General features: G+C 43.9%; 3 protein-coding genes across 3 annotated transcripts in view; 2 read left to right on the top strand and 1 right to left on the bottom strand.

Moving 5' to 3' along the window:
• Positions 1 to 780, bottom strand: part of LOC120919171 (microsomal glutathione S-transferase 2-like) — a 13,062-nt gene extending 12,282 nt beyond the window's left edge. The window contains exon 1 of the mRNA XM_040331211.1: positions 657 to 780. Coding sequence (XP_040187145.1) covers positions 657 to 717 — 61 coding nt within the window. The 5' untranslated portion in view covers positions 718 to 780. The remainder of the gene's footprint in view (positions 1 to 656) is intronic.
• Positions 781 to 35,655: 34,875 nt separating this feature from the next.
• SETD7 (SET domain containing 7, histone lysine methyltransferase) lies at positions 35,656 to 86,344 on the top strand. Its single transcript, XM_040331202.1, has 8 exons — positions 35,656 to 35,822; positions 54,603 to 54,732; positions 64,769 to 64,970; positions 71,708 to 71,897; positions 73,325 to 73,406; positions 79,079 to 79,196; positions 79,904 to 80,061; positions 85,859 to 86,344. The coding sequence occupies exons 1-8, from the start codon at positions 35,783 to 35,785 to the stop codon at positions 86,037 to 86,039; spliced, it is 1,101 nt and encodes a 366-aa protein (XP_040187136.1). The 5' UTR covers positions 35,656 to 35,782; the 3' UTR covers positions 86,040 to 86,344.
• A 29,117-nt stretch (positions 86,345 to 115,461) lies between these two features.
• The window catches only part of LOC120919147, a 32,442-nt gene continuing 3,724 nt past the window's right edge, over positions 115,462 to 144,179 (top strand). Inside the window, exons 1-6 of the mRNA XM_040331182.1 lie at positions 115,462 to 115,581; positions 129,924 to 130,122; positions 134,390 to 134,449; positions 134,617 to 134,754; positions 140,468 to 140,614; positions 143,985 to 144,045. Coding sequence (XP_040187116.1) covers positions 129,955 to 130,122; positions 134,390 to 134,449; positions 134,617 to 134,754; positions 140,468 to 140,614; positions 143,985 to 144,045 — 574 coding nt within the window. The 5' untranslated portion in view covers positions 115,462 to 115,581; positions 129,924 to 129,954. The remainder of the gene's footprint in view (positions 115,582 to 129,923; positions 130,123 to 134,389; positions 134,450 to 134,616; positions 134,755 to 140,467; positions 140,615 to 143,984; positions 144,046 to 144,179) is intronic.

Genomic DNA, 144,179 nt, shown 5'->3' with positions numbered 1-144,179 from the left:
CTGTGTCCCGTGATGTATGAGCAAGAAAATGGGATTTTTTTTATACAGCTTACCTGCAAAATCCTTTTCTCGGGAATACATCACGGGACACAGAGCTCCCACCCCTCTTCAGAGGGGGACACTTATTGCTTTGCTACAAAACTGAGGTACTCTCCATTTGGGAGGGGTTATATAGGGGAGGAACTCAATTTTAATTGGGTTTACCAGTGTCCAATCACCTGTGGTGACCCATTAAGTAATTATGGCTCTGTGTCCCGTGATGTATTCCCAAGAAAAGGATTTTACAGATAAGCTGTATAAAAAAATCCTATTTTTTTTTTTATAATCCCAAACGTCTTTAAAAAATTGCAGTTACGTGGCTTAAAAGAAAGATCATTATCCTGGCATAAAATTTAAGAATTTGAGCGTCATATCTGAAGTTCAAGCTCTGAAGTAGTGCATGACAGGTTATTGTACAACACATTTTTGTTTAAGAGTAAGGTACATGACAAGTGCACTGTGTTACATGATTGCACAACACTGTCCTATGGGGTTAGGCCGTCAGGAAGTGACACTCTGCTCTATATTCCATTTTCTGGTTTGAACACATTCTACAGGGCTATGTTATACTGACCTCTGTACATAGGCACATAATAATCAGATATATTTTATCTTACCTTGCTGGCATGCAGAAAGCAGGGAAATTACAGCAACAAGAATAATATTGTCTCCCATCATTCAGCAGGGTCAGGCTCGGACTCTGTGCACGCAAAACGAGTTACGTAAGCTAACAAATCCTGACACACCTTAGTAGGCGGCACTGTACATGCAATTTTGTATGTTAGGGGGTTAAAGCATTCCTGCAGTTGCTTCCATGGTTGTAGAGCTGGAAAGACCAGCATAGTTTGCTTTTACATGATTCTACGTATATCACTACTAACCTGAGATAAGACAATATTTAGACAAGATGCATACTCTTGTCAACCCTCCTGAACAGTGCCGATCCTGACCTCCCTGGGGCCCTAAGCAAAATGACATGTCACATTAAAGTTGAAAAGTGTGGGGGGGGGGGCGCTGCCGACAGTGACATGTCACATTAAAGATTAAAATTGAGAAGTGGGGGGAGGGGGTGTTCTGCTGTAGGAAATGACATCTTACATTAAAGTGAGAAGCGGGGGGTGCTGACTTCTTACCTCTTCTCCCATGCAGCCAGCGAGTTGAGAAGTGGGGTGAGGGCCCGAAAATGACTTCTCACCAGGCGGGGCCTCTAGTATTTTGGGGGGCCCTCCGCAGCTTTGCAGTGCCCTAAGCGGATTGCATAGTGAGCCTATAGGGCGGATCGGCCCTGCTCCTGAACACATGGACCATCAAGAATTAAAGCACAAGAATGGTCACAAGGGACACTGTGCATTGGAGCAATGTACTGTAAAAATGTGAGCGATCGTTCTGCAACCCGCAGAACACAAAAGACAAGGCACAGTGCAATTCCTTAGGAATGACACCACAATGCACTTTACAAATGCACCTTAGCACACATGTGCTTCAGAATGTACAGATGTGAACCATCTATGGTTTGTCGTGCACAGCTTAAACTTCAAATGATTGCGCTGCCTTACCACAATGCAATTTAATGCGAGACATAACGCATGTTAATGCACATGCAGTAATAACAACCTAAGGAATGGATGAAAAGTAAATCCAACATAAACTATGGAGGTTAAATAGTGCATTTATATATACGGATCTGTACACTTTTTTAATTCCATTTTAATATTTAAAGGTATAAATCACGTAACACATATAAGTTAAGGATTTATTTAGTCGAATAGTGCCTATTTTATGTTTTTGGATTAATTTATTAATGTACCGTATTTATCTTCCTATACCGCGCCCCGGCGTATAGCGCGCACCCCTAACCTAGAAGAAAAATTCCTGGAAAAAAGAGATACTTACAGTTTGGATGCCCCTCGTCGTTGTCTTGCCCGACGTCCATCGCGTCCATCGGCGGCCTTGTCCGGTCCGGCGTTCTTCTGCGGCCATCGTGGTGTCCTCCCCGCTGTGTTCTTCAGCCGATCCCCACTTCCCGCGCTGTGTTTGAACCACTGCGCCGACATATACCGAGCGCAGTACACTCGGGTATACTCGGACAGGCTCGGCTCCTCTCGCATAAAGGACGTACAGGACGCACAGGACGTGACCGTGAGAGGAGCCGAGCCTGCCCGAGTATACCCGAGTGTACTGCGCTCGGTATATGTCGGCGCAGTGGTTCAAACACGGCGCGGGAAACGGGTATCGGCGTATATCGCGCACCCACGATTTTGCCCTGATTTTAAGGGCAAAAAAGTTTGTGGTATACGCCGATAAATACGGTAGTTCACACTTAAAGGGGCAGCTGTCACGTATCTGTACACTGTATTTGGTTTTAAAAGAGGGAAAGTTGGAAGCAGTGTTGGGTCAGGGTCTTATTAAAGTGGTTGTAAACAAAGTTAAGTCCAATGAGCTGTCAGCATACACTTAAAAAACAAATGTCTTCTGTAACTTCCTCTTTCCACTATTATAAAAGTCTGAGCCCGTGGTTACAGGGTGTGACTCCTCGCTTGAATCTATGCATATAAGGACTTCACCCATGTGTATCGATGCCCGGCCAGTCACTTTACCCTACAGACCACCTAAATTAAGGCTTACCTGTAGGTCCAAGAAATATCTCCTTAAAGGGGTTGTAAAGGTACATTTTTCCCCCCTAAATAACTCCTTTGCCTTAGTGCAGTCCTCCTTCACTTACCTCATCCTTCCATTTTGCTTTTAAATGTCCTTATTTCTTCTGCGAAATCCTCACTTCCTGTTCTTCTGTCTGTAACTCCACACAGTAATGCAAGGCTTTCTCTCTGGCGTTTCTTTTTTTAGGCCTTTTTTCCCTCTGTTTGCACCTAATGCTTTGGACAGTAACACCTCTTTTATTAGAGTCCCCTCACTCTGGATAAAAGAGCACAGGGGGCACCTTTGGATAGCAGCATTGACAGTCTGGGGGGAGGCGAGTGTTATATGTAATAGTAGACTAAACTCTAGTTGACAGTTTAGGAGCAATTACAGCAACAGTGTTTTCCCCATTTGGGATAAAGATTTTACATTAATAAAAGCTGATAATTGTAAGCACCCCTGTAAGTGGTAAATGGGTTGTCTCATCCCTATAGCAGATACAATCTGCAAGGGAGCTTGTTCTTTTGAAAAATTGCAGACTTACTGGCTGGATCACCAGATGAAAATAGAAGGAAGAAAGCCTGAAAATGAATGCAGCCACTACATCTAGAAATTGGTAAGCTGTAATATATAATTTTTTTGCTTTTGGGTTTATTGCCGCTTTAGGTATCTAAATCTGTTTTCAGCTGCCAGTGAACTGCATTCTTAGTGAGTTTAATTCTCTCTAAGGCTTGATTAGTGATGAATACTGATCAAACTGTCCTATGGACATGAAATGGAAAGCTATATGCTTTAAAATGTGTGCTTTCAAAGGACACACACGGTGCTTATATATGAACATTAATTGTGACTATAACATCTATGCAAAAGTTAAACTGGTTTGCAGCGCTTTATAGACATTGAAAGAGAGCTTTGTCTCCTCCTGGTGGCTAAAAAACATGCTGAAAATTTTCTAGCAAGCCTCTCGGAAAGCAATTAGAGTTAGTAAATAAGTGATGTAAATAAGTAATTTAAGCACAAATTTATCAGATCACTGAAGGAAATCTGAATGTACACACTCCAATATATTTACTGCAAAATATAATCCACATTGTCTGCTGATTACAATAACATTGCATTAGTGTGACTTTAAATAGAGAAATGGTAAAGCTGAGAGTGAACATACTGGGCCAGATCCACGAAGCGCGGCGCTTCTATCCGTCTATCTCTGATACACTACGCCGCCGTAACTTACAGCTTTTTTTTTGTATCCTCAAAGAATTTGCGCCGTAAGTTACGGCGGCGTAGTGTAACTTTGCCGGCGTAAGGGCGCGCAATTCAAATGGATGTGATGGGGGCGTGTTTTATGTAAATACGTCTTGACCCGACGTAAATGACGTTTTTTTTGAACGGCGCATGCGTCGACCGTGGGGGTATCCCAGGGCACATGCTCGAAATTAACCCGCAACAAGCCAATCCTTACGACATGAACGTCATTCTACGCAAATCCCTATTCGCGAACGACTTACGTAAACAACGTAAAAAATTCCAAATTAGACGCGGGAACGACGGCCATACTTAACATTGAGTACGCCTCATATAGCAGGGGTAACTATACGCCGAAAAAAGCCTTACGGAAACGACGTAAAAAAATGCGCCGGCCGTACGTACGTTTGTGAATTGCCGTATCTAGCTAATTTGCATACTCGACGCGAAAATCGTCGGAAACGCCACCTAGCCATCAACGTAAAAATGCACCTTAGATCCGACTGCGTACTAAGACGTACGCCAGTCGGATCTAGCACAGCTACAGGCATATCTTGTTTTGTGGATACAAAACAAAGATACGCCGGAGCAAAATAGAAGTTACGCGGCGTATCAATAGATAAGCCAGCGTAACTTCTTTGAGGATCTGGCCCACTGTATGCTTTTTACTTCAGGGGAGCTTTATTCCTCTTTTAGTGGCACTTTGCGACACACGCACAGGAAAAAAATAGGTTTGTACAAATTTTTGCATGACATTAAAATAAGATTAGGTTTGGTTGACATGGTTAAAAATGATCACAGCAGCCACCTTTTTTTGCAGATTTATGGTCGCTAAAAATTTTATTTTATTTTCTTACGTGAGTATTTGATGTTTGCACAGTAAAATAAAAGTTCATCCATATCATCTAACATCATTTTGTGAGAAAGGTTTTTTTTTTTTTTTTAGTAGATCTGCTGGTCACCAATGAGCAGGCGGATGGCTCGCCCTTGTCCGCTCTTTGGGCGGTCAGATGTAAATGGACAGGTGTCTCCTCCAGAGGACTGGAGGGTCAGATCGAGTCCGCCTGAAAAACTGACAGGCGGACCAGATCGATCCGCTAGGGTTAAAGGGGCCTAAGGGCTCTTTCACACTGGCAGGCTCTGCCAGCAGATCCACCTTCTCAGCGGGCGATCTGTTCGCTGATACCTGCTGAGCAGGCGGATGACAGGTCCGTGTCTGTTCAGCTTATAAAGAACAGACACAGCCCATTCTCCTCTATGGGTGGTCAGATGTACACGAACCGCCTGTCAATTTACATCCTACTCTCATTAAATCCGATCCCCCAGACAGATGGGGAACAGATCCCCCATCTGTCTGTTTTTAGCAGGTAGGATCGGATTTCAGCCGGTGTAGAGGGACACATGTCTGTTTTTATCCGCTGCAAAGAATTATCCGATTGGGTTTGCCTAAAAATCCAGCAACAGTGGCCCAGATTCAAGAAGCAATTGCGCCCGTGTAACCATAGGTTACACGGCGCAATTGCTTACTTGTTTCGGTGTAACGAGTGCTCCTGATTCAGGAACCTCGTTACACCGACTGCAGCCTAAAATCTGCGCGGCATAAGGCTCTTATGCCACGCAGATTTTAGGCTGCATTCTTGCGTGGGCCGCCATTCACGTTCACTTGCGACGTCATTTGCCGCAATGCACGTCGGGAAAGTCTCCCGACGGAGCATGCGCTGTACGCTCGGGGCGGGAGCGCGCCTAATTTAAATGATTCCCGCCCCCGGCGGGATCATTTACATTGCGCGCGCTTACGCCGGGCAATTTTGCCGGCGCGCCCTCGCAATTTACGGAGCTACTGCTCCGTGAATCGAGGGCAGCGCAAAATATTTGCGGGGGCGCAGGGCAAAATCGTTGCCCTGCTCCCCCGCAAATATCGCGCAAATGTACCTGAATCTGGGCCATTGTCAATCAATTTTCCAAATGGCTGACAACTTGTCTGCAGTCCACAGTGAACAAACAAGCTACACGCAGCACATTTCTTCCACGCGGTTGAGGTGCAACTGGCGTCCAAACCAGCATCCGGTCTGCAGGGAGAGGCAAAGTGCAGATGACATTACTCAGCCTTCCACTCTCTCAGGCTGCAGCTTGAACTAAGTGATACAGGAAATAGAGGCGCCTCTAAGTGTAGGAGTCACAGTAAATAAGTAAGCGGTTGTATACCCGCATATGCAATTTTTATTTTTATTTTTACACCTGCAAGGCAAAAGACATAATGAGCTACTTACCTCGGAACGAGGAGAAGAGAAGTTACCTGGTCAACGCCAAGCGAGATGTCATCTTGACTCGGCGTGTCTTCCGGGTATCGCCGCTCCAGCGCTGTGATTGGCTGGAGCGTCGATGTCGTCACTCCCGCGCAGACTTCAATTCGACAAGGTCCGGCGGCTGCCGGTCCTTTAGCCGAGGATCCCCCCTGCGCATGCACCGCTGCAATCAGCGGCGCATTGCGAGGGGAATATCTCCTAAACCGTACAAGTTTAGGAGATATTCTCTATACCTATAGGTAAGCCTTATTATAGGCTTACCTGTAGGTAAAAGTAAAAAAAAGGCTATACAACCACTTTAAGGTGCATAACATGGACAGCATCACTACAGGCTTTAGCCAATACATAGATCAGTATCTTCAACCATTAGTTTATGAATTGCAGTCTTATATCAGAGAAGGAATACATCTATTGGAACGTCTCTCCCCTTACCAGTGGGAACCCACCTGTGTGTGGGTCTCACTAGATGTGAATTCATTCTACACCTCTATTCCCCACAATTTTGGTCTACAATCTCTTGATTTATTTTCTGGCCCATAATTCATCTATTTATCTTGGACAAGACACATTCATCTTGGAAGCCACCAATTTCTGTTTAACAAACAACGTTTAACAAACGAACGATGGAAGACAATTTTGCAACATCCTATGTGAACTTGGCTATGGCTTTTTGGGAAGCCAACTGTATATGGCAACGGACCCATTTAGCTGTCAATATTCTCCAATAATCTGCGGCGGCCTCGCGTAAGCTATTTACACTACGCCGCCGCAACTTACTGGAGCAAGTGCCGTATTCCTCAAGCACTTGCTCCGTAGTTTGCGGAGGCGTAGTGTAAAAGGCCTGGTGTATTCCCACGTATTTCAATGGGGGCGGCTTATATTTAAATTAAGCGCGCCCCCGTTTCGATCGAACTGCGCATGCGCCGGGCTAAAAATAGCCCAGTGCGCATGCTCCAGTTCTCGGCGGAAAACGTCAATGACGCCGACGTGTGCGTCATTGACGTAAAGTCGTATTCAAGAACGACTTAGGAAAATGATGTACCCGACGGGAAAAGACGACGTGGACCCGACGCCATACTTAACATGGCATACGTGGGACTGGCGTAAGGTTACCCCTCATATAGCAGGGGTAACCTTATGCTTACGCAAACGACGTAAGCGACGGTTACGCAACGCGATTTCGTTCGGGAATCGGCGTATCAGGCTCATTTGCATAAACAAATGAGACCTGAACGTAAACGCCACCTAGCGGCCGGCGGAGAATTACATTTAAGATCCGACAGTGTAAGTGACTTACACATGTCGGATCTTAAGCGTATCTATGCGAAAATGATTCTAAGAATCACTCGCATAGATACGCGGGTCAAAAAAGAGAGATACGACGGAGTTTCCTGAGATACTCCGTCGTAACTCTTCTGAGAATATGGCCCATTGTCTTCTTTGGAAGATATATTGACAATATTATAATTATTTGGGATAGACCAGTTGACCTTATCAGCAATTTGTCAGCCACTGCAATGCCAACCCCTATGGATTGTCATTTACATATGTTCAAGACACCCAAACATTACATTTTTTGGCTCTAGAAATCAGCCATCAGGAAGGTTCTATATGTGCTAAGAACTATACAAAGCCTACAGCAGGTAATTCATTCCTGCACTACAAAAGATGCAATTATCCCAAATGGATCCAAAATATTCCCGAGGGCCAGTTCTGCAGATTGCGGCAAAACTGCACATGTGAAATAGACTACAATGAGCAAGTAGGTTCCTTTCAAAAAGTTTCTGGATAAAGATTACCCTGAATCCCAGGTTGACCAAGCCTTTGAACTATATCTCAAAGACAGACCCTCTAAAGATCAAGATTGTAGTGCTGACTCTATGAGGTCATTACCACCCTTAATTGCCAATATAAAAATGGAGAAAATATTGTCCCAGACAGACCCAGGGTCACTTACCGTAGGACTCCCAACCTCAAAAATAACATTGCCCCGAGCAAATTAAAATATTCCTTACCTGCATCTATCCAGCCGTGTTTGATACCTATAGTGGGCATGTACCAATGTCCTAAAGCTTTGTGCAAAACCTGTATATTTGTAAAACATGGGATGGAAAACTTCTGCACAAAAGGAAAAACCTACAAGTTAGATAACTTTTACAATTGCTCATCGGATTTTGTCATCTATTATTTGTCCTGCCCCTGTGGACTGCTCAATGTTGGTCGTACCATCTGCCACCTTAGACAGTGTTTTGCCGTGCATAGACAGTTCATAGGAGTGAAGGACAAATATTGTGTTCCTCGACACTTTCTAGAATTCCATCAAAAATCCCCAGCTGGAATCCAGGTCTGGGTTATCGAACAGATACCCAAATTCCTTCCTGAGGCTAAGAACTACAAGAAAATGTGCGCCAGAGAAACTTTTTGGATCTACACCCTGGATACTCTCTCACCAGGCGCCCTTAATGAAGGAATATAAAATGCCACTGTTCTGTAATCTCATGGTTACTATCCTTAGGTGCTGTCTATCTCTTCTATATTTAGTTGTGGTACACATTACTAATGCATATTTTTTGCTTATTTCAGGTTCCTGTATACCTTGGCCCGGATTCAGGTAGATTTGCCCCTTAGTTACGGAGGTGCAGGGCAGCGTTTTTGCCCTGCGCCCCCGCAAATTTCCTGCGCTACCCGCGATTCACTGAGCAGTAGCTCCGTAAATTGCGTGTGCGCTGTGTAAACTTGCCCTGCGTAAGGGCGCCTAATGTAAATGATCCCGTAGGGGGCGGGAATCATTTAAATTAGGCGCGCTTCCGCGCCAAGCGTAGAGCGCATGATCCGTCGGGAAACTTTCCCGACGTGCATTGCGGCAAATGACGTTGCAAGGACGTCATTTGCTTCAAAGTGAACGTGAATGGCGTCCAGCGCCATTCACGAATCACTTACACAAACTACGTAGATTTCAAATTTCGCGACGCGGGAACGACGGGTATTCTTTAGCATTGGCTGCCCCTGCTTTTAGGATGTGCAACCTTACGCGAAAACCCGACGTACGCAAACTACGTAAATTGCGTACGCAGGGCTTGCGCAACATTGTGAATCGTTGTTAGTATGCAATTTGCATACTATACACTGAGCACAATGGGAGCGCCCCCTAGCGGCCATCGCAAGAATGCAGCCTAAGATATGTGTGGCATAAGAGCCTTATGCCATGCAGATTTTAGGCTGCAGTCGGCGTTACGATGTTCCTGAATCAGGAGCATTCGTAACGCCAGGGCAAGTAAGCAATTGCGCTGTGTAACCTATGGTTACACAGGCGCAATTGCTTCTTGAATCCGGGCCCTTGACTTTTTCACGCATTTACTGGGAGTGGCAAGTTTTCCCCCTTTTTTCTGTTAATTGGGTTTAACATACTAAAATAAGTGTGGTATTACCATATTGTTCATAATTGGTCCATACCCATAATGACTGTCTCGTTATTGTGCTCATACGATAGATCTATAATTATCTGACCCTCAATCTAATTATGATAGTCACTTTGCAGATGGCTATATATAAAATAATCTCTAATTAATGTTCAACCTTTTTTCTATGAAATGTATTTTATATATATATATATATATATATATATATATATATATATATATATATATATTTTTTTTTTTTTTTTTTTTTGAATGATTAACTATATTTAATACTTTTTTTTTGAGGTTATGCTCTGCATTTTTGAAAGAATTCCAAATATTTACCATGTAATTGATTTATTATATTTAATTATTTGTTTGGATCTTTGAATCTATATAGTGTGTCTTTTTAACTAGTATTTAATACATATACTGTTCATATTTTACTTCCTTTTATGTATGTTTTCTGTTTTATTTTAATATTTTTCCTATTTGCATACGCTTGTGGAGTACTCCTCATAGTGTGCGATAACATCTCTGATCAATAGCTTTATGAAGAGTGCGACTGCCATCACACTCGCAGTACACATGCTCAGAAACGCGTTGCAGGTCCAGTGATATCATCACACTCCACGCTGCTCTCCATTAGCACCCTAAGCCTTGCTCCAGATCTGTTTCCATCACACGGCCGACTTCCTGCTAGAGGGGACAGGATACACGCAGCGGGAGCCGGCAGAAAGGATGCCCCTTTCTGCTGATGTGCCTGTTATCTCCATACCTTTTGTGAGTTGCCATTTTTTTTTATTCATATTAAATTTTTACTGGTACTTCTACAGAGGTTTCTTTTTTTCTTGTATTACTTTCAGCTTCTGCTGGAATTTGCTTCTATTCCTTCATTGGAGGCAGAGCTTTTTTTCTCAGAAAATAGGTGCAGGAACTCAACCACGACCCTGTTCGGATTTCACAAACAGTAGAAGGGTCTTAAAGGGACATTAAATACCAGGATTGCATTACATACAGAATGCAGAGTTCAGGGGGGTTGCACACAGAGTGCAGAGCTGTCACTTGTAAACACAGAAACCAGACTTCTATGTTTACAAGTGATTGTGGTGAGCAGGCACCAAAGGGTCTGAGCCAAAGGTGGTGGAACTGAGTTCCCCCAAGTTCCCCCTGAAAAAAAGCCCTGATTGGAGGTAACCCTATGCGGAATGGACTTTTTGTTTTACAGGACTATTACATTGTCATTCTTTAATGTGGACTATTGATTGGGGATTGGCTTTATCACCTATCCCCCATACAAACTGATGTATTTATGTCAATTATACCCACAGGTATATATATAATTTTGAAACTATTAGTGTGTGCCTTTTTACTTTGTGTCGGAAGTAAGCTGCCTCGGCTCACTCCGCAGCCTTCCTGTTAAAGCAAAAGCATGCAAAAGAGTGCTTCTCCCTCACTGTTTCTGGCAGAGGTGCAGGTACGCCATTCTGGCATGTTCTGCTAGAAAAAAAAGCCCTGGCTGTTACTATACAGTAAGTAAATACCTTGTTGGTTTGGTGGCCAACGAGTTGTACTTGCTACTAGGGCTGTTACTGATCAAAAAAAAAATTTTAATCGATTAATCGACTAATTTCGATTAATTATGACGCACATACAGATCCAACTACTTTTAGCTGATCTCCTTGGAGATAAAATCGATGTAGCTACATAAACTGTAAAAATTGTGCGAGTAATACCAAATGGTACCAAAAGCAGTCATAAAAACATGTAGCTAAGTATGATACTGGTATAAAAATGTGTACAACGATACAATGCTGAATCCAAATGAGGAGAGGTTAACATCAGTCCGTCGGCATGTAGATGTCCCATGAAGGGAACTATCACAACTCCCAGTGGATGGTTGTGGAATCCCAGGTTGATAGATGGAAGTGTAACAGCCCTTGCGTGTGGCAGATAGTAAGGTCCCGCTGGCATGAAGATATGAAGGCACAGCAAAGGAGCCCTTCAGATAGACACGGCAAGCCCCGCCGGTGTCCGTGACGTTACTGGATCTCCGACGGAACTCCCTGAAGGCCCAGAAGCCGGCGGAGAGGTGAGTACCAATCAAAAGAATTTTAATCGATCAAAAAGATTTTGATTGATCAAAAAAATTTAAGATTAATCGATGAATTAAAAGTTAATTTGCACAGCCCTACTTGCTACTAAACATCAGCAACAACTTGTTGGTTGGGGCCCAGGCCCCCTACATGTGTATGGGCTGTCCCCCCCTGATGGCAGCCCTGGGTAATGTACAGTCGCTATTCTTCACTATACTGTATGTAGCGCTTATGCCAAAGGAGCGGCTGATGTTTGGTTTAGATAAAATGAATATATAAATAGATTAGAAACCCCTATTGAGTTTTTTTGTAGCCTCTGTCCCACTGGGGAGATTCCCTTTCACTTTCTGTCCTGGAGACACAAGAAATTAGAAGAAATCTCTCATAAAAGAGTGGGATTCCCATCTTAGAGAGCTTTTATACACCATTTATCACCATAGGAGGATATTTTCTCTCAACTCTTGCTCTTATGCCCCCTCTGGCTCCCGCACCGCCACTGAATACAATACATAGATTCATGCATTGCATGAATCTGTGTATTGTTGCTGCCGCCCACTATTCTGATGGCCGGCCCCCTGGTGAGCCCCGGCCACCTGAATAACGGCAGCCGGTTGGCTTTGGAAGTGCCTATTAGAGCCATTGGCTCTGATAGGCTTTCCGATTACAGCCCTCAGGCTGTAATCAGCTTCCAAATAGTTATCCAGGGGACGCACGGGGGGTGCGTTCCTTGGATAAGACTGATAGGCGTCTCACCCAATCAGGTTCACAGGTTCACGGTTTTGGTTACCGGTAACCTGATTGGCTGAAGCGTCATCGAGGGCGGGAGAAGACATTGAGGGACCGTGGAAGGAGGATGGCTGACCCCAGAAAGGTAAGTGCCGGGCGGGGGGGCAAGGGGGAAACATTTTACAGGGCACAGTGGCAACAATTAAAGGGCACAGTGGCAACAAATAAAGGGCACAGTGGAAAAAATTAAAGGGCACAGTGGCAACAATTAAAGGGCAAAGTGGCAACAATTAAAGGGCACAGTGGTGACAATTGATGTTGGCACAGTGGTAACAATTGATGTGGGCACAGTGGTAACAATTGATGGCATGGCAAAGTGGCTGCGTTTGATGGCACAGTGGTGACAATTGATGGGCACAGTGGTGACAATTGATGGCACAGTGGCTGCGTTTGATGGCACAGTGGCTGCGTTTGGCATGGCACAGTGGCGACAATTGATGGCACAGTGGTGACAATTGATGGCACAGTGGCTGCGTTTCATTGCATGGCACAGTGGTGACAATTGATGGGCACAGTGGTGATAAATGATGGCACAGTGGCTGCGTTGCATGGCACAGTGGTTGCATTTGAAGGCATGGCACAGTGGCGACAATTGGTGGCACAGTGGCGAAAATTGATGGCATAGCACAGTGGCGACAATTGATGGCATGGCACAGTAGCTGCATTTGATGGGCACAGTGGCTGCCTTTGATAGGCACAGTGGCTGCATTTGATGGGCACAGTGTGGCTGCAATTGTTTTTGTTGTTTTTTTCGTTTGTTTGCACCCCCCCACGAATTTTGAGCACCAGCCGCCACTGGACACCAGCAATTGGATGGCTTGACAGTTTGGTTGAGAGCACAACCAATGGTAGTGTTACATTTCCGACACGTGACGGAAATGCAACTGTTTTATGGATGGGTTTACTTCCGCTTTAACTGCATTTAGGAGTCCGCAACACTTGCAACTTAGGAGAAGGGATGTTATATTGCTGGGAACATCTTCTTAGATGGGGGACATCAGACAAGTAAAGTAATTCTTCCCATCTGTTTTAGCATTACTCATATATTACATATCCAAATCTGAACAAGTAATATTGACTTCACTAACCCAGACTGTTTCCTGAATATTATTAACGCACAAATATATATATACACATTGCTGACTCAGTGTTGCTGGAAAGACAGACTTTCTTTATTAAAGAGTTTGACAAGATCACAGAAAATATGGCAGACTTATCTTTTATAGCGGAACTAAACTCTCTCAATCAACATTAATCTTTCTGCTACCAGGATTAGTAAAAAGATAGAAAGATATATTATATTTACTTGTTCTGAACAATTTGTATTACATTTCTACACAAATGTTTTTTTGTTACCACTACTATCTCTTTATATTGGCTTTTGGAATTTACAAATGCAGCAATTTAGAAATCAGAGTGCTGGGAAACACTTTTTGATAGATAAAAAGTGCATTTTATATACATCTGTATAGATCAGACCAAAATGAGGGACAAATGAGGAGAATAAGGGACAGAGGGACATTGCTCGAAATCAGGGACAGTCCCTTGAAATCAGGGACAGTTGGGAGGTATGCTTGCAGTAATGTAGCTCCTGTACATGGACATGTGGGGGTTATTTACGAAAGGCAAATCCACATTGCACTATAAGTGCAAAGTGCACTTGAAATTGCACTGAAAGTGCACTTGGAAGTGCAGTCGCTGTAGATCCGAGGGGGGCATGCAAGGAAAATAAAAAACAGCATTTTATCTTGCACATGATTGAATGATAAAATCAGCAGAGCTTCTCCTCATTTCAGATTTACAGCAACTGCACTTCCAAGTGCAATTGCAGCACACTTGTAGTGCAAAGTAGATTTGCCTTTCATAAATAACCCCATTGTGTCAGCTCCCCTCTCTCTCCTCTTACTCCTTCTAGGAAGTGTTAATACATATTTATACATAACACTGTGATATTAACAGCTAACAGTAGAGGGCAGCAAATCCCTACAGACATTATTAGAGTTACCATTGCTGCGGCCAGTCTAATGCCCCGTATACACGATCAGAAATTCCGACAGAAAAAGTCCGTTGTGAGCTTTTGAACAGAAATTCCGACCGTGTGTATGCTCCATTGGACTTTTGCTGTCGGAATTTCCGCCAACAAAAGATTGAGAGCTGGTTGTCAAATTTTCAGACGGAAAAAATTCCAATCGGAAAATCCGATCGTCTGTAGCCATTCCAACGCGCACAATTTCGACGCATGCTCGGAAACAATTAGACGCATGCTCAGAAGCATTGAACTTAATTTTCTCGGCTCGTCGTAGTGTTGTACGTCACCGCGTTCTTGATGGATGAAAGTTCAGAGAACTTTTGTGTGACCGTGTGTATGCAAGCCAAGCTTGAGCGGAGTTCCGTCAGAAAAACCATCCAAGGTTTTTCCGACGGAAAATCTGATCGTGTGTACGCGGCATAGGCTCCGTTCACATTTGACATTTGGCATCTCGGGCAGAATCGCACTACAATCACAAAACACGTGTTTGGGTGCCATTTATGTTTCAATGGCACCTAAAATGGAATGCAGTTTTGCAGCGATAAATCACGCGGCAATCGCACTAAGCTGCGAAGTGTGACGCTTGGTGCCCAAAAGAGGCTTCCGCTCCTTTTTGGGCAACAAGCGATTTGGGGGCGCAAGTTCTTTCTGAATACGGAACTTGTGCCCTAATTTACGGCGGCGTAACGTATCTGTGATACGTTACGCCCGCAGATAGATAGACAATTCTATCTGAATCCGGGCCATTGAGTGTAAGCTGTTGTCAGGGTTAAGTATTATTTGACCTTTCTTTGGGATATTGGGAAGAGAAGTGTAGGTCTAAGGCCCCATACACACGATAGAATCCATCCGCTGAAATTTATCCGCGGATCGGTTTCAGCGGATCGACGGATTTATCTGTTGATCCGCTGGAACGTACACACTAGCGCCCAAAAATCTCCGCGAACCAGAACGTATGCAACGTAAACCACGTAAGACGTCACTATAAAGGGGAAGACCAAAGTCAACGGCGCCGCCCTCTGTTCCGCTTTTGCTAGTTCCGTGTGACCGCGTGCTAGTGAAGGTTTGGTTAGAGCCGATTCGTGCTTTTCATTCTCCGCGTTTTGACAGTAGGTATTCTCGGGTTCAGTGCGTTTGCTTGCGGGTTTGCAGTTGGCATTCGGGCACAGGCTTTCAGCACGTTTCCGCGTACTGTGCGCTCGTATCTGTGTGTCGTGCGGGCTTAGCAGGTTGTGCTGGATTTGCGAGTGCTTTCTGTTGGAGTGTGTTCTTGACTGACCAGCCGGCCGGTTTGAATCCATGATGGAGCAGCAGCGTCGATTCTCGCGAATTGGTGCTGGTTATGGGATTTCTTATGGACAGGCTCAGCGAATCAGTTGTTTGGCCAGGAACAGTGGGAGGAGGCGTTTCTGGGCCAAGAATTGGTTGCGCCAGCGTGACCAGTTTTCTCATATGCCTCTGCTTAGGGAACTCCAGGAGAATAATCCGGATGATTTTCGGAATTTTCTCTGCATGACGGACCCCGTATTCAACCGTCTGCTGGAACTTCTGTCCCCCTATATCACGAGGCAGGACACTGTGATGCGCGATGCCATCACGGCCGAGCAGAGGCTTATTGCCACGTTGCGGTACCTGGCGACTGGGAGGAGCCTGCAGGACCTCAAGTTCTCGACAGGCATCTCTCCCCAGTCACTTGGGGTCATCATACCGGAGACGTGTACTGCCATCATACATGTTCTGCAGGAGGAGTATCTTAAGGTAAGTTCCCTAATTTGAACAACACAATTTTGTTTTTTTAAATGTGTGAGAAAGTCATTTTTTTTTTCTTCCCTAATAACCATGAGATTGTAATCTGCTGTGTGTGGGATGTTCCCTTTTCTCCCCATGCATGTTGTTAACCTTTACATGTTTGTTTTGGGCCTAGCTGCATATTTTGTCCTTACCCACCATAAACCTGTCCAGCATGCTTTCCTAGGCCCAAACCCACCTAGCCTAAATTGTCGGTTATTTTTAGGATAATCAATTGTAGCTCTGCCCCTCCCCCCCCCCCCAAAAATAGTTTCTTGCTCTATCATCAGAGGGATGTGGAGTCTGATAATTAAGTGGGTCTATATTTTTTCCAAAAATAAATCACTTCACAATGCTTGTGTGAAATGTGAATCCTGTTGTTGATGTTGCACAATGATGGATTTTCGATTATGTTTGCAATGTTTATGTGCCAAAGTAGTAAATCTCATTTTTTGTTTGTCCCCACAGCTACCCTCCACCCCACAGGAATGGCAGTCTGTGGCTTCCCAATTTGCCCAGCGGTGGGATTTTCCTAACTGCGGTGGAGCAATAGATGGGAAACACGTCCGCATTGTGCCCCCACGCCACTCGGGGTCCTACTATTATAATTACAAGGGTTATCATAGTATTGTGTTGATGGCGGTGGTGTCGGCACAGTATGAGTTTCTATATGTGGACGTGGGGAAGAACGGCCGGATGTCAGATGGGGGAGTGTTCTCACGGACTGAATTCTACGATCGTCTCCAAACTGGTGATCTGGCACTGCCACCAGATGAAGACAATGTGGAAGGACTTCCGTTTGTGTTCCTAGCGGACGAGGCTTTCGGGCTTGGACCTCACCTAATGCGGCCTTTTCCCCAGAGGACCCTCACCTCAGAGAGGAGTGTGTTTAATTATCGGTTGTCCAGGGCTCGGAGGGTAGTCGAGAATGCCTTTGGGATCCTCAGCAACCGGTTCCGCCTGTTCCTGACATCGATACATTTGGCGGAATATAAATTGAACACCGTTGTATTTGCCTGCTGCATTTTGCACAACTTTTTACGCAGGCATTCCCAGACGTACCTATCCGACAGCGTTTCTGAGGCAAGACTACTCTCAGATCCTCTCCCTGGGCTGGTCACTGGTCGCGCTGGCACTGGCACCCAATCTGCTCGTGAGGTACGCGACAAATATGTTGAGTACTTCATGGGTCGGGGGGCCATTGCTATGCCAGATCATATTTCTTTCTAATTTGGCCCCCCAAAGAAAGGAATATTCACAGAAATAATAAATAATTAGACCATTGGACTTTATACAGTTGTTTGTCATTCCTGCTTTTTGTATTTTTTTCTGTCTTCCTGGTTAGCCCAAAAAATAGTGCACTTCTAGTGCCAAATGTAGGGTTCATGTTTTAGTAAATAAACACAATTGCACATTATTCACTCATCTCCAAACTGGGTATTCAGCATCTTAAATAATCAAGCCACTCCTTGTAATGTTTTTAAACCAACTTTTTTTATTGTCAGCTTTTTGCTGGTTTTTTGCCAAAAGGTTTTTTTTTTGCTCTTAAACATGCCAACATTTTTAAGTTTCACGTTGATTATTTATTTTTTATTTTTTTAGTAAGTATCCATTTTTTTTTTTTTTTTGGTTCCAAACAATTTCTTCAATATTTTTTGGCGTAATTGTGTATAAAAATATTTTCTAAATTTTTTAAACATATTTGTTCACCAAATAATCGTTATTATTTTTTTTTGGGAAATATTTTCAAACAATATTTTTTTTTTTTTTTTTTTGGGTGTTGTGTTTTTTGGAAATCAATTAAAAATATTGATCATATTTTTGGGATCGATGTGTTAACCAATCTTTTTTTTTTTTTTTTGGTTTAATTTTTTTTATTTTTTTACATTATTTTTTTTTATTTTTGTTTACTTTTTCTGTTTTGTATGGCTTGTTGAATGGAAGCCATTTTTAAACTATACAATAGAAAACATGTCCCAAAAAATACAAACCCAAATGTGTCACTTTTGCATTCCCAAAAACAGTCATGGTGTGAGGTCACACCGAACACGCCAAAATTTGAAGATGCACACATTCAGTGCTTTTCGCCAAATGTCAGTTATACCACAACAAAAGACTTTAAAATGGCGACATGTGCTATCTGCCATCATGGGTGAACAATGTCTGGGTTTTGTGGGAGCAAACCTTTCCTCGAAAATTATTTAATAATCGAGGAGGGGGTTGTACCCACAAAGCACAGATATTCTATATTCTGTGATGGCAGATAGCACATGTTGACACACTGTGTGTGCATCTTCAAATTTTGGCGTGTTGAGTCAGACATAAAAACAGGTTGGGGGATGGGCGGGGGGGGTTGGTTTAGTCTTTCACACGGCCCATCATGTCAATGATGTTCTTATAGTTTTGCTCTATAACCACCATTCTTTGCCGCATAGTGTCCAGCTCGGCACAGCAGTCGACTATTATATTGCACACATTCTGTTCCATCTGAACCATCTGTTGACGCATATTTTCCATTTCGCTGCTGCACTCCATTACTTGCTGGATTATAATTCCCGCACTTGCCCGAGAAAAATGGGGAACAGCATCTTCATCCCCTACAAAATTAGTAAAAAATATAAAATTAGACATTTGACCGGCCGAGATACATCTAGGGTTGCCACCTCATCACTTTAAACCAGAACACATATTAATTACACAGGTTCTGTGGCTGATTTAAAGGTGTTAATTTTACTCACCTGGTGCCATATCTGCATTACATTAGCCACAGAACATGTGTAATCCATATGTGTTCTGGATTAAAGGGATGAGGTGGCAACCCTATCTACATCTGTTTTGCCCTATCAAGCTGGGATGACACTGACCTGATGTCGTGTTGATTTCCTCCTCCTCCACCACTTCTCCATCTTCAATAACTCCTCCTTCTTCTTCTTCCACCAATCCACCATCTTCAAAATCAGCAAAATCTTCTTCTTCAATTTCATCTTCCTCCTCAACAACTACCAGATCTAAAATTACGCCATCATCCTCTCTTCCTTCCTCCTCCTCCTCCACATCCTCCTCTCTTCCTTCCACCTCCTCCTCAACATCCTCATCTCTTCCTTCCACCTCCTCCTCAACATCCTCATCTCTTCCTTCCACCTCCTCCTCAACATCCTCATCTCTTCCTTCCACCTCCTCCTCAACATCCTCCTCTATTCCTTCCTCCTCCTCCGCATGGCCAGATGGCAGATCCCGGGCATGTCTGGCCCTCTCTGCCTCCTCAAATTGCTGGCGTCTTCTTTCCCCTAGAAAAAATAACAAAACAAAAGATATTGTAGAGCATAAATCGCACACATTGCATAGAAGTTTAGAGGCTTTTTTTTTAAATATTTAGTTGTCTTATGAACACAAACCTATATTTTAGGATGACTTCTAGGCCAAGCTCTGATTAATTCCATTTTTAGCAAAGTGACACACATGGATGTCCCCCCCTTATAATTTAGAGCAGAGACCATGCAAATTTTCGGGTAAGATTTTGAGGGAGACACAGGTGCTATGGATTACAGATATGGAAACACCTGCTTAGTAGCACTGTTTGCATTTCCCATTCTTGGATTTAATTGTTCAATTAATAAATTTGACCACAATGTTTACAAACAATGTTTTTGGCAAGAGAGGCATGTCCAGGTGTGTTGTTCCTGGGCCAACATCGTATTTTTGCGAAGCAACCTGATGTGAACAAGGTTTCCTATTAACAGTCGTTGGCCAAGCAAATGAGATTTTGAGAAATACAATTATTTAAACAGATTTTCAGAAGTACAACCAGGCCAAGGATACAGATGTAGAAATGTACCTGACCAAACATTCAAAGAATAAAATTGTCCCCACCCCTCAAACCAAAAAATAACTTACGTTTTTTGAGTATTTTTTTTATTTTCTTTAGTTGATGTGGCTCACGAAGCTTTAAGTCGGACCACCGCTTCCGTAGCTGCTCCTTGGACCTTGCGATGCCAAACATCCTCTGCATTTTACGTGCCACCTTCTCCATAATTTTCCCCTTCCTGCGGTTGGGGGTCTTGTATGGGCCATATTGCCCATCATAGTCCTTCCTCCGCATAATGTCTACCAGCTCCACCATTTCGTCAAAGGACATATTAGTTGCCTTATAACGTTTAGGCCGGGATCGGGACGTTCCTGCCTCTGTCCCCTCACTTCTGGCCTGAGAGCTCCGTGCATGCTCGCCTGTCATCGCCATCTTTCATCCCCACAGAGATTAGGGGCGTGGAAATCTGGAAATGTCCCGTCATGGGCGGGGACCAGGGCGGCGGGTACTACATACGCGGAGTCTAGAGAATGAATAAGACGTGATTACGTAGGTTACGCGGAGATTATGCGCCCGTTTCTGCTCAGTCGCTTACGCGGAGATTAGTAAAACATTTGACTGCAGTAACACAGTTAACGCCAGATTTACAGAATTAACATTGAGTAGGGGGCATGACGAGGTGTCACGCACACGCGGAGTCTATAAAAGGGAACCGACGTGATTACGTAGGTTACGCGGAGATTATGCGCCCGTTTCTGCTCAGTTGCTTACGCGGAGATTAGTAAAACATTTGACTGCAGTAACACAGTTAACGCCAGATTTACAGAATTAACATTGAGTAGGGGGCATGACGATGTGTCACGCACACGCGGAGTCTTTTAAAGGGAACCGACGTGATTACGTTGCTTACGCGGAGATTTGTAGAACATTTGACAGCAGTAACACAGTTAACGCCAGATTTTGAGAATTAACATTGATTAGGGGGCATGGCAATGGTGACGATGTGTCACGCACACGCGGAGTCTTTTAAAGGGAACCTACGTGATTACGTTGCTTACGCGGAGATTTGTAGAACACTTGACAGCAGTAACACAGTTAACGCCAGATTTTGAGAATTAACATTGATTAGGGGGCATGGCAATGGTGACGATGTGTCACGCACACGCGGAGTCTATAAAAGGGAACCGACGTGATTACGTTGCTTACGCGGAGATTATTTCATTGAGCTGCACGAGGAGCTAGAGATAAGGTACAAACTTGAAACATGGGATCAGCAGAGGCCTAGAAACTTGAGAGCCATGGGATTGTGGTTTTGTCTGTTGTTTGCAGCCTTTTAACGCAAATTAGTATGTTTATTGTGTCCCCCCAAACTGAATTAAATTCTCACAATGCTTTTACACATCACTTAAATCTAGATGTGAAGAATGCTCTACCTAGTTTTACTTTTTGCCAGGTGTATTGTGATCATGCAAGTATTGTTCTGTGTTGGTTGGCCAGAGGTTATTAGGAAGTGTATTTAGATCTCCGGAATGATGAGTGGCAGGCTAAGTACACATTAAATACTGCCTTCCTGAAAGGTCTCAATCTGTAAATTTGTGGATGGGTCTAGATTACACGTATTTAGCAAAATGATTTTAAAAAGGGTCTGCATGTGAACTAATTTTGGGTCACAACAATGGGGCAGAGCTGGCCAGCATTTTGGCTGCAGGAGACACTGTGTTTGCATAGTACAAGATCAATCTGGGGCCACATATGAATACAATGTGAATGATGGGCATTTTCTAATTTTTTAATTTTTTGGTTTAACAGTGTTCATCAGAAATTTACATTCTAAAACTCACAAATGGAAAATATCGTGGGAAAGGAGATAATTTCTCGTCTCATAGAGAAGTTTAGGGAAATGCCCCTACTTTGGGATTCAAAACATCCTCATTATTCAAACCGGGACCAACGAAAGGCAGCACTTGCTGAAATAGCTAGATATATGCAGACATGGGTTCCCGGCTGCACAGGCAACATGGTGAAGAACAAAATGAATAACCTGAGGGCCGCATACAGAGCAAAAAGAAGAGAACTTCGGGAGCAAAGATCAGGAGCAGCAGCAAGACAGTCCACGTTGCCAAGTCTGTGGTACTACCAGGAGATGGAGTTTTTGGGGGATCAAATAGAGGGCCGGCAATCAATGTCAAGCCTTCCACCCAGACAGCAGGGCAGCAGACCTTCCACAGATCACCCCAGCCAGGAGGAGGACGGTGAGGGGCTGGCTGGCAGGCAGGAAAATCTGCGACTCTCCACTTCTGATGAGGTAGAGTATTTTAAATAATGTTTTTGGCCTGCTAATTCTTGTTTGTTTATTGAGTTGATATTGTAATCCCAAACAAAAAAATGGACTTGAAAAGTCAGGGTCATAAAAATAGGGGTGATGGATGCCAAGTACAGGGATCAGAAGGAGAGTCTATTCAAGTTTAAAGTAAGATAAAACAAACCAGTCTAGAGCATGAAAATGTGTGTGATTTGCTTGTGCCAAATTTTTAAACATGTGACTTTATTTTACACAGGAAGAAGGGAGCAACCAGGAAAGATTGGCTCATGATGCTGAGCTGCCTGCCAGCCAGGAGGAAGGGGTCATTGTCAGCCAGGAGGAGGAGGCCGGGCCCAGCACCAGCCAGGAGGGCCCCAGGCCCACGGTCAGCCCCACCAGGCAACTCCCTCCCCCCAGGGTGAGGCAAACTGGCCTAATGAGGCGCAGGAGGCAGGTGGAGGATGAGAGCCTCCGAATGATTAGGGAAGCTAGCGCCTTAATGAGGGCCCCCCTCAACCCCACTGAGGCCTACAGTGCCTATGTGGCCCATGAATTGTCCCAAGCGGGGGAGGACGGTCAGAGGCGTGCCAGGAACCTCATGAACCAGGTGCTTTTATGGCTGCACCAGGGCTGGCTGACCGATGACACTGAGCTGAGTGACCCGGCCTATCCTGCACAACACCTGCTAACTCCTCCTGCTGCCACATCATCCCGACCTGCAAGGGGCCGTGGACGGGTCCGTGGAAGATCTGCTGCAAGGAGTGTTCCAAGGAACAGGAGAAGATGATTGCCGGCCTTCCATTTGATCCCCCAAAAACTTCATGTTTTTTGGAGTACCACAGCCTGGGCTCCATTGGCTCACTTGCTGCTGCTCCTGGTTTTTGTTTTTGTTGTTCTTTTTTAGTTCTCGGTATGCGGTCCTCAAGGTTCTTCATTTTGTCCTTGACTATGTTGCCTGTGCAGTCTGGAACACAAGTCTGCATGTATGTTGCTATCTCAGCAAGTGCTGCCCTTCTTGGTAATTTAAGTTTGTTTATGTACCAAATAAATGGTTATTTGATTTACTGAAAGACCTTGTCTATTGTGTTTTAATACTGTGGTGATTAGGCATGAAACATTTTAGCAAATAATATGTGTCATTTAGAAAGGACACCAACTCCTTGGGGGGGGGGGGGGGGGAATTTGGCGTACCAACTTGGGAAAACAAAAGAGGAAAAACACACGCCTACATAAAATGGTGACATAACTTTACCAAAACGAAACCAACAAAAAAGGGTAAAAAAATGGCCAAGGAAAAAGAATGGGGACATAATTAGCTAAACCAAAAAAAAAGGGTAAAAAAATGGCCAAGGAAAAAGAATGGGGAAAATAATTTACTAAACCAAAAAAAAAGGGTAAAAAAATGGCCAAGGAAAAAGAATGGGGAAAATAATTTACTAAACCAAAAAAAAAGGGTAAAAAATGGCCAAGGAAAAAGAATGGGGACATAATTAGCTAAACCAAAAAAAAAGGGTAAAAAAATGGCCAAGGAAAAAGAATGGGGACATAATTAGCTAAACCAAAAAAAAAGGGTAAAAAAATGGCCAAGGAAAAAGAATGGGGAAAATAATTTACTAAACCAAAAAAAAGGGTAAAAAAATGGCCAAGGAAAAAGAATGGGGAAAATAATTTAATAAACCAAAAAAAAAGGTAAAAAAATGGCCAAGGAAAAAGAATGGGGACATAATTAGCTAAACCAAAAAAAAAGGGTAAAAAAATGGCCAAGGAAAAAGAATGGGGAAAATAATTTACTAAACCAAAAAAAAAGGGTAAAAAAATGGCCAAGGAAAAAGAATGGGGAAAATAATTTACTAAACCAAAAAAAAAGGGTAAAAAAATGGCCAAGGAAAAAGAATGGGGACATAAATTGGAAAAGAAAAACAAAGACATTCACATGTGGATGCAAAAAATAAAGTTCAAACATCTGGATAGATGGCATCAGCGAGAGAACGGGTTTATTCTAGCAAGAGAACGCTGAAAAAACAAGAGGAAATAAACGACACACTATATAGTTAAAATGACGAATGTGCCATATCACAAACAAACGAGAGTTTTACCTGAACGAGTGCTCCCATCCCCTTATTTTGTCTGAGCATGCGCGTGGTTCTTATCCGCGGATAATGTGTACTAACCAACGGATCTATCCGTCGGATAGATTCGCAGCGGATAGATTTGTTTAACATCTCAACAAATATTCGATCTGCTGAAAAGCCATTCGACGGATAAATATCCGCGGAAACAGATCCGCTGGAGTGTACACACCATAGAATATATCCGCTGAAACCCATTTGCGCGGATTTATCCGCGGATGGATTCTATCGTGTGTATGGGGCCTAAGTCTAGTTATTTGGTACAATGTTTATGGTACCTTTTAAAGAACTTTATGTATTTTGATGTCCAGTAAAGTTCTGTTTTATGCTTTTTATCAAAATTGCTCTTGGTGTGTTTGTTCATTTTAAATATTCACTAGATATTTGAGTGGGTGTCCAGTATACCTTCAGTATAATTTTTTTTGTTCCCACATTTGATACAGTGCAGTAAATGAGTGCAGAGCCACATTAAAAAATGATTAGAGCCCGGGCGTGTGGTTGCTCCATTGTCTATTGACTTGTACAAACTTCATTCGATTTATTTTCAGAATTGACTTGTAAACCATCATTCAGTACGGGTGTTATCAGTACTTTGCAAATATACAGTGATAGCAGCTGCCGATAATCGCAGTCGTTTATCTCTAGCCAGTAGCTTTTAAATTGTGCTTACCATTCTCAGTCTGACGCTGCCCATACGTGTTAAGATTTCGAAGGCTCAGGCAAAAATCACGAAATTCCGCCATTTAGCATGGATGGACAAATCTGCAGTGCCAGGAAACCACGGCTGGCAGATCTGCTCACCTGAGAATTTTTTGCCTGGCCCCCTTGACAAAAGTTGAACTTTTTTTGAGATGGATGTGCTGACAGGGCCACCCAAGGAACACATTTCTGACAATTCTGGAGGGATTGGCTGAAATTATGACATGTGTATGACCATCTTAACAAAGAAACATGTAGCACTACCCCTGCAGAAGCCTCTGAAATAGATGGGTCCTCTGTTCTTTGCCTCGACCTTTCAAAGGACCTCAGTCCCTCTGACACACCCAGGTTGAGTATAAAAGCAAGTAAGCACAGTAAAACGTGGCAAGAAACTCCTATTACCCAATAATTGTGCTAGAACCAAAAATACCTGTCATGGATATGCAGTAATGTCTGGCAGCTTACCTTGCTCTCCATGTGTTCACCTTAGAGGCCAGGCCCTCTCACCTGGCTGCCTTTATCATCTCTCCTCCCTGTATGGCTCCACCCCAGGCCATATCAGGAACTCTATATTAACCAGCGCACTGCAGGTCTGCCTTGCTGATCAACGTTGTTTGTTAAGCATTGTGTGTTTGGGTTCCTGCTTGCAGTGTGCTAAGTTTATCTCTGTGTACCGATCTTGGCTTGTCCCCGACCACTCTTGTTTGCCTGTAAACCTGACCCTTGGCCTGTCGCCCCGACCTTGGCTTAACACTTCACTATCTCTTGTGTCTGCTTCCCCTCTCTCCCTACGGAGCGTGACCTAGGGGACCCTGGGGGCCGCGACCTGGATTCAGTTGCAGCTAAGGCCATCCTCACTACTAGAGGCTCTGGGGAATACCAGCTGGATCTTAGACTCCACGCCCTGGGGAATCTTGAACTCAAGCTTTCTGTGGGATCCCTGTTTGAACTCCAGTGGACCTGTCCTCCATATCCACTCTGTGGTCCATCCGCAGCAGTCTGTTCATACATTTCTCCAATCTCATTTATATTATTATTACAGGAATTTCCAGTTGACGATTGGCAACCCTGCCACCAAGGAAGGATGGAGTAGTAATTTACCTGATCTTCTATACTCTTATGCCCCGTTCACACAAACTGATTTTTCCGACGGAATTCTGTTCAAGCTGTCTTGCATACACATTGTCGCACCAAATTCCGACCGTCAAGAGCGCGGTGACGAGTCGAGAAAAATGAAGTTCAATGCTTCCGAGCATGCGTCGACTTGATTCTGAGCATGCATGGTTTTTCGGAGTTCCCTACAGACGAACGGAATTTCCGATTTTTCTCTCGAAAAATAGATAATACTCTTTCTAAATTTCGACGTAAACAAGTCCGATGGGGCACACACGGTCGAAATATCCGATGAAAAAATTCCGTCGGCCTTCTACCACCGGAAATTCCGATCGTATGTACACGGCATAAGGCTCTTCAATTATGTTTTCAGGCAAGAGTGCTGGAAATGCAGTCAGCCTGAGGTTTTAAATATGGCGACAGACGCTTACACATGCGTGCTGCCCACTAAGGCATTGCACATATGCAAGTGACGGCTCTGGAACCAACCAAGCCCCAAGCGCACCGTACCAGCCCCAGTGGCGGCTGGTACTCAAAATTTTTGGGGAGGGTGCACAAACAAACTGAAAAAAAAAAAAACATCAAGCGAAGCCACTGTGCCCATCAAACGCAGCCACTGTACCCATAAATTGTTGCCATTGTGCCATCAAATGTAGCTACTGTGCCCATCAATTGCTGCCAGTGTGCCCATCAATTGCTGCCAGTGTGCCCATCAATTGCAGCCACTGTGCCCATCAATTCCCACCAGTGTGCCCCATTATTGCTGCCAGTGTGCCCCATCAATTGCTGCCAGTTTGCCTATCAATTGCTGTCAGTGTGCCCCATCAATTGCTGCCAGTGTGCCCCATCAATTGCTGCTAGTGTGCCCCATCAATTGCTGCCAGTGTGTGCCATCAATTGCCGCCAGTGTGCCCCATCAATTGCCACCAGTGTGCGCCATTAATTGCCGCCAGTGTGCCCCATCAATTGCCGCCAGTGTGCCCCATCAATTGCTGCTACTGTGCCCCATCAATTGCTGCCAGTGTGCCCCCCCTCCTCATGTTTTCTCCCGTCCTCTTCCTGTCCTCTGCTATGATTGGATGCCTGATAGGCATCTAATCACAGCGCCTGGCGCTTCAGCCAATCAGGTGACAGGGTAACCAGACCCGAGCACCTGATTCGCTTCCCTAACACAACACTGTGTAAACAGTGAATGCACAGCATTGCACCCGCTGTTTACCAATTTGGAAGCCTATTAGAGCCTATGGCTCTAATCAGGACGCCTATGAGAGCCGACAGCTCTAATCAGGCGCTTCAAAAAAATAAACGCTGCTGTAATTCAGATGCCCGGCGCAAGGGGCCGGGCACCTGATCAGGGGGGCGTAAGCTGTGACAATATATAGATTCATGCAATGCATGAATCTATTTATTGGTGATTGACAGGTGCAGGAGAGAGGGGGCGGCGCTCCTGTGCTCTTTATGGATGCACCGCCACTGGCCAGCTCACTGGCGTGTGTGCAGATCTCCACCAATCCTAGGGCAATATATATAGTGCTATCAAAAGCAGGCACCAAACCAGTTAGCAAAGGTAATCTTAATGTATTATTACTCAGTAAAGTTGATTTCACTCACCAAATACAAATAGACTGCCAATGGGGGTAACACAGTTCAGAATACAAAATGGCTAACAGTAGGGACTAGACATAAAATGACAACAAACGCACAGGTCAACATAAACAGTAGCAGTGCCACCTGTAGTGCAACAGTAACTAGCAATAACGTTTCATTAAACAAATTGCTGGGGCTATACTGCCAGTGTGCGCTAATGGTGACTATGCTAGTCCTAAGAGGACTACCCCTCCTGTAAAACCATCCAGCAAGTCCCCTTTGTTACCTTCTCCCATTTCCTTCATGGGCACTATGAGCACTGTCCATAGAAATGAAGGAAATGGGAGAAGGTAACAAAGGGGACTTGCTGGATGGTTTTACAGGAGGGGTAGTCCTTTATGTTGTTTTTCTGCCGGCTATAATTGGGGCCCTTTAAGAAGGGTTTTGTGCACATAATGACAATCTTAGTAAACCAGCATGCAGTATAAGTGTGGTAAAGATGCAGTAAAGTTGCAGTTTACTAAAAGACCTGCCTCTAGTAACTCAGTCCCTGCTAACAGTGGCCTAGATTCAAGAAGCAATTGCGTCTGCGTAAATCTAGATTTTCCTAGCTTGTGACGGAAAATATAAGTTATATGAAGACAGGAGGCTCATATCTTATGCATTAACTTTCTTTATTTAATGCCCATAGCAGACATTTTAAAAACTTTTCTATTAACTTTTAATGTAAGAATTTTTTAGTCAGTGAAACTACGACTCCCAGCAGTCCTTGTAATCCGTAGCCACGCCCAGGTCGGTGACCTCTATATAACAGACTGCCCGACTAAGATCCCCCTCTTTCTTGCTGCGAAGATCTTGTCTGTCGGATGTCGTCGTCTTGAACTGTGTCCGTCCGGCCGAGGTCCGATGAATCCATAACTTGGTTCAGAATCGTTCGTCGAGTCCCATCGGGGGCCTCGGGGAAATTTCAACCCAACGAGGGTTTAACAGGCGTTCCGTCCCAACAGGGGTAAGGAGGCAGCAATTCTTCAAAGTATCCCAATCTGGAGTAGCATCCAGGTACGATATTCAGTAACCTGTGAAGAAATCAGAGATATACATAATAGGGTGGGACGGGAGGGAAGATACTCGCCTCCTGTCTTCATATAACTTATATTTTCCGTCACAAGCTAGGAAAATCTAGATTTATATATCAGACAGGAGGCTCATATCTTATGCAAGTTGAAAGCTAACATTTAATCCTGCAGACATAATATGCATATCCTCACAGAATACATTGCACATACAACATTTAGGGTAAAACCGCCATGGATACATGATCTTGCGGTCTAAAGTAAAAATTACGGAAGGTGGTCTCTGAAGACCAGTCTGCCGCCACTAGAAGATCGGAGAGGGAGCCTCCTGACGTGACTACTTTGGTGGCCATGGCCCCTCTGGCGGAGTGGGCTCCGAAGAGGGACACATCAATACCAGCCATGTCCATGGCCACTCGTACCCAGCGTGCTAGCGTGGCCGACGATACTGGAAAGTGTGGCTTGACGTAAGACACCAGGAGTTGTGACAAACCCGGGGAACGCAAACTAGCGGTCTGTAGTTCATATGCCTGTAGGCAGCGAACCACGCAGAGGAGTGGGTGAGCAGGAAAAAACGGGTAGAAGACCGATTGAATACCGGTCTTAGTCCTGCGCACCACAGAAAACTTGACTCCTTGCGGTGAGAATTGTCGTCTAGAGATATCCAAAGCCTTAACATCGGATACCCTTTTAATGGACACTAGGCAGAGAAGGACTGTCAGTTTAATGGAAAGGAGTCTTAGAGGAAGATCTGATTATCCTCCCACCTGGCGAACATATCCAGCACCTTGGAAACATCCCAGGTTGCTTGGTATCTAGGCCGTGGGGGACGTTGAAATCTTATGCCTCTCAGGAGTCGACAAACTAACGGGTGTTTGCCGATCGGTAGGGAATCCACAGGGCAGTGGTACGCCGAGATAGCTGACCGGTAAACATTTATGGAGCTGAACGATTTGCCAGATTCAAAGGAGTCTGCCAAATAATTCACCACTAAAGATACAGGGGCTCGTACGGGATCGACCTGCCGTCGATCACACCGACGCACCCAGAGTCCCCAGGCTGATCGATATGCCGATCGAGTCCCGGGGGCCCAGGCCAGGGCGAGGAGGTCCCGAGCCGACTGTGAAAGGATGTTGTCAGCGTCCGTGATCCCGAAACCAGCCACGCCAAGAGTGGTAGGTTGTCTTCTAAAATTAGGGGATGTAGTTCCCCGTTCGGGTTGGTGAGAAGGTGAGGAGAGTGAGGCAGAAGCCTGGGATGATCCGCGGTCATCCCCAACAGGAGGGGAAACCACGGTTGGGTCGGCCACCACGGTGTGATCAACACCACAGTTGCCTCCAGGGTGGCAATGCGAATGAGGAGTCTGGGGATTAACTGGAAGGGAGGGAATGCGTAATGCGTGCCCTCCGGCCAAGGTTGGTGAAGCGCGTCGACCGCATAGTCCTCTGGGTCCGGCCTCCAGCTGAAGAAGCGGGGCAGCTGATGATTGAGGCGTGAGGCGAAAAGGTCTATGGAGAGTGGACCCCAGATCTGTTGTAGATGGAGAAATACTGAACGATCCAACCTCCAGTCGCTGGAATCTCGCAGGTACCGAGAATTCCAGTCGGCCACTGAGTTGGAAACGCCCGGAATGTATTCCGCGACAGGGGTTATATTGTGGGCTAAGCAGTAGTGCCAGAATTCCTTCGCGATGGTTGCCAAGACTTTGGATTTGGTACCCACCAGGCGGTTGATGTACTGGACCGCCGCCACGTTGTCCATGCGGAAGAGAATACAACATGTAGAGGTACAAGGCATAAAACTCCTGAGAGCGAATAAAGCTGCCAGGAGTTCTAGGGCGTTGATATGGAGCTTGGTTTCCTCTACTGACCAAGTCCCTCCGGTGGATGCCCTGCCGCATCTGGCGCCCCAGCCCCTGCGGCTGGCGTCCGATTCTATGACCACATCCGGGTAGGGATTGAAGATGGTCCTGCCGTTCCATTCTACGGCATGGCGAAGCCACCATTTCAACTCCTTGATCGTGTCCCGGCATAGGGGAACCTCATCAGTGTACCTGAGACCTTGTCTCAGGTGCATGATTTTGAGCCTCTGGAGGGCTCTGTAGTGTAATGGGGCCGGGAAAATAGCTTGGATGGAAGCTGCCAAGAGGCCCACAAGACGCGCTAGCGTGCGGAGGGATAGGCAACCCTTCCGCAGTGCAGCCCGGATCTCCTTGCGGATTAGAGCGAGTTTGGGGCTGGGAAGGCTGAGGGTGGATTGGATGGTGTCCACCGTAAAACCCAAAAATTCCATCTGCTGAGAAGGAATCAATATCGATTTGTCCTGGTTGACAATGAAACCCAGTTGTTGCAATAATGACACAGTCCATGACATGTGGAGATGGGCCTGGGCCTCCGAGAAGGCTAGGATGAGGATGTCGTCTAAGTAGATGACCAGACGTACCCCCCTGCTCCTCATTGCCGCCACCATCGGTGTCAGCAGTTTGGTGAAACACCATGGGGCGGACGATAGTCCGAATGGAAGGCAAGTGAATTGCCACATCTTGCTCCTCCATAGGAATCGTAAGAGGTGTTGCGATTCTGGGTGTATGGGGACCGTAAGGTAGGCATCTTTCAAGTCTACTTTCACGAGCCAGTCCCCTGGGTGTAGGAGGTCTCGGAGGAAGTGTATACCTTCCATTTTGAAATGTCGGTATACGACATATTGGTTCAACTCCCTGAGGTTGATTACTGGGCGATAACCGCCGTCTTTTTTGTGTACTAGAAATATATTGCTGATGAATCCTGGGGAGCAATGGTCCACCTCTATGATTGCCTGTTTGGCCAGTAAATCTCGCAGTTCGTTGTCTATTAGAGCAACGTTCTGGTTTGCGAAGCGGATGGGTGGAGGTATAACATTGAGTGGTGGTGGTGCTATGATGTCCACAGCGAACCCCGTTACAGTGTGTAATATCCACGCGTCTGCCGTAATCGCAGACCAGGCGTGGGTAAAATACCTGAGACGTCCCCCCACAGGAATGTGAATGAGTGGTGTGTGCATCATACTCACCGGTGGGAGGTCGGGATCGTGGGTAACCTCGTCCCCCTCGTCCTCGCCATGGTCTGCCTCGTGGTGGAAAGAAGGGGGCAGGTTGTGCCACTGGAGCGGCGTAGGATTGAGCCTGCGGGTACTGGTACTGTACTGGGGCTCTATTTTGTGGCCTGTAGGATGGGGCACGGCCGGCAGAGCGGCCTCTGTTTCTGCCGGCCCTGTTAAAAACCTTGGGGGTCCCGGCTTTCCTCAAGGAATTTTGAGCCTTGTCCAGGCTCGTAAAAAGGCCCACAAATTTGTTGACATCTTTTAATAAAGAGTCTCCAAATAACATGCCGTCCGCCGACGGTCCGGGTTCTGACTCCGCCAGGTGGGCTAATTGGGGATCCAGACGCATCAGTATAGATCGGCGTCTTTCGATCGAGCATGCCGTATTGGCAGTGCCAGCCAGGCATATTGCCCTTTGCGCCCAGCCTCTCAGCTGTTGTAGGTCGACCGGTTGCCCGAATGCTGCCGCCTGTTCCGAAAGATTGAGAATCTTGGTCAGGGGGCCCATCATGTCTAGAACACGATCTTGAATGGATCGGAATGATCGTTCTACCCCTTTTCTCTGGAATTTGCCAGATTTCATCAAATATTTAGTTAAAATGGGGTCTATCTCAGGGGTAGTCACCACTTTATTGGGTATGAGGGGTCTGGGGCATTCAGCCCTAAGTTTGTTGCGACTAACCCTGTAGAGGGATTTTCTAGCCCATAGTTCTATGTATTGATTAACCTCTGGTAGAGGGGTCCATTCTCCAGAACGCGGGTGACTGATAGCGTTTGGATCAAAGAACGGTTCTCCTAGGGAGTCTAGGAGAATATCTCCCTGCGTGGCAGGGGTGGCAGCTCTAGTGAGCGCCGTCTCCCCAGCATCGTCCTCATATAAATCCGGCTCTGACTCATCCGATCCCTCTAAGGGGTCATCAGAATCCTCTTGTGGAGAGTCAATATATGAGTCCGGTTTGGCCCTTCTTGCGGCCTTAAACCCTTTAAATTGTATCTCCCTGGGGTCCAGGGGTCTATTTGAGTGCGTCTGATGCTGGGGTTGGTAAGCCGTGTTAGGGTTTACCTGAGGCATATTGTTTCCTTCCCCTGCCGGGGAGTCAATCACCGCCAGAGTGTGTTTTCTCTTCTGAGTGGCTTTGCCTTTCTTGGTCGGTGGTTCGTCGCCTTGCGGCGTCGGTAATTGTGGGGTCATGGGTATATAGACCCTGGAGGAGGCAGCAGAGGTCAGGGCAGCCAGAATGGATTTATTAATTAGCTCCTGAATCTGGGCAGCATTCAGGGCTGGGGCTGTGTCCCTATTGGTGTCATCCTCAATTGGATCGGTAGGGGCAGACATGCTGCCGCTCTATATATATATGTATATATATCAATAGGAATAGGATATAGTAAGAGTAGGCTATAGTAACAATAAGGCAATAGTATCAACAGGTGAAGAATTGCTAAAGGCAGAACAGGGGGTAATCTACAGTACCAGGCTCTCTCCTCACCACCGTCAGTGCAGGGACTGACGTTGCAGCGTGAGGAGGAAGCCTACACTAGCTGCCTGAGCAGAGAGGGAGTCACATGTCCTGTGACTCTCCTCCGATTGGCCGCCCTTCCCTCATCCAGCGCTGAGGAGAGCGGACGAATCTTGTCTGAGGAAAAAGTGAGGGGGAGGCGAGTCCCTCCCCCCCGCGGCGCGCGGGAAAGACGGGGAGGAAAGGAAAAAATGGCGCGACGCCTCAGTGAGGTAGTCTGACGCACCAGCACATTCTGAGGGAAAAAAGAAGGAGATTTACTTTCGATAGAGCGGCGCAGTGCGGCGCTCGGGCGGTACACAGAGACTGTACAGCAGCCCAGGGAAGAACTGGGCAAAGGTACAGAGTCAGAAAAATAGGAATAAAAAGGGGGATAAGACGCTTGGTAAAGGGAAATAGGCAATATAACCTATTATCACCAATGAAGCGATTACAGCACAATTATATATATACAATTCACTAACAGCTATGAAGTGACTACCTATTATCACTAATCAAACGATTACAGTACAAATATATATATATACAATCACTAACAGCTATGAAGTGATTACAAATATAATAGTAAAATATATGAGAAAATTCGTTGTGAGTACTTATCTTTTGCTATGAGCAGAAAGAAAGAGGAGGATCTTAGTCGGGCAGTCTGTTATATAGAGGTCACCGACCTGGGCGTGGCTACGGATTACAAGGACTGCTGGGAGTCGTAGTTTCACTGACTAAAAAATTCTTACATTAAAAGTTAATAGAAAAGTTTTTAAAATGTCTGCTATGGGCATTAAATAAAGAAAGTTAATGCATAAGATATGAGCCTCCTGTCTGATATATAACCATAGTTACGCAGCGCAATTGCTTACTTGCGCCGGGGTTACAAATGCTCCTGATTCAGGAACCTCGTTACGCCGACGGCAGCCTAAGATATGACTAGCATAAGGCTCTTATGCCAGTCATATCGTAGGCTGCATTCTTACGTTGGCCACTAGGGGGCGTACCCATTGTGGTCAGCATATAGTATGCAAATTGCATACTAACGCCGATTCACAAGGTTACGCGAGCCCTGCGTACGCAGTTTACGTTGTTTGCGTCCGTCGGGTTTCGCGTAAGGCTGCTCCTTCTAATAGCAGGGGCAGCCAGTGTTACGTATACCCGTCGTTCCCGCGTTGCGAAGTTTAAATTTTACGTCGTTTGCGTAAGTGAATCGTGAATGGCGCTGGACGCCATTTACGTTCACTTTGAAGCAAATGACGTCCTTGCGACGTCATTTGCCGCAATGCACGTCGGGAAAGTTTCCTGACGGAGCATGCGCCCTACGCTCGGCGCGGGAACGCGCCTAATTTAAATGATTCCCTCCCCCTACGGGATCAATTACACGCCCTTACGCCGGGCATTTTTGAGGAGCGCCCACGCAATTTACGTGGCTACTGCTTCATGAATGAAGCGTAGCGCAAATAATTTGCGGGGGCGCAGGGCAAAAACGGGACGCTGCGCCTCCGTACGGAGTGCGCAGCGGTACCTGAATCTACCCCAGAGTGATAAGTGGACCGTGAGCCCTTTCACCAGTCCCTTGATGAAGAAGCAAACTGGCTTGGAAACATGTCCTGTGTCTACAGGGAGATTGGGGGTTCCAGTCCCCGGATGAACACTGATTGCAGTGACAGCGGTTTTCTCCATCTTCAACATACTTCATCCCCCGCCGGTGACCAAGGTTGGAGGTTCTCTGGCTGCCCCTTGGTAATTTCTGGCGCCCAAGTCACCTTTATGCCATGCCCTACACACATGTACTTTCTTGGAGCGCATTTCTATGTTTCAATGAATTGTCCTTTATTTTTTAACGCTATACTATGGGGTTGTGCTGTTTCTTTTGTCATTGATCTAAAACACATTATATGGTTTGCCCAGTTCCTCCCCCCTGGAAATGCACGATGGCTCCAGTCCTCCCCAAACTCTCCAGAGGTGATGGAGATGGGTGGCTGATTGTGGGAGATGACAGGCTGATGTCACCAGATAAGACACTTAGAGTGACAGATCCAGGGCAGGTGCGGCGTATCTCCACTGGGGGCGCCAGTGTGCCGCTATACGGGCGGGGAGGGAGCGCTGCGAGTCACACGCTGCCTCAGTAAGTTGCTGCTTGTCAGCGGCGGAGGAAGAAGAAGCCATGGACAGCGATGAGGAGAACGTGGAGGAGACGGTGGAAGGTGGGTGACCCGCTTTGTGTCTACATACACCAGGGGAGCCCAGGGAGGGACATACAAGGCTTCCCCGACAGAGGATGGCGTGACCCTAATCCTGGTGTGACTGGAAGGAGGTGGGGGAGGGGGGAGCCATGTGTACAGAGCCCAGCCAGGGGCCACACTGTCTACATGGAGCTGAGGCATGAGTGCTGGTCTGGGGGAGGACTGGTACTACATGGAGCCCCCCAACCCCAGCATGCTACTACTCTACCTACCCCCCCCCCCCTCCAGCATGCTACTACTCTACCTACCCCCCCCCCCTCCAGCATGCTATTACTCTACTTACCCCCCCTCCAGCATGCTACTACTCTACTTACCCCCCCTCCAGCATGCTACTACTCTACTTACCCCCCCTCCAGCATGCTACTACTCTACTTACCCCCCCCTCCAGCATGCTACTACTCTACTTACCCCCCCTCCAGCATGCTACTACTCTACTTACCCCCCCCTCCAGCATGCTACTACTCTACCAACCCACCAAACTTGCTACTACACTACCCACCCCCCTCCATGCTACTACTCTACCTACCCCCCCAAATTGCTACTACCAACCCCCCTCCAGCATGCTATTACTCTACCTACCCCCCCAATCATGCTACTACATTACCTACCCCCCAACATGCTTCTACACTACCTACCCGCCAGAGCAGCCCCCCCCCCCAGTATGCTACTACACTACCCCCTCCCTTCCACCCCAGCGTGCTACTACACTACCCCCTCCCTTCCACCCCAGCGTGCTACTACACTACCCCCCCCCCCCTTCCACCCCAGCGTGCTACTACACTACCCCCCCAACATGCTACTACACTGTAAGCATGCTACTCCCCATAGAGGAGAGCGGGACTCTGACAGGTGAATAGAGATGGACTTGTCAGCCACCTGCTTAGGGGGGATTAACAAATTGATCCCCCCCCCCCTGAGCAAAGCGGGACAAGCCTGTGTGAAAGGGCCCTAATACAGGGGGTGTGTTCCTGGCCAGATCACCAGGAGAAAACAGAGGGGAGAAGACTAAAAATACACTGATGCAACCATCACATCTAATGATGGTAAGCTGCATTTTACTGTATTACGTTTTGGGTCTAAAGTGTTTGTAAACCTAAGACATGAAAAATGAACAAAGCATATAATTTTTGTATAATTTACCTCTAATGTTGGGTGTAGGTGCTGCTAGTTTGTTTTTTTACATTTTAGAACGAGGTGTCTTGAGATTGTGTAGAATTGTAAAGGGGACCTTTAACCACTTCCTGACGGCCGTACGACTATATACGGCCGCAGGGTGGTTCTAAATCTCTGGGTCGCTGTCTTTTTACGGCCTCCGAGCCACACGAGTGCCCGCCGCATCGCCAGGTTGCCAATGCACGTGCCTGGCGGCCGCGATGTCTGCCAGGCACCCGCGATCGGCGGTTACAGAGACAAGGACGTGGGGCTCTGTGTGTAAACACACACATCCACGTCCTGTCAGGGAGAGAGGAGACCGATCTGTGTCCCTTGTACATAGGGACACAGATCGGTCACCTCCCCCAGTCAGTCCCCTTCCCCCACAGTTAGAAACACTATGCAGGGTACACATTTAACCCCTCCCTCACCCCCTAGTGTTAACCCCTTCAATGCCAGTCACATTTATACAGTAATCAGTGCATATTTATAGCACTGATCGCAGTGTGAATGGTGTCAAAAGTGTCCGATGTGTCCGCCATAATGTCGCAGTTCCAAAAAAAATTGCAGATTGTCGCCATCACTAGTAAAAAAAAAAATTCTGTCCCCTATTTTGTAGGCGCTATAACTTTTGCGCAAACCAGTCGCTTATTGTGATTTTTTTTTTTACCATTGGGCTATTTATTACAGCAACAAGTAAAAAATATAATTATTTTTTTCAAAATTGTCGCTCTTTTTTTGTTTATAGCGCAAAAAATAAAAACCGCAGAGGTGATCAAATACCACCAAAAGAAAGCTCTATTTGTGGGGAAAAAAGGATGACAATTTTGTTTGGGAGCCACTTCGCACGACCGTGCAATTGTCAGTTAAAGCGACGCAGTGCCGGAAGCTGAAATTTCACCAGGGCAGGAGGGGGGTATATGGGCCCAGTAAGCAAGTGGCTAAAGTGGTTGTAAACCTCAGACATTAAATATGAACAAAGCTTATCCCTCTATGGTGTGTACGTGTGTCATTCCTGTCCGCTGCCTCGTTCCTCTGCTATCAGCACAAGTCACTTTTGACAAGTTTTCCCTGTTCGTCTTTCAGGACAGGTACTGTAGAGAGACACAGGTTCCTCCCCTCACAGGAAACACCGCCTTCCAATTAAGAATTTAAGCCTCATCCTCCCTCAGCTCCTCAGTTTATGGTGTTTCCTCCGGAGGGGAGACACCGCTGGGGGCCAAGGGCCAGACAGCTGGGGAAGCTGAGGCCAGTTTTCCTGAGAGGGGGGACCTGTTCTCCCTGGGCTCAGGGCTATTTTTTAAATGCATGGCGTCCTGGTTGACTGGGGAAGTCACTTACCCAGGACATCGCCGTGTAGCGTCCCGCGGACATTCCTGGGGTGGATTCAGCCGCGGAGGCCTATTCACTAAACGCACAGGGGTGGCGCTGCAGGCGGGGTGCACGCTCCCTGTGAGATTTCACAGTCGGCCAGGAGCTGGGCCGGACCGGATGACGAGTGACGTCAGTTCCGGGGGGGGGCGGGCACTTCCGCCGGATACGCGTCACTGGTCCCAGACGCTGCAGTGTGAAAAGGCCTGACGCTGGGCTGGTGCGGCCTCTCTCTTCTCAGCCGTAGGGTCGGCGTTTTGGCAGGCAGTCGCGACCACATTCCTCAGCGAGATGTCGGAAGCAGAGGCTTCCCGTGCACCTCCGGATGACGACAGCACCAGCCACTCTAAGGTAAGGAGAACCCTGGGGTGGTGTTCCCTTATCATGTTGTACAGCTTCACTGGTGATTTTTTTGTTTTCTTCTCCTGGTGGTCGGGGAGTTTGTTAGTGTAGTGTGTCTGGAACCCTGGTGGTGGTTGGTCCTAGAACACTCCTGGTGGTTACCTGTGTTATGCGCTGGTCTCTCTTTTAATCTAGCCTCCACTTTCTTCTGTGTTTTTCAGAAATCCACAGAAAAATCAGCCCACAGCAGGAAGAAATGCCCTTCCTGCAGATCTTCACTTAGTGAGAGTTGGAACAAAGCACTTTGCAGGAGATGTATTGAGGGGCTGGTTAAAGAAAGGGAGGCAGAGCAGGCATCTGAATTAGCAGCTTCTATGAAAGAGCTTTCTGGCACCTTTCAATCGTTTAAAGATATTTTTGCTAATTTTCAATTGCCCCAAAGCAGCCCTTCTGTAGCGCAACAGGTAATTCCACCGAATCCTGAGGTTCTTCCCTCTGGGAGTAGAGAGAAACCTGCGGATATCAGAGAGGATGCTGAGGAGGAGCAAGACAGTGCCGCTTCTAGCTCCCAAGAGGAGTCAGATAGTGAGAAGACAGAGGCAGGGTCCTCAAAGGTCTCTCGCTACAAGCTTTCCCTTGAAGAGGTGGAAGAGTTATTGGAAACTATCCACGCTACTTTAGGGATAGTTGAGGAGAAAAAGACACTGTCACTCCATGACCAGATGTACAGTGGTTTGGGAGAACAAAAGAAAAAGGTTTTTCCAGTCCATGAAGTACTGGTCAATGCCATCAAAAAAGAATGGCAGGACCCAGAGAGGAAACCTTTCTTCTCAAACTCTTTGAAGAGGAGGTTTCCTTTTTCTGAAGAGGAGGCTTCAGTGTGGAACAAATCCCCCAAACTAGATGCCGCCTTTTCGCAGGTATCCCGACATACGGACTTGGCGTTTGAGGACATGGGGGTCCTTTCAGACCCCATGGACAGGCGGATGGATTCGCTATTAAAAAAGTCCTGGGATGCTTCCCAGGGGAACCTTAAGCCAGCTATGGCAGCAACAGTAGTGGCCCGTAATTTAGAGCATTGGCTCTTACAAATTAAGGCACATATTGAGGCCGGAACGCCAAAAGAGACTATACTTTCCTCTTTTCCAACTTTACTGAGTGGCGTACGGTATGTAGCGGACGCCTCAGCAGAGTCAATCCGCATGTCTGCCAGATCTGCAGCTCTATCTAATTCTGCAAGAAGAGCTCTCTGGCTCAAGACATGGCAGGGGGATAGCGCCTCAAAGGTTAAATTGTGCGGGATCCCCCTTACAGGAGACTTATTATTTGGGCCAGGCTTGGAGGCTGTCTTAGATCGTACAGCCGACAAGAAGAAGGCTTTCCCCTTAAAGAAAAAATTTGGGGGACAGACAAAGAAAAAATTCTGGACCCAAAAGAAGGTGGAAGTCCCCAAACCTGAGGGAAAGAAAAAGTTTTGGGGACCAAAAGGGAAAGGCCGTGCCGGGGCACTTTTTCGTGCTCCTGAACAGCCCCAAAAACCTCAGTGACGGAGTCAAGGTGGGAGGAAGGTTGGGGGCCTTTCTCCCACAATGGGAGACGATCACCAGCAACCAATTTGTGCTGGGGATCATAAGGAGAGGGTACAGACTAGAGTTCTCAAGTCCCCCCCTATCCAGACTCTTAGTCACCAATTTGCCCCAATGCAAAGAGAAATCTGTGGCTCTGATCTCCTCTCTTCAGGAGTTGGAGGATCAGGAGGTGGTAGTTCGGGTTCCATCGGAGGAGATAGGAAAGGGCTTCTACTCCCACATATTTGTGGTCCGCAAGCCTTCAGGGAAATTCAGGCTTATACTGAATTTAAAACCTCTAAACACCTCGGTCACGTACAAACGGTTTCGGATGGATTCCATCTATTCCGTGAGGACACTCCTCCTTCCGAACTGCTTCATGGCATCCATAGATCTAAAGGATGCCTACCTACACATCCCAATAGCGGAATGCCATCAGAGATTTCTCAGACTGGCAGTGAGGTCCAGAGAGGGGACGTTTCACCTGCAATTCAAAGCACTCCCCTTCGGGCTCTCCTCTTCCCCCCGCATATTCACCAAAGTGATGGTGGAGGTACTAGCCTTTCTACGTCTCAAGGGCATCCTGGTGGTAGCTTACCTGGACGATCTGCTATTTTTTGCAGACTCCCCGACACGGTTGTCCCAGGACCTCCAGGTTGCAAAGGGGATTCTGGAAAACCTAGGTTGGTTACTCAATCTGGAAAAATCCAGCCTGACACCCTCCCAAAGAGTCACTTTTCTGGGATATGTACTGGACTCAACCAGACAGATGACTTTTCTCCCAATAGAAAAAGTTCAGAAGGTGGACAATGTAATATCACTTCTTCAGAGCAGTGGCCAGCTTCCGATAAGGAAAGTCATGTCAGCTCTGGGGTTATTAACATCTTGTCTTCCTGCAGTGCAGTGGGCGGGTCTGCATTTCCGACCTCTACAACTGTTCATACTGAACATTTGGGACCACAAACCAGAATCCTTGGATTCCCTGATATCCATACCGGTTCACATCAAGAGGTCCCTTTGGTGGTGGAGGAAGGGGGCGAACCTTTTACAGGGCCTGGATTGGATCTCCCCGATTTCCAGAACAGTGACAACAGATGCCAGTGGCTCCGGTTGGGGAGCACACCTGGACTCCCTTCTGACACAGGGTCGCTGGGCAAAAGAGGACTCGCAAAAATCTTCGAATTGGAGAGAACTAAAAGCGATAGAGTTAGCCCTCAAAGCCTTTCAGAAGGAGCTGCAGGGACAGCATGTTCGAATCAGGACAGACAACTCCTCGGCAGTAGCTTATGTCAACAAGCAGGGGGGCACCAGGAGCAAGTCCTTATGGGATCTGACAAAATCTATTCTCATATGGGCGGAGGCCAATGTCTTGTCCCTCTCAGCCATACATCTGAAGGGAGAATTAAATCAGGTCGCAGACTTCCTCAGCAGGAAGAAACTGAGGGAGGGCGATTGGGTTCTGAATCAGGAAGTTTTCAGAGCGATCACTCAAAGATGGGGTCTTCCGGAGGTGGATTTATTTGCCTCAAGAGAAAATGCCAAAACTCGGCTCTTTTTTTCCCTAAACAGATGGGATGGAGCTCTGGCGGTGGACGCTCTGGCCCAAACCTGGAAGTTCTCCAGGTGTTATGCTTTCCCCCCTCCGGTTCTAATACCAGCAGTCCTGAGGAAACTGCAGGGGGAGAACACAACACTCATTCTCATCGCACCTCATTGGCCCAGGAGACCATGGTTCTCTATCCTAAAAAATCTATCGATAGAATCTCCTTGGATTCTACCAATTCGGGAGGATCTCCTTTTGCAGGGTCCAATCTGCTGCCCGCAGGTAGAGAGATGGAACCTGGCAGCTTGGCTTCTGAGGAAGAGCTGCTGAGGGGCAAAGGGTTTTCAGAACGCTTGGTTGAAACACTCCTAAGCTGTAGAAAGAAGGAGACGCAAGCCATTTACCAAAAAGTGTGGAAACGGTTTAACATCTGGTGTGCAGAAAGCTCATTCAGTGTCAACAGCTCTGTGGCTGTTTTAGAATTTCTTCAAGCTGGAGCTGATAAAGGGTTGGCAACTAGCACGCTGAAGGGTCAGGTGTCAGCGCTAAGTGTATTTTTTGAAAAACAACTAGCATTTGACCCTTGGGTCTCTAGATTTTTTAAGGCTTTGAGTAGACGGAGACCTGTTAAAACCTCCAACTTCCCAGTTTGGGATCTCTCATTGGTTCTTCAAGCCTTTACAGTAGAACCATTTGAGCCTTTAGACAAATGTAGTTTAAAAGTGATCACTCTCAAAACAGTATTTTTAGTAGCGATCACTACTGCCAGGAGAGTGAGCGAACTCGAGGCCCTATCTATTAGGGTCCCCTTTTTTCAAGTTTTTCCGGATCGCATCATTTTTAAGACAGATCCGGCTTTTCTACCAAAGGTAGCTTCTAAGTTTCACAGAAGTCAAGAAATAACATTGCCTTCTTTTTGTTCAAATCCTGTGAGGGAACAGGAACACAAGTTTCACAACCTAGATGTTAGGAGGTGTGTCCTACAATACTTGGATTACACAAGTCAGTTCAGGAAAGCTGATTCACTATTTGTTTTGTTTTCTGGGTCCAAGAAAGGGTCTAGGGCTTCTAGACGCACGATAGCCAGGTGGTTAAGGACAGCCATCGTTCTAGCCTATTCTTCTAGGGGAGTAGAGCCTCCACAGGGTATCAAGGCTCATTCCACCAGGGCAGTAGCAACTTCCCAAGCAGAGTGTGCTGGTGCTTCCCCGGAGCAGATCTGCAAGGCTGCAACATGGTCTAGTTTCTCAACGTTTGTAAAACATTACAGACTGGACCTACTTTCAACCAAAGACCAGGCTTTTGGACGCAAAGTACTGCAAGCAGTTGTCCCACCCTAGGGTAAGGTGCTCGCTTATCCTCTCTACAGTACCTGTCCTGAAAGACGAACAGGGAAAAACGGGGTTACTTACCGGTAACATCCCTTTTCCTGGAGTCTTTCAGGACAGCACTGGTACCCACCCTCTTTGTTGTAGGGGATATTATGGAAACTCATCAGACGAGGCCGTCAGGTAAGATGTAATTTTATACTTTTATGACGTGTTCTTGTGTCTCCCCAGCTGGCCGGAGGTACTCTGGAAAAAACTGAGGAGCTGAGGGAGGATGAGGCTTAAATTCTTAATTGGAAGGCGGTGTTTCCTGTGAGGGGAGGAGCCTGTGTCTCTCTACAGTACCTGTCCTGAAAGACTCCAGGAAAAGGGATGTTACCGGTAAGTAACCCCGTTTTTCCTGACACCAAGGGAAAAATGGTGACAGGGGAGGGCACAGTTTGTGATTGACAGCCTTAGCTCTGTTTCTGTGTGTCCCTTCCATCTCTGTGTATCGCCTGATGCCAGTCACTTCACTAGGGTATATGTAAAGGTTTACAGTGCATCCAGAAAGTATTCACAATGCTTTTTACACATTTTCTTATGTTACGGTCTTATTCCAAAATGGATTAAATTCATTATTTTTCTCAAAATTCTACAAACAATACCCCATAATGACAACGTGGAAGAAGTTTGTTTGAAATCTTTGCAAATGTATTAAAAATAAAATAAATCCCATGTACATAAGTATTCATAGTCTTTGCTCAATGCTTTGTTGAAGGATCTTTGGCACCAATTACAGCCTCAAGTCTTTTTGAGTACGATGCTACAAGCTTGGCACACCTATTTTTGGGCAGTTTCTCCCATTCTTCTTTGCAGGGCCTCTCAAGCTCCATCAGGTTGGGTGGGGAGCGTCGATGCACAGACATTTTCAGATCTCTCCAGAGACGTTCAATCGGATTCAAGTCTGGGTTCTACCTGGGCCACTCAAGGACATTCACAGAGTTGTCCCGTAGCCACTCCTTTGTTATCTTGGCTGTGTGCTTAGGGTCGTTGTCCTGTTGGAAGATGAACCTTCGCCCTAGTCTGATGTCCAGAGCGCTCTGGAGCAGGTTTTCATCAAGGATGTCTCTGTACATTGCTTTATTCATCTTTTCCTCAATCCTGACTAGTCTCCCAGTTCCTGCCACTAAAAAACATCCCCACAGCATGATGCTGCCACCACCATGCTTCACTGTAGGGATGGTATTGGCCAGGTGATGAGCGGTGCCTGGTTTGCTTCAGACAGGACTCTTGCCGTTCAATCTTATTTTGACGTCCTGCCAGCGCAGCACCCCAGTGTGAAAGGACTCTGGCTTTCACACTGGGATTGCAGATGAGTCTTTTTTTTTTTAGGTGCTTACAGGTGCTATTTTTAGCACTAAAGAGCCTGAAAAATGCCTCCAGTGTGAAAGGTTCTTATGGAAGAGTGGCAAGAAGAACACCAGAAGAAATTATAATTCCCTGCCTCTAAATGGCCCTACATGTTAGCTTATGTGTCCATGGCTTTTAGAGGCAGAAAAGAAAATGCACTGCAAGTGCAATCAGGAGCGGCGGCGTTTGGGTATAAAAATAAACACTTGACGCAGGTAAATGAGTATAAATACACATTGAGGGTAATCGCTTTTAATGGTGAGTGCCAATTCATTTTAAAAAGGCCAGAATAAATCATTATTCTGGCCAATGAAATTAATTAGCACCTAAATGCGTTTACAAGTGTCAAGTGCTTTTTCTGCCAAAATGACACTGCCAGACGGAAAGGTGTCTAGGAGAGATAGAAAAGCAACTAATGTGCACAAGGCCTGAGCCATAAATCAATTGAGCAAGTGCAATGTACAGTATAGCGTGTGCTTTGTAAACATTTACACATTACATAACAGATACAGCTAGTTTTTAAGACAGTCAAAGTGCCCATATAAAAAAAAACACCTTACACCCCAATAAAACCCCCCCCCCCCCCCCATAAATCCTCACAATCAGTGGATTGTTGGTGCAATGCCAGGCTCTTACAGACTTTTCCTACTCATCCACTGGAAAGCTGGAGCAAGTGTCTGGACTATGAGTGGGGTATTCACCACAATTGTGTTCCATTGAGAAATACAAATCTGTTTGAATAAAGTGCGATTGCTGTAGATCTGAGGGGATGCTCTGCTGATTTTATCATCCAATCATGTGCAAGCAAAAATGCTGTGTTATATTTTCCTTGCATGTCCCCCTCAGATCTACAGCGACTGGCAAAGTGGATTTGCCTTTCGTAAATAACCCCCAATGTTTTAAATTGCAGTGACTTTGGAATGGTGAGCTGCATGCGCTGTCTATTAGGGAGCCCTTTTTGTCAATAGAATTAAAAACAGACCCAGGTTTTCTTCCAAAGATTTCTTCAGTTGATCACCGCTCCCAAGACATTGTCCTTCCGACATTTTGTCCCAGTCTCTCGGGAGACAAAAATAATTTTCATACCTGTAAAGAGAACAGTCTTCTGTTATTTGGAAGTGACCAAGGATTTTAGGAACTTGGACTCCTTTTTTGTTTTGTATGCTGGAGCCACCAAGGAGCCCATAGCCAGATGGCCAAGGTTGGCTATCGTGGAAGCTTATGTTCAGTCTGGTCTGTTGGGGAGTCGTACTCACTCCAGGAGAGTTCTTGCAGCCACTTGGACATAAAGGGCTGGTGCTAACCCAAGAACAAATTTCCAAGACAGCAACGTGGTCAAGCTTATCCACCTTGTGTTTGTCATTCTAGCCGGTTAAGGACCGGCTCACTCAGATATACATCGGCAGAATGACACGTACAGGCAGATTAACGTACCTGTACGTCGCCTTTAAGACACGGCATTGTGGGCGCGCACGCTCCTTGAGTGTTATCGTAGGTCCTGTGGACTCGATGCTAATGTAAACAAGCATTTTCCCATTCTTACTAGTGACAGGACACTGATCACAGCTCCCTGTAATTGAGAGCGGTGATCAGTGTCGTGTCACACACACAACCCATCCCCCCCTACCGTTAGAAGCACTCCCTAGGACACACATAACCCCTTCACTGCCAGTCACATTTACACAGTAATAAGTGCATATTTATACCAGTGATCACTGTGTGAATGGTCCCGAAATAGCGCCAAAGGTGTCTGATGTGTCCGCCATAATGTGAGTCACGATAAAAATCGCTGATCGCCGACATTGCTAGTAAAAAAATAATTAATAAAAATGCCATAAAACTATCCCCTATTTTGTAGACGCTATAACTTTTGCGCAATCCAATCAATAAACGAAAGAAAGAAAAAAATGTTATATTTTTTGGGGGGAAATGTATTATAGCTAAAAGTAAAAAATATTGCTTTTTTTTTTTTCAAAATTGTTGGTCCTTTTTTCTTTTTTTCTTATAGCATAAAATATAAAAACTGTAGAGGTTATCAAATACCACCAAAAGAAAGCTCAATTTTTTGGGGGGAAAAGGACGTCAATTTTGTTTGGGAGCCACGTCGCACGACTGCGCAATTGTCAGTTAAAGCGATGCAGTGCCAAATCGCAAAAAGTTGAAGTGGCTAAACTAGATTTGTAGTCCTCTGGGGGATTAAGCCTTTGGTAGAAAGGTTTTGTCCCACCCCAATGTGGTAAGTCCTCATTTATCCTCTCAGGTGCTGTCCTAAAAGACATTTTGGGAAAGTTCAAGCTAGACTTGCCAGTAACTTGTTTTCCCGTAATCTTTTAGGACAATTGCCTGCCCTTATGCTGTTTATACAATGTTGTGTTTCAGCTGGGTAGGAGGCACTCTACTACAACTGAGAACCTGTGGGGAGAAGTCTCCACTTAAAGGGGTTGTAGAGGTAAAAAAATGTTTTCCCTAAATGGCTTCCTTTACCTTAGTGCAGTCCTCCTTCACTTACCTCATCCTTCCATTTTGCTTTTAAATGTCCTTATTTCTTCTGAGAAATCCTCACTTCCTGTTCTTCTGTCTGTAACTCCACACAGTAATGCAAGGCTTTATCCCTGGTGTGGAGAAAGCCTCTTGAGGGGGCGATCAGGAGAGTCGGGACGCCCACTCACACACAGCTCCTTTATCTGCAAAGTAGAGTGTCCTGACTTGCCTGCTCGCCCCCTCCCCCCTCAAAAGGCTTTCTCCACACCAGGGAGAAAGCCTTGCATTACTGTGTGGAGTTACAGACAGAAGAACAGGAAGTGAGGATTTCTCAGAAGAAATAAGGACATTTAAAAGCAAAATCAAAGGATGAGGTAAGTGAAGGAGGACTGCACTGAGGTAAAGGAAGCTATTTAGGGATTTTTTTTTTACCTTTACAACCCCTTTAAGTTCGGGAGTGGGGGTGTTTCCTGTGATTGGAGGGAGCAGCTACGATCTCTCGGATGCGGTCGTGGAAGACTGATGGAAAAAATGTTACTGGTATGTCTAACATGCATGTGTTTGTTTACACCTGCCGACATCCAATCCTATCCACTAAAAATAGATGGATGGGGATCCGTTCACCATCTGTTTGGTGGATCAGATGACAGCCGGATGTAAACAAACAGGTGGTCCATTTTACAACCAACCATAAAGGAGAGCGGGCTCTGTCACCTGTATATATGGAACATGAAAAGTGGCAGCTATCCTCAGAGTATAGCCAGCTCTGTGTCAAGACACAAAGGGATACACCACCTGAGTGCAGTGGTTAAAACAATCTTTTAATGCGCTAGGTTAAAAAAACAGTTGCAGGATACATTTTATTTTTTTATATAACAAGCTCATCAAATCCAGGGATAGGGGCGGGGGTGCCATGCCTCAACATCTGTGTGGGTTCCGTGCCATTCTCTGGGCTTTGCAGGGAGAGGTTTTGAATACTCTGTGTGCCCTGTGGCCATCAGGAAACAGAAGCCAGCGTGGAACGTGGCCAGAGATGACGTCACCGGAACAACAAACAATTGTGTTTGACGAGCAGAGAAAAGGCTACGCGCCCGGAGCTCCAGGTCCTTCTACAGGCCTAAAGTGAAAATGGTCCTCCACAACTATTTATGGATCACTGGCGAGTGTGGGACTACAGTTACCAGCCACGCTTTTAGGGGGACAATTTTCAGCATACAACAATAACATGGGGCAGTTATACACTATGGCTATGGAAACATACAAAATTATAAATAAATTAGATCAATATTAATAGTATGGTGCCTAAATCATAGTAAAAATGAATTTGTAAGTGTATTCTCTCAAACAGAAAATATACATAAATCTAAAAAAGGCGTGTGTGTGTGTGTGTGTGTGTGTGTGTGTGTGTGTGTGTGTGTGTGTGTGTGTGTGTGTGTGTGTGTGTGTGTGTGTGTGTGTGTGTGTGTGTGTGTGTGTGTGTGTGTGTGTGTGTGTGTGTGTGTGTGTGTGTGTGTGTGTGTGTGTGTGTGTGTGTGTGTGTGTGTGTATATATATATATATATATATATATATATATATATATATATACACACACGTAAAAATACATGTATACATGCCAAAAGAATAAACCAACGAGGAATATAATGGTAAAATGTATTTTGAAAAACCTGGAGAGGTTGTTGCTAAAATATGTGTGTTTATGGAAGCTCAGATATGAGATGCATAAATCCTTTGTGTCTAATATATCTGAGCTTTCATATACATACAAAGGTAAGAGGGTGCAACGCCCTATATATAATCCATAATGTACAATTGATATACATATTTTATAGGGGGGGTTCACCACTATTTGCACATTGCAGCTCTGCAATATTTCTTACCTTTTGCCGAGAGGGTGACACCATCACTACTATGTTCTAATACATGGGTTGATTTGCATCTCTGTTATTGTATGTAGGGGGTTTCACCGTTATTTGCACATTGACACACTGCAATTTCTCAAAATATATTTGCAGTGGGGTTTGGTGATGCCTTCACTACTATATATCAATACATTGGTATTCATTTTATAGGTTTTTAACATTGCACTTATGTGCATTTGTACAATTTTATAGATAGTCTAGGGCAGCGCTGCATTTTTTGCTTTTTATCGATTTGCGTAGATGGGGGAACCAGCTAAAAAAGATTCTTGTATTGCGTTTTTGAGTTTTTTATTTTTTTATTTTTTCCATGGTAGTTTCACCTGATTTTTTTTATGTCTTCTGTATACTGGTAAACGCTGGCCCTACGTGCAGGCCTGAGGAATGAATTGCGCGCAGGGTGCAAGGTTCGTGGATGAATTGCGCGCAGGGTGCAAGGTTCGTGGATGAATTGCGCGCAGGGTGCAAGGTTCGTGGATGAATTGCCCGCAGAGTGCAAGATTCGTGGATGAATTGCGCGCAGAGTGCAAAGTTCGGGAACTAGTTAAACTGCGGAGACACCAATTAATAAACATGGCACACTTGTCTTCTACAATCTTGATTACCAGCATACAGGAGCCGAGGGAAGAATGGCAGCATCAGATGGATCACAAATGAATGCAGCCTAACAAGACCTGCAGCAGTCCATCCATCCAGCACAGCCAGGGTTTGGTGGGCAAGCTGGGGGCGTACGCCCGCACTGACAGCGAGAGTGAGTGGAGCTGTCAAATTTGAAGCTCTGATGTCGGATGGGCAGGGCCAATATGCGGAGCTCTACCCCCTTTTATCAGACAACCCATGCAGACAAACAGCTGGAGTTTTTTATACATTGGTGGGCGGGGAAGAAGGTGACGGGGAAGGGCCAATTGTAACTACAGGGGCCCTAACCATCTTGTCTTGCATTGAATTAAAACTGTGCTATCTCCCTTTTTATATTGTAAAGTGCTGTGTACACTCTTGGTGCTATATAAATCCTGTATAATAATTATATAGCTAAAGCACCAACAAGGTAAAGCAGGGCTGTTTTTAGTGTTATGTACGCATCCATGAATTACCTCTCACCTAGTTCGTACTCAACACCAACAGTAATCTCCTTTGTTGGTAGACAGCGGAGATCTACTACAGTGCTGTGACAGCAGACAGAGATTAGGAAGATGATGGTTTAAGGGATTTATTCTGGGAAATATTGCTGGAAGCTCAGGCTGGACAGGCATTCTAAGTATTGGGCTACCTCAGTTCAAATACTATCCAGCACTGTGTGATCCTGTTTATAAAGCTGGTCATGCACATGCAGTTTTTACTTTTTATTCCACAATGATCCTGTGAGAAGTGCCAGAAATTAGCCCTTGGAGAACATTTTATCAAACATGTTTGCCACACAATGAGATTCAAAAACAAGTTGATGGGCTGATGGCGGATGTGTGGCCCTTGCACCTGAAATACTGAGCAGCCAACTGCAATAGAGTTGCAAATGTCTTGTCAGAACCATTTGGGGTTAAAAATAAGTCCTATGCATATCATATATTTTTCATATGTGTTTATGAGCAGTTTAGAAGGCATTGTGTGTGTGTGTGTGTGTGTGTGTGTGTATATGTATGTATATATGTGTGTGTATATATATATATATATATATATATATATATATATATATATATATAAAATTACAGACAATGCACACCAGCCCATGGACCTTATTATTTGTCTGTGTAAGTGTCCAGACCCTTAATTTACAATCTAGAATGATATGCAAGGCGCCTTCAAGTCTCTGTCCACCATTATAAACTAAATTTAACCCCCAAAAAAACATATATATATATATATATATATATAAATATAAATATATTCCCCCTTTTTATAGCTGATATTTAACTATTACTGATCTGGTTTATTGTATGCTGCAATTAGTAGACAGCAGTTTTCCTATGATAGGTTTTGTTGGCAGCACACTGGCTACATGAACATCCATATTTGTCAAATGGTTGTTGCATACAAGAGCCAGAACTTGTGCTCTGAGCAGTGCTGTCTCATATTGCTGCCAATATGACATGCTGGTCAATATTAGAACAAGTGCTTATTATAGAACAGAGCATGGCTACTGTCGAAGGGGAATTTTAACAGCAACTTTAAACAGTTTGGGCCATCTTCCCTTTGAAGGTATCGGCACAGCTTTATTTACACACACAGCAGATTTCATATAGCAGTGGACTTACAGTGCCTTAATTATACCCCTTGAAATTTTTCCACATTTTGGCATGTTGCAACCAAAAATGTGAATTGTTTTTATGTGATAGACCAACACAAAGTGGCACAAAATTGTGAAGTGCAAAGAAAATGATAAATGTTTTTTTTTTTTATTAAAAAATAAATAAAAAATGTGTAAAGTGTGGGGTGCATTTGTATTCAGCCCCCCCAAGTTAATTTTTTTTGTAGAACCACCTTTCGCTGCAATTACATCTGCAAGTCTTTTTGGGGATGTCTCTACCAGCTTTGCACATCTAGAGAGTGACATTTTTTCCCATTCTTCCTTGCAAAATAGCTCAAGCTCTGTCAGATTGGATGGAGAGTGTCTGAACAGCAATTTTCAAGTCTTGCCACCGATTCTCAATTGGATTAAGATCTGGACTTTGACTGGGCCATTCTAACACATGAAAATTAATTGTCGCTCTGGCTGTATGTTTAGGGTCCTTGTCCTGCTGGAAGGTGAACCGCTGCCCCAGTCTCAAATTTTTTGCCAAAAAGCATCCTCGCATCATGTAGCTGTCACCAACATTTCGCAGTAGGGGAGTGTGTTCAGCATGATGTGCAGTGTTTAGTTTTCTGCCGCATATAGTGTTTTTACTTTTAGGCCAAAAAGTTTAATTTTGGTCTCCTCTGATCAGAGCACCTTCTTCCACATGTTTGCTGTGTCCCCCACATGGCTTCTCGCAAACTGAAAAAGGGGCTCCGTATGGCTTTCTTTCAACAAAGGCTTTCTTCTTGCCACTCTTCTATAAAGACCAGATTTGTGGAGTGCATGACTAATAGTTGTCCTGTGGACAGATTCTCCCACCTGAGCTGTGGATCTCTGCATATAGACCATGGGCCTCTTGGCTGCTTCTCTGATGAATGCTCTCCTTGCTTGGCCTGTCAGTTTAGGTGGAAGGCCATGTCTTGGTAGGTTTACAGTTGTGCCATACTCTTTCCATTTTCAGGTGATGATGGATTGGACAGTGCTCTGAGATGTTCATAGCTTGGGATATTTTTTTTTTATACCCTAACCCTGCTTTAAACGTCTCCACTTTATCCCTGACCTGTCTGGTGTGTTCCTTGGCCTTCATGATGCTGTTTGTTCACTAAGGTTCTCTAACAAACCTCTGAGGACTTCACAGAACAGCTATATTTATACTGAGATTAAATTACACACAGGTGGACTCTATTTACTAATTTGGTGACTTATGAAGGCAATTTGTTCAACTAGATTTTAGTTAGGGGTATCAGAGTAAAGGGGGCTAAATAAAAATGTACACCATACTTTTCAGATATTTATTTGAAAAAAAAACCATATCCCCTTTTTTTTTTTTCTCTCCCACTTCACAATTATGTGCCACTTTGTGTTGGTTTATCACATAAAATCCCAATAAAATACATTCACGGTTTTGATTGTAACATGACGAAATGTGGGAAATTTCAAGGGGTATGAATACTTTTTTCAAGGCCTAACATACACCATCAAATTGCACTCGAAATTAGATTTTGGAACCTATTTTCAATTTTTTAAAGGTTGAGAGGGGTCAGGATAGAGCTGCACGATTAATCGTTAAAAATAATCTCTCTTGATTCAACCTCCACCCCAATGATCCAGAATTTCTACGATGTATTCATGTACAGTTGTGATTATGATTTAAAAAGAGTAAACATGGTTGGTTCATAATACATGGCTTTAGCCAAACGCTAACCATGAGTGAAAGATGTTTTTTGTGTTATTCATATTCTCTGAAAAATGGCTAAGAAATCATAAATTCTGCCAGGGTATGTAAACTTATGAGCACAACTAAGTGCAAAGTCATTCTCTACTCTCACTCAGAGCTGTCAAAAGAAAATCAACATTGTCAGCGCTGGGAGAAAGGTCTAAAAGAACCAAAAAAATAAAAGATACAAGGAAAGAAACTTTGGTCTGTAAATGAGGCCAGTATAACCACTTAAAGACTAAACCCTTTTTTTTTTTTTAACACTTGTTGCTTACGAAGTGAAATTTATATTACGCCGTGGGAATCGTGATCTTTTTTCAAAGCAAAAAACTTTTATTCTCATTTTAGCCAGAATTGTGCAGCTCACGGTCAGGTTAACATTTACCATGGACCATAGTAATAAGAAATTTCCAAGGGGCAAGATGGAAAATATTTCTTGATTGAAATTCAAAGTGTGAATGTGGTTTTTGTTTGGACAAAATTGTACATATTATATTGAAATCTGTCAAATCTGCCTGGAATTTCATTCAAACAGCTTCCAAACAAAATTAAAGGGGTTGTAAAGGTTCACTTTTTATTTTCTAAATAGGTTTCTTTAAGATAGTGCATTGTTGGTTCACTTACCTTTTCCTTCAATTTCCCTTCTAAATGTGTTTTTTCTTTGTTTTCTTCGTCTGAATTTCTCACTTCCTGTTCCTCCTCAGTAAGCTGTTCAGTAAACTGTTCTGGCTGACTTTCCACCGCTCGGATGATGGGGGCAAGTTTACTGAGGAGAAACAGGAAGTGAGAAATTTAGACAAAGGGGGAAAAAAAACATTTAGAAGGGAAATCTAAGGAAAAGGTAAGGGAACCAACAATGCACTAGCTTAAAGGAACCTATTTAGAAAATTAAAAACTAACCTTTACAACCCCTTTTAACCGCTTGCCCACCGCCCACCGTAGTTTTACGGCGGCAGGTCGGCTGCGCAAAATCACGTAATATAACGTGATTTTGCATTGTGGCCACTAGGGGCACCCGCGGCCGCTCGTTACAGAGCGAGAACCGGGAGCTGTGTGTCTAAACGCACAACTCCCGATTTTTTTTTTTTTTTTTTTTTTTTTTTTTTTTTTTTTTTTTTTTTTTTTTTTTTTTTAGGGGGAGAAATGACTGATCAATTTATGAACAGCGATCTCTCATTTCCCGTTAAGCAAAAAAAAAAAACTGATCTGACTAAAAAAATGTAAACTTTTTTTCATATGAATACAGTGTTTGTATGGCTGTAGGCTAAAAATTGGCCTGGGCAGGAAGGGGGTGAAACTGGCCAGTAGGCAAATGGTTAAAATACACCAGGAACATTCACCTGCAGTAAATGTCACACTTGCGGCTTTATAAGTATACCTAATAGTGAGTTTGGAATCCTTTTTGTATGAAATACTTAGATTGTATGCATAAAGTAGAAAAAACATATATAAAACAATTTTTTCTAAACAAAAAAATCCTATAAGAATAAAAGTTATAAAAATTACTTATTTCAGTTCTGATTTCATTATACAAATTGCAATCCTTCTTCCTTCTTTTTCTTCTTTTTTCTTTTTTTTTTTTCATTGTTATTCTTTTTAAATGATAAATTGAATGAACTCCCTGAAACTTGTTGTCTAACTTAGTACATTTCTATGTAGGACAATTGGATGATGATGGTCTGCCTCATGGCTTCTGCATTGTCGGTTACAGCTCCACAGATCGCTTTGAAGGGCACTTTGTACATGGTGAAAAAAACGGACGTGGCAAATTCTTCTTCTTTGATGGAAGGTTAGTGCTCTGCTTCTATGCATTTTGACAGGAGAGCTGTGACTGTCCCACACAATACTTTGATCCAATAGACCGTAAACACTTGAAAATGCCTGGAATTGATCCAGAATAGTTTTTGGTTATCTGAGAATATTAAGAAATAGCAAGACCTATGTATCCTAAAGTGATACTAAAGGCTTCCTTTTTTTATTTTAGGGAAAAAAATAAAATGCTGGGTACCTAGCATTTTCTTAAGATGTCAGCAGGAGGAGCCTCAATATTCACTCAGTACGGGTTATCTATTAAGATGCTTAACCACATCAATACTGCTGTAGTGTAAAAAAAACTGTGGAGAGGCGCTAAAAAATGATGCTGTTTACTATTTGTGAGCATGCCAGATGCATAATGCCTACCTTCATCATTGGGCAGGGCAGATCACATACAGGCACAATTCACAAAGCCAATCAGGGTGGCTGTCTGGCTTGTGATCCTGTGGTGGCCAGTCACAGCACTCACAAATGTAAACCCTGCAAGTTTTTACATTTGAGAGCCGTCTCCTTCCTTTCACAACGGGGATGGAGAATTTTTGTAATTAACGCTAAGCTGCGTCAGATTTTATTTGATTGTGGGATTTTTTTTTTTTTTTAAAACCCTTTATCTCCCCTCCCCTTCCCCCCCTTATCTGTGTTGACACCTCATCTCCATCCTCTTACTGTATGCGATCCGTGCATTTACCCTATCGTCTCTTTTGCTCTGTGTATGACTTATACCATTGGTCTCCAAACTGTGGTCCTGTGCTTGCCTTTTACCTGGCCCTTGGGGCAGTATTCCTTTCACTGATACAAGGCACTGTTCCTTCCACTGGCACCATGATGGGGAAAAATAATTCTCCCGCCAGAAATTGGGCACAATTTTTCACTGACACAAATGATGGGGCCACTATTCCTCTCACTGAAACCAATTGCCGTATATACTCAAGTATAAGCCAAGGAACCTAATTTTACCACCAAAAAATGGGAAAACTTATTGACTCGAGTATAAGCCTAGGGTGAGAATGCAGCAGCTACTATAAGCGGAAAAGAGGGTCAACAATGCCCATTTGCAGCCTGACCTCACTGTGCCCATTTGCGCTCCTCCTTGTGCTGTTCCGTGATAGGCGGAACATTGGTTTCCCAGCAAACACTGTGTTCAGTGTTCCGCCTATCACGGACGCCCTCTCGTCCTCTCGTCTATCATGGACGAGAGGGCGTCCGTGATAGGCGGAACACTGAACACACTGTTTGCTGGGAAAACTAGTGTTCCGCCTATCACTGAACAGCACAAGGAGGAGCGCAAGTTTTTAACACTGCACGGACTAGGGGAAACCCAGATCGGATTCTGCAATGGGCACGGTGAGGTCGGGTGGCAATGGACTCGGGTACACTGACTCGAGTATAAGCCAAAGGGGGTAATTTTCAGCCCAAAAAAAGGGCTTATACTCGAGTACCACCACTGACCACCAAGCCTATTGTTTACTCCCACCAATGCCAGAGCCACAGTCTGGCCCCTCTAAGGTTTGAAGGGCAGTAAACTGTCCCTTTTTATTTTGGGAGATTAAAGACCCCTGACTTATAAAATAATGATGCGATTGCGATGTATGCAAGAAGAAAGGGAAGTAACCCACCCAAAATAACTCAACACACAGCCGCTAATGTCTAAACTGCTGGCAACATGTCCAAATTGGGCCCAAAGTGTCAATATTTTGTGTGGACACCATTTTTTTTTTTTTCCTGCACTGCCTTAACTTTCTTGGGCATGGAGTTCACCAGAGCTTCCCAGGTTGCAACTGGCGTCCTCTTCCACTCCTTCATGATGATATCACAGAGCTGATGGTGGTTAGATCTTGCGCTCCTCCACCCTCTGTTTGAGGATGCCCAATAGGGTTTAGGTCTGGAGACATGCTTGGCCTGTCCATCACCTTTACCCTCAGCTTCTTTAGCAAGGCAGTGGTCTACTTGAAGGTGTGTTTGGGGTCGTTATGTTGGAATACTGCCCTGCAGCCCAGTCTCCGAAGGGAGGGGGATCATGCTCTGCTTCAGTATGTCACAGTACATGTTGGCATTCATGGTTCCCTCAGTGAACTGTAGCTCCCCAGTGCCAGCAGCACTCATGCAGCCCCAGACCATGACACTCCCACCACCTATAGGCTCAACTGGTTGCCCCACACACTTGACACCATCTGAACCAAATAATCTCATCAGACCAAAGGACATGTTTCTAGTAATCCATGTCCTTAGTCTGCTTGTCTTCAGCAAACTCTTTGCGGGCTTTTTTGTGCATCATCTTTAGAAGAGGCTTCCTTCTGGGTCGACAGCCATGCAGACCAATTTGATGCAGTGTGCGGCGTATCGTCTGAGCACTGACAAGCTGACCCCTACCCCTTCAACCTCTGCATCAATGCTGGCAGCAGTCATACGTCTACCTCTGGATATGACGCTGAGCACGTGCACTCAACTTCTTTGGTCGACTACAAGGTTTTTTCTGAGTGGAACATGTCTTATTAAACCACTGTATGGTCTTGGCCACCGTGCTGCAGCTCAGTTTCAGGCTCTTGGTAATCTTCTTATAGCCTGGGCCATCTTTATGTAGAGCAACAATTCTTTTTTTCAGATCCTTAGAGTTCTTTGCCATGAAGTACCATGTTGAACTTCCAGTGACCAGTTTGAGAGGGTGAGAGCGATAACGCCAAATTTAACACAACTGCTCCCCATTCACTAACAAGTCACATGAAACCAGGGAGAGAAATTTACTTATTGGGCCCAATTTGGACATTTTCGTTTAGAGGTGTACTCACTTTTTTGTTGCCAACAGTTTAGACATTAATGGCTGTGTATTTTGAGGGGACAGCAAATGTGCACTGTTAGGCACTGGGAGCTCATGTTGTATTATGTGTGAAAATCAATGTTCCCCTATGAGAGCTGTCTTAACTGGTCCAACACAAGTCGGTTTCACTTTGAAAATGCTCCCTGTACTACTTTGATCCAACTTTGATCCAACTTTGATCCGACTTCAGTGATATTCAATGGCCTGAAGTAGACTCAAAGTCGGATCGCCATCATTAAGGGGTTGTAAACCCTCAGGTTTTTTCACCTTAATGCATGTATCCTATGCATTAATGTGAAAAAACACCTTGCAGTGTCTGTTTTTTTTTGGGGGGGGGGGGGCGTGGCTTTTTAAAAACAAAAAAAAAATATTTGGTGTGGAGAAAGATTCATACCAGACACAGTGCCTGGTATTGTCGGGGATCAAAGTCGGATCCCTGTTCATTGAAGTCGAACTCCAAGTCGCAGGGCAAAGTCGGATCTACAGTCATACGACTGTCGTGTCGCACCAGTGTGAGCCTTATACAAGCTGTACACTCACTACTTTACATTGTAGCAAAGTATAATTTCTTCAATGTTGTCGCATGAAAAGGTATAATAAAATATTTACAAAAATGTGAGGGGTGTACTCACTTTTGTGAGATTGTGTGTGTGTGTGTGTGTGTGTGTATCTATCTCTATTCTCACACACACACTAGAGCCCTGTACACACGATCAAATTTTTTCTGACAACACGTGTGATGGAAGAGTTTTGTCCGAAAATCTGACCGTTTGTATGCTCCATCGGACAATTTTTGTCGGATTTTCCTTCAACAAATTTTGAATAGCATGCTTTCAAATTTTCCGACCAACAAATGTGGGCCGTTGGATTATCCGATCGTCTGTACACAAGTCCGTCGGGAAAAAAAATCCAAAGTATAAACACGCATGCTCAGAAGCAATGCTAATCATAGCAAAACATTAGCAGAAGTTGCCCAAAGGGTAGCGCTAAAGAGCTGGGAAAAAAACACGTTGTTTCTGTTTGTTGGCTGAGAAGGTTTTGCCGTCTGTATGCATACCAAGTTCTCGGCCAACGCCCTTCACACAAAATTCCACAGATTTGTCCAATGGAAATCCGATCATGTGTACGAGGCTTTAGTGACTTGTACATGGTGCAATGGCATGATGAAAGCAAAGCATAGACTAGTAGACCCTAGCAGAACTAATGGAGGGAAAACAGGATGGACTTGTATTGCTTGTGGGAACATTGCCACTGACTTTTCTGATCGACATGCAGTTATTTGGCCTACTGCCTGGCAGCTGAAACTGCTGAATAGCAGACTTTGTGTGAATGAAAGGCTGCAGACATACTTATCATAATGACAAAAAGTATTACACCCTGTTATAAACTTGTGCTTTGAAAGATTATAAATGCATTGTTATTTGTGTCATGAATAAGCCTGGGGTTAAATAAGTGATAGCATAACAAGCCATCCAGAGCAAGAGATCGAAGCCTTGACTCTTCTTTGGATAGCTTCCTAAAGTTGTGCAATGTTTTCTGAGTTCAATATTAAATTCGAATTTTTAAGACAAAACGTTGTTTTTAGATGGATAGAATGGAGAGGGATTTGAACACCTGTCAGGTTTTTGTTTGTCTGTGTTAGGGAGCCTCACCCTCTCTATCCCGGTAAACGTTACCGGTGAAAATAAATCAAAATCTTAAAATGTATGTGTTTGCCAGAACAGGAATATAAGGGAAAGCTTTCAGTGGGGACTACCAGGGATTTCCCCCACTTTGGAGGGATTTTCTCTCACTTCTGTTGTGTCTAAGGGCCAGGAAATCGAGGAAGATCTCCCTAATGGGACATAGATGGCAAAAAAAACACTCCTCCTTACTGTATTCAAAATGGGGGGGGGGGGGGGGGTAAAAAAGTTTTGCCTTTTAGTTATTTTACGCCTGGTTTCAACTGCAGTAGTGATGCTCGTCTGAAAAATAATCTGATGCATGTTGGTTTTTTGCCATCCCCCAACTGCTTCCTCTTAAACTGCAAATGATGGGGGTGTACATATGCCACTCTACTTTGCATCTCAGTGGCAAAAAATGGCCCCCCATCACTTTAGGCCCAGCAAATATGACCCATACCGTTAAATGGGGCAATGCACACAGCTGTAGAACCAGTTTTTAGGGGTTCAAACAGGCCAGTGCACATGGCAAATGCAGATGAAGCCGCGTGCGTTGGTGGCGTAACGTGTAGAGGTTGAACCTGGCGGTATTCACTGGATTATGTGAGATGCTGGATGTTTATTACATGCCTGTTTTTACCAGATAAATGAATGAATGAATGACTTGTATAGCGCAACGCATGCGAACTGAATCGCCTCTGGGCGCTTTTTCCAGCCAGTATCTGCATGGTTGGTGCGGTAATTTTTACCCCGTAGGATCATGACACGCTAGGGACACACAGTCATACACACATATATACTGGGCCAATTTGGATGAGATCCAATTTACCTACCAGCATGTCTTTGGAGTGTGGGAGGAAACCGGAGTACCCGGAGGAAACCCACGCAGACACGGGGAGAACATGCAAACTCCAGGCAGATGGTGTCGTGGTTGGGATTCGAACCAGCGAACCTTTTGCTGCTAGGCGAAAGTGCTACTCACTGCACCACTGTGCTGCCCAGTGTGAATGTATTTTATGAAGCAGAGTCTGTTGTACCGATACTAGTATCGATATCGGGACCAATACTGAGCATTTGCGCGAGTACTTGTACTCGCGCAAATGCTCCCGATGCTTTACCGATACTTTTTTTTTTTTTATCGTCTGAGAGGGGGCGTTGAGGAGACTGAGAGGGGCGGAGAGGAGGCGGAGAGCAGAGCAGTCCTCGGGTATGTAAAACATGCCACCGGAGGACAGGAGAGCTGCTGTCGCCGTCTAGTTGCTCAATGCTCGGGGAACATAACGTCTTTCATTTGAAGAGCTGTGTGTTCCCCGCTGCGCTACGTCATATATAGCCCCTCCCCCTTGTCCGGGCACTTTGATAGACCACCCATACTAGGATTGGACGGGTTATCTGTCTATCAAAGTGCCCGGACAAGGGGAAGGGGCTATATATGACGTAGCGCGGCGGGCAACACACAGCTATTCAAATGAAAGCTGTTCTGTTCCCCGAGCGCTGATCAACTAGACTGGGGGGGGGGGGGCCTGGCTGGAGACGTACACAAAGCTGCATTTGGGCAGGCACGGCTGCATTAGGGGACACATTTTAAAAAAAAAGTATCGGTATCGGCAAGTACATGAAAAATAGTATCATTACTTGTACTCGGTCCTAAAAAAGTGGTATCGGGACAACCCTAGTCTGTGCGGTTTGTTGAATGTATTACCCAGGCACTATAGGAGGCTGTTCTTTTCGATCTGTTGACCTGCTTGTGAGCTGTGTGGAGCCATTTTGTAGAGGCAACCCTATTGCTCTTAACCTCCCTGGCGGTATGATTCTTTCAGAAAAAACATGCTGAAAGCGGTACCATTATTTGCAAGGAAATTTGGCGTTTTATACTGTAGGTCTGTAATTTTTAGAAATAACTCGCTTAAATCTGACCAAACAAGATTCTAATAGGCATCCCGGGTATGACATTTTTTTAAAAACAAAATTATAAATTATAATATAATAAATAATTATAACAAATAATATAATTATAATAAAAATTATTCAATAATGTAATCAAATCAAAATCACTGAAATTTGCTCAGTTGCAGAATTGTTGCTGTCATTATTTTTATTTTATTTTTTTATGACGAATTTCCCCACAAATCGCTATCGCACAATTCTGCAAGTGATTATAATTTAATATCGCTGTTTTTTAGCTGATCTAAAACTATTTTTGACATAAAGGGACACTTTTGGTTGCTATGGACAATCTACAGTTTGCAGGGAGAAAGAAACGTTTTTATTATATAAAATGACATGCATGACACAGGACAGACCACTAGGGACAAGGGGGGGGGTGTGTTTTCTTTACATACAGTACTGTAATCTATAAGATTACAGTATACTGTATGTAAAGTGTTTGTTTACATTTTTGAATTTGGCGCCGTTCTCCGTCCCCGTGCGTCGTAACGTCGCAGGGAACGGAGATCGGCGTCACACAGAGGCACTGTGTGAATCGAGCGAGGTCCCGCTCGCTCACACAGCGCGGTGGCATCGCTGGATCCAGGGACAAGGTAAGTAAACCATGCCTGTGGATCTAGCGAGGCAAGCCCGAGTCTGACTCGGGGTTACCGCTCGCAGCAGGAAAATCTAACCCCGAGTCAGACTCGGGAATACCGCCAGGCAGGTTAAAGGAACCTGAATACCAGTGTTTTGCCCATCAGATTGATCTGCCTACATGCTTATTTGATTATTTTGGGGTCTATAATGAAGGTGAGCTTGCACTTCACCTGGTAAAAGGAGCACAAACTGGAAATTGGCGAAACACTGGTATTTATTTCTGTGAAGCACTTTATTGAATGGAGTCTCTCAATTGCACAAGTCGTAAGAAGATTTATTATTCATATTCCATTTAGGTGGATTTCTTTGATTATATATATATATATATATATATATATATATATATATATATATATATATATATATATATATATATATATATATATATATATATATATATATATATATATATATATATAATAACTTTTTTTTTTTTTTTTTTTTATTTGTCACGTTTCATTCGATACCTTACCTTGTTATTGAGGCAGAGCAATCACACATTTTTATATTGATTTACTGTGGATGTGGGAACACATTCAGTGATTGCAGTAGCTGTAAACTATTTTACAGTGCCTTGAAAAAGTATTCATACTCCTTGAAATTTTCCCATGTTACAACCAAAAACGTAAATGTATTTTATGTGATAGACAAATACAAAGTGGCACATAATTATGGTGGAAGATTTTTTTTTTTACAAATATGTGGCGTGGATTTGTATTCAGCCCCTTTTACTCTGATACGCGTAACTAAAATCTAGTGGAACCAACTGCATTCAGAAGTCACCTAATTAGTAAATCAAGTCCACCTGTGTGTAATTTAATGTCAGTATAAATGCAGCCGCTCTGTGAAGCCCTCCAGAGGTTTGTTAGAGAACCTTAGTGTACAAACGGCATCATGAAGGCCAAGGAACACACCAGACAGGTCTGGGCTAAAGTTATGGAGAAGTTTAAAGCAGGGTTAGGTTGTAAAAAATATTCCAAGCTTTGAACATCTCATGGAGCACTGTTCAATCCATCATCACATGAAAATTAAAGTATGGCACAACTGCAACCCTACCAAGAGATGGCCGTCCACCTAAACTGACAGGCTGGGCAAGGAGAGCAGTAATCAGAGAAGCAGCCAAGAGGCTCATGGTAACTCTGGAGCTGCTGCAGAGATTCACAGCTCAGGTGGTAGAATCTGTCCACATGACAACTATTAGTCGTGCACTCCACAAATCTGGCCTTTATGGAAGATTGGCAAGAAGCCATAAGAAGTCCAGTTTGCGAGAATCCATGTGGGGGACACAGCAAACATGTGGAAGAAGGTGCTCTGGTCACATGAGACCAAAATTGAAAGTTTTGACCTAAAAGTAAAACGCTATGTGTGGCGGAAAACTAACACTGCACATCACCATGAACACACCATCCCCACCGTGAAACATGGTGGTGGCATCATCATGTTGTGGGGATTCTTTTCTTCAGCCAAAACAGGGAAGCTGGTCAGAGTTGATGGGAAATGGATGGAGCCAAATACAGGGAAATCTTAGAAGAAAACCTGATATGTCTGCAAATAACTTGAGACTGGGCGAAGGTTCTTTCCAGCAGAACGACCCTAAACATACAGCCAGAACTACAATGGAATGGTTTAGATCAAAGCATATTCATGTGTTAGTATGGTTCAGACCTAAATCCAATTGACAATCTGTGGCAAGACTTGGAAATTGCTGTTCAGACACTCTCCATCCAATCTGACAGAGCTTCAGCTATTTTGCAAAGAAAAATGGGCAAACATTTTCTCTCTCTATATGTGGAAAGCTGGTAGAGACATCCCCAAAAAGACTTGCAGCTGTAATTGCAGCGAAAGGTGGTTCTACAAAGTATTGACTTTTCACATATTTATTTTTAAAACATTTTGAAAATCATTTATCATTTTCCTTCCACTTCACAATTATGTGCCACTTTGTTGGTCTTTCACATAAAATCCAAATAAAATACATTTAAGTTTTTGGTTGTAACATGACAAAATGTAGAAAATTTTCAAGGGGTGTGAATACTTTATCAAGGCACTGTATTTCTATCACTAGGTGGCAGCGCACTACTACCTTATTGACACTATAGATGCATTGTTGTCTATGGGACATTGCGCACAGCTGTGTACAGAGCCGTAAAACAAAAATAGAAAATTTTACCTTTAAGTTCAGTAATTTACACACATACACAAATATATTGCATTTGAAGGATTGTATACGTAAGGTCGTTACGTAACATTTTACTCAGGATCTTTCTGTCAACAAGATCCCAAGAATAAACATCAGTAAATTATTATGTCCATGTGCAACTGGCCTAAATATTTGTTTATTTTATTTTTGGGGTTTTCATTATACAATAGAAGTACACACTGCTGCACTTTTGTGGTTTTCATGTGGATTAGCTGCACTTTAATAGACTTTGCAGGTTAGAAAATGTGCATTTATTAACTTTATTTTAACCTGTAAAGCGCTGCACGAGCGATCAGATCGCTGCTGCCTTGCAGATCTGTCAGTGTATCTGTACAGGCACACAGATACACTGACTGGAAGAATCAATGAACTACCATGGCACTCCACAGCACCGTGGTAGCGGCTGCAGCATGTTGCATGTTCCACCCTAAAAATGGGTGGAACATGTAACCTGTTCCCAAGGGTAAACTTCTCCTTTTAAGGTCCTGCAATTTCAGAAGTTGCACCAAAACTCCTGCATGCTGCATCTTTGGTGTGCTTTCTGAAACTGCACCAAAAGCATGGGACATCATAAAAGTCTGTGAAAGCACAGCTAAACCTGCATGTCCGCTATGTGTGGCAGAAGAGTCAACTTATTGATGACCACTAATTCTGTAAATTAATTGTAGAACAATATATGTAATATGACTTGTATATAATGCACTGTGTTTGGGTTTCAGTTGTGTAATTGTAATGTTATCTCTTTCAGTACTTTGGAAGGTTTTTATGTTGACGATGCCTTGCAAGGACAAGGAGTGTATACATATGAGGATGGAGGTGTCCTACATGGCACATATGTGGATGGGGAGCTGAATGGACCAGCACAGGAGTTTGACACAGATGGAAAGTTGATATTCAAAGGTCAATATAAAGACAACATTCGACATGGCATCTGCTGGACTTACTACCCAGTAAGATAATTGTATACATTTCACTTTTTAACCTTGACTTTATAGAAAATATGAACATGCAGCAGACTACTTTAGCAAGGCTTTGTAAAGAGCTGTATTCCATAGAGCAGTGGTCATCAACCCTGTCCTGCAGGGCCCACTAACAGGCCAGGTTTTATGTATTACCTTGGGGAGATGCAGACTAGAATATTGCAATCACTGAGGAGCAAATGATATCAGCTGTGATGTATTTCAGTTATCTTGCAAACCTGGCCTGTTAGTGGGCCCTGCAGGACAGGGTTGATGACCACTGCCATAGAGATCACATGTTGGCATTCTGTCACTTGAACATTAGGGGATGAACATGATAAATTTGTTAAAGCGGAAGTTTTTAGAGGTATTTTTTTTTTTTTTTTTAAATGGAACTCCACTGCATCTAACCCCTACAAACCACACCCCTAGCATTTCTGGCTCTGGCCATCTTGAGTAAGAGCAGATGAATCGTGTAGCATTTTATTCCTGAAATCCACCTGCCCTTACCTCAGGCATGCAGGCAGGCTGGGGGAGGGTGTGCTTGGCTTAGAAAACCCCTCCTCCCCTCCTATAGACTCCTGGGATTTTGCCTCGGCCTGGAACCAGGAAGTAACTGAAGAAATGTAACAACAAAAGGTTAAAACAATTTAAATATGATAAATAGTCACAGTTGCTTGAGAGACAGAGGTTCCGCTTGATTAAGTCATTGCTTGCTAAATATTATTATTATTATTATTATGCAGGATTTATATAGCGCCAACAGTTTGCGCAGCGCTTTACATCAGGGAAGACAGTACAGTCACAATACAATTCAATACAGGAGGGATCAGAGGGCCCTGCTCGTTGAAGCTTACAATCTAGAAGGGAGGGTCAAGTGGAACAATGGGTAGTAGCTGTGGGGGATGATCAGATGGACTCAAATGCAAATACAGTTGTTAGGTGTGGGTATGATAGGCTTCTCTGAAGAGGAGGGTTTTCAGGGATCCTCTAAAAGCTAGTAGAGAAGGAGATAGGCGGATAGATTGGGGTAAGGAGTTCCATAGGCTTGGAGAGGCTCTGGAGAAGTCCTGGAGACGAGCATGGGAGCATGTGATGAGAGAGCTAGAGAGTAGGAGGTCTTGAGAAGAGCGAAGAGAACGATTAGGTTGGTATTTAGAGACTAGGTCAGTGATGTAGCTGGGGGCAGAGTTGTGGATGGCTTTGTAGGTAGTAGTTAGTAGTTTGAATTTAATTCTTTGGGTGAGTGGAAGCCAATGGAGGGATTGACAGAGAGGGGAAGCAGAGACAGAGCGTTTGGTAAGGTGGATGAGTCTGGCAGCAGCATTCATGATGGATTGAAGGGGGGTTAGAGTATGCAGAGGTAAGCCAATGAGAAGGGAATTGCAGTAATCAAGACGAGAGATGACCAGGGAGTGAATTAAGAGCTTTGTGGTGTCATTGGTTAGAAAGGGACGTATTTTGGAGATGTTGCGAAGGTTGAGGCGGCAAGATTTGGACAGTGATTGAACGTGAGGTTTAAAGGACAGTTCAGAGTCCAGGACTACACCTAGGACCTTGACATGTGGGGATGGGCTGATAGTTGTGCCATTAATTTTGACAGAGAGATCAGGGGAAGAGGCACGTGGGGGAGGGAAAATGATAAGTTCCGTTTTAGATAGATTGAGTTTGAGGAAGTGGTGCGACATCCAAAGTGAAATATCTGATAGTAAATTAGTGATACGTGAGGAAAATGAGCTAGTGAGTTGAGGGGTAGAGAAATAAATTTGAGTGTCGTCAGCGTAGAGATGGTATTGGAAGCCATGGGAGGCTATCAGCTGACCCAGGGAGGAGGTGTAGATTGAGAATAGGAGAGGTCCAAGAACAGAACCTTGGGGGACCCCAACTGAGAAAGGAAGAGGAGAGGAGGAAGTAGAATTGTAAGTAACGCTAAAGGTACGGTTGGATAAGTAAGTAGAGAACCAGCGAAGAGTACAGTCACGGAGACCAAAGGTGTGAAGTTTTTTGAGGAGGAGTGGGTGGTCAACCGTATCAAAGGCGGCAGAGAGGTCCAGGAGTAGGAGCACAGAATAGTGTCCCTTAGTTTTGGCCGTTAGTATATCGTTTGTAAGTTTTAGGAGAGCAGTTTCTGTGGAATGTTGAGGACGAAATCCAGACTGAAAGGGATCAAGAAGGTTATTATCAGCAAGGTGTACGCTCAGTCGGTTGTAGACTAGACGTTCAAGGAGTTTGGATAAAAAGGGGAGCAAGGAGATGGGACGTAGGTTGTCAAGATTGGATGGGTCCAGTGAGGGCTTTTTAAGTATGGGGCTGACTAGTGCATGTTTCAAAGAGTTAGGGAAGATGCCAGAAGAGAGGGAGAGATTGAAGATGTGGGTTAGAGAATGTAGAATAGAGTCAGAGGGTGAACGTAGCATTTGCGAGGGAACAGGGTCCAGAGCGCAGGTGGTAAGATGGACGTTGGCAAGTAAATTAGCGACCTCGTCTATAGTGGTGGGGTTGAAAGAGGGAAGTAAAGATTGTACCTGTGGGCAGGTGGGAAGTGTGGAGGGTATCTGAACAGTAGAGATCTCCTTGCGAATTGTATCAATCTTCTGTTTGAAGTGATTGGCGATCTCCTGGGCAGTGAGTGAGTTGGTGGGTGGAGGCAGTGGGGGACGAAGTAGAGAGTTGAAGGTAGAGAAGAGTTGACGGGGACGGGATGATAAGTTTTTAATGAGGGTGATGAAATAGGTCTGCTTGGCAGTGAGGAGGCAGGAATTGTATTTTTGGAGGGCAGATTTATACTGGACGAAGTCTTCCTTGGACTTGCTCTTGCGCCACTGGCGCTCAAGAGCACGGCTGTGTTTTTTCAGACTTCTGGTATCATCTGTTTGCCAGGGTTGAAGGGGGCGGGGCCTTATTCTGCGTGTAGTGAGGGGGGCCAGTCTGTCCAGTGATGCTAGAAGTGAAGTGTTGTAGACAGAAGTGGCTAGGTCAGTGCAGGACAGGGGTGCGATTTTGTCGTAGAGGTGGTCAGTTGCAGAGTATAGAAGAGAAGGGTTGATATGGTGAAGGTTTCTACGAGAAACTGTTAGGCGTTTGGGTGGAGAGGAGGTGGAGGAGAAGGAGAGAGTGAAGTTAATAAGGTAGTGATCAGATAGGGGGTAAGGATAGTTGGAGAGGTTACGTGGAATGCATAGGTGGGAAAAGACAAGGTCAAGGGTATTGCCTTCGGAGTGAGTAGGAGCCTGTATCCATTGCTTCAGGTCAAAGGAGGAGGTTAGACTGAGAAGGTTTGAAGTTGCAGGAGTGTTAGCATTAGTAGGGATGTTGAAGTCGCCAAGAATGATTGTGGGGATTTCAGAAGAGAGAAAGTAGGGTAGCCAGGCAGAGAAGTCATCAAGAAAGGATGATACTGGGCCAGGGGGCCGGTAGATCACGGCTATCCTTAGAGAAACTGGGGAGAAGAGACGAACACAATGCACCTCAAATGAGGAGAGTGACAGAGAGGGAGGTGGGTGAAGTACCTGAAAGGTGCTATGTGGGGCTAAAAGGATTCCAACACCCCCTCCTTTGCGTCCACTGGCTCTGGGGGAGTGAGTCCAAAGAAGACCACCGTGAGATAAAGCAGCAGAAGACGCAGTGTCGGATTCGTGAAGCCAGGTTTCGGTAACGGCGAGAAGATTAAATGATTTAGCGATAAAGAGATCATGGAGGGAGGTCAGTTTGTTACAGACGGAGCGAGCATTCCAAAGGGCGCAAGAGAAAGGGAGTCTGGTCTTGGGAAGAAGAGTAATGGGAACTAGATTGTGTGCATTGCAGCCAGAGGGTGTAGGGTAATGGGTGTGTTGAGCACAGTTAGGAGGCCCAGGGTTTGGTGATACATCACCAGAGGATAGGAGAAGCAGAAGGGTGAGGGAGGTAATGTGGGAATGTGATTTATATGAGGGGACATTCCCCAGTGGTTTGGAGTATTGGGCGTGTAAATTTAGAGTTAGCCAGAGTTGGTGAGCGCAGTAATAAGGGGAGGACAGAAGTGAGGGTGATATATACAAGGTGTGGGGTGGAGAAGAGGGATGAAATACAGCAGGGATACCAATTTGATAGTGGGTTTTAATTCTTGAAGTTTGCAGGTACTCACAGATCCAATCTGATTTGAAGTACCATGTTTCTAGTAAAATCGAATTCAAAAGATAAAATGTATTTAAATCTAAAACGTTTTTTTCTTTCAGATAAAGTTGTAATGGTTAAAAACTGTCATGTTTTGTTGCTGTAACCCCTAGCGGCACTGCACTCCAATAGTGTAGATGATAAAACCTGCAAAGCAGCTACTCAAAAAAAAAAAATTATATTTCAGCAAGATGATAAAGCAGCGTTTCTACATATTAAATATAAATTGTACGTTCATGAAACCTGTAAATAACTACACCAAATGATGATATAAATATATGTATGATGTACAATAATCTGAACTCCTGAAACACGTTGAACAATGACTTCATCACGCGCTCACACTTGGCATGCTGAGCACTCTTTGGTTGGTGAGGATTGCAGTGATCTCCCCTCACTCCCCCATATATGTAAGCATTTATCTTGTGGTCACCCAGCAGCCATATAAAGATGTTTGAGATGAATTATTGCTAATTGGATGCTTTTTAAAATGTGAGTTGTTTACCATTTTTTGCTTTTAAACATTTTATTCAAATGTTATTACTCTGAGAAGAATTTTTTTTCTTTTTGGGTGCTCCTCAAAACTTTGAGTCATGAGAGATGACTTGGTTTCCTGATGTGGAGATGTACCGACTTTGACGCAAGGTCCTATCATTGGGGAGTTACATTGAAGTTGTTCCGGAGTTCTTCTTACACTATATGCATTATATGTAGAGGTAGACCAATATATCGGCCGATATTTGGCCATTTTTGATCGGCATCGGCCAATTATCAAAATGTGGCCAATATTTTACACTGACACTGACCGCCGTTCCTCCTCCCTTCTCCACACTCGGTGGCTCTGGCAGTATCAAGCCCTGCACTGAGTGTGAAACTGACAAGTAACAGAGGACCTGACAGCTCGATGTTGGGGGTGGGTGGGACCTGACCGGGGTTGGAAGGACCCAGCAGCTATATTGCACCAGCCAATGGGTCTCTCTCGCGCTTGCTCGCTAGAGTGACAGGAGTAAGCAGGGTGGAGTGGGTGAGGTTGTATTGTTTAATCGGTTAATAACCTTAAAAATGTATTTTCTTCAAAAACCACATAGGTGTGAACCAGGCCTAAGACAAGACATTTAGAAACATAATGGAGTTAAAAAAAAAAACTAAAATTAGCCATTTTTATAGTACTTGGGGGGGGGGGGGGGGGACAGATAATCGCTGGGGTTAAATTTTTTTTTTTACTGTGGAATTGTGAAACTAATATTTACAGTAGCGATTATTTGCTCTTTTTGTACTATAAAGGGTTAATTTCGTTTTTTAACCCCATTATGTTAGCCGATTAATCGCTTATGAAAGTAGTATTCTATTAATTTTTTAATCGATTAGTTGTTTCGGCTCTACTTGGTGTCAAGAAGTTGTTTCATACTGGCCACCAGTTCAGATTAATGAATACTATAATAATACGTAAATTTTATAATATCCATTTTTTTTTTTTGTCTCTTTATTTACAGGTTTCATGAATGTATAACTTGTATTTCATGGGCGCTAGTATACAGAAGTGCTGCTTTCATTTTGTTTATGCTTTTTATATAATGTTTTGACCGTTGTCACTGGCACACAGAAAGCAAGGGAAAATCCAGAATTGCAGCCTGTCAGCAGAAAATGAATAGAGGGGAAATCTTTTAGTAGGGATGCTTGTTCCAGTAACGGCTGTTTTTAAAAAGGCTTTTCCTCATGTTAGCAAGACTTGTTCTCGTTTCCTGTCTTTCTGTGTACAAGACAGGGAATTTTAAAGCAGAGTTCCACCTATTTAAAAGTCAGCAGCTACAAAAAGTGTAGCATCTGACTTTTAATAATCAGACACTTGCCTGTCCCACGGTCCAGCAATGTGGGCGCCCAAAACCCTGCTCCTTCCGCGGCACCAGCATTGTTACTGTGGGTGCCCAGCTGTGGCTTCACAGGCAGGCGCGAGCCATGCTGTACTGGGACCTGTGATGTGTCCCAGAAGATTGCAGCAAGGGAGGGGGAGAGGTGATCTTCCCTCCTTCCTTCCTGCGCCACCAAAAACAAAAAAAGTGGCATGTCAGTGGGTCACCTACACTTAAAGCACAAGTTCCATTTTTCGGTGGAACTTCACTTTAAAGGAAATCTCCCCAATGGGACACACAATGCAAAAAAAAAAATTTAGGTGTAAACTATTCTCTTGAAAAATAAGTTATGGCTTTGGATAAACTTTAACATAGGGACAATAGGGCCTTGAATTCCAGTAGATCTGTGCTGTTCTTTTTTTTTTTTTTGATAGTGCAGACAGAGCTTGTTTGCACATTGCTGCCCAGGAAGAGTTTGAGTAACATTCTCCCAGACAGTCTAGCAGGACCCTGTGTTCATGCTTTTTATCATTTTTAAGCATTACGTTTAAGAACATAATTACCCATATCGATTTTCATTATGGGCCAGTAAGCAGTTTGACCATCCAAAGATCCTTCATGTAGCTGAGATGCACACAGTGACTGGGGTCACAGAAAAAAAATACCGTAATGCTTTTTTTCTGAAGTACTTTGACAAAGGCAGGTGTTGGTGGTTTTCCCTTACAGGATGGAGGCAGTCTCGTTGGAGAGGTGAATGAAGATGGGGAAATGACTGGAAATAAGATTGCCTATGTCTATCCTGATGGAAGTACAGCCCTGTATGGGAAATTCATTGATGGAGAAATGCTAGAAGGAAAGCTGGCTTTTGTCACATCTGTTGAAGAAGGGTGGCCACATTTTGAAATTGTCCACGAAGGTAAGTGTTTACCTAATGTTCTATCTGCAAACAAAATATGCCCATCTATCTGTCCCTTAACATAAAATGTGCCTATCGGAGTGCCCCTTTAAAATAAGTAGCATGCTGATGGGAACATTTTATGTTAAAGGACACTCTGATGGGCACAACAAATTATGGCCATTAGCGTGCCAGCGTGCCCCTTACCAAAATATGGCCATCAGCGTGCCCCTTACCAAAATATGGCATACGTCCATCGGTTAAAAATCCATGCATGCTCAGAATCAAGGGAAAGGGGAGTAGCCGCTCCAGGTGGAAACCCAGATGAATATCCTCCGTTGCAGATAACTCCGGTGCAGGCAATGCACTTAGCAAAGCAGGAACAAAAATTGTTTCTGGACAGCCGCACTCTGAACAAGTTGTAGCCTTTATTTAAAAAAAACGGACAGCACTACAAGTCCCAGCAACCTAAAATAAAACCCGACTCTGACGCGTTTCGCACTGAAACTAGTGCTTTGTCATAGCTCAGAATCAAGTCGACGCATTCTCGGAAGCATTGAACTTCATTTTTCTCAGCACGTCATTGTGTTTTACGTCACCGCGTTCTGAAACTCGTTTTTTTTAACCGATGGTGTGTAGGCACAACTGATGAAAGTCAGCTTCATCGGATATCTGATGAAAAAATCCATTAGACCGTTTTCATCGGATGAACCGATCGTGTGTACAGGGCATTAGAGCCGGTTCACACAGGGGCGACTCGTCAGGCGACTCAGCTGCCTGACAAGTCGGGCTCCGCTCTATTCAATATAACCGTTCTAATAAGAGCGACGCAAGTCTCTCCGACTTAGAAAAAGGTTCTTGTACGACTTTGGGGGCGACTTGCATTGTCATTTTGCAAATCGCCTTGCCGAGTCGCCCCCAAAGTCGTGCCGCCCCTGTATGAATCGGCTCTTAGGATCACAACGATGCCTCACATGTGCTTCTACACGGGAGCTTGGCGACGGGGTGCGTTTTTACAAATATAATGTATATGGTTTATTTTTCAGTGTACTTTTTTTTTTTTTTTTTAACTGTTCATTACAAATAACTTATTTTATTCACAATTTATGCAACAGTGACTGTGTGCAGAAGGCCACCATTTTGTTTGATTTATTGCCGTTTGCGGCAACCATACCCCCAGTTTTTTTTTTTTTTTTTTAAGAAGAGTATTTGGTAAAAAATGTTTTCAGAATAAAATGATTCCTTTTATAGGCAGTCTGTTGAACGAACAAAGGTAATATGAGCAGACCAAGCTTCTTTTCACACACCAGCACTGTTAGTTCTGAACCCACAGACTGTAAGACCAAATACCCATTTTTTGTTGCAGAATTCAGATTATCGGCTCAATTTATCATTCAGTTTATCATTCTCACAGGTGTTTTTTTTTTTTTTTTTTTCCCATCTTCAAGGTAAAGTTTATTCTTTTGATAAATCAACTTCATCCTGTATTTCCACAAGTCCGTTGCTTCCTGACCTCTATGAATATGAAAGGTGAGTTTTTAAATACCTGTTAATGTAAAAGGAGTAGTTTAGTAGTGTAGTTTAAAATCCTCACATGTAGAAGAATGGCAAGCTCTTCTAGAGATCTATTGAATAGTCAGACATGATATACCTCTAATTTATTAGTAACCGAGCTATCCAATGTGTGAAACTACAAAACACCCCCTCCAATATGGTGGTGTATAATATTTTTTTTTTTTATCTTATAAAATAACGAAACTGTTCTCATATTGGAACTTTTCTTCTGTATAAATATATTACCAAAGCACTCTGAACTCCTTTAATACAAAAACTGCATTGGATGTTTTTCAAAAGTAAGCAGTACATAGGAACATACAAGTTTAACCCGTTCCGAGCTATAGCCTAAAGACAGCACGGACCTACTTTGCCAGGAGGGCGTAAATAGATGTCCTTCAGTGCTCGCGCGCCCTGTGATCAGCGAGTCTGAGACTCGGTTGATCATAGATCGGAGTAAGGGATCGATCCCCCTACTCCGAAGGGCCAATGACAGCTGATCATGTGATGTAAACAGACCTGGCAATTGTTTCTCCTCGCGCTGATAGCGTGAGGAGGAAAAAAAGCAGATCACCGGAGGCTGTCAGGACATCGGTCCTGATCACGGAGAGCAGCCACGGAGTCATCTGTGCCCACAGTGCCACCTATCAATGTCACCAGTGTGCCCCATCAGTGCCACCTTATCAGTGCTGCCTTATCTGTGCCTATCGGTGCAGCCTCATCAGCGCATGTCAATGAAGGAGAAAAATTACCTGTTTGCAAAATTTTATAACAAACTATGAAACATAGTTTTTTTTTTTTTTTTTTTTTCCCCCATGTCAAAATTTTCCATCTTTGTTTAGCAAAAAATAAAAAACCCCAGAGGTGATCAAATACCAGCAAAAGAAAGCTCTATTTGTATTAATTTTCTTTTTTTTATAAAAATGTAATTTGTCAAAGTGTGGCAGCGCTGAAAATTGGTCTGGGCAGGAGGGGGGATTTAAGTGCCCAGTAAGCAAGTGGTTAAGACAGTTCCCTCTTCTTCATCAAGCTAAAGGTTGAATTTGGTGAAGGGAGTGGACACCTGAAACTCAATTTACTGCTTACTTACATTGAAGTTGTAAATTATTGCCACAGCATGGGATTAGAGTTGTTTAAAATTGCATTCTGTGTGGAAGACACATGGGGGATTATTTACTAAAACTGCTTGGTGCAAAACTTGGTGCAGCTCTGCATAGAAGCGTTTCGTCATTCTGAATTTATCCACAGAATAGCTGGATGGAATCAGGGCCAGATTAAGAACATCGTGGGCCTGGTGCTGAGGATTTTGGTGTGCCTTTTATAAATATACAAACAATTTTTTGTTATAACAAATTCAATTAAATTAAAGAGAGAGAGAGGGAGGATGAGAAAGAGAGAGAGGATGAGAGAGTGGTAAGGGAGGGAGGATGAGAGAGAAAGGGGGGATGAGAGAGAGAGAGAGGATGAGCATGTATGGGAATTACATCAACGCAGCCCAGCCAAGGCAAGTGACCAAAGGCACAGAGCCCAGAAGGAAGACCGGGTGAAGATGGAAGCGCCCGGGACCTGCCGGACAGATCACAGATCGAAGCACTGGAGGGCTCAGTCTGATAATTTAAGTGTACCCTAATGTGCTAATATGCTGTGCATATTTGTACACTATGGCATAACCTACCTCAGGGCCTCTAAAAAGTAGTAATCTTAGCGAAGTTTACTACCGCTTTATTATCGCAGGAGCCTCTCATGGGGCCCACTACTGACCCGGTGGCCCTTGGGCAGTGCCTAAGTGCATAGTTGCCAACATTTCAAAAATATTTTTAAGGGACACTTTTTTTTTATTTATTTTTTTACAAGTGCTATATTTAGAGTAGCTGAGATCCCCTGTGTTCCTCTATACATCACAGTAGAAATCACAAAATTAAATGAGTACTAATAATGGGCAGAACAAATATGAGGACGCGGTCACTGATCAGGGCGGCGGTCACGGAGCTTCGGACCCGACCCACGGTTGGGCACTTAAAGAGGACGTACAGGTACGTGATTGTGCCCAGCCGTGCCATTCTGCTGACGTATATTGGTGTTAGGCGGTCCTTAAGTGGTTAAACAAGGCTTTAGAATCGGGAAAATGAAATCTCGCGCCAAAAAAATATTTAAGTGAAATATAATAAATTATTATAAAGCTGAGCTGCTCTCTAAAATTACAGTGGAGTGTATTTATACAATAGAGTGGGAAATAAGAGGCGCTAGCACATATGTGTATACATAACAATAAAAAGATAACCGTTAAAGTGATGAGTGAGTGTCAAAAAATATTTTGATAAAAATTAATCAAACAATCAAATAAATTCAATTATAAGTGACAGCCCCCAATTGGGGAAACGCATATAGATGTGAATTGATATTAATTGACATGCAAAAAAAGTCCATAAGTGAAAGTAGATGAGTGACAGCTACTTGAAGGATAAGGATAACTTGATTATTTAAAGATTTCCACCTTCACCAAAGCAAGATAAATCACCAAAAGTGCTCATGGATGGCACCTTACCGCAAGTTGTTGACCACTTTAACTAAAAAGAGGTCAAATTGGGCATAAGTAAAGATCACATTCCAGGCTATATTCTTGTAGTCTCGATACCGCCACACTCCACACCACATGAAGCATTTAGAAAAGAAAGAAAATCGCCATAGAATAATACCGTTTATTTCGATTTAAAACAAAGAAACACAACGCCAAATGGCCTCCCACGCCAGCGATAGAGCCTGCAGAGCCGCGTATAGCGTGCGTTCCAGCTCTCTATGGAAGGAGAGCCAGCGGGACCAGGAAGTACGTCAGTATTGCGTGACCTGTACGCCTCGACTTATGTTTCGTGATTGCCACGTCGTCAGGAAGCGACGTACGCTTCCTGACGACGTGGCAATCACGAAACGTACGCGGGATCATTTCTCTCCTTCCACTCACTACAACACTTTCAACCTCCAGTGCCGGGGCAAGGCACCCCTTCAAGTAAGAGGCCATTTGGCATTGTGTTTCTTTGTTTTAAATCGAAATAAACGGTATTATTCTATGGCGATTTTCTTTCTTTTCTGAATGCTTCATGTGGTGTGGAGTGTGGCGGTATCGAGACTACAAGAATATAGCCTGGAATTTGATCTTTACTTATGCCCAATTTGACCTCTTTTTAGTTAAAGTGGTCAACAACTTGCGGTACGGTGCCATCCATGAGCACTTTTGGTGATTTATCTTGCTTTGGTGAAGGTGGAAATCTTTAAATAATCAAGTTGTATCATCCTTCAAGTAGCTGTCACTCATCTACTTTCACTTATTGACCTTTTTTAGCATGTCAATTAATATCAATTCACATCTATATGCGTTTCCCCAATTGGGGGCTGTCACTTATAATTGAATTTATTTGATTGTTTAATTTTTGTCAAAATATTTTTTGATATTCATCACTTTAACGGTTATCTTTTTATTGTTATGTATACACATGTGCTAGCGCCTCTTATTTCCCACTCTAAGGCTTTAGAATCACTGTAATGCAAATGTCAAAAAATATTTTTGAGCATTTTTGCTCAAGGCCTAATTCAGGGCCAACAATGCATCATCATATTGAATGATGGTACATCTGCTGTAATCGGAAACGCATTGGTCTTTACTTTCAAGTTTACCTTATCCAATAGCTGTAACAAGCCCATTGTCACAAGCTACAAATGGTGCAATTAACCACTTCTCGCCCACCATATAACAGAATGACATGCGCAAAGTGGTCAAGTTATCCTGACTGGATGTCATATGATGTCCAGCAGGATAAGCCGCGATCGTGCACAGCGCATTAATCGTTGGTGTGGTTTGTCAGTCTGACGTAGGCTCTTTACCGTGTGATCAGCTGTGTCCAATCGCAGCGTAAACAGGAAGAGCAGTGTATCGGCTTTTTTTCCCCACTCGCACTGACAGACGTGAGTAGAGAGCCAATCGGCTGCTCTCCTGACGGGGGGGGGGTCTGTGCTGAATATCGGCGCAGCTCACCCTGAGGATGCCCAACCATGACTACCAGGGATGTGAATCGGTGCCCATTAGAAATGCCTTTCAGTGCTGCATATTAGTGCCTTATCTGTGCTACCTCATTGGTGCAACCTCATCAGTGCCGCCTTATCCATGCCCGTCAGTGCAGCCTCATTAGTGCCCATCGGTGAAGGAGAAAACATACTTATTTACAAAATTCTAGAACCAAAAAAAATACTTTTTTTTTTTTTTTATAAACATTTTCTGTAAAAAAAAATCAAAAAAAAAATCAAAAAGAAATCCCAGTGGTGATCAAGTACCACCAAAAGAAAGCTCTATTTGTGGGAACAAAATGATAAAAACTTTGTTTGGGTACAACATTTTATGACTGCGCATTTGTTATTTAAAATGCGACAGCGCTGAAAATTGACCTGGGAAGGAAGAGGGGAAAGTGCCCTTTATTGAAGTGGTTAATGTGACCTTGAGATTCAGCTTAGATCGCTTTGGATACTTTTCTTGGCTTTTTGCCTATAGTTTGCACTATCCTTCCATCTGGGTTCTGTTTTTGTTTCTTTTCCTCTTGCAGTCACAGCCAGGGAGTTGGCTACATTCCCATGAACCTTAAACTTTTTAATATTTACAAATGTAGTCACAAGAACATCAAGATGGTCTATAATCTGTTATGTTTGACATGCTGGTCTTAAATTTTCTTTCTCATCTCCTCAGACAACTCTATCCTTTTTGCTTTCTCTGGTCCATGTTCAATGTGGTCCAAGCAATGATACCAAACAGCAGAGTGATTGCTGCTTTCTATTTAAATAGGCTGACTGATTACAAGACTTAAGATGCACATGATACTAATATCAGAAAACCATTAGTTTGAAATATTAATATCATTACATTTTATGATCTACTGTATATGAACAAATCTGTCCAGGACATTATATAATATCTTTGTAGAATAAAGTAGGCCATACATGGTCGAATTTTGAGCAAATTTTCTTTTCAAAATCAGAAAGTTTTTTTTTTTTTTTTTTTTTTGTGATCCGATGATGCCACCATTGATTTTCAAAATTCGGCCGACCAAGCCTTCATGTTGCTACAGAAAATAATTTTCGTGGCCGGGAATATTCTTTTCTCTCCGTGAATTATTATTTTTTTTTCTATTGCATTTCTCGCACGATTCTCCCATCATTGATTAGAAAATCGTTTGTTTTTTAAAAAATTTACAACATGACCGATTCCTCAAATTCGATTGCCGCATAAAAATCGGCTGTTGCTGCAGCCCACTTATGGTGCGAAATTCGTATGAAAATTCTTTGATACGATTTTCGAAAGAAAATCCTTTCGAAATTCGAACCGTGTATGGCCGGCTTAAGCAATAGTTTCTCTTTTCACATGATTTGCTTTACTTGAACATACCATAGAAGTATACATGAGACAGCTGCTTTTAATGGTATAATTTTTCTGGAGGAATAACACATTGTTTTGATGCGCTGTAAGGGAACCAAAAAATATATCCACAGCTGTATATTTGAGAACAAAAACGCATGTATTGTACATTCATGAGGTATGTCTATGTAGATGAATCTGTGAGGCACGCAGTGTCATCTAGTTTCTAAGTTTCTGGTCTTCCTCTTTTTAGAGTGTATGTAGCAGACTCGCTTATTTCCAATGCTGGAGAAGGTCTCTATGCTAAAGTAGCTGCTGGTCCCAATACCGTGATGTCCTTTTACAATGGAGTTCGGATTACACATCAGGAGGTAGGAGCTCCCTGACAAACTTGACCATTAATGGCTTGGTTCATTTTTATTTAGTACCGATATTGATTAAGTGCCAACAATTTACTCAACGCTTGACATACAGGCGGTCCCCTACTTACAAACGACTCCTAATTACAAACGGAGGGAGACAGCTGGAAGTGAGATGAAATCTACCACTAGGAAGGGAAATTCTCTCCTGTAAGAGTTAATATGGGAAAAAGGTGTCTCCTCTCCACTGATGCTTTATCACCAATCCTTGTTTCCCTAATAACCCAAAATTTTCAAAATCCAATTTTCATTGAGACAGAAAGTAAGGTGAAATCTTCTGAACGGGTGCACAGACAGCAAAACAAATGTTACCGGGGTGATGACCCTAAAAAAATGTACGAGAGAGAGAGCTCTTTGGTGTGTTTTCCAACAAATGTACGTAAACCATGAAAAACACAGTATTACAAATGCATCACATCAAAAAATGATGGTGTAGCTGTATCATGAACCTCAAAACTAAAATAACCATTTAGTTAAAATCCATGACTATTAAATGCACTTTTCATAGAATGTTATGGAATATCTATACGTTTTCCTCAATTTATTTTTACTTTGTCACATAAATATGAAATATTACATTTGAATAGGTTGACTCTTCACATTGAGACAGGATGTGACTCTTGAGGAAATGTCTAAACTTTTTCTGCCTTTATCCCTAGGTGGATAGCAGAGATTGGTCTTTGAATGGCAATACCATTTCTTTAGATGAAGAAACTGTAATTGATGTACCAGAGCCCTACAGAACAATTACTAAATATTGTGCCTCTCTAGGGCACAAAGCCAACCACGCCTTCACCCCCAACTGTATGTATGACCTGTAAGTATTTTCTCTGTGTTGATTAGAAGAAGATTGTGATACCTCCTGTAGGAATTTTTGTCATGCACCCTTAAAAACTGGCTATACACTATGTGAATTCTTCAGGAACTGGCCAAAATTCATTCCATGGATGGCCATGTCCCCCACCCCAAATCCTTTGACTGAAATTGGAAGAACCAGACAAAAGATTGTCGGCCGAACCAATTGGAAGCAGCCACTGTTCAGGTATTTTGACAGCTGCCACTGGCGTCTGTCATAATACAGTTGCTGCAGCCGGGGATTTGTCCTTTTTTGTGTGTGTGTGTGTGTGTGTGTGTGTGTGCTTGTTTTTGTACAGTGTCTTTCAAAATAATAGCAGTCCAGCATCAATAACCAGAGCAATCTCTGTTTTTGATATAAACTATATTTCTACATGGCAAATTTACTAGTAGGTGTAGTAGAGTAATGAACCTACAGACCCATCAGTTATGGCATGCATGCTGCTGATTCTGTGTAATTGAATCATAAATTGAAAGGTGATTGTTCAAAAATAGCATTAAGGAGTTTAACTAGTGAGATCATTCAGTCTGTGAAATAACAGGTGGCCCTTTAAGGAGGAAAGCAGCAAATGTTGTACATGCTGGGTATAGTGCATTTCTCTCTGAAAATCTGAGTAAAATGGGTCATTCCAGACATTGTTCAGAAGAACAGCGTACTTTGATTAAAAAGTTGATAGTAGAGGGGAAAAAAGTGTGGAAACTGATGAGCTGCTCAGCTAAAATGATCTCAAATTCTTTAAAATGGCAACCAAACCAGAAAGACGTGGAAGAAAGCGGAAAACTACTATTCAAATGGACCGAAGAGTGGCAAAGACCCAGCCAATGATCAGCTCCAGGGTGAACAGCGGAACCGAAAAAGCATGATATGAGGAAGTGAGCAGTGTCTTGGTTCCAGACCAACATGATTTAACGTTATGGAGTGGTCAGTCTAATCCCTGGACCTCAATAGAAAACTTGTGGGGTGACATTAAAAAATGAGGTCAAACCAAGAAATGCAGAGGAATTGTGGAATGTAGTGCAATTGTCCTGGGCTGGAATACTTGTTCACAGGTGCCAGAAGTTGGCACACAGATATGAAGCAGTTCTTGGAAACCGTGGTTATACAACTAATTGGTTCAGCGATTCACAGGAAATCTTTAAATATTTTTCAGTTTATGCAGTAAATGTTTGCGTTTTGTAAAGCAAAATACATACAAACACTGCTATTTTTTGGGGAAAATCCCTTTTTTTTTTTTTTTTTTTTTCCCTCTCTGTAAAGTAGTAACCTATTTGAACATTGTTTATTCCAAATCAAAACACGAAGAAGAAAAAAATTTAGTGTTCCCAGTGCATTTTTCATGTATGGAAATAGAAGCTAGTATAAGGATTTTGAGCTTTGCTCACTCTTTAAAACACACTTCTATTATTTTAACACAACTGTATGTGTGGATATCAATATATTTTATTTATTCTTGTTTTTCAGCTTGTAGGCTAAACAAAAAATCTGTGTGGCCAGCTTAAGGGCCCTTTCACACAGGGCGGATCAGTAATGATCCGCCCCGTGAACCTCCGCTTGCTCAGTGGGAATCGCTCCGTTGATCCCTGCTAAACCGGCGGATGTCAGGGCGGTCCCTGCACACTGTGCAGGGACCGCCCTGTCTTTTCTCCGTTATCCCCTCTGGGGGGATCGGATGAACACGGACAGACGTCTGCCCGTGTTCATCCGATCCGCAGACGGAAGGAAAAATAGGGTTTTCCTCCGTCTGCAGAATCGGAGGAATGCGGAAGCGGGCGAGATTGGGTGTCAGCGGATGTTCATTCGCTGACACCCGCGATCTCATAGGGACCATTGTATGTCCCTTTTTCATCCGCACACAGATGGATGAAAAAGCGGACATATGGTCTGCAGGTGTGAAAGGGGCTTAAGGCATATATTACACAAATGTGCAATTATTTGAAACTTTGTAGTTTGGAACAGTAAAATATGACCGTTTTATACAAGCTATTTATCAATTTAGCTTCTATGCCATTTCCTCTGCTTATTTTGCCAATGTGCCTGCTTTGGGGCCCTGGGGACAGTCTTTATCTGTTTGAAAACTATGGCCCCCCAGCTGTTGCGGAACTACACATCCCATGAGGCATTGTAAAACTGACATTCACAGACATGACTAAGCATGATGGGAATTGTAGTTCAGGAACAATTGGAGGGCCATAGTTTGGAGACCCCTGGTCTAGAGCAATGGTCTCCAACTGTGGCCTGCGGGCAGATTCAGCCCTTTGCTTGCCTTTGTTTGGTCCTTGGGGCACTATTCCTCTCACTGATATTAGGTACTATTCCTCCTACTGATACACACATCCTCAGGGGATCTGTGAAATGCGCGACGCAGGATTTTATATTCATAGGGCATACTGAATAGTAGATGAAGTAAATGTTTTGGATTCTTCAAAAAAGTAAATTGATAAACTTCAAGATTTTTTCAGATTAATAGAAGTAGGCTACAAATAATTGAAAATTATGTGGAAATATGATTTTAATTTAAATGTTGCTTATACAATATACACTTAAAGGGTGTTAATAAGACCCCTATAGGGGGTGCATCTTGGGTTGCTCACCTCTGACCAAGACTTTGAGGTGGTGTAAATAGGGGGTGCATTATAGGCCAACCACCTCTAACCAGCAATGTTTTGGGGTATAAATAGGGATGTATTTTATGCCACTTGCCTTTGAGGAGGTGGTTCATGTAAATTTTGCTCTGGATCTTAATCTCATGAGGAAGGTAAGTTATACAATTTTTATCAGTGTTTATGTTGTGTGTGGGTGGTGTGTTTTTTTTTTTTATTATTTATTTATTTTACATGTTCATTACTTTTAAAGTGTAAGGCCACCAAAAGTAAATGTAAGAACACAACCCAAGGCAAGTGAGAAATGTTCTGGATTCACTAGGGTTTGAATGAATGATTGGTTTTTGTTATCATTCAGGGAGAGGGTTTTCCTGCAAGAAACCAGAGGCAGTAAGATTTATGTATTTCTGGTGATTGCCTCTAATTTTAGTATATCACCTTAATTGATGTCTAGGGGAGAAATGACAGTTGAACTGGAAGAACATCTGTCCTCCCAACTCCATCAGGGTGGACTCCACAGGCAAAGACTAAAGGATACAGGATTCATTTTCAGAGTTTCAGCCAAATTATGAAATTCTATTTGCATTCTATTCTTCTAGCTGGGCAAGTAGAGAGGTGTAGGTTTGTTTGTTGAGTAATTATTAAGCCCCATGCACACGAATTTTTGACAACAGCGGTCTAACGGATGTGTTTTATCGGACAATCTGACCATGTGTATGCTCCATTGGACAATTGTTTTCGGTTTTTCAACGGACAAATGTTCGCTGTGAATGCTCTCAAACTTTCTGACAACAAATGTCCGATGGAGGATAAACCAATCGTGTGTACAGAAGTCCAAAGTACAAACATGCATGCTCAGAACTAATGGTAAACATCAGACAATAGCAGAAGTTGCCCAAAGGGTGGCATTAAGGGCTGAAAACCCATGTGATTTGGCGAACGTTGGCTGATAAAGTTCTGCCGTGTGTATGCATAAGTTCACGGCCAACGCCCCTTCGGACAAAAATCCACGGAAAAGTCAAATGGAAGTCCGATCGTGTGTATGAGGCTTAAGCCAGGACTACAACAGCATAGAGTTAGACAGATCTAGCCATGCCCTGCTCATATGTGCTTAGCATTGTTTCCTCGCTTGTAATACAGTAAGGTTTACATCAGGGATCTTTAAACTACGGCCCTCCAGCTGTTGAGGAACTACACCTCCCATGAGGCATTGTGAAACTCTGACATTCCCAGACATGACTAGGCATGATGGGAATTGTAGTTCCTGAACAAGTGGAGGGCCATAATTTGAGGACCTCTGGTTAACATGGACCCTTCACTGTAGTGCTGGCGTTGTCTAAGTATTAAATTTGATATTACACCATGGCTGCTTGCACTGGGGGTGGAGGAAGAAATATCTGCAATGGGCCCTCCAAGAACCCAATAAGTCTTCACACTTAAGTGTTGTCATAACACCAATAACCATAAAGTGCATGTAAGTGCTTAAGAAATCAAATTGATGATAATAAATGCATAAATTAAAAAACGAAGTTCATAAAATTTCTGCTGTCTTTTCAGGAAATATTGTGCAAAATCCAAAAATATTCTACAAAAAAATATAAAATTCCAACTGCAACGATGACATTGAAATGGTGCTACACGCACTTTCTGTTTCATTAGTGCTCCAGGTGATCACCCAATCATGCTGCACGCCAATGTAAAATATTGCCTCTTACCAAGCTTGAAGACCTTATTACAGGGTCTGACCTCTCTTCAGTGAAAACTCACCTCACTGTGGGTACCGAACGCAACTTCCCTTATTATCAATTAGATTTTTTGGTGTGTGTATATACGGGATGGATTGTTCTTTTATATGATTTAAGCACTTTATGGTTATTGGTGTTATGATGGCACTTAATTTCATTATTTATATGTGATTTTTATTAAGGATTTAAAGCACTGGTAATGACAGTGAGATAGAGAGATAGATATATAGATATAGATAGATAATTTTTTTATTTTATTTTTTGGTATCAACGTCAAAGATTTAAGTATCTAGGTCAGGGGTCTCAAACTCAAATTACCTGAGGGCCACAAGACAAGTTTTCATAAGCCATGGGGGGCCGCATGCAAACTTTCAAACTTCAAAAACAACAGTACTGGTGTCAGCGAACACATTATTAGTCAGCACTGGTGTAAGTCAGGGTTTGACAAATTTGCTTGGAATCTAGGAGCCAGCTAAAAAAGTTAGGAGCCAGAAAACGCACCCCGTCCCGACGAGCTTGCGCGCAGAAGCGAACACATACGTGAGCAGCGCCCACATATGTAAACGGTGTTCAAACCACACATGTGAGATATCGCCGCGATTGGTAGAGTGAGAGCAATAATTCTAGCTCCTCTGTAACTTATAACATGCAACCTGTAGATTTTTTTAAACGTCGCCTATGAAGATTTTAAAGGGTAAAAAAGTTTGTAGGCATTCCACAAGCGGACACAATTTTGAAGCGTGACATGTTGGGTATGAATTTACTCGGCGTAACATTATCTTTCATAATATAAAAAAAAAATGGGGATAACTTTACTGTTGTCTTATTTTTTAATTAAAAAAAGTGTAATTTTTTCCCAAAAAAGTACGCTTGTAAGACCGCTGCGCAAATACAGCGTAACAGAAAGTATTGCAACGATCGCTATTTTATTCTCTAGGGTGTTAGGATAAAAAGTATATATAATGTTTGGGGGTTCTAATTAGAGGGAAGAATATGGCAGTGAAAATAGTGTAAAATGACATTAGAATTGCTGTTTAACTTGTAATGCTTAACTTGTAATACCAACGGCCACCACCAGATGGCGCCAGCTCACATCTGGTGGTAATAACTTGTAATACCAACGGCTCACCACCAGATGGCTCCCCTCACTTCCACCCTGCCTGAGGGCCATTTATAACTGGTCCGCGGGCCGCAAATGGCCCGCGGGCCGGTACTTTGAGACCACTGATCTAGGTAGTTTACACTTAGTGCAGATAGTAGTATTTTTTTTTTATTAGTCTTCACGCTTGTCGAGATCTGTCTAAAGGGTTAGGCCTTTAAAATTTGGTCAGCATTTAAAGTATCATTTTATATTCACAGAAATAGACTAATTGTTGTGCGGTGTTTTTTTTTTTTTTTTTTTCTTTTTTTAAGGTTTGTCCACCCAAGATTTGGACCTATTAAGTGTATCCGAACCATTTTGGCTGTAGAAAAGGATGAGGAACTTACTGTGGCCTATGGCTATGACCACACCGCTACAGGGAAAAATAGTCCTGAGGCACCAGAATGGTACCAGCAGCAGTTGAAGGCATTTCAGCTGTCTGAGCAGATGTGATCAGCAGCACTATTTCACCTTTTTTTCTGTGCTTTGGGTAACTGGATCTATGCATAATGTTTCTACTGAAGATTTCTGAATACTCAGAGACTGCTCAAGCGCAGACCTAACTCCATCTTGTATCATTTTTCTTGCTGGTAATTTGCCTTGTAGTTATTAAACCTTGGCATTGTGGCTATGTTGTATAACACAGGAAACTTCTATTTAACAAGTAGGGAAATGGATAGTGATCAGGTAGGAGTCTTTATTTATTATTTTTTATGTCCCTTTTACAAGCACCAAATAAATCTATGGAGAGAAGCCAAGTTGGCTGATTTTCCTTTTGGGATGTATGCGTAGTAAGGGCCCAAAATAGACCTTTCTGTGTACATGCCTTTTGAATCAGTTACAAGGTAACTAGACTTTGATATTGTGCAATATTCTAGTATAACGTTTGCTGTTCTTAGAATTGACGTAACATAGCTATAGTTTTGCTCCAAGTTGCTATTGATTTACTTTTAATGCAATTCTAATCCATTTAATAACATGGAGTCCATTTTAAGTGCAACATTAGGAGATTCTAAACCTATTTTTGAGCGGATTTATAGAAGCAGTGGCTGTAACAACCATTTGGATTCCATGTTTCTTTTTCCTAGGTTAGAGAAAAACTGCCTATATATTTGTGGATGTCAATCTGCTGTCAGCTAGGTAAAGCCTGGATGGCACAGCACTTATTACCTGTGTTTCTAGGATGTCCTCCCTGCACTGTCACCTAGTGTATAACTGACGTAAAATGAAGGATGGATGGCCGCACTCCAAACCGACGTTTCGCACTGACTTAGTGCTTATTCATGCCATGAATAAGCACTAAGTCAGTGCGAAACGTCGGTTATCCTCCTGTTTCTGTTGCTGTGATCTGGTATGTTTTTTCTGTTCGTTTAAATAAAGACAACCTGTTTGGTTTGGAGTGCGGCCATCCATCCTTCATTTTACGCCAATGCTTGCCTAGTGCACTGCCAGCACCCTTGGAATCCTACACCTGTGTATGACCCTATAGCAGACCCACCTTGAGCGGTGATTTTCCTTCTTCTAGTGTATAACTGAATGCTGCTGCATATGAACATACCTTCACTATGCAGTCTGTATCTGCAGTGGTTTCGTATATAGTACATAGTCATTATTGAGGCCTAGCTAGCATAAGCTAAGCCTTTTTGTATTATACCAATATACCACAAGATGCCAGTTCAATAAAGTTTAGGTAATGGTGGGGTCACCAGTCAGTTTTATTGCTTATGGGCCTTGTAGATGCTGAATACTACTTGTATTACAAGTAAGCATCCTATAAGGGTTCATGAAGGTCTGCTAAGAAAACCAGACACAGCTGAAGAAGGCATTGTCACCCCGCTTCTTCTGCAGACAGGAGCAGCAGTCTTGCTTTACTGCTTCTAACTGGTAAAGTAAACAAAAAATGCTGATGCTGTGATGAAGCGATATTATGGCATTTTGAAAAGATCGAGATGTTTGGCATTATAGGCTGGCATTAATTTTGGCTGTGGCCTGTGTACGTGTAATGTTTATTTAGAGTAAAAGATGGCAGATGCATTCATCTGGGGATGATGGTTTAACATTGCACACCCTGGCACATTGGTGTATCGCAATATGCTGTAGAAATGTTTTTGTATGCTGTTTATGCAGCTCCTATTCTGATGCTTATACAAGCTGTTATTTACCATGCAGTGGGCAAAACAGAGCTTAATAGCTTAGGCCACTGTGGCAAGTCTCCAGACACTGCATGTGTAGTTGGCAATACTGAAGGGTTGGAAAGGGAAAATATAGCGTAACACTGGACATATATTTTACACATTTTAGTCTTTAAGTGAGTCAGCATCCAAGAATTGCTGCAGAACTGCTAATACATTTACAATTTAAAATAAAACCTACTGCTCCTACTATGGATTGAATTTAAGTCATGGATATAAAATGATTCTCTGTCCATGGAAAACAGAAACCAGGTATTCACATTGAAAGGGCCAGTAAACCTAAAATGTAGTTTAAACGTACAATACTTTGGTTAAAGGTATGGCATATAGCATGTAATTGTCAGTTCATAGATAAAAGCATAGATGTTTTAAAATAGAACTGATGAATGTAATAAAGTTTGTAATAAGGGCGAAGAGTTGGCCCATACATGTTTAAAGTGGAACTTAACCCAGAAGAGGGGGAGTTCCGCTCAGCCATCTCCAACTGCCCCACCAACCCAGAAGGTACTTTGGTTTTCTGCCCACAGCCTTCTGTAACGCTTTGCCGATCCCAGAAGGCTGCATGGCCATTCACATAGCGTGGCTTGCTCATGTGAAATAGTTTTCTGTGAAGCTGCAAGGAGTCATAGCTGGCTTCCCTCAGTTAACATGCTGGCGATGAGGAACCGAATACCGGCCTGGGTGAGGACATCGCTGCATCTCTGGACAAATAAGTGTCCTTTAATTAAAAATCGGCAGCTACAGTACTTGTAGCTGCTGACTGAAAATACTCTTAGTTTTTTTGTGACTTAAAACTATGGGAGGACACTGTTGCCTGTTTCTTGCACAGCTGCTCATAATGTACATGAGATCAAAGTGTCTCATGACACAAGTTTTTGATTAGTCACAACGGGGACAAAAATAGAACCTAAATTTGCTGAAAACACAAAAATTAAACTGCACTTGAATTTAAATCAAAATGTGCTTACAGTTCCCAAATTTACTGTACACAATCTAGCACTTTTACATTTATATTTATAAACTATATTAATAATAATTCTAAAACTGAAATCCAGTCTGCAGTAAAAACCAGTATGTTGTGCACCTCTCCAGATAACAAGAGTTAAATGTTTGGTTCGTCTAGAGCAGGGGGGTCAAACTCCATTTCATCGTGGGCCGCATCAGCATTTTGATTGTTCTCAAAAGGGCCAGTTGTATCTGTATGGTTAGACGTCCAGCGCATCCCCTCCCCTTACATTAAATGTCAAGAGCCACCCCACCTTCAGAAGTTGAGTCCCCCACCCTCCCTTACATCACAGTCCACCCCTTTCCTTATGCTGCTGCTGGGAAGAAGATAAATGCATTGTTTGAAAGCAGAAAGTAGGGGTCTGAAGGAGGGCTGGAGCTCTCCTGTAGCTGCCAGGATCTTACTCTGGCAAATGTTTATCCATATTTGTCAGTGCTGGGAGATGACTATAAACATTGTAACATTTAGTTATTTTGGATCAAAGAGAAGAACTTCGGTCTGCAAACGAGGTCAGTTTAACCACTTAACCACCGGACCATATTGCTGCCCAAAGACCAGAGTACTTTTTGCGATTCGGGACTGCGTCGCTTTAACAGACAATTGCGCGGTCGTGCGACGTGGCTCCCAAACAAAATTGGCGTCCTTTTTTTTTCCCCACAAATAGAGCTTTCTTTTGGTGGTATTTGATCACCTCTGCGTTTTTTATTTTTTGCGCTATAAACTAAAATAGAGCGACAATTTTGAAAAAAATGAATATTTTTTACTTTTTGCTGTAATAAATATCCCCCAAAAATATATAAAAAAACATATTTTTTCCTCAGTTTAGGCCGATACGTATTCTTCTACATATTTTTCGTAAAAAAAAATCGCAATAAGCGTTTGGTTTGCGCAAAAGTTATAGTGTTTACAAAATAGGGGGTATTTTTATGTCATTTTTATTAATATATATTTTTTACTAGTAATGGCGGCGATCAGCGATTTTTTTTTTTTAATTTATTTTTTTTCGGTATTGCGACATTATGGCGGACACTTCGGACACTTTTGACACATTTTTGGGACCATTGGCATTTTTATAGCGATCAGTGCTATAAAAATGCATTGGATTACTATAAAAATGCCACTGGCAGTGAAGGGGTTAACACTAGGGGGCGGGGAAGGGGTTAAGTATGCCTGGGTGTGTTCTTACTGTGGGGGGGGGGTGGCCTCACTAGGGGAAACACTGATCCTCTGTTCATACATTGTATGAACCGAAGATCAGCATTTCCCCCGCTGACAGGACCGAGAGCTGTGTGTTTACACACACAGCTCCCGGTCCCCGCTCTGTACCGAGCGATCGCGTGTGCCCGGCGGCGATCGTGCCCGCCGGGCACACGCACGGGAGTCGGGGGCGAGCGGGGGGCGCGCGCCCCTACTGGCGGCTGAGAGAGAGGACGTTATACTACGTGCTCTCGCCCAGCCGAGCCGACCTGCCGACGTAGAACGGTGGTGCGCGGTCGGCTAGTGGTTAAAGACCAGGACTTGTTGCTTAAAAGTTAAAATCAGTATTTATTGATTTTTGCTAGAAAATGTATATATAAAATGGTGGTCGTTGCAATATTTTGTCGCACTGTATTTGCGCAGCAGTATTTCAAACGCATTTTTTTAGGGGGGGGGGGATACACTTCATTGAATTAAAAAAAAATAAACAGCAAAGTTAACCCAATCTTATTGTGTAATGTGAAAGATGTTACGCCGAGAATCGTGATCTTTAGTCTCCAAAAAAAAAAATTGTAATTCTCATTTTATACAGAATCGTGCAGCTCCAATAAAGATTTATTCTGTAGTGTTAACAATGACATGGTATGCGTGTTAGTGCGCTGCAGTGCCATTCATTTTGATTGGTACCCCAAAGTGCCTGTATTGCAATGCATGTTGATGCACTGCCAAGTATTGTGGTGTACAACCTTTTTTTTGTGCATTTTGGTGATCCTAAATCCACCACACAGATGGAATAGGCTCTTAATAATAGTCAAGGGTGAAGATGTAGTGGTTTCTTGTAAGACAGTGTGACAATGGAGATGCTATAGTAAGGGGCTTTTATTAAAGACACACATGGCTTCCTGTTCGCCATTAGGAGCTCATTCACATCAAACTGATTTTTTTTTTTTTTAGTTTGGGTGGTTCAAGATGTGCATTTTATTTCCATACAAATCATGTTCACCAGCTGATCTTATTAGCACACACCCTGCATCATCTACCCTCAGCTGGTCAACACCTTCCTGTGTCACGACCTCTTGTCTGACCAGGAAGTAAGGCAGAAGTAATCGAGCAGTGTGATTTTTAAACAGCTATGAAGAGAGTTCGGTAAGCCAGTGTAGAATTAATGGAAAGCTGTTTTGTTTTTGCAAATTAAGTACATAACCACTTAAGGACCCCTTCACGCCGATATACGTCGGCAGAATGGCACACGCGACCCGGTCCGAAGCTCCGTGACCGCGGGACTCGCGGACCCGATCGCCGCTGGTGTCCCGCGATCGGTCCCCGGAGCTGATGTGGCAGCATCGTTCGTGTCATCCCTTTTATAGGGGGACACAATCGATGACATCACACCTACAGCCACACCCCCCTACAGTTGTAAACACACTTCAGGTCACACATAACCCCATCAGCGCCCCCTGTGGTTAACTCCCAAACTGCAACTGTCATTTTCACAATAAACAATGCATTTTTTGCTGTGAAAATGGCAATGGTCCCAAAAATGTGTAAAAATTGTCCGAAGTGTCCGCCATAATGTCGCAGTCACGAAAAAAAATCGCTGATCGCCGCCATTAGTAGTAAAAAAAAAAAAAATTATTAATAAAAATGCAATAAAACTATCCCCTATTTTGTAAATGCTATAAATTTTGTGCAAACCAACAGATAAACGCTTATTGCGATTTTATTTTTACCAAAAATAGGTAGAAGAATACGTATCGGCCTAAACTGAGGAAAAAACATTTTTTATATATTTTTGGGGGATATTTATTATAGCAAAAAGTAAAAAATATAGCATTTTTTTTCAAAACTTTCGCTCTATTTTTGTTTATAGCGCAAAAAATAAAAACCGGAGAGGTAATCAAATACCACCAAAAGAAAGCTCTATTTGTGGGAAAAAAGGACACCAATTTTGTTTGGGAGCCACGTCGCACGATCGCGCAATTGTCAGTTAAAGCGACGCAGTGCCGAATCGCAAAAAGGGGCAAGGTCCTTTTTAGCTGCATTTTAGTCCGGGTCTTAAGTGGTTAATGCTATATTGGTACATTGGGAGCTGAAATTTATAGAAAAAAAAAGGTAAACAAAAGGTGAACTTCTTTTTTAAGGTAGCTTGTGTTTTATAATTAGTGTCCCTTTAATGCCTTTCAATTGACCAAAAGTCTGAAAAGATTTGTTGACACGAAGCAAAAACCTTGCATTGAAAAGAAAAGGGTCTGTTCTCCTACAAATGGTATTTCAGTTTTGGTAGAGTTTTTGCTGGATTTGCCAACAGCTAGCTTCTTTATCGCTTCTGGAGTAATCCGCAATGGGGAATTTTGTTCTTGTGTTCCAAGTCTGCTCACCTGCAGTGACTTTTTACCTGTATATTTGGTTCCCATATCCTGGAGATTTTGGGATTGAGCCGGGAAGGGGAACTATGGTATATCTTGCCACTGGAGCTTCCAATGATGGCAATGCACATTGATCTGATTGTGCAGTGTAACTAGATTTATAATATGATGACAATATCTAGGAATTATTGCTCAGTATTTTGCTACCATTTTGCTTGCTTTAGAGATTTTTTTTTTCCTTTTTAATAAGGATAGTTAAAAGTGATTAGATGGGTTGAAAACTCATTATTTGTGACAATAGTTTGAAAACAAGCAATTCTGAAATTATTACTTTTTTTTTTTTATTTATTTTTTTACTTTTTTCCAGAAAACCTTTGACATTGAAAGCAATTGAATTAATGCAAATATACCATTTGCTTTACCAGTTGATTAAAACAATCATTTTAATTGTTTAGTCTGTAAAATTAGTATGTGTGGCCAGAAATCTCAGGAGCAAGTGAACGACTTGGCCCGTGTATCAATTGAAAAATATTTTTTTTTTCGTGGAAAGTGATACTTTGAAGCCGCACATACGTTTACCAAGAACTATCTCTATGTTAAGGTGGATAAACTTGGTTTTGTGAAAAGGTGCCTTAAAGTGACAAATGTTCACAAGTTTTAGGGTCTGTTTACTATATTTTGTATGTGAATTGATTTAGGATATGGTTGGTAAAAGCGCTTTTTAGTTTTTTAATCTTGCAGTAGAGAACATGTTGTGATCATTCTGGTCAGTAGAACACACAACCTTTTTATATAGTACCATTTTAAACTAGCTAATGTCAGTCATTTTATTTGAACTGCCAAAAGCTGTAATGTTTTGTTACTTGTATTGGAAGTGGTTCTTTGGGTTTTGGTATCTTTTTTGTAAGAGGGTTTTCTTCCCTAGCACCTAATAGATAAACATTAGTTTGCCCTGTCAGAATAATTGGCATTTTTCAACTGCTGTCATTGTGTGTGAACAATTGTTTGCACGCATGCAAGCTTGTTCAGTAAATCTTGCATGGAGCAATGGGGGGGATTTACTAAAATTGGTGCACACAGTATCTGAAGCAGCTGTGCATAATAACCAATCCACTTCTAATGCCGGCCATACAGTTCTAATTTCGAAAGATTTTTCTTTCGGAAATTGTATCTAAGAATTTCGCACCATTAGTGGGCTGCAGCAACAGCCTATTTTCATGCGGCAATCAAATTTGAGGAATCGGACATGTTGGGAAAAAAATTTCAGAACTAACCATTTTCTAATCAATGATGGGAGAATGAATCGTAATAGAAAAAGAAAACTCCCAGAAAGAAAAGATGCCAATGGTGGCATTATCGGATCGCAAAAAAAAAAAAAACGTTCTGAATTTGAAAAAGAAAATGCGTTCGAAATTCGACCATGTATGGCCTGCTTAACTTAAGCTTGTTCAATTTAGGCTTTAACAATAAAACCTAGAAGCCGATTGGTTACTATGCACAGCTGCACTTGTTTTTATAAATCTCCCTCAAGGTGTTCAATGTTATAACTTTGGCTTGGTTTACACTGCTGTGACCTGAAAGTCATGTGACTTTGCCAGGTGACTTCCTGGCGACTTGAGTCCTACTTGATGCAGCTTTCAGGGAATGCCTTGGTAATCTTTCTGTAATGTCAGATCTAAATCACATCAATATAGATGAGGATCAGTTTTGGAGGCAAATTCCATAAAAGTCTATGGGCACAAGTCAGATAGAAGTCTGCTTGAAGTGGTAAAGGAACCTTTTCTAAAGTCGGACCGACTTCCGTAGTTCTAATTAGACAGCCATCATTGACTAGCATGGGTTCTCACAAGTCTGATCCCAAGTCGTGGCAATTTGAACCGAGCCTTAACTGCATGTATGAGTTCATTTTTCATAGAGTACATGACTCCTCAGAGCACCTTTATCAGAAATTGCATTTCTAAAGTTTCATTAAAAATGTATTGTCGGTTTCTATGGGTAATGTAACAGTTTGCTCCATGTGACAGTTTTACTCGAATAGGCCTGAGGGTGTAGATGGTAGGCATGGACTCGATCTCCCATGGAGAAAACACCAGCCACTTGTCTGCATTCATCTTTTGTGTGTAGCTCATGAATCTGTAGTGTTTTTTTTTTTTTTTTATTTCTTACTTTTCAGTGCACAGCAGAGTTGTGTAAATTTGGTAGATAGGCATTCATATAAAGTGAAGATCTGGTTTTTATATCTCTCTATCTAACCTTGGTCTTTCCACTTCATCCTGGCTGATTCACTTGTAAACTACAGGGCGGTAATACTGACCGTGCAGATTTGTGATGATTGCTGTTGCAAGACTTGAACTGACTGCACATCTTTGGTACACGACCCCAGATATGCAGGGCATGTTTTTAAAATGGCTTACCAGGAAAAATACACTTTTTTTGTCTTGTAAGTCTATAATAGAGAAGCAAATGTACTCTAAACAAACTTGGTATTTGTAGTGAATATGATTTTACAATTTAGGATACTAATAAGGTATATTTATCTGTATTAAACAATGCATTAAAGTACTTATCTGACTTCTGTGTTTATTTCAATAATTCTATAATAGCCATCAGACTACAGATTTTCCAAATGAGATGCGTACACACATCGAAGGAAGTCCTTCAAGAGCAGCAGAGTTCCAGAAATCTGTTCGATCTTTAATCACCTTTGTGCTTAGGCTCTCATGTGACTAGCCAGACCTGAACCTATACTGTGGTATGTGACTTGGGTAGTTACTGCATTCAATTGAGCTTAATCATATTGGAGTTTTTCTTCATGGCAGAGTACCAATAAATGGCACAGTTCATAGGCTATAAACTGCACAGTTCCTACTGTATGTTGCTTATATGTGCCGTTACCTGGTATAGCCTTTGCCAAGAATACTAAATTTGTTTATAATTTTCACCAGCTTCAACTTCATAACCCAGTTTTCATTTTAACCACTTAAGGACTGCCTCCTGCACATATACGTTGGCAGAATGGCACGGCTGGGCACAGGCACGTCGCCTTTAAGAGCCCAGCCGTGGGTCGCATGCATGCGACCCGGTCCGAAGCTCCGTGACCGCGGACCCGATCGCCACTGGTGTCCTGCGATCGTTCACAGGAGCTGAAGAACGGGGAGAGGTGTGTGTGTGTGTGTGTGTGTGTGTGTGTGTGTGTGTGTAAACACACCTTCCCTGTTCTTCACAGTGGCACTGTCATTGATCGTCCGTTCCCTGATACAGGGAAAGTTGATCAATGACGTCACACGTCCAGCCCCCCTACAGTTAGATATACATATGAGGTCACACTTAACCCCTATAGCGCCCCCTATTTGTTAACTCCTAAACTGCAATTGTCATTTTCACAGTAATTAATGCATTTTTATAGGACTTTTTGCTGTGAAAATGACAATGGTCCCAAAAATGTGTCAAAATTGTCCGATGTGTCCGCCATAGTATCGCAGTCGCGAAAAAAAATTGCTGATTGCCGCCATTAGTAGTAAAAAAAAATGTTAATAAAAATGCCATAAAACTATCCCCTATTTTGTAAATACTATAAATTTTGCGCAAACCAATCGTTAAACGCTTATTGCGATATGTTTTTTTTTTTTTTTTTTTTACCAAAAATAGGTAGAAGAATACGTATCGGCAAAATTTACCTTTAAAAAAAAAAGAATAAGTATCGGCCTAAACTGAGGAAAAAAATATTTTTTATCTTTTTTTGGGGGGATATTTATTATAGCAAAAAGTAAAAAAATAGAATTTTTTTTTCAAAATTGTCGCTCTATTTTTGTTTATAGCGCAAAAAATTTAAACCGCAGAGGTGATCAAATACCACCGAAAGAAAGCTTTATTTGTGGGGGGAAAAAAAGGATGCCAATTTTTTTTGCATATTGGTCCGGGGTCTTAAGTGGTTAAAGAAAATTGTGTAATTCTTTAAGCAGATAAATAAGAAAAATATGAGCGTTTCATTGGTTTGCAGCAAATGGCAAACTCCAAGTAAGATCAACAACTTCTGACACCTTTCTTCTGCGAAATAAGTTTGAAGCGCAAAAGAGATTACACACAGTCCTCCTTTACAGTTGTAAATGCGTGCACCCTAACTGTTAGCGTTTTGAAAGACTAAAGGGGTGTGTGTGTTTGTAAAGATACTGGGGGCCGGCCAATGGTTGAGTCTGAGCCTTCCAGAAGGGTGCTCCTGGTGAGGATGGGTGGCTGCATTGAGTCTGGAAGAAGGGCTATGTTTCTCCGGCCTTCTGGCTGGTGTTGGTGTGGTCGTTGTTCTGTCGACCGGATCAGTGCAGCCCTCTGTCCCCACCAGATAGAGAGCCCTTCTAGGTTTTCTCAGGGAGAGCTAGCGGATACTTAAGCGGCCTTCACCGATACTAGCCATTCCAGGCCCCCATGAATCCAGTATTTTGTCCTTTTTTGACTTTATGGTCTCTTTCCTATTAATAACATTGGAAGTTCCATTTCCTAACGCCAACATAAATGTGATATAGCTATGCCCCTATATCCACCCATAGGACCTGTTTAAGTCTATAAAAGGAAAGCTAGAGTAACCTCCCCTTTTTGTCCTCAAGATCTACACCCGCTAGACCAGTGATGGCGAACCTTGGCACCCCAGATGTTTTGGAACTACATTTCCCATGATGCTCAACTACAATGCAGAGTGCTGGGGCATCATGGGACATGTAGTTCCAAAACATCTGGGGTGCCAAGGTTCGCCATCACTGTGCTAGTCCATGATGTTATAAGTCTCTACCTGAAGACTGAGTTGAAGTTCATCTGGGTTCAGCCTCTCCCAGGTGCAGTGCCACATCTTAAGTTGCTAAATGCATCAACAAGGTGGGGAGCCCCTTCTGGTGGTCTTTTGTGGCTGAGGAGTTCCCTAACTAGAGATATCAGAACCTTGTGGTGCACCTGAGCTGGTGTTCATGCTGCATGTGTTTCTTTGCATACCTGAGCTAAAGCCTGGTGCTGGAGTTAGTGCTGCATATTCTTTTCTCTTTCGTTCATGGACGGACACAGCCTTAATCTTGACAAAGTGGGAAATAGCCTTCCTTTAGGAGTGACTAGGCAGAAAGTGTTAACTTCAAAGCTGAACAGCCCCGCCCCGGGTGCGGTCCTACTGGCTATATTCCCTCAGCCTGCACCAAGCAGTTCAGTTTTTTTCTGCCTAGTTAAGGAGAAGACATGGCTTCCTTCGGGACCATAGGCCTGGAGGCTTTATTTCAAATCTACTTGGATTTTTTGTTTTATTTTTCAATTAATTTTTTTCCTGTGATCTTCGATCAACTGCCGACTAGGTGATGGGCTGGATCCCAGATCCTTGGAGTCCCCCCAGTTTCGGCCATCAAGTGTGTGCCGACCATAGCTACGCACTGGGTCGTCCACGTCATGCCGTCACTCTACAGGTGGCCGGTGAGCTATACGCTCCAGGGCTTGCATAGGACCGGTCTACAGGGCCGAGTCGCAGTAGCCTGGCCGAGAATCACCTCCGTTACCATGCGGGAGATGCTCGGTCTAGGATACTTTCAGCATAAACCCACAGGAAGGGTAAGTAGTTACTACCTTGCTTCAGCAAGAAGACAGAGCTGGGCATCCCTGGAGAGGTGAGTAAAGGGCTCTATGTCTCCCTTCTCCCCTCCCTGAGCTAGCTGCTGGGGCAGGGGTTCCCCTGGGGGGAACCATATACGTTCACTAAGATAGTGTATAAGTGCCAAGAGAGATTGTGTCACGGTCTGGAGTCAGGCTCAGAGGCCAGTAGCTATAGCAGCAGAACAGGTCACCCTGGCTGATGACACGGGGTCACCTGAGGTGCGGAATCTAAGCGCTAACCGGTATTCACCAGAGCTTCTGAAGGTGAAGATGGATTTTGCTGCGTGTTAGCGCCAGGTCGCGGTCCTCAGGATTGCCCCACCAGGAGGTGAGAAAGCCGGGGTACAATAGCAGATAAGCAGGTGAGGATCAAACAGAAGCGTAGTCGATAACAAGCCAAGGGGTCGGTAATAAGTATTTGTAGGTTGGGATCAGGCAGAAGCGTAGTCGATAACAAGCCAAGTGGTCGGTAACGAGCAGTAGCAAATATGGACGGCAGCAGGGAAGACAGGAGCGAGATATAGGCTGGAGATAGCACAATATTCTGGCAAGGAGGAAGTGCAGAGACATGGCTTATATCAGGAAGTTCGTGGGAGGAGCAAGGGGTTCAAGGTTCAAGACAATCAAGACACAAGGCAGGAATGTTCAATGGATCAGATGGGTTTGTCCAGCAGATCAGACAGGGAGCTGTCCAGCATCCCAGATAGCTCAGTGAGAAGGTTCACTGCCAGACATAGCTGAGGTCCCAGGTTCAAATCCAGGTCCTGACAGTACTCCCCTCCTCCCAGGACGTCCACTGGACGTCTTAGGGCCTGGTTTGTGAGGGAACCTCTGGTGGAATTCTCTTGTTAATCTAGGAGCATGAACGTTCTGCTCAGGCTCCCAAGAATTTTCTTCTGTCCCGTATCCTTCCCATTGAACCAGATATTGCAATTTGTTCCTATAGATCCTGGAATCAAGAATTTTCTCCACCACGTATTCTTCCTCACCCTGTACCTCAACAGGTGGAGGGGGTGGAAGTGTTCTTCCAGAAAAAGTATTTTCGTGAAAAGGTTTAAGTAGCGAAATGTGAAACACAGGGTGAATCTTCATACTTGCTGGAAGTTTTAGGCGAAAGGCAACTGGGTTGATCTGGGCCAAGATCTGGAAAGGTCCCACAAACTTTTGTCCCAACTTTGCAGATGGAACATGAACCTTCAGATTTTTAGTAGATAACCAAACTTGATCACCCACATGAAAAGTAGGAAGTGCTCTGCGATGTCTATCTGCAGCCTTCTTGTAACTTTCCTGAGCTTCCCTCAAAGTCTCGATCAATTTTCCCTGGATCTCCTGTAAAGCAGTTAATCTGTTGGTAACAGCAGGAATTGGAGTTGAGATAGGGAGATCAGGGATAAAAGCTGGATGAAGCCCGGTATTTAGGAAAAAAGGGGTCTGAGAGGTGGAGCTATGTTTAGAATTGTTATAAGCAAACTCCGCTGTAGGAAGATAGTCCACCCAGTCATCCTGAAGATAACTAACAAAACATCGGAGGTACTGCTCTAACGTTTGATTGGTCCTCTCGGTCTGACCATTAGACTGAGGATGAAAAGCAGAAGATAGATTAATTGTTACTCCTAAAGCTGAGCAAAAGCTTTTCCAAAATTTTGAAGTGAACTGTACTCCTCGGTCAGAAACTACATCTTCTGGAATTCCATGTAGTCTAAAGACTTCTCGAACCATCAACTCTGCAGTTTGTTCTGCAGAGGGTACCCCCTTCACTGGTATGAAGTGAGCCATCTTAGTGAAGCGGTCAATAACAACCAAGATAGTGGTCATTTCTTTAGAGGGGGGTAAATCAACCACAAAGTCCATAGAAATTGATCCCCATGGTCTTGATGGGACAGGGAGTGGCTGGAGCAACCCTAAAGGAGAAGCTCGGGGTGTCTTATTGCGAGCACAGACCAGGCACGAGGCTACATAACTTTTGACATCTCTTTTGTACCCAGGCCACCAAAAGGAACGGGATAAAAGTTCCTCCGTCTTAGAAACTCCAAAATGTCCAGCAAGTTTGGAGTCATGAACCAACTTGAGGACTTCAACCCGAGCAACTTCAGGTACATAGAGGCGATGTGCTTGAGTCCAGAAGCCATTCTTGTAATCAAGGATGATGTTCATAGGAGGATCTTTGAGGAGTGGGTCATTCTCATACCCTTCCTTGAGAAGACTCAAGAATGCTTTAGAACTTGTGACACCTAGAAAGTTCTTTTGAGGCAGGACTGTGTATTCAGAGTTGTCTTCCTGGAGAGGCCCAGACAACATTCGTGATAAGGCATCAGCCTTACCATTCCTTGACCCAGGTCGATATGAGATAATAAAATTGAACCTGGAAAAGAATAATGACCAACGTGCTTGTCTAGAAGACAATCTCTTGGCAGAACGAATGAATTCCAGATTCTTATGATCAGTGAGAACGGTTACAGGATGCTTAGCGCCTTCCAGCAAATGCCTCCATTCAGAAAATGCTTCTTTAATTGCTAGCAACTCCTTATTCCCAATGTCATAATTTCTTTCGGCTGAAGACATTACACGAGAAAAGTAAGCACAAGGATGTAGCTGCATCTTTTCACCATGTCGTTGGGAGAGGATAGCTCCCATGGCAGAGTTTGAAGCATCCACTTCCACTATAAAAGGTAATTCAGGATTGGGATGTACCAATACTGGTGCAGAAGTAAAAAGAGTTTTTAACTTTCCAAAAGCAGCCTGTGCCTCAGATGACCACACAAAGGGCACCCCTTTCTTTGTTAGCTGGGTAATTGGAGCTATCACCTTAGAGAAGTTCCTTATAAATTTTCGGTAAAAGTTGGCAAACCCGACAAATCGTTGGATTTCCTTAATGTTTCCGGGGGCAGGCCAATCTACCACTGCTTTAATCTTCTCAGGATCCATGCCCACACCATCTGGAGAAATAATATACCCTAAGAACTGGATCTGGGTTTGTTCAAACTCACATTTCTCCAATTTGATGTAAAGTCGATTCTGCCTTAATCTTTCAAAGACAATGCAAACATGCTTGCGGTGCTCTTCCAGGTTATCAGAAAAGATAAGGATGTCATCCAGATAAGCAATGACAAATTGGTCCAACAGATCTCGAAAAATATCATTTATGAAGTGCTGAAAGGTCGCAGGGGCATTGCAGAGACCAAAAGGCATGACCAAGGACTCAAAATGCCCATATCTGGTTCTAAAGGCGGTTTTCCATTCATCTCCTGAACGAATACGGACCAGGTTATATGCCCCCCGTAGGTCAAGTTTTGTAAACACTTTGGCAGAACGAAGTCTTTCCAACATTTCCGAGATCAAGGGGAGTGGATAACGGTTTTTAATTGTGACCTTATTCATGTGCCTGTAATCAATGCATGGACGCAAGGTAGAGTCTTTCTTTTCAACAAAGAATAGAGCTGCTCCTGCAGGAGATGTTGAGTGTCTAATAAAACCCTTTACTAAATTTTCATCAAGCCACTCCCTGAGCACTTTTAATTCAGGTTCTGAGAGATTAAAAAGGCGGCCAAAAGGTATTTCGGCCCCTGGAAGCAGCTCAATGGGGCAATCGTATGGGCGATGAGGAGGTAATTGATCTGCATTTTTCTTATCACAGACATCCCGGAATGCATGGTATTGTGGAGGCAAGTCGTCATATGACTGGGTAGTTACCACACCAACTTGCAATTCCTTGACCAGCGGAGAACTTGTTTGATAAGATTCCCTACAGTGTTCCTTGCAGTGGGAGGATGTGAAATCTATGGTCCGTGCTCCCCAGTTGATAGAGGGATTGTGAGTGGAGAACCACGGAATGCCCAAAATGATGGGAAATTTGGGTGATGTGATCAACTGAAAGCTGATGGTCTCACGATGATCCGCCTCAAACTGGATTACCAAAGGAACGGTTTTATGGGTAACAGGTCCTGAGGATAAGGGTGAACCATCAACTGTCTCCATCTCAATAGGAGAAGATGTATTTATGGCTTGAATGTTATTGTGGTGGGCAAACTCTATATCCATAAAGTTTCCTCCAGCCCCAGAGTCCAGCATAGCAGAGCAGGGGATTTCACGGCCCTCAGAAATTAGCTTAATGGGCATGACAAAATGAGTTAATAAAGAATTAACCTTATTTGCTTCCTGAATTAAAGGAGAGACGGACTGAGAAATTGAGTTTATTTGTTCAGATACTGTAATATCTGTTGCTGCAATTGTTCTTTTAAATTTATTGGGACAATTAACTGCGTAATGTCCGGAGTCTCCACAATAAAGACATAAGTTCTCTGAACGTCGTCTTTCTTTCTCCTGAGTAGTAATAGATCTTTTAAGAGCATCCACCTGCATAGGTTCAGGAGTGTCAGAATCAGGAGTAAATCTTGAAACCTTAGGAGGATACTGAGTAGTAGAAAAACGCATGCCACCATTACTGCCTAAGATTCCCAGTCTCTCCTTTCTCCTTTCAGTAAGTCTTTGATCAATTCGAATACACAATTTAATAAAAGCCTCAAGGTCGTCAGGACTTTCTACTCTGGCAAACTCATCTTTTACTTGTTCCGCGAGTCCTTGACGGAACTGACTCTTTTGTGCTGCTGGATTCCAATTGGTATCTGAGATCCAGCGTCGAAATTCAGTTGTGTACTCTGCAACAGGGCGTCTACCCTGCCGTAAATTGTGCAATTTTGCCTCAGCAGTAGTGCAGCGGTTAGGATCATCGAAAACTTGGTTCATCGCAGTCACAAAAGAATTGAAATCATCCAGGACGACATCATCTTTCTCCACATAAGGGGAGGCCCAGGCTAAAGCTTCCTCAGTCAGGAGGTTGATAACAAACAGCACCTTTTTCCTGTCCGAAGTAAATGCAGCAGGTTGCATCTGAAAGTATATGCGACATTGATTAAGGAACCCTCTATAATGGCGGCGGTCTCCGTTAAACTTAAGTGGTAGGGGCATTCGTGTATTAGTATCTACGGCAGCAGTGTCTCGAGCACGAAAGTCACGCAATTGTTTATTCATATCAAGGATTTCCTCTTGTAGTGCTTTCACTTCAATTTGTAACTCAGAACATTTTTCCTGGTAGTTAACAGCAAACGTCTGCAACTCAGCGATTTGCACCCTGAGAGGAGCTACAGCAGCTGCTACAACGGCCTCCATGTTTTGGGCCAGAATATTCTGTCACGGTCTGGAGTCAGGCTCAGAGGCCAGTAGCTATAGCAGCAGAACAGGTCACCCTGGCTGATGACACGGGGTCACCTGAGGTGCGGAATCTAAGCGCTAACCGGTATTCACCAGAGCTTCTGAAGGTGAAGATGGATTTTGCTGCGTGTTAGCGCCAGGTCGCGGTCCTCAGGATTGCCCCACCAGGAGGTGAGAAAGCCGGGGTACAATAGCAGATAAGCAGGTGAGGATCAAACAGAAGCGTAGTCGATAACAAGCCAAGGGGTCGGTAATAAGTATTTGTAGGTTGGGATCAGGCAGAAGCGTAGTCGATAACAAGCCAAGTGGTCGGTAACGAGCAGTAGCAAATATGGACGGCAGCAGGGAAGACAGGAGCGAGATATAGGCTGGAGATAGCACAATATTCTGGCAAGGAGGAAGTGCAGAGACATGGCTTATATCAGGAAGTTCGTGGGAGGAGCAAGGGGTTCAAGGTTCAAGACAATCAAGACACAAGGCAGGAATGTTCAATGGATCAGATGGGTTTGTCCAGCAGATCAGACAGGGAGCTGTCCAGCATCCCAGATAGCTCAGTGAGAAGGTTCACTGCCAGACATAGCTGAGGTCCCAGGTTCAAATCCAGGTCCTGACAGATTGCTTACCTGTGTCCTGCTCCATGCTGTCGGCGACCATTTTCCCTGTGATCCATGCTGTATTGTTTGTACTTGCACTGGCAGACATTTTCTTGTAGCCGCACTGTATTGGCCTCTATTGACGTTTGACGGCCATACTTTTGGTGTTCTACATGTTTACTTCTTACACTGGCGGCCATTTTCTTGTAGCTGCACTGTATTGGCCTTGGTATTCTACATGTTCACTTCCCGGTGTTACTTTCCACTGATTGCCATCTTTTTGTGGTCACATTGTATTTTGCCTCTAGCGGCCACCTCGGCGGCCATTTTTCATAGGATTCCGGCGATGTTGCACCACGCTCAGTGCCCAGGGTTGTAGGGCCGTACCGCGTCTATCGGCCGCTCTACGGCCTGCGCAGTACGCCCCAATACGGCGCTATAGCAGTGGCATTACTGCAGCCTTTTACCACAAGGTCGGGGCCTCTAGCTGCCGTTCGGCCATATTTTTTGTAGCCTCACTATTCATTATACATAACACTGGCGGCCATGCTATTGGGGCCTCAGCGCTGTTGGCCTCTAGTGTCTGAGCTGCAGCCATCCTCATATTTAAATCAATAGCAGACAGACACGCTGCTGACTAGTCAAACGAAGGGCTGATTTAAGCAGCAGCCCTATTAATTAGCAGCCATCACAGCAGACCGACAGACACTATATCTGTTAGTGTTCAGCGGACAAGATGCAGCTCAGCTAAAGAACGGCACCGTACTACTGGTTCCTGGGTGGTGAGTCTTTTGGGGGGGGGGGCCCTAATCTCTGCTGCAGCTAGGAGGGTGGGTTATTGTACCTTGGGAGTCCCTGTGTCAGGCGTGTAGGCAGCATGGCGTCAGAAGCAGATGTTTTTTTTTTCCCCTGAGACACCTGAGCTGGCAATTGATGCCCCTGCACCCGATGCATCAGTGGACGCTATGTCGGCAATCCTAGATGCCTTTGTTGCCAAGGTGGAAGCAGCATGTGGGAGAACGGGGCTAGGAAGCGCCCCCGCCATCTTCTGGGGACAACTCAGATGCAGAGCCGGGTCCAGCTAGCGCTCATGACGCTGGCTCTGAGGTATCCGAGGATGCGGACCAAGATCGCCCAGACAGTGAGGACGATCTCGGACCCAGGTCAGCACGCGATAGGGCTCTAGTAAGTGACCTTATCACCGCAGTACGAGATACTCAAAAAATAGAGGGGTCTGGAGAAGCAGCAGACGCGCCGGTCCCTTTTGGGTTCCGTAAGGCAGCCCGCACTGCTAAAGTGTCTCCTTTTGTGTCCTATTTAGACAAACTTTTATACAAGGAGTGGGATAAACCACAGAAGGTTTTTTCAGTCCCTAAAAATCTAGCAGTGTGTTACCCTCTTGAAGAGAGTTTCTTGAAAAGATGGACCTCGCCCCCGATAGTGGACCCTTCTGTGTCCAGATTAAACAAGTTAACCACCATACCAGTGGAGGGGGCTCCCGCCTTCAAAGACCCTGTGGACAAGAAAGCTGAGGCGATCACCCACAACCTGTACACGGTAGTGGGTTTAGCGGTACGACCAACCATAGTTGGGGCCCTGGTGTCTCAGACACTCACGGAATGGGCAAATATGCTGCTCAATGGGTTACAAGCATGTCAGGCTTCCTTGAACGAGGTAGCCCTAGCTGACCAACTAGTACAAGGCCTAAATGTCATTTTTGAATCAGCCTTGGACACTATGCCTCTGCTGGTCAGAGCTTCAAGTCAGGCGGTGGTGTTACGCCGTCTACTTTGGTTAAAGAGTTGGTCCGCCGACGAATCTTCTAAGAAAGCCCTGATTGGATTGGAATAAATACTTATAGAGCGCCGAATGCGAGTTGTGAAACTCGCATCTAAGCGCTTACCAACAAGCTGGGGGTATCCAGTTCCCAAGAGCAAAAAGAAGAAACTAGGACATCTAAGTAAGAGGGGAACAGACAAGAATTAAACAGAAATATAAAAAGAAGGGGGGGGTGTCAGGGCACAAAAAGCCTATCCCTACTCCCTGACCATGGACCGCAGCCTGATGGACTTGCCCTTTAAGGGTGACAGACTTTTTGGAACTTCCCTGGGATGACATAATTAAAGATGCTACAGGAGGTAAGAGCACACTGCTCCCACAGTCCAAAAAGGGGAATGAGCCACGCCGTAGGCAAGGACCCTTCTTTAACGCACACAAGCATTTTTTTTCGTCCGTTACGGCGGGTAAAAAAAAACAGGCCGAAAAAAGGGCCTGCTCAGGGACAAAGACGTCCCTGGTTTCGCAAACCCAACAAACCTGCAGACAAAGCTACGTCCGCATGAAGGTTTGCCCCCCACCCAGCTCTTGGGTGGAGGGGATGTCTTCGCGACCTGGTGGACATCTCAGGTCCCCGACCGGTGGGTTTGCGAAGTAGTGTCTTCAGGGTACAAGATAGAATTTCTATCTTGCCCACCAAACAGATTTTTCTCCCTCCAGCCACAACCGACTCGTCGGGAAGCCCTATTTGGGGCAGTTCAAGACCTGCTAAAACGCGGGGTGGTTATTCCTGTCCCAGTTTCTGGAACGGTTTCAGGGGTTTTACTCCAATCTGTTCATAGTACCAAAGAAGGAGGGCGTTCGCCCAATTCTGGACCTTAGGACCCTCAATTGCTCTGTGAAGGTACAAAGATTCCGGATGTAATCGGTTCGCTCTGTCGTCACTGCCGGGGGACTTTCTGGCATCCTTGGACATCAGGGATGCCTATTTTATGTCCCCATATGCACAAAGCATCAGAGATATCTGCATTTTGCGGTCGGAGAAGACCACTATCAATTTGTGGCTCTCCCCTTTGGCTGGTCATCGGCACCAAGGTGCTTGCCCCAATTCTCGCCCTAATCGCTATCATGGGCTACTTGGACGACCTGCTTCTGAGGGCCGCTTCAGCCTCAGAATTAGAGGTGAGCGTGTCTATAACCTATCAAACCCTCCGACACTTTGGTTGGCTACTGAACATTCAGAAGTCAGTAATGGTACCGACTCAACGCCTAGTATATCTGGGGTTGATTGTGGACTCCTCGGAGGCAAAGGTTTTTTTCCCCTGTGGAAAAGTTGTAGACCCTTCGGGCTGCGGTGCGGCAGTTGACATCCCAGAAATGGTTGTCAGTCCGCTTTTGCATGCGAGTCCTGGGCCTCATAGTGGCCTCCTTCGAGGCGGTATCATATGCGCAATCTCAAATGCGAGTGCTACAGAAGGATATTCTGTCCAGATGGGACAAGTGCCCATCATCCCTGGATTATGAGAGAGAGGGAGACTCTCTCTGGGGGGGTTTAGTCGACCCAGGGTCGCTAGCCTCCAGAGGATTCCCACTTGCCGATCAATGTCCTGGAACTTCAGGTGATCAGGCTGTGCCACTCCACATGGTCTCGGAGACTACAAGGGCGTCCAGTTGGACAATGCATATGTCAACTATCAAGGAGGAACAAGAAGCTCGGCTGCAGCGTCAGAGGTCACTCACACCCCAAGGTGGGCAGAAAGGAGCGTACTGGCCCTGTCGGCTGTATACATGCGGGACGTGAAACTGGCAGGCGGACTACCTGAGTCGCCAGATGCTGGACCAAGGAGAATGGCCTCTGCACCTGGATGTGTTTCAGCTCCTTTGCCCAAGGTGGGGCATGCCAGATGTAGATCTGGCGTCTCGACTCAATCAGAAGGTATTGAGGTTTGTGGCCAGGTCAGGAGACCCATGGGCAGACTCGACAGATGCGTTGGTGGCGCTGTGGAGTCAGTACCGGCTAATCTATGCCTTCCCTCATCTAAAGCTTCTTCCTCATCTGCTTCGCAGAAGGGATTCCAATGATCCCAATTGCTCTGGATTGGCCTCAGCGTCCTTGGTACGCCAATCTAGTGCGTCTAGTAGCAGACGTCCCTTGGCGTCTACCGCTGAGAGAGGACCTGCTGTCACAATGTCCCATACGGCATCCTGCTTTACAGTCGCTGGCTTTAACGGCATGGCTATTGAAAGCCAGGTACTAAGACTGGGGCCTGTCGGATTCTGTGATTCCTACCATGAGGAAGGCTAGGAGGTTGGATTTACCATCGCTCTTGGAAAGCTTACTTAGCCCTTTGCGAGGAAATGAAGTGGAATCTACGAACTTATTTGGTGTACAGAGTGCTGCTGTTCTTACAGCGCGGGATGGACCAAAAGCTTGCTTTAAGCATGATTAAGGGGCAGATGTCTGCCTTGGCTGTTTTCTTTTAGCGACCCCGGGGGAATCGCTCTCGTGAGAACATTTGTACAGGGGGTTCGGCATGTGGCCCCTCCGGTCCGTCCTCCACGAGGATTTGAATAGCAGACGTCCCTTGGCATCTACCGCTACGAGAGGACCTGCTTTTGCAAGGTCCCATAGGGCATCCTGCTTTTCAGTCAATGGCTTTAATGGCATGACCTCTAGGTGCCTCAGGAAGGAAGTTCCCTCGTTGACACTTTCTCAGAAAGTGGTCCTTTTGGTGGCTGTTGGGTCAGTTTAGGTTCTGAGCTGGCAGCCTTGTCATGAAAGGCTCGCTATCTGATCTTCCACAAGGATAAGGTGGTGCTGAGGCCGCAGCCTTCTTTTCTTCCTAAGGTCATTCGACCTTCCATCTCAAGGAAGACATTGTACTGCCATCCTTGTGTCATCATCCGTTGAATCCTAAGGAGACGACGTGGCATTCCTTGGACGTTGTCCGAGCTCTGAGAATATACTTGTCTGTTACTGCTCCATTCCGGAGTTCAGACTCACTGTTTGTTTCGGTGGCTGGTCCCATTGGCCGCCATTTCGAGGTGGATCCAACAGATCCTGATCAGGCTTTTGCCAAAAAGGGTCGGGCGCCTCCCTGTCACGATGCATTCGACCAGGCAATGGTGCCTCTTGGACTTTCTGACATCAAGCGTCTGTTTGGCGGCGACCTGGTCGCCCGGTCACACTTTCATGTGAGTGCATCTTTGGCCGCAAAGTTTTGCAGGTGGCTGTTTAGAGTTACAACTCCTCAGTTGCGGAGCTCTGTTTTGGGGTGAAGTTTAATTTTATGCTGTTCCCACCCCTCATTTTGGCACTGTTTTGGGACGTCCTACTTTGTCAAGATTAAGGCTGTGTCCGTCCATGAACGAAAGAGAAAATAGGATTTTATACTCACCGTAAAATCCTTTTCTCTGATTTCATGGACGGACACAGCCTTAATCTTCACAAAGTGGGAAATCGCCTTCCTTTAGAAGTGACTAGGTAGAAAGTGTTATTTCCCACTTTGTCAAGATTAAGGCTGTGTCCATCCATGAACTCAGAGAAAAGGATTTTATGATGAGTATAAAATCCTATTTTCTCATACATGTTTGTGCTAGCCCTTTTTGTTTTTCCTCTCTTGCCGCTACCTCCATCAGGCTTTGTAATTTTTCCTTTATTGGAATGATTCTTTTGTCTGCATTTTTTTTTCCTTTCACCTGTGGCTTTTTCTAGGACCAGCATGTGTGCACAACCTGGTCCAGGGTTTGTGGCTGTTTCTGATCTCCGGGCTGCCTATGGCATCCATGTATGCACTGTGCAGAGGACCTCATGAGGCAGCCATTTTTGCTATGGCATGTCCAGGCTCACGCATGCGCAAGGTGGGTTTTGCACTGAAAACATCATGTTTTCTCTTACTTATGCTGCAGATGAATGGGGGGAGAAGGGAGGTGAGTTTGGCACAAGTTTACGATTGGTTTGCTTATTTCTCTGAGGCTTTCATTTTACTTTTGTTGCGGTACTGACAGCCTTCTTCCAATATGAACGTTCTGATGCATAACCAAGACCGCCATGTGCTTGGGTAGGGACCATCAGTGTGGTATGTAAGAAAAAAAGAGTGCCTTTCCATCAGGCTAGTATTAAGGCCTCAGAAACACATTGTGGCTTGCCCCCCCACTCCAGCTTCTCAAAAATTTATAAAAAGACACCTGGGTAGACAGATAATTAGTTGATGCACAGGGTGGTTCAAGGTAAGAACTGTATCCCTATGCTGGGGCCCCAACCTAAATTAACAGGTGTGGTTCCTTAACCCCCTCCCCGGCGGTATTTCCGAGTCAGACTCGGGGTTACATTTCTGTGCTGCGATCGGTAACACCGAGTCAGACTCGACTCAGGCTTGCCTCGCTGAATGGTTTACTTACCTTTTGTATTTGTGGGAAAATTTGTCATAAAAAAAAATAAAAGTAATGACAGTGACAATTCTACAACTGAGCAAATTTCAGTGATTTTGAGTTGATTACATTATTGAATAATTTTTATTATAATTATATGTTATTATAATTTATAATTTTGTTTTTTTTTAAATTTCATACCTGGGATCAGGTCCACCATCAGGAATTATGGGGCCCCTTGCACAGCTTCAGGCATGGCCCCCTGGAGCAGAGAACCCGGGGGGGGCTGCCACCTGAAATTGAGAAGCGGGGGGGGCTGCCGCGAATTGAGAGGCGGAGGGGGGGGGCCCCTTTACAAAGAAAAGAAGAAATAAAGAAAAATATATATAAAAAAAGGGGGGTAGCCATCCGGGGCCCTGGGGACCTCTGAGCCCTTTAATAAAAAGAAATAAAACATATATATAAAAAAAAATTAAAAGGGGGGTTGCTATCTGGGGCCTTGGGGACCTCTGGGCCCTTTAATAATAAAAAAAATATATTAAAAACATATTTTTTTTTATATATATATATATATATATATATATATTTTTTTTTTATAAAAATAAAAAAAAATGGGGATTGCCATCTGGGGCCATCCGGGCCCCTTACAGGTGTACTGCCTGTACCCCCCTGATGGCGGCCCTGCCTGGGATGCCTACTAGACTCTTGTTTGGTCAGATTTAAGTGAGTTATTCCTAAAAATTACAGGCCTACAGTATAAAACGCCAAATTTCCTTGCAAATAATGGTACTGCTTTCAGCACCTAAAATCTGAAATAATCATACCGCCAGGGAGGTTAAAGGAGTTGTAAAGGAAATAAAAAGTTTGCCTAAAATTAATGTCTGCAAGGTAGATAAAATAGTGTAATGATTCTGTTAAAAAAATGCCTTCATACCTAAATTCCTTCATTCTGGCATTCTAGTTTCTGTTCTCTCATCCACTTTCTGGTTTGCATAGCTCGTTCATGTAAGAACTACATTTCCCAGTATGCATTGCGGCACGCCCAGTAATTCACCCCTCCTTGAAGTCTCTAACACTTAGAGAGCGTCCTGCCCCACAGATGTAGTTCCCAGGAGGGGCGAGCACGTTACTCGCCACCGCAGTAAAGCCTCCCTTCACGGTGGTGAGTAACAATCAGACAAGCAGGAAGTGAACAGAACAGAGAAGAAATAGATCAACTTCTGAGCAAAAACGAACAATGAGGAAGTGAAAAGAGGAATGTCTGCAGGTAAAGGATGCTTATTATGAAAAAAAAAATTCCTTTACAACCCCTTTAAGGTCATGCATAAACTGAAAAAAATGGGGATTAAAGATCACCAAGAAACCTTATTAAGGAACATTCTAGACCAGTGGTTCTTAACCCGGGTTCGATTGAACCCCAGGGGTTCGGTGAGTCTTGAGGTTGCGGCACTGTACAAATTGTGTGCCGAGTGCACTCCTGCATCCGGGACCGTCACCTCCCGCCTCCCTTTCCTGTCTGCTGCAGCCTGTATACTTCCAGCGGCATGATGTCACTCCACTCATGGCCGGAAGGGGGGGACTCGGAGCGCTGCGCAGAGAGCTGTGTGTCGGCGCTGCCTGTGACGAGCTAGAGAGGCAAGGACTAGTCTCGAGGAGCCTGCCTGACTAGTGGAATTTGAACCTAGCAGATAGTGTGCTAAAAAAGACTACTGAACTAGTTTAAAAGTAAGTAGAACCTGTTAAGAGCATATAATTAAATGGCTGAATTGGGGGGGGGGGAGGCTGACTGAGGTGAGGTGACCAGCACTTTATTAATGTAAAATGGCAGATAAAAAAATGTTATTGTGTTATTTTAAATGAGCCTTCTCTGACTAGCAAAAATATATATATATATATATATATTTTGCAGCCTCACTTTGCCATCAGACCGCAGCCTCTGTGCCATCACACGCAGCCACTGTGCCCATCACACGCAGCCACTGTGCCCATCATACGCAGCCACTGTGCCCATCACACGAAAAATCATATTTTATTTTTCCAATTAAGAAGGGTTTGGTTAATGCGCATATAAAACTGGTGGGGTTCAGTACCTAAAAACAAGGTTATGAACCACTGCTCTAGACTTAAAAAACAACTAATGAAAATGATTAAATGAATTGATTGTAAGTAAATATGGAATAAACTACTGTTGTTTTATACTCACCTGGTGCCCTTTCTATTGTTCTGTTTTTTCCCTCTTGAGGGAATGAAATACCCAGGTCTGGTGCAAGGATTTTTGACGCCCTAGGCGAAACCTCATTTTGCCACCCCCTCCTTGGCTCCACCCCCTTTTTCCTGCCTATGTATACCCCACCTTTTTAATGAAGCGCCCATAAAATGCAGCCCCACCAGCGCCCATAAAATGCAGCCTACTCCTGCCCATCAATGAATGTTTGCTTGCTTCCATTCATTCAGGAGTTGGGACACAGACACAGTCCTCCGCCGCCACTGCGTCTCTGACACTATGTACGAACAGAGTGGTGGCTGATGCTGAGACTTGCTTGTTGCAGAGAGAAAAGAGTGGCCAGGCGCCCCCTAGGCAGCAGTGCGCCCTAGGCGGCTGCCTAGTTTGCCTAGTGGTAGCACCGGCCCTGGGAATACTAAGTAGCTGCCAGTGACCATGTGTGTCATTTCCCTGCTTTACTCCTGGATTCGCCCATTGGTTCCCAGCCTTGGATTATACCATACCATCGATTTGGATTATCCCATCTCCATTACTCCCCAGCCTTGGATTATCCCATCTCCATTACTCCCCAGCCTTGGATCATCCCATCTCCATTACTCCCCAGCCTTGGATTATCCCATCTCCATTACTCCCCAGCCTTGGATCATCCCATCTCCATTACTCCCCAGCCTTGGATCATCCCATCTCCATTACTCCCCAGCCTTGGATCATCCCATCTCCATTACTCCCCAGCCTTGGATTATCCCATCTCCATTGCTCCCCAACCTTGGATTATCCCATACCATTGATTTGGATTATCCCATCTCCATTGCTCCCCAGCCTTGGATTATCCCATCTCCATTGCTCCCCAACCTTGGATTATCCCATACCATTGATTTGGATTATCCCATCTCCATTGCTCCCCAGCCTTGCATAGACATTGTTAGTACGTGAATCCATCTTTTGACAGTGAGTGCTGACTCCCTAATGCTAGCCATACACTATATGAAAAATCGGCCGAAATTCAGTCATTTGGCCAGTTAATGGGAACAAATTCAATAATCGTTGGGACGTTTTTGAGCCGAAAAAATGAAGGACGAGTTTGTAAATTTTCTGCCGAACGATAAATTGAAAGATTATTGTGTTTCTCATCTAAACTGTTTGCACTAGGTACAGTGGAACCTTGGTTTGAGAGCGCTTTGATTTGCGAGCAACTTTTTTTTTTAAATTCTGACTCTGTTGACTCGCAAGACGAGCAGAATTCAAGCTAAATAAGCCTGCAGTACCGCATTTGGCCTGAGATATGGGGGTGCAGAAGCCGAGCAGAGCCGAAAATAGGCCTGAGGTACGGGGGTGCAGGAAACGAGCCTGAAGTGTCCTCTAGCCTTTTCGGAAGTTTTTGGCGCTCTCTGGTGCCCCCCCACCTCTGGCCACATTCGGTATCCCATTGGAGTCAATGCGGAACAAATAATTTTCGTTTCCATTGACTTCAATGGGAAAACTCGCTTTGATATGCGAGTACTTTGGATTACGAGCATAGTCCTGGAACGGATTATGCTCGTAATCCGAGGTTCAACTGTATATGTAAAAAACAAAGAAAAAATTGATTTATATCCACTGAACGATTTATCGGTCATTACATGATGGCACTATCGTTTGCTCTCAAGGTGTGTTTTCTGCAACAAAATGATGCCTGCTCACAATTGGTATTCCTGAAGGTTTAGATCTACTTCTGGTGGAACTAAACCCTCATATCCTTCACAGCTAAGGAATCTTAGCCCCCTGTATGATCTGCAGTTGGCATGGTGCGGCACATTATGCACTGACATGCTGGTAAGGGGTTTTCCACCTTTTTTTTAAGTTTATTAAAAGTCAGCAGCTACAAAAAGTGTAGCTGCTGGCTTTTAATAAACAGACACTTACCTGCTCCACGGCTCCAGCGACGCGCCGGCCGGGGCTCCCGGCAGTGACAGCTTTTGGCTTCACGGCCGGTCAACCCACTGCGCATGCGCGAGCGGCACGGCGCCGTCGTATTGGACAGGCGCTCGCCTACAGGGAGGGGCTGTGAAAAGGCGATTAAGCTAATCGCCTTTGCAGCCCCTCGGCGGAAGGAGGAAGTGGGACAGGAAGTCCCCTTCTCCTGAAGCCCCCACTCCCCCCCCCAAAAAAAATTACATGCCAAATGTGGCATGTAAGGGGGCGAGGAGTGGGTTAAGCGGAAGTTCAATTTTTAGGTGGAACTCCGCTTTAAATGACAGCAGGTAATAGGGGGTGGACTTTAGAGTTGCAACATTGAAGATGAGCAATATGTCCTATGCAGTGCCGATCCTGACCTCCCTGGGGCCCTAAGCAAAGCCGAAGATGACATGTCACATAAAGCATAAAAGTTGAGAAGCGGGGGGAGGGAGTGTTCTGCTGTCGGAAATGACATCTTACATTAAAGTTAGGGGCGGGGGGCTTCTTACATCTTCTACCATGCAGCTAGCGAGTTTGGAAGCGGGTGAGGGGCCGAAAATGACTTCTCTAGTAATTTGGGGGTTCTCCGCAGCTTTGCGGAGCCCTAAGCTGCTTGCATAGTGAGCCTATAGGGCGGATCGGCCCTGGTCCTATGGCTCTTGTGCATTAAAGTTACTTACCTGCCTGTCCACCCCCTGTACACTGAGCCGCCTATGTGTGAGGATGTCAGCGGCTCCAGGCGGGCACAAAGCACAATGGCAGTTGTCACAAATATGCCATTTGTTTCATGTTGTGCTAAATTCATAGGGCAACCTATTCATTCAATGGGCTGCCCCACACCCAACAAAGTAACTCACACACCTTCTGAGTGGGCGACAAATTCTCTTCCGTCCACCATGTTTGGGCCAGGAAAACAGTGCTTCTGCATGTTCTGTTATAGTGCTAATAAAGCTTGAAAAAGCACCACGTTCTACAGCCGATATTTATAAACACCAAATACGGTGCCTCTTCTGCCTGTACATAATCAGACCACTCCCCCTCATACATCTGCGAAGGGGCGGGGCACTCAAGGCGCAGAGCCGCAGGCTGCAAAGATCTGTTTGTAAAGGGGCGGTGCGCAGAGGAGGAGGAGCCGCAGAATCTCTTTACCTGTCAGGGGGCGGTGTGCATAAGGCAGAGAATATCTTTTCACGTGTTGGGGGCGGGGCGCAGAAGGCTGGAAATATATATCATCTGGTGGGGGCGTGGCGCAGGAGCCTGAGAGAGCCTTTCACCTTTCAGGGGGCGGGGCGCAGACGAGTTTTCACCTGTCAGGGGGGCGGGGCGCAGAAGGCTGGGAAGCTCGTTCACCTGTCAGGGGGGCGGGGCGCAGAATGCTGGGAAGCTCGTTCACCTGTCAGGGGGGCGGGGCGCAGTGGCAGCGCAGGGAGGTGTGTGCGGGGACAGATCGGTGTGGAGTTGATCAATCTGTCAGTGAGAGGACAGAGGCGCTGCAGGGAGGTTTTCAGGTCAGATCAGAGTTCTTCTATTTCCCATCTATGATATGCTGACACTTTATTCTCACCCGATCCCCCATGTATTGTCTAGCTGTGTATAATCGCTCGCTCTATGGTGTTGTGTGTGCCTGGCTCGGTATATTTGTCCTGTAGATGGGCTGGTGACTCCTTTGTCTGGTTTGTTGTCACCGGTGTGATCGTCCTTTGTGCACATGCTGCTGGTCCGCCTATTTCCTGCTTGTGTGGGATGGAGTTGGATGCTTGTCAGCTGCCTGCCTTGCCTCAGGAGGGTTGGAGATCAGCTATAGGAAACATACACAGAGAGAAACGCTGAAGCTGAAAATGCTGCATGCCTGGCTGCTTCTGTTTACAACACCTGACAGCAGATCAGGATGGCTGAATGAAGTCAGAACTCCTAATCTACTTGTTCAGAGCCTGTAATGTAGAAAGCATGGAAGCCATTGGATCAGTATGACAGCCTGGACACTGGATTTACAATATGGAACTTTGTATATATCATATGGCATTAAATCTCCTTATAAATTCAGCGAGTTTAAATAAATGTGTTTTCTAATGTAGGTTTTACCTGGAGCAAGTATAGTAATCACAGTGGCGTCACTAGGGTTGGTGTCACCCGGTGCGGTAAAACATGGTGTCACCCCTCCTCTGTCTAGGCTGCCCAGCACCAAGTAGGCAGCGCACGGGGCGCACCCCAAACCAGCCCCTGTAAATGATAGTATAGTGGCAGGTTAGGGTAGTATAGAGTGGTATAGTGGCAGGTTGGTGTAGTGGGGTGGTATAGGACAGGTTAAGGTGGTATAGGGCATGTTGGGGTGATATAGGGTAGTTTGGGGTGGTATAGGGCAAGTTAGGGTTGCATAGGGCAGGTTGGGGTGGTATAGGGCAAGTTGGGGTGGTATAGTGCAAGTTAGGGTGGCATAGGGCAAGTTGGGATGGCATGGGAAAGGTTGGGGTGGTACTGGGCAGGTTGGGGTGGTATAGGGCAAGTTATGGTGGCATAGGGCAGATTGGGGTGGTACAGGGCAAGTTAGGGTGGCATGGGAAAGTTTGGGGTGGTACAGGGCAGGCTGGGTGATATAGGGCAGGCTGGGGTGGCACAGAGCAGGCTGGGTGGTACAGGGCAGGCTGGGATTGCACAGGGCAGGCTGGGCATGTCAGCTAAAAAAAAAAAAATTACAAACAAAAAAAAATGGGATGGTGTCACCTCTCTAGCGGGTGTCACCCGGTGCGGACCGCACCCCCCTAGCAACGCCTCTGAGTAATCATAATGTTTGTGATGATATTTGTATTTGTTATACAATTAACCCCCCCCCCTTTTTTTTTTTTTTTTTTTTTACTTTTTCCTATTTTTGTCCCAAGTGGGAGATCTCCCTTCACTTCCCATCTATTGGCTGCAACAGAACTGGTGTCCCCATTGAAAGATTTCCTCTTTTCCTGTTTCAATAACTACCCAAAATGTTGTGATTTTTCTTCCACCATAACTCTCAGGCGGCATTCGCACATCAGCGGTCGTGGGCAGATTTTAAAGCACTTAAGTGTGAATGATAAATTGCAGCACTCACATTTGAGATGCCAATCTTTTGAGCCCCCATTCAAATCAAAGTGATTTAATGTGTCATATCGCAGCCTATTGCCAACCACGGCACTGTCCGATTTTCCAAAAGTAGTTCCTGCACTACTTTTGTCGACTTCGATGGGGATTTAAATAGATCGCCCCCAAACTCGCACTGAACTCGCAACGACTTCAAACCTGTCTTCAGTGTGAACAAGGGCTGAATGACGCCTAAATTTGAGGGTCTGCCAAAATCACAGCAACTATGTCACCCAAAAATAGCCCCTGTGCGACATGATTCAGGCGATGCGGGTTGCCACAATTGGATCGCGGTTTATCGCGGTAGCCTCGCACAATTTTAGGCTCCGTTCACCTCTTGGCGTTCTGATATCGCTGCGATTCCGCCCATGATTCAAAGTATCCGCAAATCGCGGGACACCTGTGCGTTTCCTGTCACTTCCAATAGCACCCTGATAGAGGTGTGATTTTCCGCAATTCCTCCAGGCGACATTTACTGTAAAATCATGCTAACAGAATTGCAGGACGCCTATCGCTCAGAAGTAGCTCTTGTGCTTCTTTTGGTTGCTAGGTGTCCCGCAATTCTGTTTGTGCAATTATTACCATGATTGTCACCCAGCTAATCGCAAGAAAAAATCGCACCGCGATTAGGGTGCCATTGGAAGTGACGGGGAACGCACGGGCATCCCGCGACTTGCCGCTATTTTGAACTGCGGCGATTCAGAATACCAATATGTGAATGGATGACTAGACATCCCCAGTTTCAGGGCACAGTCCCCTGATTGAGGACACTGTCCCCGGACCAAGTCTGTCCCTGGTTTTGTCCCCAGATTGGATTTAATAGGGGGTGGGGGCAGTGGCGTCACTAGGGTTGGTGTCACCTGGTGCGGTAAAATATGGTGTCACCCCCCCCCCCCCCCCCAATAAAATTTTTCAAATATTTTTTACCCTACTGTTTGCTCTCTGTTCTCCTTTCTTCCCCTTTTCTCTCTCTCCCTATCCATCTTTCTTGTTTGTTCTATCCCTTCTTCTTTCTCTCCATTTTTCTTTGTCCCCTCCCCCCACCTCTCTTTCTCCAGAACCGGAATTCACATCTCAGGAGCCTATAGGCCAGGGGCGTACCTAGAGCATATGGCACCCGGGGCGGATCCAATATCTGGCACCCCCCACGTTAAAATGTAAAAACACCCCACTGTGCCCCCTGCATACCTCTGCATCCTTCAATATCTTTTTGTTACTACTGTGTACCCCTCTCCACAACTGCACCTCTGGCCCCCTTTACATTGCACAGCACCCTGCATCACTGGACCCCTTTACATTAAACAGCACCCTGCACCTCTTTACATTACACAGCCCCTGCACCACTGGACCCCTTTACATCACATAGCCCCCTGCACCTCTGGACCCCTTTACATTACACAGCACCCTGCATCACTGGACCCCTTTACATCTCATAGCACCCTGCATCTCTGGACCCTTTTACATTGCACAGCACCCTGCATCACTGCACCCCTTTTACATTACACAGCCGCCTGCACCTCTGCACCCCTTTACATTACACAGCACCCTGCATCACTGGACCCCTTTACATCTCATAGCACCCTGCATCTCTGGACCCTTTTACATTGCACAGCACCCTGCATCACTGCACCCCTTTTACATCACATAGCCCCCTGCACCTCTGGACTCTTTTACACTACACATCCCTCTGCACCCCTTTACATTACACAGCACCCTGCATCACTGCACCCCTTTTACATTACACAGCCACCTGCACCTCTGGACCCCTGCATGTTACACAGACCCCCCTTCAGTGCAGACACCCCCTCAGTGCAGACACCCCCCCCCTTAGTGCAACCCCCCCTCAGTGCAAATCCCCCCCTCAGTGCAACCCCCCAGTGCAAACACCCCCCCCCCTTAGTACAACCCCCCCTCAGTGCAAACCCCCCTTAATGAGAACCTCCCAGGTGCAAACACCCCCCCTCCCCATTTAGTACCTCAGATCATCGCAGGCAGCGCCACGGCACATGGACAGAAGGTCCCCTCGGCCCCTCCCCCTTTGTACACACAAACAGAGAGGAGGGGACTGTGCCTGTGTGCCGACTGCCGACCACCGCTAACAGCCCGTGGCTGTGAGAGGAGGGGATGGATGGTGCTGCGGTGTCACCACGCAACCCCCCCTCCTCTTGTACAGCGGCGCTCGGCGCTCCGATTCCACGGCGCTCATCGCTGCAGTCGCGGGGGGAGCCGCCCCCCCCCCCCCCATGTCAGCTAAAAAAAAAAAAAAATCGGGATGGTGTCACCCCTCTAGTGGGTGTCACCCGGGGCGGCCCGCACCCCCCTAGCAACGCCTCTGGGTGGGGGGCAATTTCAAAGGAAGTCAGTGCAGAATAAAAAAATTGAATTGCACACCCCCGCTCCGCCGTGCCTACTAGTATATGGGGGTTGTATTTTTTACCCATTATCTGTGCCCCTTTCTGATGATCATGTGCTGGTCGGAGCGGAGGGAATATTTCTTCAGTTTCGGGCGCATGCCCATTCAGCTCCGCTTGCATGTTCTTCTGCCTTGGCTCAAATCCTGGCCAGCCACCTGCCTAACTCCTTGCCTTCCCTGGCGGAGTGATCTTCCTCTGCTCCCCATCCAGTAGTAGCCAGGGCCCGAAGTGTAAGACTTGAGAGGCTGTGAGGCGGATGGCGACGGGCAGAGAGTGGCTGATTGTTGCCATTACTAGTAAAGAAAAAATATGTCACCGGATTTCATTTTAAAAATCTGGTCACCTTACCCCAGGAGTCATTCAAAAGAATGGTATTTCAAATGTGGGTCCCGTGATTTGTCATTCACATATTGGCGCTTTGAAATTGTGGCAAATCTGCCCACCGAAGTGTCAGCCCCAGTGATGAGGTAAACCTGACAAATGGAGAGGGTGGATCTCTTACAGGGACACAGATGGCAATAAAAGCAGAAACTGTGAGGTGATCTAAGCCCTCTCCATTCTATCCAAAGGTATTTAAAGCAAAACTTGTGCCTTCTTTATACTTTTAAACCCTGGTTTTACTAGTGAGTTCAGTAACGGCGCATAACTTTTGACACGGATTATGTAGTACCACTGATGAAGCAGTTCTACAATGTAGCATAGCTGATCAGTAGGGATGAGTTCAAGTTCAAGCCTGCTACACACTAATCGTTTTTTGGGGTTGAACGAAAATAAAACTGGCAGCTCCATTTGGAGCCACTGTACTAACAGTCCGGCGTCAGTACAGCGGTCTCTCCTCGCTGAGCTGTTGTGTTCTGACAGTGGGACAGCCCCTCCACCAGAACACTCTGCTTGTCCGACAGAAGCTGGCCAAATGGTTGGCTTCTGTCGGTCCAGCTGCCATACACACGGGCAAAATGTCAGACTGTTTGTTTGTTTTTATTAAAAGCCTGTGTGTACTAGGCCTTAGTCCAAGCCCACCTGTGTGAGCCCACCAGTGTGTATGGCACTCTGCCAATCAGAAGTGGCAGAAGCATCCCCTGCCCCAAAGCCACACATTTTATAATGAGCATGGGCAATGTCACAAATGACTGGCCTTGTACATGGCGTCACATTTTTGGTGGGCTCACTCAGGTGAATTTAGACTTAAGGGGTTGTAAAGGTTTTTTATTTTCTAGGTTCCTTTTTTTTTTAACATTAGATTGAGGCTAATTACGGGAAGCACAATCGGGTGTTTTTTTTTAAATCAATGCAGTACTTACCGTTTTAGAGATAGATGTTCTCCCGCCGCTTCCAGGTATGGTCTGCTGGACTGGGCGTTCCTATTTGATTGACAGCCTTCCGACGGTCGCATGCAGCGCGTCGCGAGTTGCCGAAAGAAGCCGAACGTCGGTGCGGCTCTATACGGCGCCTGCGCACCGACGTTCGGCTACTTTCGGCAACTCGTGACGCGATGTATGCGACGGTCGGAAGGCTGTCAATCAAATAGGAACGCCCAGTCCAGCAGACCATACCCGGAAGCGGCGGAGAAGATCGCTCTCTAAAACGGTAAGTACTGCATTGATTTAAGAAAAAACACCCGATTCTGCTTCCCGTAATTGGCCTCAATCTAATGTTAAAAATGTGTTTTTCGGGTGAACCCCCGCTTTAACCACTTCAGCCCCGGCCCATATTGCTGGTCAATGACCGGGCCCCTTTTTGCGATTCGGCACTGCGTCGCTTTAACTGACAATTGCGCGGTCGTGCGACGTGGCTCCCAAACAAAATTGGCGTCCTTTTTTTTTCCCCCCCCCACAAATGGCTTTCTTTTGGTGGTGTTTGATCACCTCTGCGTTGTTTTATTTTGTTGCGCTATAAGCAAAAATAGAGCGCCAATTTTGAAAAAAAAATTATATTTTTTTACTTTTTGCTATAATAAATATCCCCAAAAATATATAAAAGAAAAAAATTTCCACACTTTAGGCCAATACGTATTCTTCTACATATTTTTCGTAAAAAAAAACAAAACAATAAGCGTTTATTGATTGGTTTGTGCAAAAGTTATAGCGTCTACAAAATAGGGGGTAGTTTTATGGCATTTTCATTAATATTTTTTTTTTTACTAGTAATGGCGGCAATCAGCTATTTTTTATTGGTACTGCGACCTAATGGCGGACACATCGGACACTTTTGACACATTTTTGGGACCATTGGCCTTTTTATAGCGATCAGTGCTATAAAAATGCATTGATTACTATAAAAATGCCACTGGCAGGGAAGGGGTTAACACTGGGGGTGAGGAAGGGGTTAATTATGTTCCCTGTGTGTGTTCTACCTGAAGGGGGGGTGGGACTGACTGGGGGAAATTACAGATCGCTGTTTATACATGAACAGACGATCCGTCATTTCTCCCCCTGACAGGACTGGGAGCTGTGTGTTTACACACACAGCTCCCGATTCTCGCTCTGTAACAAGCGATCGCGGGTGCCTGGCGGTGATCGCGCCCGCCGGGCACGCGCGTCGGCACCAGGGGCGAGCGGGGGGCCTCTATTGGCTGAAATGCGAGATGACGTATAGCTACGTGATCTCGCGCAGCCGAGCCGACCTGCCGCCGTATAACTGGTCGGCTAGTGGTTGAAAGGGTCAATAAAAGATTTTTTTTTTAGCCAAACCGCTTCCTTTACCTTACTGCAGTCCTGATTTCATGTCCTCATTGTTCGTTTTTGCTCTGATGTTGCTGTAATTCTGCTCTGTTCTGGACACTTCCTGGTTGTCTGTTTCCTGATCACCACAGTACTGGGAGATTCTAGTTTCGTTTTCCTAACCATCACTTTCTATGGCTCTATACAGCACAGAGGCATTAAATTACATGCAAAAACGAAAGTGAAACTAGTGGCACATTATATGATTGATTTTTATCTATTTTTAATCATTTTTAAAAGGAATCAGTTAACTATTATATCTCTATACCCTGTAAACAGTCATTTCAGCAACAATTTTTTTTTCTTTAGTGACCCTTTAAGTTAGCGCATTGTTGGTTCACTTACCCTTTCCTTCGATTTCCCTTCTAAATGTTTTTTTTCTTTGTCTGAATTTCTCACTTCCTGTTCCTCCTCTGTAAGCTTGGCTGACTAACCCCCAGCCAGAACGGCTCGGATGATGGTGGAAAGCTTACTGAGGAGAAACAGGAAGTGAGAAATTCAGACAAAGGGGGGGAAAAAAACATTTAGAAGGGAAATCGAAGGAAAAGGTAAGTGACCCACAATGCACTAGCTTAAAGGAACCTATTTAGAAAAAAATAAATAAAAATGAACCTCTACAACCCCTTTAGGCTGGGTTCACACTGAAAACGGATGCGGCTCACAGCATTCACACATTTGATGAGGACGTGGGACTCTTTCCTTCTGTGTGGTAGTCTGACAGCAGGGGAATGGGAAAGCAGATGGAACTTACCCTTAAACTACTTAAAATAAAATAAGAGACATCAGACAACTTGTTGGATGATAAAGGCCGCGAGTGTTTATTATTGGTTTCAAAGGGTAAATAAATAAATAATAAATAAATAATTTAAATATTTACATAAATAAATAAACTTAAATAAGCCTTAAGCTAACCTAGCCATTACGGCCCAGGCTGCCAATAAAATTACCCAGCTTGAAACAAGTACCATAGCATTAGCTAAAATTAATATTATTATCATAACAAATACTCATGTAAAGTAATAAAAAAACTCGTCCCCCTTTAATAAGACAAAGGTGACCCTACCACATAACAAACACCGCGACAAAATTAAAAAGAGGGGTGGGGGAAAAGAACACCACAGCTCCTAAGTCTTCTGAGGCGAATGAGCCTGAGCTATCGGAACCCTGTTTAAATAGCCCAGAACCGGGTAGGTTCTGGCCAGTTCAAACTGGATTTTCCCGGGCATTCTACCCCAGCTGCAGAGGTCATCTGTCAGGCAAAGAGCCCGCCAAAATCCCCCTGCAGTAAAAGGTTACTGCAAGGGCAAAGAGCCCGCCAATTTACCTGAGGGAAAACTGTTCCTCAGGTAAAATTGGAACCATAGGATCCATCGCTTTCCCATGAGGAAAAGGGGGGCAAATGCTGCCATTCCCCTTTTCCTATCATTCCCCACTGTCAGACTACACAGAACGGTGCTGCAGCCTGTAGCCTTACATTTTCCATTTGTCTTCATTTGCAAACTGATCACGGTGTTTGAAGAAATCACTTTTGTACACATTTCCCCAGTCACACCTGCGTGATTTGCCACATGACAATGCACCAGAGGAATCCCATTATTGTCTATGGGGACACCAATGCAACACTCTTCTGTGTGATTTGGGAAAAGGTGCCGTCTTTCTTTTGTTGTGATGGTGTGTTTTTAGCCCCGTAGACATAATGGCTGAACGGGCGATTTTCGTGCAATGAAAACTAACACGTTTCTAATTGGTGTTGGGAGAATAATGCGAGAAATATCATTGAAAAATAAATGTGCATGTGCTGTGACCTAGAAAGAAAAGATTACCGGCCATAAATTTTCTTTTTCGGAACGACATGAGGTGAAATTTGAAGGCTTGGTTGGTCGCATTTCAAAATGAATGGTGGCACCGTCGGATTACAAAACGCCAAAAAAGTAGATCAAAAAAATCGTTTGGAATTTGACCCATGTAAAATGCTGAGAGACATGCACAGCTGGCTAGACACCTACATGTACAAGGGGCCTAAGACATTTCTTGTACACGCGTGTATTGTAAAACCATTAAATACACGTAGGAAATAAGTGCTAATTCTAACAATGACTGTTCTAATGCCAGGTAGTCAAAAGACAAATAGAATCCTGTCTCTGAGGTAATTTACACAGTGCTGAGTGTTATGTACGGAAGAATTGGTTGTTGGCAGAAGTGACAAGAGCCTTTGATCTTTGCTATGTTGAGCAAAGTGCTCAATTAGTAATATAATACAGATGAGCTAATCTAATTGACCAAAGAATTAAGCCAGTGTAATGCCTGGCACACATAGGCAGTTTTTTGGTCATTCAACCCAGTGGGTGGCTGAAAAAAACAACTGAGGAGCTTGCTGTACTAACTATGAGATGTTAGTATAGCGATCTCCCCCACTGAGCTATTGTGTTCTGACAGGAGGACTGCACTCTCCCCGCCTGAACACACCAGTCAGCGCTCGCTGCCAGTGCCGACCAGATGACGATTAGTTGCTGGTTTGTGCAACAAAACCAGACATTAGGCCGGCTTCTGTTGGACAGGCTGCTGGACCGAATGTTGGCCAATTTCTGTTGAACTGGCCGATATTCAGCCAGTTTGTAACGGCCTTAAAGCTGGCCATAGATTTCTAGGAAAACGCATTCGAATGTAAAGCCGCATACACAACTGTTTTTCGGGTTGTAAAAAATTACATTTTTAATGGTCTAAAAAAAACTATGTTTTTTTCAACCCGATCATAAAAACGGCCTTGCCTACACACGATCGTGAAAAAAAAATGCTCTAGCAAAGCGCGGTGACGTACAACACGTACGACGGCACTATAAAGGGGAAGTTCCATTCGAATGACGCCACCCTTTGGGCTGCTTTTGCTGATTTCGTGTAAGTAAAAGCCGATTCACGCTTTTCAGTCTGTTACAGCGTGATGAATGTGCTTACTCCATTACGAACGCTAGTTTTACCAGAACGAGCGCTCCCATCTCATAACTTGCTTCTGAGCATGCGCGTTTTTTTCACGTCGTTAAAGCCCACACACGACCATTTTTTACGACGTTAAAAACGACAACGCTAAAAACGTTGTGAAAAATTAGAGCTTGTTTTAATGCCCATTTTTTACATCGTGAAAAATGCTCTGGAGCCCACACACAATCGTTTTTAATGACATAAAAAAAACATAATTTTTTAAAACCCGAAAAACGGTCGTGTGTACGCGGCATTAGAAAAATGTTGTTTGCTTTTAACATTTGATTTTGAAATGAATGGACTTTACTGAACAAAAACCACATACACTGTTAGAAATTTGTTAGTTTGAGATCCTGCTCCTTTGAATTTTCACTGTAGTCGGAAACGATCGTCGGTTTGATCCCGCTAATGACCTAGAAAAACAAACTTACTTTTAGCTCCTTTCACACAAGCGTTCCGATTGGGTCCACCTGTCAGGTTTTTCAGGTGAACCTCTATCCTCTAAAAATGGCCTGGTCATGAAGGGGGTAAATCTTCTGGAGGTAAAGTGGTTAAAGTGGAGTTCTGCCGAAAAAAAGCAACAAAGCTACAAATACTGCCACTGCTGACTTTTAATATATGGACACTTGCCTGTCCAGGGCGCCCGCGATCGGTCAGTCGGCTCTCGGTAAGGGAATCGGGAAGTGAAGCCTTGCGGTCTCACTTCCTGGTTACTACTGCACATGTGCAAGTCGCGCTGCACGTCCTCACTTGTCCCTGCTGTCTTCTGGGACCCGTGTGTCTCCCACAAGACAACGGGGAAGGAAAGAGTAGGCGCCAGAAGTAGGGTTGCCACCTCTACGGGATTCACCCGGACAGTACGGGTTTTGAATCCTGTGTCCGGGTCTCCTTCCGCCTTCTACCCGGACACATGATTTAAACTGTACTGTGGCTTAGCTGGTGGAGGAACACGAGTAGTTAATGTTATTAGGCAAAAGTTCTTATCTTTATACAGCAGTTCCAACAATCTAATCTGAGTCCTGATGTCCTCTTCTATACAGATATACTGATTAATGTAATTGCCGGGATCAGCAGCACAAGGATTACTCTGCAGGGACTATTTGATGGTTTTCGGGCTCAGGCGGAGTAATCCTTGTGCTGTGGTTCTTGGCAATTGCATTACTTACTCAGAGTATCTGTATAGAAGAGGACTGGTGAGATTAGATTGTCGGAACTGCTGTATAAAGATAAGAACTTTCCCCTAATGATATTAACTACTCGTGTTCCTCCACCAGCAGAGCAGATCACAGAGAATACAGTCTGGAGGTAAGCACTTCTTGGGCCCCCAGGGAGTTAAATAACGTTCCTTCTCCTGGCCTCCAGCAGATGTTTTTTGGAATTCCTGGACACAAAAGGTTACTCCACAGAACACACTGGCATGGCTGAACAGCTTCACCCCGGGTTCACACTTGTGCAAAAACAGACATTGCATGTGATTTGCACCCACATGCAATGTCTGTGCAATCAATGCGAGTTCAGCCATACAGTTGTATACAGTTCTATGGTGAACTCGCATTAGATTTGCAGGAAATAGTTAGGGTTGCCACCCGTCCACTGCCCTACTAACACCATCCACTGCTGTACTGATACCGTCCACTGCCCTACAGTAGGGCAGTGGACGGTGTCAGTAGAGCAGTGGATGGTGTCAGTACTGCCCCACTGACACCGTCCACTGCCCCACTGACACCGTCCACTGCCCCACTGACACCGTCCACTGCCCCACTGACACCGTCCACTGCCCCCGTCCTCTGCCCCACTGCTTCCCCTGACACCGTCCACTGCTTCCCCTGACACCGTCCACTGCTTCCCCTGACACCGTCCACTGCTTCCCCTGACACCGTCCACTGCTTCCCCTGACACCGTCCACTGCCCCACTGACTGACAGTGTCCACTTTTAAGGTAAGCTAGGTTCATATTTTAACTGTGAAATTTATTTTATTAATCTAATCATATTTTATGGGCACACCATGCCCCTTTAAGTCCACCCCCCCTCTCCACTGTTAACACAATTTGGCCACAGCCACTGTTCACTGCAGCGTGCTATGCGCGCCTCCTTACTACCCTCCTAGGGTAACTCAAAGGTGTCCTAAGTCTCTTACAATCCTATAGCATGTACTACAAAAAAAAATTGTCGAGCGCCGCTAAAGTGTTCGGGTTTGGCTTGACGAAAAGGTGGCAACCCTAGCCAGAAGTGGCGTAGGTCACCTCGATCAGCGAGCTGATCTAGGCCTGGAAGTGGGAGCAAATACCTGTATTGGACAGATATCTGCTCCCCCCCTGAAAGGTGCCAAATCTGACAAAAAGGGGATAGTTGTCTTAGTTACTTGCCATCCAAGGCAGCCAGTCACAACGGTAGATAAGCAGAGGTTTTTTGGTCCTAAAAATGTCTTTTGTGTTTTAATAGAGAACTGAAAGTAATATAGAAATTATGCAAGCTTCCTGTGGAGATGTATTGAAGTTTTAGGCCTCGTGCACACTGGACGTTATAATAACATTATAAAAATGGCAGTGCGTTTTTTTTTTTTTTGTTTTTTTTTTTGCGTTTTCAGCATTGGCAATTTTAAGCAGGGTTTTTTTTTTTTTTTTTTCCTTCAATGGGATCAAAAACATTCAACGCTGGTGAACTGCGTTTTTCAGCATTTATCTGTTTTTTTGACATTCAAGCGTTTTTTACAGCTGAAAAACTCCTCTCAGAACCCACTAGTTTTCGTTTTTTTTTTTTTTTTACAGCCAAAAACAATTGATAACAGCCTATATGTGCATGGACACATAAGATAACATGCTGGAGGGTTTATTGACTGTAGAAAAAAGCAAGCTGTAAAAAAAAAAAAAGTCCAAAAATGTCCAGTGTGCAAGCTGCTTGCCTTAAGGCCCCTTTCACATTGGGGCGTTTTTCATGCGGTAAAGTGCTAAAAATAGCGCTGCTATACCGCATGAAAAATCATGCCCTGTAGTCTTCAATGTGAAAGCCCGAAGGCTTTCACACTGAAGCAGTGCGCTAGCAGGAACGCTCCAAAAGTCCTGCTAGCCGCATCTTTTCCACGGTATAGGAGCGGTGTGTTCACCGCTCCTATACCGCGCCTTCCCATTGAAATCAATGGGAAAGCGTGGTAATACCGCCCGCAATGCGGGCGGTATTAACCCTTTTCCGGCCGCTAGCGGGGGTTAACACCTCACCGCTAGCGCCCGAATATCGCGGTAAACACGATGGTATAGCCGCGCTACAAATAGCGCGGCTATACCGTCACCGCGGCTCAACGCTGCAATGTGAAAGCAGCCTTAGAGACGGCTCTAGGCTTTGTGAGGCCTTAAAGGGGTTGTAAAGGTTCGTCTTTTATTCTCTAAATAGGTTCCTTTAAGGTAGGTTGTTGGTTCATTTACCTTTTTCCTTCGATTTCCTTCTAAAATGTTTTTTCTTTTCTCCTCAGTAAGCTTTCCACCATCATCCGAGCGGTGGAAAGTCATTTAGAACAGCTTACTGAACAGCTTACTGAACGGCTTACTGAGGAGGAACAGGAAGTGAGAAATTCAGACAAAGAAAAAAAAGAAAAAAATATTTAGAAGGGAAAATCGAAGGAAAAGATAAGTGAACCAACAATGCACTAGCTTAAAGTAACCTATTTAGAAAATAAAAAATGAACTACGACCCCTTTAAGCAAAACTTAGACACGGGGGCCCCATAATGGGTAAAAAAAATCAAGCAAATTAAAAATGGCTGCAGAAAGTTGCATGAATCTAGCAGAGGCAAATTAGGTGGTCACTAGGCCCTTGTGAGTGCGAGGCCTTAGGCCCCTTTCAGACGTGCGGACCGTATGTCCGCATTTTCATCCATCCGTTGCGGATGAAAACGGGACATACTTTGGTCCCTATGTGATTGCGGGTGTCAGCGGATGACCATCTGCTGACACCCGTAATCACCCGCCTCCGCAAAGCTCTGCAAAATCGGACGGAAGAAAATCCTATTTTTCTTCCGTCTGGCGCATTGAATCGGGTGAACACGGACATACGGTCCGTGTTCATCCGATCCCCCCCATAGGGGAGAGCGAAGAAAAAGACAGGGTGTGCGGGGACCACCCTGTCAGCCGACGGCTCAGAAGGGATTTTACGGAGGATCCCCGCTGAGCTTGACGGACACACGGAGGCGGATCATTACTGACCCCCGTGTGAAAGGTCCTTAGGCGACTGCCTAATTAAAGAGCCGCCTCTGCTTGCCTTGCTCTGGGGGAACTCGGCAGGAGGCAGGGGCCGGGAGCGTGGGACCCAAAAAGGGGAGGATCTGGCTGCTCTGTGCAAAACCAATGCACAGAGCCGGTAAGTATAACATGTTTTTTATTTAAAAAATAAAAAAAACAAGACTTTAATATCACTAAAAGTTTGCAGTAGTTGGCTAAAAATTGCTTATTGAGTAATGCGATGCAAAGCCTAAAGAAAGGTGTACTAAGCCAGATCTAGCTTTCCTTCACTTGTGGAATATGAAAATTTGTATTTGATTAATAACACATTTGATTGTGGACTTTTTATATTCTGATCAGGCTGTATATTATACAGTGTATAAAGATGTCATAAACCTATTAACTTGCTGCTTTGTTCTAGGCTAGAAGATTTGGTGACCGGTTTCTGGTCCATGATGGATCGCTACCGTTATTTTATATTCAACCAGCGGAGTATGGTGGTACTTGGAATCCTCCAGATAGCATGCACTGCCATCTCCGTAATCTGTGGTCTCATGGATGGTGCTTTTCGGAAAGAATCCGCATTGGGGAAAACCAAGGTTCCTCTTTGGGCAGGAATGGTAATTATTTTCTCATAGCTGGGTTTTTGGAAGTTTAAGTTTTACATAGATTATAAGGAAATGCAATTATTACCTCACAAACCATAACAAGGAAAATGGAATACATCCACAATGTACAATTAAAAAAAAACACAGAAAAAAGTAAAATTAATAATAAGCAAAGAAAGAAAATTAACTAAAAAAATGTAGGTACACATCCTGGGGGCCGGATGGAGTGGTACATAATCCTAAATACCCAGACATCAAGGACCGTAGGGCTTAAAGCATGATGGCTTAACTGCTTGCCGCACGCCGATGTACGTCAGCAGAATGGCAAGGCTGGGCATATTGTCGTACAGGTACATCCTCTTTAATATGCACAGCCGTGGGGCGCTCGCGGCGTGGTCGGCTACTCCGTGACCGCGGACCCGATCGCCGCTGGTGTCCCGCGATCGGGTCACAAAGCTGAAGAATGGGGAGAGGTAAGTGTAAACAAACCTCTCCCCATGCTTCCTAGTCAGACTGTCACTGATCGTCTGTTCCCTGGCATAGAGAACGACGATCAGTGACGTCATACGCCAAGCCACGCCCCCACACAGTAATAATCACTCCCTTAGGGCAGACTTAACCCCTTCAGCACCCCCTACAGGTTAACCCCTTCACTTCCAGTGTCATTTTTACAGTAATCGGTGCATTTTTATAGCACTGATCGCTGTAAAAATGACAATGGTCCCAAAATAGTGTCAAAAGTGTCCGCCATTAGGTCGCAGTACCAATAAAAAATAGCTGATTGCCGCCATTACTAGTAAAAAAAATAATAATAATAATAAAAATGCAATAAAACTCCCCCCCCCCTTCAGGTAGAACACACACAGGGAACATAATTAACCCCTTATCACCCCCTAGTGTTAACCCCTTCCCTGCCAGTGGCATTTTTATAGTAATCAATGCATTTTTATAGCACTGATCGCTATAAAAATGCCAATGGTCCTAAAAATGTGTCAAAAGTGTCCGCCATTAGGTCGCAGTACCAATAAAAAATAGCTGATTGCCGCCATTACTAGTAAAAAAAAAAAAATATTAATAAAAATGCCATAAAACTATCACCTATTTTGTAGACGCTATAACTTTTGTGCAAACCAATCTATAAACGCTTATTGCGTATATTTTTTGGGGGGATATTTATTATAGCAAAAAGTTAAAAATATTGCATTTTTTTTTTTTCAAAATTGTCGCTCTATTTTTGTTTATAGCGCAAAAAAATAAGAACCAGAGAGAAAAGGACGTCCATTTTGTTTGGGAGCCACGTCGCAAGACCGTGCAATTGTCGGTTAAAGCGACGCAGTGCCGAATCGCAAAAAGGGGCCAGGTCCTTTTAGCTGCATAATGGTCCGGTGCTTAAGTGGTTAAAAAAAAATACAGATCATAGATGATAAACAAAATTCAAAATGGAATTTCCATACTTTAGAGAGCATTCATCTCACTTTGCTTTGGGTCTCTGACAAGAAGGGAAATCTGTAATAGACACAGAAGTAAAAACCGAGAAGATTTTAGCCCTTGCCCACCCTAAATAAATGGGCCGCCTAGCACATTGCATGTAAATAAAGTGCACTAAATGCATTCAAATGGTAGAAAGTTGATCAGTTGGGTCAGTGGTGTGTATGCTTGTGGGCACATGCATATATAAAAGCCTGATCTGGTTAGCCCACATGTACCTTACCCATGTGGCAAAGGACAGCATAACCTGACCAATGTAAACAAGCCCTGGAAAGTCCCCCTTGCGTATTTCCCTGGATCCCTGATTACTTGTTATCCACCAAATCTGTTTAAGACGGGCTACTTTCAAATGGTCACCAAGTGCCACAGTAGAGGCAATTCTGTCCATGGGTTAAACTGCATCCTAATGCCCTGTACACACGACCGGTTTTCCCATCGGAATAAACTCAGATGGTTTTTCCGACGGCATTCCGCTCAAGCTGTCACACCAAATTCCGACTGTCAAGAACGCAGTGACGTACAACACTACGACAAGTCGCGAAAAATGAAGTTCAATGCTTCTGAGCATGCGTGGTTTTTAGTCCGTCGGAATTGCATCCATACGAAAAATTGAAAACATGTTCTCTGTCTAATTCCGTCTCAATTTCTAACGGAAAAAGTCAGATGGGGCATACACACGGACGGAATTTCCAATGAAAAGCTTCCGTCAGATTTTTTTCGTCGGAAATTGCGCTCGTGTGTACAAGGCATATAGCTATATAGTAAATATCTCCTAAACGCTGCACGTTTAGGAGATATTTACAGTACCTATAGGTAAGCCTATAGTGAAGTACAATTAAAGAGTAAGGCCCCATACACACGAGAGAATTTATCCGCGGATACGGTCCAGCGGACCGTTTCCACGGATAAATCCTCTCAAAGATTTCCGCAGATTTCTATGCGATGGAGTGTACACACCATCGCATTGAAATCCGCGCGGAAATCCTCTGGCGATGACGTGTCGCGCCGTCGCCGCGATTATGACGCGGCGACGGCACGACGCTGTCATATAAGGAATTCCACGCATGCGTCAAATCATTACGACGCGTGCGGGGAATCCCTTTGGACGGATGGATCCGGTGAGTCTGTACAGACGAGAGGATCCATCCGTTGGAATGGATTCCAGCAGATGGATTTGTTGTGCATGTCAGCAAATATCCGATCTGCTGGAATCCATCCCAGGGGAGATTTATCCGCGGAACAAGATCCGCTGGCGTGTACACACCATAGGATCTATCCGCAGAAACCCATTTGCTGGGATTTATCTGCGGATGGATTCTATCGTGTGTACGGGGCCTACGACTTTACTTCCTCTTTAAGCAGAATGTGGATGGTGCCAAGTCAGCAGGTGACAATACTGTCCATGGAAAATTGGAAAGAAACTGCGCTAAAAATTAGAAAAACGGCTGCAACAGAGTTACAACCCCTTGAATATGAGAGCTGCGATTACTATGCAAACAATAGATACAGAAACAAGATAAGAAAAAATATGTAAATCGTGCTACCTCTTAACAATGTGAAAAATGTGAATTATAATCACGAAACCTTAAATATACCAAAAAAAATTGACATTGATAGTATGTGATGGCATATGGTAAATGTCACTGATATGCCACAAAGAAGAGAGATTGCTCTAAAGTGGCAATCTCAAACCAATCTATGAACGTGAATCAGTGATAAACACTAATATGGTAAGAATTTAAACATCAAAATGTAATAATGAAATGAAATTAAACATTCAAATTAACCCACTCAAAACAAAACAAAAAATTGAAAATTATAAAATGTTGTAGCAAATAAAAGTCCATAAATGCTTGACAAGTGGAATGTTAAACACCCATGCTCTGTGCCAAATTCCAGAATATGTTGATAAACGTTTCCAAAGAAAAGTGATGTATCCTCCACCAAACAATGAATTGGCTCCTTACCAAATTGCCATAATCCCTTATGACAGGGGATCGTGAACAGCGTAAAAAAGGTTGTCACTTCCAGCCACGCAATTCAGACAGATTTGATCTTTGAAACAATGGGTCTCATCCAATAATGATTGCGGATCACCAGCATAAATGCCCACCATGCAAAAAACAATAACGGCTCCACATGGTGCAAGAAATTAGTAGAAAATGTATTAAAAAAAGTTGTATTGCACTTACAAGTTTGCAGTAAAGTAATGCCTAAAATCTGGTGTGCCAGCCGGTACACAAATTTCCAGACACCCGTCCTACTGGGGGATCGTTTGGAGCTCTTGGGTGACGACAGCGCGCCGCTCCGCCCTACGTCCGTTTCGTTAAATATTACTTCTTCCAGGGCCTGGAAGAAAAAATATTTTACGAAAAGGGGCTGTGGCGCTCACTGTGCTATCAGATGTTAGTACAGCGATCTCCCACGCTGAGCATTTGTGTTCTGGTGGGGAAAGCGGTTCTGCTGTCAGAACACACCAGTCAGCCATTGGCTGAGGGCGCCGATCAGATGCTGATTGGCAGATGTTTTTCAGTCATGCCCCTTCAACAGACGCTGGACAGCCTGCCATACATATGAGGCTCGTTTGTACGAGGCTTTAGGTTTTTGGTACCATTTCTTTGCAACAAATGTATTCCACTATACTTGATCTACTAAGGTAAATAAATTCCATAGTGACTTTTTAGTTTTCTGATGTATATTTTTATTATTATAATGCTATTTGCACAGAATTTACTAGACACAAATCAGTGGTGCTTGCTGTTTGATTTCAATCACTTGCCCGTGTTTCTAGATCATGGCTGTTCCTGGCTTGATAGCCTTATTTTCATCACAGAGGAAGAATCCTGTTGTTGTAAGACTGCTTTTATCTTTTTAATGATGTTGCGTTTTGTATCTTCTTCTTCTTTTTATTCTTCTTTTTTTTTCTTTTTTTTCCCTATAGCCTAGTGGTGTGTCTTGATTTCCTACTGCAGTACCCATAAATGCCAGCCTTGCTGACCACTCTTTCCTTGTCTACAGGTGAATGCACTTATTGTGGTCTCTGTGTTTTCCTGTTTCACCACCTTAATCCTTATAGTTTATGCTTGTCTGACTCTGGCATATGGGGAGGATGATGATGAAGTTTTCTCTCATACACCTGTACATATTGTACACACAGTAAGTACCTTCCATAAGTATGTATGGTATGTAATATGAATGGCAGTATTTAAAGCGAAGCTCCACCCTAAAGTGGAACTCCCACAGATCGGAACCCCCCCCCCCTCCGGTGACACCTTTCAGGGGGAGGGGGGTGCAGATACCTGTTTAAAGACAGGTATTTGCAGCCACACAGTCTCGCGCAGACTGCAGGCATGACGTCACCTCCCGTCGTCGTCGTCCCCCCCCCCCGTTGTGTTCTGGGAACACTCGGCTCCCAGTACACAGCGAGAGCCAATTGGCAGGCGTAGCGCGACTCGTGCATGCGCCGTAGGGAACCGGGTAGTGAAGCCGGAGCGCTTCACTTCCTGGTTCCCTCACCGAGGATGGCGGGGGGGGCAGCAGAGTGACGAGCGATCGCTCGTCCTCTTCTGCGGACGGCGCTGGACTCCAGGACGGTGTCCTGATATTAAAAGTCAGCAGCTGCAGTATTTGTAGCTGCTGGATTTTAATTTTTTTTTTTTTTTGCAGCGGAGCTTTAACCAATAGATTAATTTGGACTAGTGTCCCAGTAACACAAATTGGGGGTCGTTTTTCAGCCAGATAATTCTGTAGTGCAATATCTTACTCACTACAGGCTTACTGCAGTCTCTCACATACAGAAATTTTAAATGTGTTGCTCCTAAGAAGTTTATTATGGCTACCAATCTGGGGATTAAATGTGATTTGGCTCCACAGGAAGTAGATGGAGAATGTTGCACAGGCTTCAGGAAGTATGCTTCCACTCAACATATTGGGTGCTCTCAGGGGCGGACTGACCATTGAGTCACTCGGGCACTGCCCGAGGGCCCCATGCCACTAGGGGGCCCCATCAGGGTTGCCAGGCTCAGTAAAACCAGGGACATTATGTAAAAATCTGTTTTTTTTTTTTAGATCTGTCCCTGATATGTCCGAAACTGACATGCTTTTAATGTGAATATCCCAAGATTTTAGCTGCACTGCCTCCTGGCGTGGTGGCCATCTGTAAGCCAGAGGGGCCCCATAATCTTCTATTGCCCGGGGGCCCCATGAGTTGTCAGTCCGCCCCTGGGTGCTCTCTGTATTCTTGCTGTAGTGAACTGCAAAACAATATTTGATTAGGCCCTGTTCACATTATCAAGTAGTAGGAACGAGCATTTCCCACTATTCACTTGAATGGGTTGCCCTATACACATTTGTTGCCCGAAAAGAAGCTCCTGTTACTTTTCATTATATAATGTATGTGTGTGTATGTGTGTATGTAGCACTACCCCGTAGGAGCTGCTGGTTTAGATTTGGCCCTGCGTTACATTACTGTTCACCATGTTTGTCCTAGAGGTCCTTGAAGAGTTACGAATGTCCACACCAACACTTGGTTTCTTTTTCTTCAATGGTTTTATTCAACAAGTTCTGTTAGAGGGGTAGGGAGAGATTCAGGTACCTTGCTTTGCGGATCACGGGTATGATCTTGGATCCAGAGAACAAAACTTTTCCACACTGGATTCAGCAATCACAGGATAGGCCTCTCTAACCGACTTGGCTCGTTCAAAAGTCTCTGCCACAGACTTGATGAGTGCCGTCGAGTTGTTACACAGTCCTCTGCCACAGGATCATGTAACCACACACACACACACACTTTGCAAAGTTCCAAAGAAATTACACAGCTCCCGGTGCCAGGATCTTTCAGCCAAGCCGGCCGCACGGTGAGGTAAATTGGCCAGGATGCGTCCTCTAATTGGATCCCCAACTGTTCAGCTTCTTCCCGCAGGCAAGACAGCACAGGACCACCCCTGGACCAGTAGGCCCCGAGAAACTCCTGGGCCTACTCAGTAACGGAGCCTCGGGCCAGCAGGCCCCGAGACCAAAAGGCTGCTAACACATCCCTGAGGCCAGGAGGGCCATCAGGTCAGGATCGGAAGACCCCACCAGAAGGGTGTCTGTCCCTTAAGTACCCCTCCCCAGAATGCACAGCGGCAGGGACCACGCCACTGGGCTGCTTCTGGGCAAGAGGAACCCAATACACCCAGCCCATTGCATTTCCAGCCTTGACTCCTGGTGACAGCGAGTCAGGTGGAAGATGCGCAACGCAGCTGAACTGGAACAGAAACCCACAATTTGGCATGAAATTCTGAACTAAATCACAGCTCAGATAACTAAATTTACAAATAGTGCCTACTCAACAGGAGCAGGGCGAGAGATATATATATATATATATATATATATAATACAGGGTAGGCCATTTATATGGATACACCCGGGTGGGCCATTTATATGGATATACCCGGCTGGGCCATTTATATGGATACACCTTAATAAAATGGGAATGGTTGGTGATATTAACTTCCTGTTTGTGGCACATTAGTATATGTAAGGGGGGTAAACTTTTCAAGATGGGTGGTGACCATGGCGGCAACCATTCCCATTTTTTATTAAGGTGTATCCATATAAATGGCCCACCCTGTATGTATATATGTGTGTGTGTGTATATGTGTGTATATATATATATATATATATATATATATATATATATATATATGGAGTGCAGAATTATTAGGCAAGTTGTATTTTTGAGGATTACATTTTATTATTGAACAACAACCATGTTCTCAATGAACCCAAAAAACTCATTAATATCAAAGCTGAATATTTTTGGAAGTAGTTTTTAGTTTGTTTTTAGTTTTAGCTATTTTAGGGTGATATCTGTGTGTGCAGGTGACTACTATTACTGTGCATAATTATTAGGCAACTTAACAAAAAAAAAAATATATACCCATTTCAATTATTTATTTTTAGCAGTGAAACCAATATCTGACATCTCAACATTCACAAATATACATTTCTGACATTCAAAAACAAAACAAAAACAAATCAGTGACCAATATAGCCACCTTTCTTTGCAAGGACACTCAAAAGCCTGCCATCCATGGATTCTGTCAGTGTTTTGATCTGTTCACCATCAACATTGCGTGCAGCAGCAACCACAGCCTCCCAGACACTGTTCAGAGAGGTGTACTGTTTTCCCTCCTTGTAAATCTCACATTTGATGATGGACCACAGGTTCTCAATGGGGTTCAGATCAGGTGAACAAGGAGGCCATGTCATTAGTTTTTCTTCTTTTATACCCTTTCTTGCCAGCCACGCTGTGGAGTACTTGGACGTGTGTGATGGAGCATTGTCCTGCATGAAAATCATGTTTTTCTTGAAGGATGCAGACTTCTTCCTGTACCACTGCTTGAAGAAGGTGTCTTCCAGAAACTGGCAGTAGGACTGGGAGTTGAGCTTGACTCCATCCTCAACCCGAAAAGGCCCCACAAGCTCATCTTTGATGATACCAGCCCAAACCAGTACTCCACCTCCACCTTGCTGGCGTCTGAGTCGGACTGGAGCTCTCTGCCCTTTACCAATCCAGCCATGGGCCCATCCATCTGGCCCGTCAAGACTCACTCTCATTTCATCAGTCCATAAAACCTTAGAAAAATCAGTCTTGAGATATTTCTTGGCCCAGTCTTGACGTTTCAGCTTGTGTGTCTTGTTCAGTGGTCGTCGTCTTTCAGCCTTTCTTACCTTGGCCATGTCTCTGAGTATTGCACACCTTGTGCTTTTGGGCACTCAAGTGATTTTGCTTTGAAATATGGCCAAACTGGTGGCAAGTGGCATCTTGGCAGCTGCATGCTTGACTTTTCTCAGTTCATGGGCAGTTATTTTGCGCCTTGGTTTTTCCACATGCTTCTTGCGACCCTGTTGACTATTTTCAATGAAACGCTTGATTGTTCGATGATCACGCTTCAGAAGCTTTGCAATTTTAAGAGTGCTGCATCCCTCTGCAAGATATCTCACTATTTTTGACTTTTCTGAGCCTGTCAAGTCCTTCTTTTGACCCATTTTGCCAAAGGAAAGGAAGTTGACTAATAATTATGCACACCTGATATAGGGTGTTGATGTCATTAGACCACACACCTTCTCATTACAGAGATGCACATCACCTAATATGCTTAATTGGTAGTAGGCTTTTGAGCCTATACAGCTTGGAGTAAGACAACATGCATAAAGAGGATGATGTGGTCAAAATACTCATTTGCCTAAAAATTCTGCACTCCCTGTATATATATGTGTGTGTGTGTGTGTGTGTGTGTGTGTGTGTATATATATATATATATATATATAATCAGTACAGACCAAAAGTTTGGACACACCTTCTCATTCAAAGAGTTTTTTCTTTATTTTCATGACTATGAAAATTGTAGATTCACGCTGAAGGCATCAAAACTATGAATTAACACATGTGGAATTATACATAACAAAAAAGTGTGAAACAACTGAAAATATATTTCATATTCTAGGTTCAATTATACAAAACAATAAAAAAAAAATTATATCTTTTACTTTCGGCTATAATACATAAATTTTTATATATATATATATATATATATATATATATATATATATATATATATATATATATATATATATATATATATATATATATATATATATATATATATATATATATATATATATATATATATATATATATATATATATATATATATATATATATATATATATATATATATATATATATATATATATATATATATATATATATATATATATATATATATATATATATATATATATATATATATATATATATATATATATATATATATATATAAAATGATGTATTATAGCCGAAGGTAGAAGATATTTTAATTTTTTATTTTTATTGTTGCATTCTGTTTAGAGCGCAAAAAATAAATATAGGTGATCAAATATCAAAGACTGCGCGATTGTCTGTCTGTTAGCAAAGCAGTAACCTGGCCTGGCCAGGAAGGGGGTAAATCCTTTCAGGGCTGAAGTGGTTAAGTTCAACTTCACAATGATTTTGTTATGTTGGGTGGAAAATGCAGCTCACTGATTTGATTTCAATCATTGTCTAGATATGCTCACATAGTCAGTAACTAACAAGGCTTCAGTATAGTTTTGTAGCTGGATCTGACTATTCTACAGGCCGCCTATGTTCATGTAGAGCCCATTCACACCAGATGCATTTTTGACTGCATTCCAACTGCATAGACAGCCTTTATCAACCTTTTCAACACTGAGGAACCCTTAAAATAATGTTCCGGTCTCGGGGAACCCCTACTAAAATTTCCATATCTACAGCTAATGATACATTCTTGTGATGGTCAGTGGGAAGACTGATCCTTATACTTGTGGTCATTGGGAAGAAATACCCTCTTACAGAAAGCTAAAAAGATGAATGGTGTCAGTGAGAACTTATCTGAGAGGTGGAAATTGATCATTGCTCAAGGAACCCTGAGCAACCTCTGGAGGAACCCTAGACTTCCATGGAACCCTGGTTGAGAAACCCTGGCATAGACAGTCCAAAATCCAGGTTATCTTATGGACATAGGTCACACCATTTTCAGTGCAATGCAAAAAAGTACAGCATGCTGCAATTTTTCTGCGCCGCAAATGTGCAAAAACATGTGCAAATGCATCACAGCGCACATAAAAGCTCAAAGAAGTGACCTAAGGACATATGCGGATGGGAAAATTGCATGTCAAATGCATGCAAATGTGCATGAAAAATACACAGTAGACATGCAGTTTCTGGTGTGAATGGGCCCTTAGTGTCTTGTAATGAAAAATGTACTATGTATATTTAACTTTATGGTTCACATCTGACTTTTACCTGTTTCATTCTCTCTAGAAGTTTATCCTTAATCAACTTGTTCAGGGCGCAAACATAGCAATGCTTGTAGCATCTCTGGTCAGCATTTGTGTTGTCCTTTGCATAGCATACCTAGGTTGCCGAAGTGTACCATACTGTATGTGCTACGACAACCTGACTGGAATGGTGAGTATGTGGATACAAAGGCATTTTACATTAATGTCACTCTATGTAAAAAACTTTTCTGAAAAGCGCACACACGATGAGTACTGCAGACAGGGATCACAAGACCAGCTTGTCAGATCCGAGACTGGCCTTTGGGTCCCTGGTGCTGGTATATTTACTAGTGGCTTCCCACTGCCCACGTTTTGTGAATGGGCCTGCAGCCTTCTTGGCACCCTGCGACGTGTCCCAGAAGGTTGCAGGGAGGGGGAAGGACTACCATTGCAATCATCTAGGCGGTCGGGCGGAAGAGGAAGTGGGGTACTTGCCAAATCCAGGTACCCACTCCCGAAGCAAAAAAGACTCAAGTGGGAGAGGAAAGGGGAAGGAGAGGTTAAAGCAGAACTTCCCTTTTTGAAGTTCCGCTGTAAGCACTTCCAACAAACATAATTACACTGCTAGATTTTAACATCTGTAAATGTGTGACGGAAGTTTCTATTGTTAGTATATTGCCAAGCTTTCAATGATCTCATCTTTTTCTAAGGAAAAAAACTCCATGCTGCTGATTTTTATTTCAGATAAAATGAACTATTTAGTCTTAACACTAGCCACCCATGGCATAATCTTGTCACATGTAATTCTACAAATTCTCGCCATCACCTTTTTAGGTCCTTTTTGGTCAGGTTTAAAAAAATAAAATAAAAAAAGATTTAACATGAAGAAATTTATCGATGCTCTTTTTAAATCAATCTTCGAGCCTATTTTCTTCTTCTCTTTCTTCTCTTTCTTCTCTTTCTTCTCTTTCTTCTCTTTCTTCTCTTTCTTCTCTTTCTTCTCTTTCTTCTCTTTCTTCTCTTTCTTCTCTTTCTTCTCTTTCTTCTCTTTCTTCTCTTTCTTCTCTTTCTTCTCTTTCTTCTTTTTCGTAATTTACAAAAACGAATGGACTCAGAATCTGGTGCAGCTGTGCATGGTAGCCAATCGCTTCTGACCTTCAATTGGGCTTTGGCAATAAAATCTCCGTAGAAGTGAACCTGATTTTGCAGCCTTCCAGTTTTAGGAAATAACCCCCACAGTGTCTTCCATTGTAATCGACAGAAGCGCACCAAACCACCATGTGAGCTTACTCTGACATTTAATGTGCGTTTCAGTGTGATTTGTATTGAGCCTCAATACTTTTCATAACCCGCTTTAGCTTTTGCCATATGTATGCATTTGATACATTTCTATTGATTAGAAACGCACAACAAATAGGGATAGGTGTGATTAGGCCCCTTATTATTTCTGTACAATCCTTTCTTCTTCTCTGACAATTGCGCGATCTTTACGACGTGGCTCCCAAACAAAATTGGCATTTTTTTTTTTTTTTTTTCACAAATAGAGCTTTCTTTTGGTGGTATTTGATCACCTCTGCGGTTTTTATTTTTTGCGCTATAAACAATAGAGCGACAATTTAAAAAAAAAATCACTATTTTTTACTTTTTGCTATAATAAATATCCCCAAAAAATATATAAACTTTTTTTTTTTTCTCAGTTTAGGCCGATACGTATTCTTCTACATATTTTTGGTAAAGAAAAATCGCAATAAGCATTTATTGATTGGTTTGCGCAAAAGTTATAGCGTTTACAAAATCGGGGATAGTTTTATGGCATTTTTATAATTTTTTTTTATTTTTTTTACTAGTACCGTAATGGCGGCGATCAGCAATTTTTTTTTATTTTTTTATTTTTATTTCTGAGACATTATGGCGGACATGTTTGACACATTTTTGGGACCATTGTCATTTTCACAGGGAAAAAGTCCTATAAAAATGCACTGACTACTGTTAAAATGGCAGTGAAGGGGTTAACTACTAGGGGGCGCTAAAGGGGTTAAGTGTGTCCTATTGTGTTTTTTTTTTTTTTTTTTACTGCTAGACATGTGACGCCACTGATCATCGTTCCCTATGACAGGGAACAGACGATCAGTGACAAGCCACAGAGAAGAACAGGGAAGGTTTGTTTACACACACCTCTCCCCGTTCTTCAGCTCCTGTGACCCGATCGCGGGACACCGGCGGCGATCAGGTCCCGCGGGCGCGGAGCTCACGACTAGGTCGCTTGCGACCCATGTCTGGGCTCTTAAAGGGCACGTACCTGTGCGTGCCTGTGCCCTTCTGCCAACGTATATCGGCGTGAAGGGGTCCTCAAGTGGTTAAGCTGATCATACACTAGAACAGAGTTTCTCAATTTCTTTTTTTTTTTTTTTTTTAGACGAGGTCCCCTTTAAAGCTATGCATAATCTCGAGGCACCCAATTCTAAAATGAAAACAACGAAACGAATAGTTTTATATAATGCAGCAACATCCACACACACATAGGACACCTAACGTTGGAGGTGTTTTATTTCTTTAAAGCAAATACAGCAAAGTAGGGGATGCTGTGGGGGTGCCTCTTTATCAGCTAATTAAATCATTGGTTGCAATCTAGATGGTTGCAATGGTGCACAAATGCGGCTTTGTGTAACTAAAAGGCAGGCTTGATCCACCTGCTGACTTGTATACAGTTTTTAGGCAGTTTGCCAAGGCACTCTTAAAGGAACCTCAAGGCACCCTGGTTGGAAAAGGCCGCACTAGAAGAATTTTTTGTTACTTTTGCTTTAGGAACATTGCCTTTTTTTTTTTTTTTTTATATATACGTTTTTTGGGATCAGATTGACAGTAATTTTTTTGACCGCGGGGGTGATGAGAGTTAAAGGAGAAGGATGGATTTTATTTTCCTCACACAAACCCATTTCAGTGAATAGTGAATTCCCTAAATGCAGCAGCTATTAAACTCTGCTAAAAGCCTATGTAGACATGGACACCTAGGCTTTTATGGAGTTGAGTTCTGAGCTTTGGCAAAAAAAAGGCAAAAGCTCTCAAACTCCAGTTTTTAGGAGCTGCTAGTTTACATGAAGCTATAAACTGGCCATACAGTTGTAGATTTTCAAACGAGCATTCATGCAGTTCTCAACAGTACGTTTTGTTCATGAACATCATTCAAAAGTACTTGAAGTTTGCTTTAAACATTTTGATTTTGGGACAGATGGACTTTTCCAAACAAAAAACCATATACACAAGCATCAACGTTGACCCCACTAGAAAATCAAACAGTCTTTTAAAACGAAACCTTTGTAAACAAAACCCTACTGGTAGATTATATATATATATATATATATATATATATATATATATATATATATATATATATATATATATATATATATATATATATATATATATATATATATATATATATATATATATATATATATATATATATATATATATATATAATAATAATAAATATGTCTTTTAATGCTTCTGTAATCTGACGGTATATTGTCTTTCTCTTGTGCTGTTTTAACTCTTTTTAGGAATGGTTACATCCTGAACATGAGCCTTCTCAGACTATAGAACTGGTATGCACTTTCCATGGTGAGCAAACTTATATATAAAAAAAAATGGCATAGTTTGTAACAATTTCTTACTTTGCAATAAACAAAAGTACAATCATTTGCTTGGAAAAGTCAGGCTGCAATAAGTAATGAATCTCAATGTACAATATGTAC

Source organism: Rana temporaria, chromosome 1, assembly GCF_905171775.1.
Source record: "Rana temporaria chromosome 1, aRanTem1.1, whole genome shotgun sequence".
Classification (NCBI taxonomy): Eukaryota; Metazoa; Chordata; class Amphibia; order Anura; family Ranidae; genus Rana; species Rana temporaria.
This window is presented reverse-complemented; position numbering and strand designations above follow the sequence as displayed.

Coding starts and splice junctions, on each gene's coding strand:
- SETD7 (XM_040331202.1), top strand. CDS start 35,783: ATGGACAGCGATGAGGAGAACGTGGAGGAGACGGTGGAAG. Junction 73,407..79,078: donor GACCTCTATGAATATGAAAG/GTGAGTTTTTAA, acceptor TCCTCTTTTTAG/AGTGTATGTAGCAGACTCGC. Junction 80,062..85,858: donor CCCAACTGTATGTATGACCT/GTAAGTATTTTC, acceptor TCTTTTTTTAAG/GTTTGTCCACCCAAGATTTG.